Below are 144,179 nucleotides of genomic sequence, written 5' to 3'. Positions count from 1 at the left end.
ACTTCAGTCTGTGGTTTTAATACAAAATGTAGCCTAGATTAAAGAAGAGATTGAGAGTTGTTATATATCTAAAGAATTCTTCAAGTAATATCCTGCTTGAGAGGGAGTGATTTGATTTAAAACTGGCCTGCAGATTTTAATTACTCTGGTGCTTGGAGAACTTTATTTTATTATCTTTTAAAAAAGACAGATTATATCAAAATGTGCTTATTTAGCTTCCCATTTGCTTGATGCTTCCTTACAAAGCGGAACACACTATACCTCCAAAGTTTATTTTTCTGCAGGTTGGCAATGACCCAGAAAGGAGAATAAGGTCACATTCACATACCAGATTTAAACTGCTTGAAATTGGTTCCTAACTCCTTGCCTGGGATGGATATTTGGCCTTCCTCTTATAGTTATTCTCAGATGCTCTTAGGCTGCAATTCTATAACTCTACAAAGGGACTCAGGGATTTAATCTTTCAATTCTTCCTCTCTGAAGTCAGCAAAAATGCCAGATCCAGGTTTGAGCACTGAGTGTTTCTCCCTAGTCATTTTTGAAACAACAAATTCCAACACTTACTAAAGGATTGGGAGGAGAATGAAGAGTGATGGATTTATTTAGGAGTATGTTGGAACAGCAGAATCCACACTTCTAGATCCCTCAATATGCCTTCGAGTCAGTTAGTAATCAATCCCACTCTTGAAATTGGTTTCAGTGAGAAAACAAGTACAAAATAAAAACAAAATGGCACTGATGTGGTGAGACAGTAAGTCACACATTTACCCTTTCCTTTTTTTCAATCTTCTACATTTCTTTTATAGAGCTTTCATATTTTAGGAGATTCCAATGCAGCGATTTCCATGACAAGAACTAAAATTGTTCTGCTCATATCTCTAGGTCACAGCTAAACTACATCCATTTCTCTCCACCATATTCCACCAGTATTGCCAATGCTACCCAGAATGGCATGATTGGAACTTTAGGCCAATAAATTTAAAAGCTGACATGATAATGTCCACTATACATTCTTTTTGCCTCCATGAAATACCAGGAATGCAGGTAGTGTTCTGCATGATACTACTTCTACACAATGCAATAGTGTATTATGAAAGGGAACAGATAAGGTAGCATCAAGGGAACAATAATTGATTTGTAGATAAGATGCTCTTATAGTACCACAATAAGCAATTTTGAGAAAGGAATACCTACATGTGGAGCCCTGGTCTCACATTTCCATGTATGTATGGGAAATAATTTTTGGCCAGCAGTGGTGGCTTTAGCTGTTTGAGGGATAGGAAACCCATAAAAAGGGGACATTTGCAACATATGAGAGACTGAATCTGTTCCCAATTTGTATAGTTTTTCTTCTATGTGTAGTTTCCCATTTTGTTCATATTCTCTCTTAATATATTATTCACGCCTCTTATGATACTCATCTCTTCCTTGATAAAATCCCTGGGTCTGTTCTCTTCACCCTTCCCACCCACATTTCTGGCTTGCAGGATAAATCCCCCAAATGTCTGAAATCATGAAGAAAGCTTTTTCTTTCTTTAACTGAAACATGTCTAGGCTAGCAGAAACTCCAAGAGGAAAAAACTAAAACAATAGCTCAGAATAGGAATCTGTAGAACAGGCAACATTTGCCTGATCCAGCTTAAATCCATCAGGTGAGAAACCTGTGTACATGTCCTTTACTGTATTTTGAAAAGCAAGAGGTTTAAAATAAATATACAGTAACTATAGAAGTGAGATAAATGTAAATATTAAATTATTTAAAGTAAATATTACACTTGAGGATGGAAACACTGTAATATGTTATATTTCCAAAACTGATCATAGGGGGGCAAACAGTTTAAGGTAGGAGAAAAAAATGCTTAAATTCTTCTCTCTTGCCCCAACCTGTTACTCAGTATTCCCTTTTACATGATGAACTTCATTTCCAATCACAGGTCATAGCAGAAATAAATGAGGGCAGACTAAAACAAATAGAAGTGATAGGCTGAGGTAAGATCTCCAAGCATCAGAAATTACTATATATCTCCTTCCTCTTTGCCCCATCAATCGTCCCAGCCAAATGCCTCAAATACATCATAGTGATAGAGGGCTAACTTTCAGAGGAAGATTCTGCCCCAGAATCTTCCTTCAGAGGAAGGTTTATACTGCCCAAGTTTAAAAGAAGATCCAGTCCAAATCCAAGTTAGTTGAGTTCAACAATTGAACTGATTTAGTTGTAACACAATTACAGTGTGATACAAATCACAAAAAAAACAGCTTTTTTTTTTTTGCATTGAACCGGTAAAGTTCTGCAGAGCATAGGGTAGTCTCATTTCCCATTGAAAGAAATTCTTACCCTCCTTCTGGTCCCTGAGCTTCAAAAGCCCAAATTGGTCATTTTAAGGGAATGAATACTGAACTTAGCTTGACAAGAGTTCTGTCTTGTTTTTCTCATCTTTTCTGAAGTAATTGTATTGGCAAACTTATTGCTCCTTCATCACATCTCTGAAGTATCTGAACCTTTTTACTTTTAAAAAAATGGCAAATTTACTTTATTTTATTTTTCTATTTATGTGTGTGTGTGTGTGTGTGTGTGTGTGTGTGTGTGTACACACACAGAAAGAGAGAGAATATATAGCATGCAAATACCATATATATTTCTGGATAGTACTTATGATGAGACACATTCACTCCAATAACATCTTTCTCCACAATTCCTATGTTTTGTTTATACTAAATTCAGTTTCACTTGTCTGGAAAAGCAAGACTTTGCCAAGTTAAATATACACTACTAGATTCATTGCACATTCCAACATTTCACATGATTAGCAGCCAAGTTATTAATGTACCAAATTAAATATATTTACAGTCTTCTCTTTAAAAAGGTATTTCATAAAAGGCATTATATGTTCATTGAATGGGAAAAGCCTGCTCCCAGGCTTTTTACTACATTATGTACAGTCATAGACCCAAGCAAGAGTTAAAATACAAAACATCCAGCAAAAAAAGTTTTCAGTGCTGAAGCAAAATAGACCTTGATTACATTGAGATAACAATGGCTTCTAACAGCTATTGCTATGGCATAACATCTGGCCACTTTTCTGGAGAGTTTACAATGTTAGAGGCAGGCAATTGCCTTTTGGGACCAGTCTGAAGAATTTGTGATTACAGGGAAGTTTAATTCAGTCTTCCAAGCCGACAGACAGGACAATCAGAAATGAATGTGTGGCAATCTCAATTTTGATGGCTAAACATACCATATGCATAAACTCTCTTGGTTGAGAAAATTATTACCTCTGCCCATTAACACCATAAAATAAAGGGCATCAAAGTGCAATGGCATGAGTGCCTTTCTACATGATGGTACAGTGATGTGCTAAAATGTCTGAGAGTGGCAAAAAGTGAATATGTGAGCTCATTATAGCAGAAGCACGAGAGGGGTTTGCTCTATCTCTTTGCACATTAAGATTAGCACTCTCTATTTAATAGTAGTCCTGTTGAAGGAGCGCCACTTCCACAGCTATCTTTTAAAAAAGAGTTAATTGTGATAACCACAATTTTCATGTGAATTGTATAGATACATTGTTCAGGATGTATGACTGGCTGAAGGATTATCTTGACTGCATACTTCATATTCATAGTTGGGTTTGCCTTTACACAATGCATGAAGTAATTTCAGAGCGGTAGCTTTGGCTCAGGTTTCTGGATACATTTAAAAAAATAGAATTGGAGGAAATGTTTTTTCTTCCTTTTTTTTCTTTTTTGTCTAGCTGTCAACTGAACAGCAAAATGCCTGTTGCCTGAGTTCTTCGATTAATGAGTCATGAGTAGAATAAATAGCATTTGTGATCAATAGGTTGCAATCTATGCTCTCACACACCCATTGTTTCCTCAGATTTTTCTTTTGACTTCTAAGGCCTTTCTCTTGCCAAGCATGGCCAACATTCACTTTTGTGGTGGCAATGCTGGCTTGATTGGAAAAGGATATGCACTCATTGTGCTTGACATCATTATTTTTATTATTATTTTGCAGAGACATAGTGCAACAATGCCACTCATTAATCTGATAAAATGTACGCTAGTAAGTGTCGTGTATGGTCCAGATGTTTCCCTGCTGATATTTTTTGGAAGAGCTGGGTATAGTTTATTCATAACATGATAGGAATGGGCATTCCTAAATTGTTTCTTAACTTGTATCTAGACAATTCTTCTTGCCTCAATATGGTAGATATGACCATAATGAAAGAAACTTTAAAAATCCCTGGGCCAGCAGCAAGTGATATTAATGTGTAGTTATCTTTCGGTACTTTAAGTCCACTGACCAAAGCAGATGGCTTAACAAAATGGCTGATCCTATAGTATGGTCTACCACCCCTAATTGGGTGCCTTCCAGATCTGTTGGTCTACATATTCAAAAACAAGGGCAGCAGGATGGGGAAGGCAGCTATGAGTACTGTTTCTAAGTTGTTAGAAACTATGTCTGAGCTGCTAGAAACTGTCTGATCCAGAAACTCTAGTTTGAACCTCAAGAATCAGATAAATTCCTGGAAGAACTTGAAAAGTTTATTACCTCTATGCTGACAGAATTGCTCTAGTGGCCAATTTGGATCCAGGAGAAACGCAAAATGCTGATGACGACCTTCCTGTCTTGGCTCCGGATGCCTTGAAAGAGCTCTGCTTTTTGTATAATTCATCTTTAACCCCGGGATTTGGGTTAGAGGGACATTTGCAGCATTACTTCATAGCAACTCAAGTTCAATTTTTCCACTCAGCCACTCCAGCTCTTTCGTATGCATTCCCTGGTGAGCTGCAGAGCCTATCACCTTTCTTGATTTTGTAAAAATGGCCTAAAGTATAGCTTAGGAAGTGGCAGGTTAAAAGTGTTTGTTGCAAAAAAGATTAATTCTTAAACAGAAATTTAAAGTTTTTCTCTCACTCGAGGAAAAGCAGTAGCATTGTTCAGTATTTTTTTTTAATTAGAGTGAAAAATACAATTCAATTTCAATTCAGAATAGAGCTGGAAAGGACCTTGAATTTTTATGTTTATCTTAAGTTGGAATGCAATCTAATTTAAATCTAAGAAATGGGTATTTTAAAACATGATAATATTGGGCCATCCATGCACAAATAATGAATACAAGTACTTTGGATAATTTTATTACAACAGCTGTATTTGTGTTTTGAAACGACCAGGTTTGGGTCATCTTAAAAAGACTTTTAAAAATGTTTTCATGATACGTGGGAATGAATATGGGAGTGAGAGCCATATATGGGTCAATCGGCATGTAAAAGATGTCTCATCCCACAGAAAATGAATGGTGTGGGAATTGTTAGAAGGGACCAACCCTCATTTTCCAGAAAATAAAACGAAAGGAGGCAGAAATACTTTCAGTCCTGCATGACTCTGTTAATAGAATAGAATAGAATAGAATAGAATAGAATAGAATAGAATAGAATAGAATAGAATAGAATAGAATTTTTATTGCCAAGTGTGATTGGCCACACAAGGAATTTGTCTGGGTGCATATGCTCTCAGTGTACATAAAAGATACCTTCATCAAGAATCATAAGGTACAACGCTTAATGATAGTCATAGGGTACAAATAAGCAATCAGGAAACAATCAATATGAATATAAATCGTTAATATATAAACTAACATTAAAGATAGAGCTCCTGGTCAGAATTGGACAACTCAGTGTGGCCTTCTCGGTGTGGCCAGCTCAGCAGTTTGCCACCAGAATTGCCTCTGTCAACTCACTGCTGCCAATTCATCACAGGACAACTGAACACAACCAATTCAGCACAGAGACAGCTCGCTGCGTTACCAGAAGGCAAACAGGTGGGCAAGCCAGTGGTGGGCAAAGCACAGAGCAGTGCCAGAAGCTGAAGACTTCCCACCAAAGGGAGAGCTAAGCAGGCAATCGAGTGGGTGGGTGGGAAACCGGACAGGTGAGTGGGTGGGCAGAGTGCAGAATGGTGGTGGCGGCCAGGGCCTTTCCATTTCCACACACACACATAGCCACCACTGCCACAGTTGCCACATTGAGCTCCAGGCTGTTTGGAGTTTAGGCTGTTCAATGGCTGTGACAGTGTGGCAGGCGGCAGCAAGGGGGTAAAAATGGGATGCATCTGGCCTCCACTGTCTCCCCATCACCCACCCTGCCTACCACCACTGGCCTCAAATGGCCTGAACTCCAAACTGACCTGAGCTCAAAGTTGCAGGAATGGTGGCAGTGGTGGCAGGGGATGTGAAAATAGGAAGCCCCCAGCCATTGCTGCTGCTCTGCGCTCTTCCCACTCACTTGCTCACCCGGCTGGACAGCTCTCCCTCCAGCTGCCCACAGCCAATTGTCCCTGCATCAAATTGGCCATGTTCAATTGTCCTGTGATGTCTTGGAGGCGATGAATTGGCAGAGGCTGGATTAGCTCTCATGGCTAACAAAAGTTGGCATGCCTTCACAGCTACATTTGAAATCAAAGTTCCCCTCTCGCACATTACTCACTGAACTTATGACAACTTTTTATTTCATGCTAGCTTATTTTCCCCCACCCAATTTTCTCCTAGACATCTTCCATTCTTTTATCTTAGTTTCTGAACAACATTAATTTCACTTATTTTCATTTCCCCCATTTCATTAATAACTTCTACCAACTCTTTCACAGACATTTTGGTCCTTACTTAGGCATTTTGGCCCTCAGCATTCTAAAATTACCCATTAACTTATCATAGTGCTCCCCACGAATGGATGGCACTGTTATTTAAACTATAGTTGTCATCATTCTTCTTTTACTCTTTTTCAGTCATGCACTTGTGCTTCTGGAGTAATGTATAAATGTAAGTGTATGTAAAATGTAAAGGTATATGAGTTACTATACTTGCTACAGAGGTACAAGTCAACCCTTGCTGCATTGGCATTCATTTACCCTTACTCCTCTTGGCTTAATGGAAGCTATAGAAAGTCATAATCATGTATGAGAAAGGCTGATTTTCATGTATTGGTTCAAAATGGTCAGACAAACTCTTAGGTGGATTTCTATAACAAAGAGAAAAGCAACTATTTTAAAAATTGAATTTTTGATTCCAATGCCTTTAACATTTTATATACAGTAGTACTGGTTCCTTTCTAGTTACCATCTTTTGAGTTGTATTGGTTTATTTCTGATTACATGCCTTTTACCATATAAGAGAACATTGATTTTGCTATCCTACAGGAAGTCCTCTTTATATTATGATTATGTTCACTTTAACACTAAACCCTCCAAATCATACAACAAATATAACAAAATGGCAATCAGCTACTAAAGAACAATAATAGTTTTTGGAAAAAATGCATTGTTTTCAGGGGTCATTCATAAATATACGTCCATATTATTCACTCAAGCAAGCAATTTTAAATGTGTAGTTTTATTTTGTCCATTCTACTACATCTATTTTTCTAGTGCTTTCTCTGTAAAAATGCTCTACTGTTCTCAATTTTAAAACACAATGAACCAGGTAACACCACTAGATCATATCTATAGCCTTTCATGCCAAATTTAACCTTATGATAAAGTATTAAATATAGATTAACAACTTCTCTTTATGGGGGCTGAGATTTCATGGAATAGATCCTATTGCAAGTATAAATCAATATGCTTCTAATGTTTCAAACAAGTAAATTAAGATTGAATTTTCACTGTAAATCCCATCCATTTTCTGTAGCCCAAGGTTTTATTTAGAGCTATTCTAAAATTCTGAGCCAGATTCTCCCCTTAATGCTTTTTTTTTTTTTTTGCACTAAGCCTATTTTAGTGCCACAGTGTGACTCTCCATCCCACATCATAACAGATGGACATAACCTTATTGTAGAGAAGATAACCTTGCTGTGGGGATCTGTCATATTAGCAGTCACCTTTCTAAAAAAAAATCAGCACAAATTGTACTGTAACTCTGCATGGACACAGTTCAGAGCATTTATAGAGCATCTATAGAAATGAAAAAGCAAAATGATAAGACAAAGCTGTTGGAAGAAACCTTCTTCTAAAATATTTAAAGTGTTTCATAAGCATTTTTGTACTGTTCTAAACAAGCATTGTTAATAAGCATTTCGTAATAGTAGTACAGTAGCGACTACATCTTCCTTGGTGGAAAAGCTTTTTACTGTGAATATAAAACGGTATTTGCAATAGATTTATTGATCATCTTATTTGTTTATTATTGTAAACCAAAACAAAAGAAGCAGTGTGATGCAAATAACTAGAACAGTTTGGCTGGGACCAGCAGGCATACTGGCTTGAATGATGGAACTTTGCAGCCATCACATCTAGCTGAAAAAAGCTGTTCTCCATCTTACCTCGGTATGCCAGAGATGGAATCAGAAGACTTTCACAAGCAGTAGATCTAGCACAGAGCAGACTCTGTTTACCTTCCCCAACCCAGTCATTACACGGTGTGGAAAAATAGACATACTTGTTCCCCATGGAGAACATTGCAGGTGGGAAACTATGCTGCAGAGCATTGTCCTGAAGAAACGTATGACACTTCTTATGCATCAACAAATGTGAAACTGTTATGTTACTTTTACTTTATAAAGCTGTTGGAGTGATTTCTATTTCCAGTTATGGTTCTTGAATTATAGCCTTAGGATATGGACAAGCAAAACCCCACCAATGGGTGTCAGGGTATTCACAACACTCCCACAGACTCACTGTTTTTAAAAGTCATTTAAAAATATTTTTTGAAATGATGAAACTCGCATGAAATATTGACGTCCTTATATGAGATAGTGTGAGAGGTCAAATAGGAACATTAAAATCTTACCTTCATTCACGCAGGAATGTACAAGATCTTGTTAATGAGATCTTCCAAATCTGGTGAGCTTTGGGGATCTTGTAAGATGCAGCCATCATTTTTCAAAAGGGATGCTGGTGAAATCTGGTGCTTGTAAATATTGTTCTGTGTTAAGACTGCAACTTTGGCCAGCATTAGCCTGCTGGGTTGTTTCTATCTAAGATACATTGTTCAAGTGTACTTGCTGAAGGGTAGAAGTAGTTTACATTAGCCTTGAATTGCATAATAGGTTAAATGGATAAATGGTGTTAAATAGGTAAGAGATGATATGGATGAATGTTTGTGTCACAGATGAATCGCCAATGCAAGTGGAATGCAAGTGAAACATTTTACCTATGAGAAGAACTTGAAAAGAAGTACTTGAGGAACTCCCTGGAGACAAAGAAACATGACATCTTGATCACAACTTTTAAGGATAAAAATCCAATCATCTTATGTCAAGCGAGTTGCAATGAGGATTGAGGAGAGAAGAAATAAAAAAACTTTACTGCCTGGGTTGTTTCTATGGCCACAAGGTTTTTAAATAAAGGTCACATCAGATCAAATAAAGAAGAGAAGAACTGAAAGTTTAATTAGATCATAGTCAAAAAATAATTACTTTCTGTCCAGTAGAAGCTGCATTTCATTGCTTGGACCAGTCTATTATCTTCTAAAAATAAAGATTAGACAGACCTGTACTTCAGACTGAATTGGGCAAAGTAAGATACGGTTTAATTTGGCTTCGTAGCAGAAGCATACACAATTTATTCTAGAGTTTGGATAAGCAAAAAAAGCTTGACATCAGGTGAAAGGATGCTCAGACATGATGCCAAATGTATGTTTACATTCCAAGATTATCAGAGCTTGAAGAGCCAAGGGGAGTGCAGCGCTGAAATCATATATTATTACAATATGCTTTAATTTTTCAGGCTGCAGTAATCCATCTGAAATTAGATTCCAACCGCTACATGCATTCATATAATTTCTATCCTTTGATATTGTAATAAAAAATGCTTACAGCATCCCACTGATAGCAGTTTAGTATGCCAGAAACTTTCGCCTACTAAGGCAATTTCTTTCATTTCCTATTCCTGTAAAATTTACAGCTTTGGTCTTTCAGCCTTTCTCCTATGTCACAGTTGTTGATAGTTGCTAGATTTTACAAGATGATCACCCCATTGTTACCCGCTCTCCTTTGTGGTTGGCCTTTCTAAAAATAAGTTGCCATTCTTCCTGTGGCTCAGGAAGCATTGTAACACATTTTTTAATATTCATTGTTTGAATTGAGGGTCATTGACTCAGGATGCAATTTTAAGCAATATTCCCTAGAAATAAGTTATTTCGGATTAATAGGATTTACTTTCACAAAAGCATGATTAGGACCTGAACATAAATCAGTTCTGTTTCAGGTGAAATATTTTTTATTATTATTTTTTATTTTTTATTTGCATTTATATCCCGTCCTTCTCCGAAGACTCAGGGCGGCTTACACTATGTCAGGCAATAGTCTTCATCCATTTGTATATTATATACAAAGTCAACTTATTGCCCTCCAACAATCTGGGTCCTCATTTTACCTACCTTATAAAGGATGGAAGGCTGAGTCAACCTTGGGCCTGGTGGGACTAGAACCTGCAATATTGCAAGCAGTTGCTGTTAATAACAGGCTGTACATTAATATCATTTCAGTGGAGGAAAATTACATACAAATTGCAAATATGCTTTCAGAATAATTCAGCTTGCAATTCCAAAGACACTTATTTGGAAGTAAGTCAAGTCATTTTCAAGTTGAGCCCAATTCTTCATGGTCCAGGGATTATTATTTAGCTCACTAATGCTATAGATAGAATATTACCTTCTTTCATTTTTTCTAAAATTACCTGCCTAGCCTATAGCCTCAATGTTTTGTGAGATCTTCTACCCAAACACCCAAATATGACAGTGGGTTGCTTTTTGTGATCAGCCAAGGTCAGCTAAATGCTAGATTAGCTAACTACTAATGCATGAATATAACAATACATTTTGGGTGATTATATATTCAGCATTTTCCTAGCCCATCTTTCATGTTGATACCCCTGACAAAATTTCAGTTTGAAGTGACACACCAACACTCCTAACATAGCTCCAACAAATAACCTGTGGGAATAGCCAGGTACTCATGGCCTTCCAGAAGACCCAAAGGGCCTGTGCATATCTGTGCATAGACTGTTCTATGAGACAGGTGCCATAACAAAGAAGATATACTTCCTAGGGTTCACCAAATAACATTGCTTCACCAATGGAACCCAGAGCATGCTTACACAGCCGTAACTAATGAGATGGACAGAAAATATTGGGAACAGGTAGTCCTACAAGAAACCTAGGACTCTACTAGTGCTTTAAAGGTGACAACCAACATCTTGAATTGCACTTAGAATCTAATGGGAGCCAATGCAGCTCATGTAGAAGTAGTATTACATAGATCTCCCACAAAGCCATTGCATTCTATACCAGCTGACAATTCCAAACGCTCTTCAAGGACAGCCCTGTGTAGATTGCATGGCAATATTCTAATTGAAAAATGATTAAGGCATTGAGAAGTGCTTCCAATCCAAGCATAAATGAAAATGGTGGACAAGATGTAATTGTGTGAAGGTCTTCCATTATCTGCTCCTCAAGCAGAAGCTGTAAATTCAGGAGGACCACCATCTGTAACCGACCTTAAAAGCCACAATCACTCAGCCTTCTCAGGGTTAATCTGAAAGTGGACTTCCCTATCCAAACCCACATGGCCTCTGGGCAGAGAGAAAGCATCTTGATAGCATCACTTGGGATGAGCAGCTGAGTAGTACATAGCCCATGCCCAGATGTTTCATATAGATGTTATAGAGGACCAGAGAGATAATTGAACCAAGGCCATCCTCAAAGCAGATGCCCAGGACTAGATTTCTTCCCCCACTGACTGGAACCAGTCCTGGAAGAAAAATAAGAACCATCAAAGAAATATGCATCTCCTTCAGCTAGAACAATAACATGATCAATGGTATTAAAAGCCACTGAGAAATCAGAGAGGACCAGGACTACATCTAAGCCCACGAGAAATAATCTACAACAGCAAGCAGCATTTTAGTAGTACATCCTAGCCTAAAACCTAACTGCAACAGATTCACCTCCAGATCCCTTTGGACCTGCAACCTACCAGCTTCTCTAACCTTCTAACCCATCTAAATTTCTTCAAGAAGGGATAGTTGGCATCTGTACAAAACTGATGTCTTCCTCATGATTTCTTGAGGAGGAGAGAACCAGTTCCTTCAATTCAGGCAAAACCATGCCCTCTTGCAAAGAAACATTCACCACCACTTGGCCTTAGCTATATGACACTTCTCAGCTGCATCAAGAGTATAAGAAAGGAGGAAGGAAACCAGTGGTGGGATTCAGCCAGTTCGCACACTTCGGGAGAACCGGTTGTTAACTTTCTGAGCAGTTTGTGAACTGGTTGTTGGAAGAAATCATTAGGGCAGAGAACCGGTTGTTAAATTATTTGAATCCCACCACTGAAGGAAACATTTAATGAGTGCAACTTCCCTTTTAACTAGATGGTAAAATTGCATTTGTATGAAGGAGTGTGCTCCTAATTTATCACCTAGTCCCTCATTTTATTGCATTTTGTTTATTATTTATTGCATTTTATTTATTATCATTCATTCATTCCCAATAACCAGAGGTCTTTATGTGGAAGTGTTTTGGAACATAAAAATTATGAAACAATCAAAAGTGCTGGCTTATGCACTCACAATAGCAAATGATGAAAGCAGAACAAATATTAACAGCAAAACTCTGGACAGGCAGGTAGAAGCACTCTCTTCAGAAGCCAACCTTTAGTTAGAGATCCAACCAAAACTGGATTTTTCTTCCATTGTCATGTCTTGAATTCACCCAGAAATAAATTAGGTTTGCATGCAGTGCCAGCTTCAAATCTGCTACATAGAATCATCCTAAGCATGTGTTTCAATGCAGCTGAGATCCAGCCTAGACAGAATTCTTATTTTGGTTTCATGAAGAAGGTACTTCTTTGGCAGTCACAAAGCCGCCATCTTGTTTCTTTTTTTACACACATACACATATCAGCACAGTCTCCTGTTTTCTAAATTATTTTTAAATGTAAGTTAAGTCTATTTTAGGGTTTGGGTTACAAACTTGGCATGTCTTCTACCTCAATATGCTGGAAACCATTCCTCCCATTTTTGAGAAATTGTGATTGGAGCAGATTCAGGGGGATATGAAAAAGAAGCCGAAACATACAATATATGTCCCTTAATAAAAGAAACCACCCAAGCTTTGAAGAGAAAGTATGAGTAGGAAGCCAGCTGATAGAAGAGATTTCATGGCTAACTATGGGAACTGAAAAAATATAGAACTCAGAAAGTGATATTGGAGTGAGACATATGGTATGCAACTAAACAAAAACAAATATAATTGGAAATTGGTCTTTCCAAAGAAAATATGCCAAACACAGAAGCAAAAGCCTTTTCAAAGAGAACTGTCTTTAAGGTGATATCAAGCAGAGCACAATCCATGACCACTTTCAGGAAAATGCTGCCCACTTCACCCTGCTTTAAAGTCTCTGCCAAAGTGTTTTAATCTGCACTTACACTTTGGATTTTCAGATTTTCTTGAAATAGCAAACTGAGAGCTTGGTTACAGATGCTTGCGTAAACTTCAGTGAGAAAGTGGCTCCTTTCTGATTCCCACTATTAATTCTCAGTAGATTACATCAGGGCAAACAGCAAAGTTAAATGGCCAAAGAAATTCTACCGTGCATTAATCACATGCCTAATTTATTAATTTGCATTTCAGCTATATCTTGAGCTTGAATAAAGTTTATTGATAAAGTTTCCTCTCCTGCCTTTTTTACAGGACTTGTCAAATGCTCAGGCAGCAATCAACTGGATGGCTAAATGTGCCTCTCTCAGAAGTAATGCTACTATTACCACCATGCTGGTAATCCTCATTTAGCAAACAGAATTGGGATGGACAACTCAATCATTAAGTGAAGCAGTCACTAAGTGAAACTTATTTTAGCTTTTTCATGATTAGCTGACCTGGGAAAGTTGTAAGTCATAGTTACTTTTTCATTACCATCATCACTGAACAAATATTAAGTGAGGCAGATACTAGATGAGGACTACCTATATAGGTAGAATAGCAAGTCTTTTATTTATTTATTTTTATTTATTTATTTAATCAAATTTGTATACCGCCCTATCTCCCGAAGGACTCAGGGCGGTTCACAGGCCAATAAAAAACATATAAATACAGATTAAGATCACAATTAAAAAACTTATTCTAAAGCCAAATTAATTAAAATGATATAAATACTAAAACCAATTAAAACCAATATAAATTTAAAACCTAGTCCAGTCCTGCGCAAATGAATAAATATGTTTTAAGCTCGCGGCGGAAGGTTCGGAGGTCCGGAAGTTGACGAAGTCCTGGGGAGTTCGTTCCAGAGGTGGGAGCCCCACAGAAGGCCCTTCCTGGGTGTCGCCAGACGACACTGCCTAGCTGACGGCACCTGAGGAGTCCCTCTCTGTGAGAGCGCACGGGTCGGTGAGAGGTATTCGGTAGCAGTAGGCGGTCCCGTAAGTAACCCGGCCCTATGCCATGGAGCGCTTTAAAGATGGTTACCAAAACCTTGAAGCGCACCCGGAAGGCCACAGGTAGCCAGTGCAGTCTGCGCAGGATAGGTGTCACGCGGGAGCCACGGGGGGCTCCCTCTATCACCCACGCAGCCGCATTCTGAACTAACTGCAGTCTCCGGATGCCCTTCAAGGGGAGCCCCATTTTGTATCATTTCCCTTTGTTCTTGCCTATCAGTAACAACAATTATCCCTGGTTAGTTGTTTGAGTGCAGTTCTTTAGGTCTTCATCTTGTTTTGTGGAAAATCTTGGAGGTAAAGTTCTTCTTTCGCAATGAAACATTATTAATTAGTTTACTATTTAATTTTTCTGCTATGGTTGAAATTCCTTTCTATTTTACTATTCCTTACTCAACATAATGACAGTGGTAAGGATTTCCACCACCTGTGTATCCAGATAACTTTCTATGTGCAGAAAAAAATATGTATTTGACATCTTTTTATTAATCCACCATAAGCCTATACAACATTACCAGCATCTCAGCCCATTGATTTCAATGGGCTTCAGCTCATGATATTCTCTCTTTGAAAATGGAGTCAGCTCAGCTGCTTTATGTTAAGGTTAAAGAGAACAAAACCTTTCATATCTGTGATTTGACAACAGTAACCATGATCTAAAGATAATAATTTAGATATTTTCCTTATGTACCCATTAGGCACTTATATCCACTATTTTAAGAGATTAGCCAATATGGAGAATTTTTTTTCTAGTAGTCCAAAACTGTCTATAAATACCAAAACATTTTTGTTTTGAAAATATGAACCAGCAAGAGATTCCTTTGGTTGCATCAAGACTAAACTTGGAATTTAGATTTGGAATTCAAAGCATGGGTAAGTCCCAAAGGCAGGGTGTTTTCTTCAGTTTACACACAGGCCTTCTTTTCTCTCTTCAGAGCAATCTCCTTCATCTCATTTTGTCAAGATCAAGATGTGCCAGTTACACTGTTGATTTATCATGTCAGAGAAGACTTCTCCCTGAGAAATGCTGGGTTTCAGTTTTCATTCTTCCCCAGCTATTAGTTTCACTACCTCATCTGTTGCACTCTTTCATACATACTATGAAAACATATACAAAACACTTTTACTTAGTGACTCAAAGACACAGGAAATTTTCCATTCAGTGGCCCCAGGCCTGGTCAAAGAAGCATGAAGGGTTGAGGGTGGAAGAAGTTGAGAAACATTTGCCACCATTCCCTGCTGAGTTTAAGTCCCTATCAAGACAAAGCAGATGCAAGGGGAAGACTGACTGAAGAATCTTGTCTTTGTTTCACTCCTCTTTTTCCTCTGCCCCCAAAGAAAAGTAGATGTCTGTATAAGGAAAATATCTGGTATGCTTCCCCTGTTCTATATTCCAGTCTTTCCTTCAGATGCACCTGTAATCTCTGGTGGTAGGGGTAGGGAGTAAAATTTAAAAAATTAACACTCTAAATTGAGAGCCCTCCTAAATGCATACAATTCACAGATTGCAAGTTTGAGCACAACATGTAGTTTTCAGAGAATCTGGTTTTTCACGTTAAAAGTCAGAGAGCCAGTCTGGAGCAGCGGTTAAGGTACTGGCCTAAAAACTAGGAGACTATGACTTACTTACTTTAGGCATGAAAGTTGGCTGGGTAACCATTCTCACTCAGCCTAATCCACCTTAGGGTTATTGTTGTGGTGAAAATAGGAGGAGGAAGGTATTACCTTTGTTTGTCTATTGTTTTAAACCCATATGCCACCCACCTTGCAGAACATTCAATAAAAATAACATGTAAAACATTAAAAAAATAATAGAGACCGTACATTTAAAATTCAGTTAAAATTGGCTCTGGAGAAAAGAGTCAAATGAACACAAGACTGTGCAGCCTAGCCCCAAATCTGTGCAGAAAATTTACATCCTTTCCAGGCATATCATTCTCACATGTTTCTATTGTCCTTGGCTGTATCCAATTACCAAATGAGAACCCTAAGATGGAGTGATGCAGTGGTGGATTTCTACTGGTCCACCCCAGTTCGGGCGAACCGGTAGTGGTAGCAGGAGGCTCCGCCCACCTGCCCAGACATCATCACAGATCCTCTGCGCATGTGTAGAAGGTTCTGCGCAAGTGCAGAAGCGCCATTCCTGAGCAAGCCAAGCGAACACGTTCAGTCACAGTTCCGAACCTGTAGCGTAAGTGAAAACCACTACTGGAGTGATGCCTCATACAGGCCAGCTAGTGAATCCATGGCCGCATATGCTTCTTAACTCAGCCAAGGGCAGCTGGGGCATTTCTTTTAGTGGCTAAGAAAATATTTAATATGTGTTTTGAAGTATTTTGGATCCCACAAAAAGCTTAAAAGATGGAAATCTATGATAGGAACAGAAAAAAAGGGTCCCCACGGCTTTTAAAGGTCATTGCTCATCATCATCAGGAGTAAAATCAGAATTAAATACACCAGGAAGTATCATCATAGAAGACAATACGCAAATTAAATGATGTTATTCATTTTGCATAATTTTCATCACACCCAGAATCTAGTTTTCCTTGGCAGAGGATTTCATTTGCTTAGGTACACAATTAAATTAAGAAAAACACAAACAAAACATAAAATGCACCCATACCCTGACAGAAGTGCTCAATTCACACCACAAATGATAGCACTGAGATGCAGACAGTGAGATGGCTCCATCCAGTAATACATTTCAGCAATATATGCCCAAACATGTTCTTACAGAAGACTGCAATGGCTTGGGGTTTAATGAGTCATCTGTAAATATTCCCAGATACAGAGGGAGGGAGGGAAGGAGGGAGGGAGGGAGAGAGGGAGAGAGAGGGAGGGAGAAAGAGGGAGGGAGGAAGAGAATGAGAACACTTTTAGATTCATCCTATGGGTAACAATCAAATTCATTCCTTTTCTATCACTGAATGTGCCATTCATTTGCACTATGCAACATTTCAACAAAGATTCTCACATAATCCAAATTACACTTTTGTTCAATCTGAGAAGAGGAAATTAACTACAGAAGAGGAAGAAAAGAAAATGGAAAACAGGAAAGGAGCTAACTGCAAATTACTGCCATGCATCTTTTGTTACCTGTGTATCTATTACCAAAATTAGAGCAGAAAGAAGGAAGTGCAAATTTATTTTATGCATGCAATTTAAGCCACTCTGAATCTTGGGTAATCTTTAGTTCAACCTAACTTGGTAATTGGATGGGAAACTATCAGGAAATTTTAGGACTATAATTAAACTGGGAAGGTAAAAATCTGAAGGAAACCAGACATCTCCTTAAAATCATCTAGATTTTAGCTTAATTTATGCTGCTACTCAAATGCACACATACCATTTTAAATACATGGACATGAAGTACATATCTGTAAAGCAAATAGGTTTGGAAATACGTTTAAAAATTGCCGTGCCTACGTAACCAGATGTACGTTTTGAAGTTGGGTTCCCAGACAGCGGCTCATTCTATCAGTACAGAATCATTTTATGTTTGACAAAACCATAGTTTGTTCTGATGTTTTTCCTCTCAATTACCCCCTTTGGATGAGGTGGCTTAGTGGCTAAAATGCTGAGCTTGTTGATCAAAAGGTCAGCAGTTCAGCAGTTCGAATCCCTAGTGCCGCATAACGGAGTGAGCTCCCCTTACTTATCCCAGCTTCTGCCAACCTAGCAGTTCGAAAGCACATAAAAAATGCAAGTAGAAAAATAGGGACCAGCTTTGGTGGGAGGGTAACAACATTCCGTACCACTCTGGCGTTTAGTCATGCCGGCCACATGATCATGGAGATGTCTTCAGACAGCGCTGGCTCTTCGGCTTTGAAGAGTACTGCCCCCTAGAGTTGGGAAAGACTAGCACATATGTGTGAGGGGAACCTTTACCTTTTATCTTTCTTGATTTTACAATTATTGAGAAGGAGGAGGTAAAAATAACAAGTCATCAAAATTTCCATAGCTGTGATAAAAGTAGTTATTTTCATAGGATTTGTAAGGCATCACTCAAACCATCTTCAGGCAAGTTAGCTATGCACTGAAGAGCTGCTGGGCATGAAGAAACAGAAAAAGAAATAAAAGAATTGATTCTTTTAACTTCAGAAGAATGTCCCTATCAGCATAGCTGGGGGCTGAGAGCTGAAATCATAGAAAGATGGGGTTCAGTGAGCATCTGAAGAGAAGGTGGGTTTGAATGGTATCTGCAAAGGAAAGGGCAGGAAAAGTCCAATGTTTTAAGAGCTTTTCAGCATAGGACCCATTCTGTAGTTACTATGTCACATGGAATTATCCTGATCTGTTCCACATAGAAAGAAAAGCCTCAAGGACAGCTCCTAAAAAAGTAGTTAATTAACACATATGCCACAGATGTTGGAGTATTCATAAATATTCCAGCTAGTGATGGATAGCAGGATAAACCTGAAGCACATGCCATAACTTCTTTATCTCTGCAGCTATCTAGAAGTTGGGGTATTTACAGAAAATCACAGCTGCATATGCTTTTATGCCATGACCATATGTTTTATTATTTCACCCAGATGTAAACCATAAAACAGCTTTATCTATTTTGTGGTTTGGCAGAATGCTAATAAAATAAGCTGTAAATACCTAATTTAACAGCTCTGCTCTGAATCTTTGGGTTTTTACTCATAGTGAAAGTGCTATTTAAAACTGAAAATGAACTCACTCAGATCCTGCCTTGACCAACTTGGTGTCTTCCAGATATGCAGGACTATAACTCTCACTCTTTCCAGCTGGCAACAGCTCAATACATCTGGGGAATACCGTGTTGGGGAAGAAAGGATGCACTAATCTAAAAATCTTTAGTTGCATGTGAAGCTGATGAAAAACGCCATCATTTATGGTGTGCTTCTGAGATCTGATAGAAAGGTAACATACCACTCAAACTTGGCAGCTTTAAGACTTGTGGACTTCAACTTCCAGGATTCTCCAGCCAGCTATGCTGGGATTCTGAGAATTCTGAGAATTCTGGGAGTTGAAATCCACAAATCTTAAAGCTGCCAAGTTTGAGGGCCCCTGTGTAATCAAATCTATACTTTCATTATGTAAATAGAACGGTTTTTGTTTTGTCACAAAGTGTTTTCATTTATATTTTCAAATTAATATAGCTGCCTGTGTCACAAAAGTGACACAAAATAGTAGCCTTTGTTTTGCAAACATGTTTATTTGACCTGATTCTTGAAGAGAACTTCTTTGCTGCTTCTTTTTTTAGATTTCCTATTTCCTGTAAAATAAATAGCATTGTGTTCTCTGGAGTCCTGTGTTAGTGATATTCTTCGATCACTATAAAAAACATGTTATTTTTTATATATATAGAAAAACTGCTTAGTTTCTTTCCTATTAGTCTCTTTCCTGGGAGGCATTTAATAAAAACAAGAATATGATAATGTGGGAAAAGGCCTTATTGTGTTTTTCAATTGCATTTGTGTTCTTAAAAAATATCAGTACAACATAGTATCTTGAGAAAAATCTATAAGGAAATATAAATAGATAAGGGCAAATGTTTCCAGAAGCTGAGTTTGTTTACTTATCAAGTTTTCTAAGCTTGCTCAGAAAAATAGTTCTATCCCATGGATAATTTCCAGATCAAATATACTGGGTCATATGCAGAATAAAAACGCCATCTTGCAGTCACTTTCTTGAGAGAAAATGGGTTAAATGGGTCACTCCTAAATTAGGTTATTCATACTGCAAATTCACAGATCCTATTGGAAGCTAACTACTTCTGTGGATTCCAGTGAAATTTAAATTAAAGAAGCAGTGCTAATTCCCACATATGTTGAGCCATTCCCCCTTAAAGAACCTTTTTTCAAAGATAGAGATATTTCTAGCTGTTTTTCACAAAGTATAGTAAAAGGTAAAGGTTCCCCTCGCACATATGTGCTAGTCATTGCTGACTCTAGGGGGCGGTGCTCATCTCCGTTTCAAAGCCGAAGAGCCAGCGCTGTCCGAAGACATCTCCGTGGTCATGTGGCCAGCATGACTCAACGCCAAAGGCGCACGGAACGCTGTTACCTTCCCACCAAAGGTGGTCCCTATTTTTTCTACTTGCATTTTTACGTGCTTTCGAAACTGCTAAGTTGACAGAAGCTGGGACAAGTAACAGGAGCTCACTCTGTTACACAGCAGCACTAGGGATTCAAACCGCTGAGCTGCCGACCTTTCAATCAACAAGCTCAACATCCTAGCCCCTGAACCATGGCGTCCCTACCTTCACAAAGTATAGGGTCTCCAAATATTAATGTTCTGGAGTTAAGGCCATGGTAACTCTGGATCCATTAGATTCAAAGCTTTTTATTTCTCCTTTGTGTCAAAGCCTATATAATTTATAAATTAAAACTGAAAAAGACTATGTTAAAAGAACTTGGAGAAGACACCCACTTTTTAGAAAGCTAGTAGGATTGTATAGTCTGAAATATAGAACAAATTCACCATAGATCAAAGATATTTGCAGGAGAGTGAAAATGGCAGCCAGAGCCAAAGTCCCATGATGCCTGTAAAAAGGGACAGGACTTTGATTGTACAGCTACCATATTGACTTTTTTGACACAAATTCCTCTTCTATGGACACCTATAGGAAAGATAATACATTGTTTAATTTTGTTCAGATTTCCAGTTTTCTTTTTCTATTGACTTATTTTTTCTAAAGCAAAAAGCAAAACTTAAATGTAGTTGATGCTTTGGATGAAACTGAAGTTTCCCATTTTTTATCTTATTAATTATCTTATTATTTTATCTTATCTGTTTCTCAGCACATGAAACATCTTAGACTGAGATGATTCTGACTTTAAAAAAAAATAGTTGTATTCAGTTGCATGCATTATAATTTCTCTATCCCTATCACAACACCCGTTCCAAATATGAATTATGATTGACGGAAAATAGCACTGTTATTTTTGGAGTTGTGCCAGATTTTAAACAACTTAATAGGCAGATTTAAATGTGAAATCGCATAGGTTAAAGAGAATTCAACAACTGCCAGAACATAGTCCCACAAGTGTTTGTGAAAACTGTTTAAATCTTTACCCCTTCATCATTTTTATGTCACTGCTGAAAGAGTAAGGCACAAAATGCATGTCCTATGATAAACCCATTTTCCTATTGTTTACCATGTCTCAACAAATGTAGAAAAGGAAGGAATAAAAAAAGACTGCTCTCCCCACACACACCAGGCCCATGCTCTGAACATCTGCTTCATACCCTTCTCAACCAGATTTGTTCCACTGCTCCATTTCATTGAAACATCTGTCATTTATATCAAGTAGTTGACAAATTCTCCATGATGAATTCCAAAAGCAAACCTGTCAGCTCTTTAAACCTCATTTGTACAGACAAAGTGAAAAACAGCACCCCAATCTCCTTGAAGGTGGCAACTCCCAAAGACCCAGAGTAGGAGCCAAAGATGAATTCGGGCAGAAGATAGTTAATTCATTCCAGCAAAGGCTCTTCATTTCACACTCTCCCTTCTATCTGACTTCTATATTTAATGACTGAAAATCGTTCTGTGCATAAAAGACAATCATGTGTTATTGAGAGTCATTACATGGCTATTGTTTAGCAAATGTGTTTATCTGCTTAAAACACTAGAAGTTTCCAGAAAGCACCAAATCCTTAGAGTTTTACCAGCTTTTTTTTTTTTTTAAGTTTCTTATAAAGAAGCTTTGCATTGGTATTCAGGAGCAAAATCGCTGGTATCTTTTGCTTTATTGCAGTGCAATTTCAGGAAAAAGAATAGAATTGCATACAAAGGCCTATAGATAAGCACACATGAACACACATACACACACATACCTAACAAACCTAATTATTGCAAGAACTCATGGGGGACTGTTTTGATCTTGGGGAAATTGAAAGAGGGGGACTTTTCAGGATAGCAAAAATGTATGTTTTAAAAGAATTCCACCAAACAATTGATAAGCCCAGATTTCTTTCAACCATGTTACTTTGTGTAAAATGTGAAGAGAGAAGTTTAATTTTTTTTTAATTGCAGGGTTAAATTCTAAATTAGAAACTCTTGTAATTGGTCCACATCCCTAATACGTTGATTCATTAGATGCCATCAAATTGTTGCACATTGATGTCTTGCCCTTGAAGATGACAATGAGAAGGTACAATAATGTCCCTTACAAGGACCACCTTTCTCCATTTTCTCCGCACTCCAGGGGAAGGTTACTGCAAAATCCCCATTTCCTCCCGATTAACTGGGACTTGAGAGGCAGAAATAGATGGGGGCACTGCCAGTCAGAGGTGCTATTAACCAGTTCTCCAAACTACCCAAAGTTTCTGCTACCGGTTCTCCAGAACTGGTCAGAACCTGCTGAATACCACCTCTAGTCCAGACCAAGGTTTCTCAACCTGGGCCACTTTAGGCTATGTAGACGACAACCACCAGAATTCCCAGGCAGTGTTTCTCGAAGTTGAATTCCAGTTCTGGGAGTTGAGAAACCCTGGTCCAGACACTGAAGTTGAGTCAGTGACTCATGCTACAAAACTGCTCTATCTCACATCTGGTATCTCAAGCTCTATGTGTGGCATGTCTGCAAATTCACAGACCAATTTCAATCAACAACTAGTGAACAACTATTGCTGAATCAATCTACTGAAATATCTAGGAGGATTGTGAAATTCCTAATTTTTGCTATTACCTTTAGAAGCCTCCAAGTCTGTCCTACAATTATTTAAGCCTAGGTTCCGTTTTGCATTTTTCTTTACAAAGATTGTCATATATATGTACACACCCAAACACATCCACACCCATATGTGTAGAGGGGGCTTTTGTGTGTGTGTGTGTGTGTGTGTGTGTGTGTGTGTATGGTGGTCTTGTCAATCCCTTCTAGAAGGTATTTGGTGCAGTCCAATCCAGTTAGAGTGATGATATTTTCTTTCTTATGTACACTGGTCATAAATGTTTATGTTTTTGTTTCTCTGAATGTTTATTAAATAAATAAAATAAACTACATGTTTATTGTGACTTTTGAGATGGTTTATGTATATTGTCTTAATCAAGACTTTTATGGGCAACCTGGTGAGTTTTGCCTTGCTGTTCCATACTTCATGCTACTAAATAAGGTTGATTCAAGCTAATAAGAAAAAAATAAATCCTTTTGGATATTCTTTTACCAGGCAACAAGGCTGATTAATATTACAATAATCATTACAGAAAATCATGTTTAGGGTTTTCTGAGTCATGGACAAAAAGCATCCTCTGTATAATAAGCAGGATTCGAATGAAATGGTAGTGTTAAACCTGTATCCATCTGCACCATTTCAAAACCTAGACAAGGCCACAGGGGTGGATCCACTTCAATTCAAAATGCCTTCAAAGCAAAATAATATTACTCAGTTTTTTAGACATAGAAAATATAGACATAGCAGTTTTCTATAGCATAATTTACTCTGCATGTTTGATCCCCAAATGGCATCTCAGGCTTTTGAAACTAGATGACAGTCATTCATGGCTGAAATCCCTTCATCCTTTTGGTCAGTTTGTCAACATATTGCTTGTTGCAGATTCCATATCCTAACAATATGATTATATTCCCAATTCCAGACCCCAAAAGCTATAACTTTGAAATATTAACCATCATGCATACTATTTTTTTTTCGTTTCAAGCAAATTAGTATTAGTCCCTCTTCCTGAATATAGAGAGTTCCTCCTTACATATCCTGGAAATAGAATAGAATAGAATAGAATTTATTGGCCAAGTGTGATTGGACACACAAGGAATTTGTTTTGGTGCATATGCTCTCAGTGTACATAAAAGAAAAAGAAAAAAATACCTTCATCAAGGTACAACATTTACAACACAAATGATGGTCATAGGATACAATTTAAGCCTTAATGATAGTAACAAAAAGTTACAGTCATACAGTCATAAGTGGAAAGAGATTGGTGATGGAAACTATAAGAAGATTAATAGTAGTGCAGATTTAGTAAATATTTTGACAGTGTTGAGAGAATTATTTGTTTAGCAGAGTGATGGCCTTCGGGAAAAAACTGTTCTTGTGTCTAGTTGTTCTGGTGTGCAGTGCTCTATAGCGTCGTTTTGAGGGTAGGAGTTGAAACAGTTTATGTCCTGGGTGTGAGGGATCTGTAAATATTTTCACGGCCCTCTTCTTGATTCGTGCAGTATACAGGTCCTCAATGGAAGGCAGGTTGGTAGCAATTATTTTTTCTGCAGTTCTAATTATCCTTTGAAGTCTGTGTCTTTCTTGTTGGGTTGCAGAACCGAACCAGACAGTTATAGAAGTGCAAATAGAGGTACATAAGAGCACAAATGTGCCTACTGTTCCTGTCCTATTGTTTCTTCCCCTATATATATATATGCTTATACTACCTTGTTTCTCCTCATATATATGTTTATATATTATATAATCTTTTGTGTTATGCTTGTTATGCTTGTGTATATTGTTATGACAAAATTAAATAAATAAAATAAATAAATAAAATAAAATAAATGACAGACTCAATAATTCCTCTGTAGAACTGGAGTAGCTCCTTGGGCAGTTTGAGTTTTCTGAGTTGGCGCAGAAAGAACAGTCTTTGTTGTCTTTTTTTGATTATGTTTTTGATGTTAACTGTCCATTTTACATCTTGCGATATTATAGAACCTAGAAATTTGAAGGTTTCTACTGTTGATACTGTGTTGTCAAGTATTGTGAGAGGTGGAAGTATAGAAGGGTTTCTCCTAAAGTCTACCACCATTTCTACAGTTTTGAGTGTGTTCAGTTCCAGATTGTTTCGGTCGCACCACAAGGCTAGTCGTTCAACCTCACGTCTATATGCGGATTCGTCATTGTAGGATAAAGATAGAGTATTAATATCTTCATATATGCAGAAGAGGAGAAGGTAAAGCACTGGATATTTCACCAATAGACCAGCTTCAGTCTGGTCTATTGGTCAAATAAGTCCAGATTTTCAATATCAAGACCTTTTTTCTTTGTTTCCTGGAAAAAATGCTACTGCCTGGACTTGTCTATTGCTTCCAAAAAGAATGATTTCAGAAAAGGAATCTCTAAACATGTATAATGAAAAAGAAAGGATTTGTCACTGTGCCAGGAATTCTGTCTCTTTAAAGAACTTAAATACTGAGTTTTATTTTTTCTCTGCTCCTGTTGATGGCTCTAAAAACATTAAATAAAGTAAAGCTTCTTTTTTAAGGCAAAAACTGCTGAACCTAGCTATTACAAGAGTCTATTTCAAACAATAAAAAACCATTAATAAAAAAGAATCTCTCTCTTTTTAAAAATTAAGTGGCATACCATGAAACTATTTGGGTGGGAAGAAGAGTAACAGCAGCATAGCATAGCCATTGTTAGTTGACATAGATCACCTGTCACACTTGGTCCCTAGGGTGCATATTAACTTCGATTTGCCATTTTGACCTTTGGTTGCATTTGTCAATTAATGACAGAGCAGGAATCTAAATTTTGGTGGGTGGAAAAGCATACCAGGAAATTAGGAAGAATTGCATGAATGAGGACAAGGGAGTACTAGGAGAAGCAAGTACTTATCATCTGCAGTTGGATATTAGAACATATTCAGCAGGTTTGCACAGCAATAAATACCATGATTAGAACTGTGGAACTTGGAGTACACCATAAATCAGAAATGGCAGCACATTCTGAAAAATTGTTTCTGAAATTAAAAGTAGAAAAGTATTAAAAAATGCAAATATATTATTTCACTCATCAGGCATATGCAAACACATACCTGAAAAGCAGTGGTGGGATTCAAGTAATTTAACAACCAGTTCTTGCCCTAATGATTTCTTCCAACAACCAGTTTGCCAAACTGCTCAGAAAGTTAATAACCAGTTCTCCCAAAGCAGTGTGAACTGGCTGAATCCCACCGCTGCTGAGAAGCAGTGATTAATTGTTCATAAGGTTGTAGGATATACACTCATCTTTTGTGTTTCATAACTGTCTCAAATCACCAGAAACTACAGACTGCAATAAATAGAATTATACTCTAGCATATTAGCATTAGCATAAACTTTTGAGTCGCTAGACAATTTGCATCTTCTGTGGTGTTTTGCAGAGACAAAACAGAAGAGAAAAATGTGATGCAGGATATCTAGAGTTTTGGAGAAAAGATTGGATATATATCTATCAAAGATAAACTAAAATAAGTAAATAATATTAAAACCAGGATGGGCAATGTTTCATTCATTTGGAGTCATATTTAATACCTGGGAACAGGAGAGGCATTGGGTTCTGTAAAGTGCAGATATATCACACCTTCATTTTTCAAACATGTGGATCAGATTTTGATTTTTAAGAAAGACGTGGGAAGATTTCTTTTAAAAAAAAATACCATGATGTAGCAACTTAAGAATTATATGTAGTTTGCATCCATTTTAACTTGAACTTCTAAAGGGACAAGAAGTTATGCCACCAGAAAAACCTTTGAAGGTCAATGAAGCTCACCCTAAAACTGCAGTTTGTTCAGACTTAAGATGTTCAGGGAGAGAATATTCTAAAGCATCGTTTAGCAAGCTGTTGCTTCTGGACTTTTGAACTTCTTTTCAATCATTCCCAGACAATCATTCCATTGGGCAATTTAAAATTCAATAAATCAAGATGTATTTATTTATTTATTAAAATGTATTTATTTAAATCAATAAATGAACTAATCAGGGAGAGAAGCAACTTAGAACTAAGAAGTAATTTTCTAACAGTGAGAACAATCAAACAGTGGAATGTCTTACCTTCAGAAATTGTGGATGCTCCATCACTGGAAATTTTCAAGAAAAGACTGGACAACCACTTGTCTGAAACTCTCCTGCTCATGGAGGGAGTTGGGCTAGATGACCTCCAATGTCCCTTCCAATTCTGTTATTCTATGTTCTCTGTTCTAAGAGCGTATAATTATGGATAAAATAATTCTAGACAGAGCTCCTGTAAATCAAAGATGGTGCTTGATTATCTCCTCTGAAATGCTATTCTTATAGTTAGCAAATGCCATTCAGCTATACCAGAGAAAGCACGACTTGTCTTCAATTTACAACTTTTCATTTAGAGACCCTTCAAATTTACAATGGCACTGAAAATAAGTGGCTTACAATTGGTCCTCGCACTTACAGCATTCCCATGGTCACATGATCAAAATTCAACTGACATGATCATGTGACTTTGCAGAAGATCAGAATGACCTTTGCTTAACAACTGTGTGATTCACTTAAGTAATTTGCTTAGCAACCAGGGCAGGTTGAAAAATAGGTAGGATTCATTTAACAACCATCTTGCTTAGCAACAGAAATTCTGGTTCCAATCATAGTCATCAGTTGACTGCAATCAAGGATTTTTGTGTAAAACAACAGAATCTGATGGGGGGGTTTTGGGAGCGGGGGGAGGATATTAAGATTATTCAAGAGCAGGACAGAGAATTGGGCCTACGACTTTAAGAACCACTGACCTAGCCACTAGAAGCTGAGCTTTGCCAAAGCCTCTTTTGCTTAAAATAGAATAAATGCTGCTGACATGGATAATGTCTAAGATGCCTGGAGAATATGCCCTCTTTAACAATTTTAGCTATTTTCATATTCCAGGGTTTCAAAACAAAGGAGCACAGTTAAATTTAATACAGAATAAATGTTTCTTTCTCAGTACATAACCTGATTCGATTTTAATGAAACCTGTTCTTCCGAGTTAAGACAATAAAACACAGTTTACTGCGTTTGCCTTGGATCTATTTATCATTCAGTTTTGAAAGACCTTTGTAGTCACAGTCCTGTTCAGTAATTCTTTACAGAGAGATAAGCAAATGGGATGTAGAAATCCAGCTTTTGGGATGGTAAACTGAAAAGGCTACAAAAGACTCAAGAGGGGTTGTAAATACAGAGACCAGAGGTGAGAATTCTAATGCATCAGGCGTGTAATTGCATTAATTCAATACAATGATTAAAGAGCTTTGAAGTAGTGCTGCTGTGGCAGCCAGATAAATTCTGATTAAACAACAGAGGTGTGAGGGGGAAAAAAGTATTATGGATCAAAGATTGATAAGATACATGCAAAGGGAGAAAATAGGTTGAAAAGATTTTGAAAATGATATTAAGTGGCTCTGAAAGAAATGTGTTAAGTATAAAATGCACAATGAAGTGCGCTAGGCAGCATGACAAATATGCCATTAGACAAATGGATTGAACAAAAGAAAAAAAATCAGATGAAAATATTCCGGTTGGGATTGTTCATTTGATCATCAGTTATTTCTTCACAATATAAGGCTTTGAAGACTGTAAGAGAAGGAGTATGGGTGTTCTCTTCAGTCTAATCAAGGAGAGAGGCAACTTGGAATTAAGGAAAAACTTCCTAATAGTGAGAACCATTAACCAGTGGAACAGCTTGTCTTCCGAAGTTGTAGGAGCTTCATCACTGGAGGTTTTTAAGAAGAGACTGGACAGTCACATGTTATAGGGTAGGGGTCCCCAACCTTGGTCCCTTTAAGACTTGTGGACTTCAACTCCCAGAGTTCCTCAGCCAGCTGGCTGAGGGACTCTGGGAGTTGAAGTCCACAAGTCTTAAAGGGACCAAGGTTGGAGACCCCTGGTATAGGATCTCCTGCTTGAGCAGGAGGTTGGACTAGAAAACCTCCAAGGTCCCTTTCAGCTCTACTCTGATTAAATAGAATAGAAAGCATGTCAACTGTACAATGATTGGAGAGATATTACCATTTAGCTTCCAGCCAGGCAATTTTGCCCCCACCTGTCTTCTCCCTGGCCTATTTTTTTTTCTTTTTCTCATTTTGCCCCAAGACCTTTGCCATTCTTCAGATCTTGCACTGTCTCCCATTACCAACCCACAACTTCTGACCTATGATTTGATATAATTGCAGCACTCACACATAATGATACATTTGTAAAAACCATAGCTGCTGGAGCAATCCATATTTGACATGAGAAAGCCAACGATACACATGGCAGAGTCAAACATTGAAAATCAAAGTATTTATTTCTTCATCGTGGCGCTGTCTGTTCTATCTGCACTAGTTATCTCTAGGGAGATTCCCTTTTCTCTCAGTCAGAAGTACTTGTTATAAGACTTTGGTGAAAGGAAAAAGCACATGGGGAATACAGAATGAAGGGTTATAATCTGGAAGCTGGGATAAATAAGCATCACCAAACTGATCTACCATATTTAAGAGGACTAGCAAATTTTTAAAAGATCTGTGCAGAAATTAAATACAGTAACTTATTTTTTACTTAGGATTGATAAACTCTGACTCCAAGATCTCTCTGATCTAGCAATCATAAAAGCATCAGTAGCTCTTCATGAACTACTTGAAATCACTGCTTTCCTTCTTGTGATTTTCTCAAGAATACTTGAGGGAATCCCTGTTACAACCCATACAGCTTGGCCAGACTAAACACTGCTTTTATAACATTACATCTATTCCCTTGAAATTGCTTAATATTTGGAGCTTTCTTGTGCTGTTTCCAATTAACCCCACAGCTTAAGGGAGGTAGAGATGAAGACATGCTTTGCATATTAATATGGATACCACACGAATACTTTTTGTTTTGCTTCCTTTCTCTGCAGCTTTGCTCTTCAGATAGTGGCCTTACCATCCACAGTATGGTCACTAATACTCAAGGAGAATCACCACCAGCTTCTGTTTAAAACGTGGCTTATAAAGTGGATAAAATAATGTACTATGAACACTGTATAACTAAAATATAAAAAGAAAAGAGAAATGGGGACAGTTTACATACCTTGCTTCCCCCAAAATAAGACCCAGCCAGAAAATAAGCTCTAGCATGATTTTTCAGGATGCTTGTAATTTAAGCCCTACCCCAAAAAATAAGCCCCAGTTAAGATCATCAACCAGACAGATTTAGTACTGTATTCTCTTAAAAATATGACCTAACTGGAAAATAAGCCCTAGTGCATCCTTTGGAGCAAAAATTAATATAAAACCCAGTCTTATTTTCAGGGAAACATGGGTAGCCGCAAAAAAAAAAAAAGGTTTAATGGGAATCAGAGTTACAATTTGATCTTGGGTTTGAACTAATTGGGATTATAACTGACTAAGACAACTCACAGGTGACAAACGTCAGGGGATGAGAAACAGCAATAGTCTCCTCCCTTCAAACACAGACACACACATGTATTTTTCCACCACACATTGTTCAACCATTCTCTTTGTAGATTACAGATTTGTGTATGCCACACCCTTCTAAAACCTGGAAGGAAGGTATGGTTCCAACTCCAGTATCAAAAAGGCAACACCAATGTCATTGGCTGTTGTGCCTCGTCCACTTTCCCCGCAGCTGGGCCCGTCTTATCTGCTTCCGAACGCTGAGGAATGTCCTAGCATGCCTCTCGGCCCCAGCCCTGGCTCCATGCCCAGACAGGCTGAAGAGGAGGAAGTATCTCCAGCCCCCAGCTCTGGCTCCATGCCCAGGCAAACGGAGCAACTAGACCCTTCCCCCTCCCCCACAGCATGTGAGCCTGAGGAAGGTCAATTACCAACAGCTGCAAACTGGAGTGACCCTCGCTTCAGGAAAATTGATAGGCGGCGTCAACAGAAGGAAGGGAGGGGCAGGCCTGGATAAGTGCTGAGTCATGGAGCCACACCCCGTGGCCTATATAAAGGATTTGCTTTCTGGCATTCTCTGAGTCAGGCAAAGTCTACCTTATCTTGCTGAAGTCACTTTCTGGTCTCCTGCCTGCCTTGAGAACTTTGCTAGGACTTTGGCAGAGCTGCAGAGGCACGCCTGATTCGGATTTCCCTGACCCGGCCGTCAGCGGAGGAGTGGGACACGACATTGGCTTTCTGCATCACATGGGGAATGGCTAGGTTTGGAATTCTGTATTTTTCTTTCAAGCAACCCTCCCATATTATTTTCATTTCCAAAGGTATAGCGTTAATTCAATAACTAAAAATAAAACTTCTGGTAGATAACCAACCAAGCTTAAATTTGGACAAATATCATGGGGCAAGCAATTAGATGATAGGTTCCTGTGGCTAGCAAAGATCTGTGGTCTGGAATTACATAACATTGTAGCTTCTCATTGTCAGTTTGATGGTATACAGCATGGGTGTCAAACTCACATCATCACGTCGATGTCACATGATGTATTGGGACTTTTTTCCCCTTCCCTAAACCGGGCATGGCCGTGGCCAGTGCATGATGCATCTGGCCCGTGGGCTCAGAGTTTGACAGCCCTGGTATACAGCATATCAAATTGAAGAACTTTGTTGCTCATATGATACAGAACAGGACTACAGATTCTGCACTTTTGTTGTGACTCCGGCTCCTAAGCCTGTCCTCATGGAGGAGGATGACTCTGGAGTGAGGGGGAGGAGCCGACAAGGCCTCCCTCTCCAGGTCCCTCCTTTCTGGCAATGCCTCAGGTACCAGCTGATCGCCAGGAAGAAGGCGTGTCAGAGCCCCCACAGACAGAGGGTGAGGAGGATCAATCCTGGATTGATCCCAGGCAGCGTCGGAAGGAGAAGCGTGCGCAGCAAAGGAAGAGGTGTGGCAGGCCCAGAGAGTGCTGAGTCACTGAGCCATACCCCACAGGGGATAAAAGCAGGTGGAGCTGCTCTGTAGCCCCTGTTACGGACAAAAACTGCAAAGCATGAACTTTGGAGGGGTTGTTTTTGAGATAAGGCCTGGACTGTGTGAAGGAATTATTCTGTGTACTCTTGGCTGCCCCAGCAACGGCCTACAGACAAGTGGACTCCCGTCTCTGCCAGTGATAAGGAACTTGGCAGGCATTTGAACTGTAGCTGCCAAGTCTTTTATCCACAAAGGAAATTCAGGTCGGTTGTAGAATAAATGACAGTTAGACACTCGCTCCTGCGTTCTTCTATGTAAGGGGGAGAGGGGGACAGAACAACTTTATGGAAAAAACACTGGCTTCTAATTCTCAATTCTAAACAGAAGCCTGCACAAGTGTGGAAAATTAAAGGTGGGGAGGGGGACAGAACAACTTTATGGAAAAAACATTGGCTAATTCTCAATTCTAAGCAGAAGCCTGCACAAGTGTGGAAAATTAAAGGATCAGCCTGAGCTCTGGAGAATTTCTGGTTCAAACCCTCCACTCAATAGCCAACAATCCCTATTGCCATCCCTTTAAACCATGGGGTGGGAAGCATGGCTGCTTTATTTTTCTATGGGACTGAACCTGTAAAATGTGAATGTTCCATTTCTTAACCTGGAACACAAAAGTATCAAAAAGCTCTGGCAACGCATAACAGAGGTTTTAGTGCAGAGAGGATGAAAGCTAGAATTATGCAGTTAGCTTTACTAGTCTGCAGGTTTCCATTAAATGGATGTATTTTCCATGCTATCCTTCTCTGTAATTGACATGTCTGGGAAGCTGACACTCCCTAGAGGTTAATCTATTTTAAGTTTAATGGATCAAGAGAAGCTACTGAAAAACTTTTACTAAAAAAATAATAAAGAACAACAATTCTTTACACTTTATTTCTTAAGACCAAAGGAAAATAGTATTGTTTCCATCTGTATTAATTGGAGACATTTATCTGGCATTTTCCCAGGCAAATATTTCCATTCTATGGTTTCATGTATTTATTTATAAGCACTCAGCCAAACATATATTTGTAAGTTTAGTAAGGGATTGAAGAGTCCAAAAAAATATTTTGAAAGAGATTTAAAATTAGAAACAGTCACTGAAGCTCATTTTTCAGTAACAACTTGCACGGTAGACACACAAAGAAAGACATCAGTTCCTTTGGGGTCTTAAAAGAAGAAGCTTAAAATAGCTTCTTAAAAAAGCTATTTTATAAGAAAATTCTAAAAAAAAGTTCAATGCATTGGTATGAAGACACGGATATTACTGTGCATCTTAAAACATAGATCAACTCTGTGCCTTCTGCAAGTTGCTAGAATTGTAGTTTCCAGAACTCCCTTTGGCCATAGCAGCTAAAAACCCTAAGAGGGTTAATTTGGGGAGGCTACTTAGATACTAGCTCATATTCCAAATGTAAGAGATTCATTGCAAGAGAGGATTAGTGACAAATTCAGTTTGAATAAAATGTCTGATACTGGAAAAGCCAAGATAAGGATGCTAGTAGAGAGTGGTATAGAGCAAAAATTGTTGTAATGCATGAGTTCAAAGAATAAAAAATGTAACCGAGTTCACATGAGATAAATACTAAGTAAAGACAGATCCAGAAAGGTTTAACTTAAGCCTGGGGATAATCCACATCCAATTCCTCCATTCATTATATGCTGAAATTCTCAGAGAAAGGGGAGTTTCAACAGAGATAATAGTATGTGCTTCTTTTAAAGCAATAATGCAAACCAATTTTCTGTATTTTGCTCCCCATTATCCCAGTTCTATCAGTTTAAGTGTTCCCACATACAATGTCTAATTTGAATACTGTTTTCATTGCCATCCATGATCTGCTCTGACAGTTTCTCAAATGCATTCTCAGAATTTTTATTTTTCAGTGATATTTGGGGTCTCAAAATAAAATGTGCAACAGCTTACTGCTTCATTCAGCATGAATACCTTTGATGATTTCTGTTGATCAGGGAGATTGAATAATTGACAGGAACAGCAGTACAATTGGATAATAACTTGTTAAGGGTCTGTAAATCTTTTTTGATAGCTAAATTAAATATTTACTATACTAAACACAAGTAAAATACTGCAATAGTGAACTACAAGAATGCTCCTCTCATAAAAAAAAAAATCTCACCTCTTCTAAGGCCCCACCTTCATCTGATTACCCAGTTCAGTTGGTTTAGGGAATGGTGAAATGCTACCAGTTCAGACCAATTTGGCCAAATTGGTAGCAATGGTGGCGGGTGGTTCGGAGAACCAGTAGCGATGGCAGTGCGAGGCTCCGGCCACCCACCCAGTTGCTGTTACTTCCTGGTTTTAACCAGGAAGTAACCTGTTTTTTTACCCTCGGCGCACGCTCAGAAGTGTTTGTGCATGCACGGAGGGTCCATGCATGCATGTGATGCAGAGCGTGCACTTCCGAACCGGTAGGGAAGATAAGTATAAGATAAGAAGATAAGTATAGATTTCACCCCTGGTTTAGGGCAAATTATTGGTGTGATATTTGAACCCAGCCCTTTAGTGCAAAGGTTTTCTTTGATATGTTATTGCATTTCTGAGTGCTTAAAAGGGAAGTTTTGTATTGTAAACTCAAATTAAATGTTACAAAATTGTCTTATACTCAGCCCTTTATTTTGCAAGCTTGGACATCTTAATCACATTTATTAAGAATCAGAATCAGAATAGAGCTGAAAGGGACCTTGGAGGTCTTCCAGTCCAGCCCCTTGCTCAAGCAGGAGATCCTACCATTTCAGACAAGTGACTGTCCAGACTCTTCTTAAAAACCTCCAGTGATGAAACACCCACAACATCCAAAGGCAAGCTGTTCCACTGATTAATTGTCCTCACTGTTAGGAAGTTTCTCCTCAATTCCAGGTTGCATCTCTCCTTGATTAGTTTCCATTCATTGTTTCTTGTCCTGCACTCTGGTGCTTTGGAAAATAAATTGACCCGCTCCTCTTTGCAGTAGCCACTCAAATACTGGAATATTACTATCATGTCGCCCCTAGTCTTTCTTTTCTCTTGACTAGCCAAATCCAAATTCTTCAACCATTCCTCATATGTTTTAGCCCAGTGGTGGGTTGCTACTGCTTCAACCTGGTTCGGGTGAACCGGTAGCAGCAGCAGCGGGAGGCTCCGCCCACCCACCCGGACGTCATCAAATACGATCTGTGCATGTGCAGAAGCTTCTGCGCATGTGCAGAAGTGGCACATGCACAAACCGGTAGCAAAGGTAAGTGAAACCCACCCCTATTTTAGCCTCCAGGCCTTTAATCATCTTAGTTGTTCTTCTTTGCACTTTTTCAAATGGTGAAGAGTACAAGTAATGGCTGAGAAAAAAGTTCTATATTTTCTGTAATGGTTTAAATAAGTGCATGATTATATCTAAGAATATACTCTAATTCAAATATCTCAATTTTAGATTATTTTTTTCAATAAGAATCTTTGGTTAATAAGTAAATTGAAGCCCACCAAAGGCCACCTAAATACATCTGAGGAAGGTTACATGACTGAAGATTTTACTAGTATCAATAAACTTTATTACCATGTAAGGATAGTTAGGAAAGCAATCTGTGTTGCGGACAAGCAAATACATCTACATATTTTGTCATCAATTTTATAGCGTGTCATATGCTATTTAAAAAAAACAGACCATAAAAAGGCTGCTTCAGGAATCCAGCAGTTTATATGCTACTATGCACTAAACTGCCTTTAATATTTGAGAATACTGCATCTTGCATCTTGATGCAGACACTATTAAAAGATCCCATGCAAAGAAAGATGGGGGTAAGGATGGAGAAAATTTTCTGTAATTAAATCAGCAATATATAAATTGCAATTTTTGCATTCTTGTTCGTACCTTGCAAACCCTTTGAGTGAAAAGGGAGCTAACTGAAACTGAAATGGATTGTCCTTTCTTCCAACCTAAGCAATGAGAAGATTTCACTGCCTGCCAGTCACCGCTCTAGCAAGCTCATCTTCTTTCAAAGCATTTCAATTTTTCAAGCTGTTGGAGGGATTGCTATAGATCCTGGGGCCATATGCCTGAAAGCAAGATCATAATTCAGCAGTAGGAGGCCTGCTTATCTCACTCAGCAGTGAGCTGGCAGAAGACAAGAATCCAAGCTTTGTTTATGAAGGCAATAAATAGATTGCCTGTTTTGTGGCCTAACTGGTTTTTAAAGCCCATTGCCCAGGGAAAGTATGACCTTGTGTGCATGTACAAATAGGACACCTACCATAGCTACCTCTTTAAAAGCAACACCTTTTGTCCCCCTTTCCCCCCAAATATCCACCACCCATTCTTCCTATTACAGTTTCTTGATCTCTTTGTTAGATTGTGCTTTTTTTACAGGACCATTGTCATTCAAGAAATGCCACTCCGTCATTCTCGCAGAAAAAGAGGAGAATAGAAAAGGAGTGGCATTTCAGTGACTAGGGTAGCAGTTGAAAAACATCACAGCTTGTTTAAAAACACATTGAGAGAGGTGCATGCATTCCACAAGACTGTGGAGAGCAGAATGATTTAAAACTGCCTATGTAACAATGGACACATATTGTATATCTGTTTCCAGACCGTTTGCACAATGCCTTTGTCTAGAATATTTGCCTGCATCACAATGGAGTTAGTTATCCAATGGCTGACTTACCTCACCTCATCAGTATGTTGAAAGAAAATCAAACGAATGAAGTAAATTTGAAGCTTTTCTTTTCATCTGAATGAAGATCAAAGCTATTGATCAGTAGAAACAATCATTCGACATGACATTAATTACATATCAGAAGGGTATAGTGTACTTCTGAATTTGATTGGTAGTCTTCATCTAATGAATAGTTTGATATACCTCCTACATGTTTTCATTGTTGATTGATATAGTGAACTCCAATTTATCACTGCAACAAATACTCTATTGCAAGAATGATACAGCAGAAGGTAACTCAAATTCAGAAAAAACTCTTATGGTTTCTACACAGGTTTTCCTGGAAAATTTGTAATGTCAGAACAGTGGTGAAATTCATTTTTTTTTACTACCAGTTCTGTGGGTGTGGCTTGGTGGACGTGGTGTGGCTTGGTGGGCATGGCAGGGAAAGGATATTGTAAAATCTCCCATTCCCACCCTACTCTGGGGCCAGCCAGAGGTGGTATTTGCTGGTTCTCCAGACTACTCAAAATTTCCGCTACCAGTTCTCCAGAACCTGTCAGAACCTGCTGAATTTCACCCCTGCATCGGAAGCAATATTACACCAGATAAGATAACTGTCTCATCTGGTGCCATATGGCCAACAGGGACAGGAAATACAGGGAGCCCTCAACTGACAATACTTCATTTTGTGACCATTCAAAGTTACAACATCACTGAAAAAAGTTACTTATGGCCATTTTTCACAGTGTCAACCATTGCAACATCCCTGTGGCCATATGATCAAAATTTTGAGCGCTTGACAAATGATTCATATTTATGATGGTTGCAGTGTCCTGGGCTCATGTGATCACCTTTTGCGACCTTCTGACAAGCAAAGTCAATGAGGAAACCAGATTTGCTTAACAATTGAATTACTAACTTAACAACTTTGGTGATTCACTTAACAACTGTGGCAAGAAAGGTCATAATATGGGGCAAAATTCATTTAACAAATGTCTCACTTAACGATGTAAATTTCAGGCTCAATTATGGTCAGAAGTTGAGGACTACCTGTACATGTCTAAAGTTTCAGGTATGAGTCCTTATTTAGTTTTATCCAAAGATACCAGATATTACACCTAGAACATTCCATGCAACAAAACCAATGTTCTCCCATTGAATTGAAGCTGATTTGCAATTTATCATATTATTTCTTTGGGAAGTCTCTTGTGAAATTCTGAGTTTTCTCCTATCCAATCTCTCATCAAATCAGTATATTTCAGATTACTGGAATGGTCTTTACAATAATGGAACTGAGCACACCAGTAGGAGAATATGAGTGCACAACTATTCTGAAGCCTTGTTCAGCCATTAATTTTAACTTGGTATAATACGATTCTGCCAGGGCAGTTGATAATTGCCAATAGCCAATTGTGTCTCATATAAAGTTGCAAGTCAGCTGTTCTTTGAGCCCTTGATATACAGCTTACTTTCATGCAATGGACCTTTTTATGAAGTACCTTTAGAAACTTATATGTTAATGTCTGGGGTAATTCTATGGAGATGCAACCAAGTGTGTGAAAACAAATATATTGAGTAAAAAGGAATATTCAGCTAACAACTAGTGATTTAAATATTAATTTTTTTATTGAAATTGTAAAGGTAGTTTCTAAGGACAATTTGTTTGGATGCATACTGATTTATAATCCAAGACAAACAGCACAATTATAAATACATGTAATTATTGGAGATTTATGCTATTAAAATTATTTAAGTGAATCAGGAATTTTAGGAAGAAGATGTTACTATTATTTCTATAAAGCAAAAGACAACTATCTGAAGACAACTCTACCCATTCACATAAGATAAACATGTGTGAGGATGGAGGGAGTGGGAGAGAGAGGGAGGGAGAGAGGGAGGGAGGGTGGGAGGAAGAGAAAAACTTCATAAAGACTCATTAGTAGATGCACTAATTAATTTAGGATAACTTTTTAATATGCTTTAATAGCAGTTGTCAAGGTGGTTTATAACATATTTAGATCCCAAAATCAGAAAAATCAAAACTACAGCCATCAACTTTATTATCCTTGTAACTTTCTTTCTTTATTATCTGCCCTTTATTATTTTAACAAACTGCTCAAAATGGTAAACATATCCAATACTTCTTTTTCTTTCTATTTTCCCCACAACAATCCTATGAGATGGGTTGGGCTTAGAAAAAGCCACTGGTCCAAAGTCACTCAGCTCACTTTTCAGGCCTAAAGTGGTATTAGAACTCATGATCTTCTGGTTACTAACCTGGTGCGTAACCACTAGACCAAACTGTCTCTTCTAGTGAGAGAAGTCAATTAAGAGTGAGCAAAGCTTTTGCCATCTTGATGCAACAGTTGTTTAAACAAGTGATTTTTAGCCTCATTACATTCAAGGAATTATTGCTCTCCTTTCAATTTAGAAGATAATTAGACAACCCATGACATAGTGGGTCATCTTTTTAGAAATATTTCCTTACCTAAACTTTTCCTTACTTTACAAGTGGGCAAAAAAGCAGTGGGTGTAGGAATGATTTCAACTTCCTGCTGGCTTCCCCAATGACTCTCTTTGTAGGAAACTGGCAGGGAATGTTGGAAATGATGATCACCTGCATGTGGCTGACTACAGTAATGTGTATGGCAGCTCTGAAGTAGCCACAACTTTGTCAAATTTCAATCCCACAGGGATAATGGGAGCCCAGATTTTGAATGCATGTTGTAAATTAACCCGTTTGAGGTACATTGAGTCAAAAATTGTTGCCCTTATGATGCATCATTTCATTCAACTGAAGGTTATAAACAATAAAACAGACATAAAATTTTTAGTAGTATATAGATGTGGTTCTATTTAAGAATTCAAATTAGTACAAAGGTTAATCAAGAGTTGCTATTTAAATTGTCTGTTGATATTTCGTAATTTCTTTATCATCCTGCTCTTTTTCAGATAATGCTCCATAACACTCTGTCATTTTATCAGTGGCAGCCAAATATGAACAAAAAAAAAGTATCCCTGATTATATTGATTGGAAAGGATAAAAATGGTGCCACGGCAGTAAAATTTGGGATGGAAAGGTCAGGAAGCCATGAAGTTTGTTTGCTTGATGATTACTTAATATAAGTAATCCAGTATGTAAACCTTTACTGAAGCAGAATTCTGGCTCTTCAATTTGATATAGAAATCAAGCATATAAAAAGGAAGTCTTGTTAAAGCACATTCTTTAGTCCAGATGTTCAGAACCTTTTAGAATACATTTGGTTGCTGTTGCAGAACACTGTGGCTCACGACAACATAAAAGATTTACATTAGCTCCACTTAACTTTGTAAACAGATGCTCCATCTTTATAGACCAGTAAAACTTTTTCAGATGTGGTAATCTTGCAGATGGCTGTCATAACTGCTACAATTGAAGAGAAAGATAGTATAATGTAGTTTGGATGAATATAATTAAATTAAGGGAAGTTCATTGTTATTTAATCTGCTTACATGCTGGCAAATTATTTATGTCTGCTCTGGATAGTCCAGCCTAAAAGAACACTGTTATAAAATTTCCCTTTTCATTTTGCTCCAATTTCATAATTGTGATTCAATCCCCATATATTTCACATGACCACTTTTTTTTTCAAATCAAACAAAAAATGTTAAAACAATGGAATCTGATGTAAAAGTGTACCTATATTTATATGCTGCTTTTTGTTTGCACTGTACCCTCAATATGTTTTTAAAATAAGTAAACCTTTAGCCTAAATAAAATAAGGAAAGCATTAAACATTGTGAGATCCATCTTGGGCTGCCCACTGAAAAATGTGGTCTCTTCTTAAGCAGTTGAGGCTTCACCCAAAACAAAGTCAGCAAAAATCCAACAGCACAGAGCAGCATTGTGGGGCTGAGAGTCCTTTGAAAAAAGCCGGTGTGCTGAATATTAACACTATTTCACACATTCCCAAGATGTATGCAATTACCTCCGGGAGAAGAGCTGGGAATGTGAGGTCTCCAGGGCTTAGATAATGACATAAAGTAAGTGGCAACGATTATCCATGTATTTTTTTTCCCAGAGACATTTTTATTTAAAACCTATCTTAGTCTTCCAGAATGAAAGACAGAGGAATGTCCACTTTATGAAATTGCTATTAATGTATGACCTCGAGTTGAAGACAAGGTTAATTATGGGTTTTTAACAGAAGTTTCATTTTGACTTAATATCAAAGTGCTGGGCTCTTAAATATTGAAGTAAGTTACATTTTTCAGGGACAATTGCCTTTGAATGAAGAATGGCAGGCTCTGATCTTTACTGACCCTTACAACTCCCACTGTGTAATCCATAGCAACCACGTTTCTAAGGCAACCAAAGAACACGTAGTAGAATAGGATAAAACCATGAAATCTGATGTCATACTTTCTCCAGGATACAAAATGGAAAGTAATCTTTTAAAGTGGACTTATTAAACATTTGACCTATTGGGTAAAAAGGATGAGTTGCAGTGTGTACCACCTTTTCCATATTGCTCCAAAACGGAAACCTATCTATGGACAGCAAATATAGCAACATGCATTGAAGACTGATCTGGAAGGAGTTTTCAAATATTCCATATCATAACTGCTTATGAATTAAGCTGCTCATAATACCTTTATCAGAATCTTTATTTTTAGACTCTGTCTATTTTTAGACTTTAGTTTTAGAATCATGTTACATCATTTTGGATAGTAATATTACAATATTATTTAATTTGCTTTAAAACCTGGTAAGTCGGCTTTCCTAATTTTTTTAAAGGAGTATCTGGACCTTTAGCCTATGTTCTTTCAGAGAGAGAGAGAGAGAGAGAGAATTTTGATTGACTGATTGATTAATCATAATTTTGCATTTACTAAATACAGCATATTCTGTAAACCGATTAAGTGTCTACCTAGGGATGTGTTATACTCATAGTTACATTCAGTCTTACCTATGCAATTTGTTTCCAGATGTCTTGGGACTACAATTCCCCAAACTACACAGCTGGCCCTGAATATCTTCTGACTTATGCTCAAATATTTAACGAGTGAATGTAATTTAAACCCTGAAGCAGTGCATCCTGCACAATGAGCTAATGAGTGTTCCTTTGCTGCATTTAGCTGTGGTGTTCAATATTAACAATGTCGTTTTTAATAAACAGTTGTTGCTCTGTGCTGGCCTATATTTAAAAATGAGATACAGCTCCTGTTAAATCTCAAGATATAACATTCTTCTACAGAGGAGTTTATATTTTTAGGCTGCCTCCAATCTGCTCTGGATTTTGATTATTTTATCAACTGAAGAATATCTTTGTTTTAATTTACATGTTTATATTTCAGTTTGCTTTATTTGGCCACCCCTATAAATACTAAAAGAAAAAGGATAGATGAATCCCAATAAATATTAAAAGAAGATAGGAAGCGCTGCATATTTTTAAAAGTGCAACTCTATATACTGTGGTGGGATTCCGCCAGTTCGCACCACTCCGGGAGAACAGGTTGTTAACTTTCTGAACAGTTTGGCAAACTGGTTGTTGGAAGAAATCATTAGGGCAGAGAACCGGTTGTTAAATTACTTGAATCCCACCACTGCCTATATGTATTTATTCAGAAAGAAGGATTTCAGTGAAGCTTACTTTAAGTTAGCTAGAAGTACTTTTACAAAGTTGAGAAACACAAATGACCCATGTGCTCTTTCAAATTGAGGATGTAGTACCGTCATTAATAGATCCATTTTCAGCTCTTCAACTTTACAGTGTATCAATACCCACCATTTAAGAAAGCATTTCAAACTGAAATTAAAATGCACCAAATAAGTATGACTATTAGTCCTCTCTTATCAATCTATTGCAAATTTTTGTATTACAAAACCTTGATGTGATGCCATTATAGCCTGACTTTTATGGTTTCGTGTGGGTGGGGAAACTTGACACACAGTGACATCATGGCATATGGTCTGGATTAGCAGATGTTAACAGAGAATGAAATGTGGGAATTGTGGTTTTCAGGCACAGTCATATGAATCTCACAATATCTACTTCCAGTTTGATTGAGAAATGAACTCAAAACCTTCTAGGAGATAGACATTCAATAATAAGCAGTTACATACTTATGCATGGAAGTTGTAATTTTCTATCACTCTCTTATGGAACACTCCATTGTGTCATTATGCCCTCTATTGTGCTGCTTATGTGTGATACCTGCAAAACTATTGGATCCTAATGTTTAATAATAACATTTTCTAAAGGATAATAATGACTGGATCAAAGCAGTGTAAGGCATTTAAACACTCAGGTTGGTTTGTGCATGTATGTGTGTGTAAGGTTGTGACAAACATTAAAACTCCTTGAATACTTGTTCTTTTAAATGAAATTGACTGGAACTATAGGACCACTATAAATTAATCCAACTGCTCTTTAAAGGTATTTATGAGATATAGAACAAAAGCCCTTATATACTGTCATAGAATAATGATCAGATTATATAGAATCCAGAACCCTGAATTCTGATAAAAACCATTTGCAGTAGAAAGGGAAACAAGTGAAAATTTAACACATATTTTTCTACCAGTGAAAGCCGGAGGTGGGGGGGAAATAGCTTTGTTCGTTCATTTGAAATCTATTACATACATTTACATCCTGCTTTATGCTTCTTTGTACTTTGCCCTCAAATTATATTTTTATCATGTATTATTCCCAAGTAGCTTTAGAAGAGGGCCTGATGAGGAGCTCTAAGTTACATTTTTTACAAGAAGGTTTGTGAGGCAATTACAGTTTGATGGGCTGTCAGATATGCATAGGCAGTCACATAATTGGCTCTAATTAAAAAAGAAAGAAAGAAAAGAAATATATGAATGCAGTCGTACTGGTAGCCAAAGAAAATAAAGGAAAAGAAGAGGAATGGATAAAATCTTACTCGACTGTTTTTCTGCAGAAATCCTGCAGTTTCAAAGAGAAAAAAAAGGAAGAAGCCATTTGCCTCACATGAAGAAAATGCCTCCTGTGCAGGTATCCACAGGGTGGATATTTTTGGGGGGTCCTGCAGAATCTCAACTTCATCACCATTTGCTCTAGTTCTATCTGACTGTACAAGAAGGGGGAAAATGTAAGTATGGCCATTTTCATGCAAATCTTTCATACAGAGAGGGGTGTTAGGACAGAGAGAGAGAGAGGGAGATTAAATAAATCTCTCAAATATTGCCAGGTTGGTGGCCAATAGCAATGAAAGCACAATGTACTTCCCAAAGATCTGCTGAAACCTACTTTATAAATTCAAATTTACTATCAAAAACACTTAACAGTATGACTAAATTGTTAATATTCTTTTTGCATCAGAAGCAAAAGAACTTTCATTTATTTATTTATTTATTTATTTTGTCACAACATCATACAAAAAGATTATATAGTATATACACATATAAACATATATAGGAAGAAGAAAAGAAAAACAATAGGACAGGAACGGTAGGCACGTTTGTGCGCTTATGCACGCCCCTTATGGTCCTCTTAGGAATGGGGTGAGGTCAATAGTAGAAAGTTTTTGGTTAAAGCTTTTAGGATTATGGGAAGAGACCACAGAGTCAGGTAAAGTATTCCAAGCACTGATGATTCTGTTGCAGAAGTCATATTTTCTGCAATCTAGATTAAAGCGGTTTACATTAAGTTTAAATCTATTGGTTGCCCTTGTATTATTGCAATTAAAGCTGAAGTAGTCTTTGACAGGAAGGACATTACAATAGATGATTCTGTGAGTTAAACTTAGGTCTTGTCGAAGGCGACGGAGTTCCAAGTTTTCTAAGCCTAGGATTTCAAGTCTGGTGGGATAAGGTATTTTGTTGTTTTCAGAGGAATGGAGAACTCTTCTTGTAAAATATTTCTGGACACGTTCAATTGTATTGATGTCAGAGATGTGGTGAGGGTTCCAAACAGGTGAGCTGTATTCTAGAATTGGTCTAGCAAATGTTTTATATGCTCTGGTTAGTAGTGTGGTGTTTTTGGAAAAGAAGCTACGCAAAATTAGGTTTACAACTCTTAGAGCTTTTTTTGCTATGTAGTTGCAGTGGGCTTTGGCACTTAGATCATTTGACATGAAAACTCCAAGGTCTTTAACGGGATGGGGGTCGTCTGTAAGGTAATGTCCATCTAGTATGTACTTAGTTTTAGAGTTCTTTTTTCCTATATGTAAGACTGAGCATTTGCTGGTTGAAATTTGGAGCTGCCAATTTTTAGACCAAGCGGTTAGATGGTCAAGGTCGTTTTGAATGATAGAAGTGTTGTCTGTGGTGTTAAATAGTTTGACATCGTCAGCAAAGAATGACATCGTCATTCTCCAATATTTTTACCAACTGCATCTTGGTAAAAGTTAACACAATGTATTCTGGGTATAACTTGACTTTTTTTGCTAGTTTAAAGATTAATATATATATATATATATATATATATGTAGGTCTTTGGTTATTCGGGTTTTCTCCCGCGTAAAATTTGAAGTGTCTTGGCGACGTTTCGACGAAATCCCATTCGTCATCATCAGGCTAGGTGCTTACAGCTTCCTATTTGTAGGAGAAATATATATATACAAATGCCACATACAGAAACTATCGTGAATAACCCTTTATGGTTATATTTGTTGAGAAAGCACGAAGCAAGAAGTCCTTCTGCGTACAAATTCCAGTCTTGCTTTTTATAATTTTTTGAACAATAAACTTAAAGAATCAAGATCCATCCCACCACTAAAAGAATCTAATGGCAAAGAATGTAACGATGAAATAGTTAAAGCAAGCCTCTTTAACACATTCTTTGGCTCAGTCTTCGTTAACAGTGATGGCACATATCCAACATTCCCCAATCGTACCAACAATGATTACAACGACTTAACACATATAGACTTCACAGAAGGTAATGAAACCATCTTTATCTATTGGGCCTGATGGACTTTGTGCATACTTCTTAAAAAAACTCTCCACTAATATAGCAGAACCCCTAAGCATAATCTTTCATAAAGCTTTCACGACTGGTTCCCTTCCCAAACTTTGGTCTCTAGCCACAGTCATCCCTATCTTCAAAAAAGGAGACCCCAGCCTAGTTGAAAACTACAGACCAATCTCTATGCTGCATCACCTGCAAAGTCATGGAATCTATCATCAACCAATCCATTACCCTCCACCTTGAAACAAACAACCTACTCTCTAATAAACAATTTGGTTTCAGGAAAAAATTATCATGTAACTTACAACTTCTCCACTGCAAAAACATATGGACTACTAATTTTGATCAAGGCAAAGCAATAGATGCAATCTACTTAGACTTCTGCAAAGCTTTTGACTCAGGAGTACACGATAAACTTCTCCTAAAACTAAAATCCTACGGCATTTCAGGACCTCTTCACAATTGGATAACTATTTTCCTATCAAACAGACAACAAGTGATCAAAACTGGCAATGCTCTATCAAATCCTGTTCCTGTCAAAAGTGGCGTTCCTCAATGCAGCGTTCTTGGACCAACACTCTTCATACTATACATAAATGATCTCTGTGACCATATCTCAAGTTATTGTGTTCTCTTTGCTGACGATGTCAAACTATTTAACACCACCAACAATACTACTACCCTTCAAAAAGACCTTGACTTTGTATCCGATTGGTCTAAAACTTGGCAACTCCAAATCTCAACCAGCAAATGCTCAGTCTTACATATTGGAAAAAAGAACCCAAACACTAAGTACAAGCTTGATGGACATTACCTTACTGATGACCCCCACCCTGTAAAAGACCTTGGAGTTTTCATATCAAATGATCTAAGTGCCAAAGCCCACTGCAACTACATAGCAAAAAAGGCTCTAAGAGTTGTAAACCTAATTTTGCGTAGCTTCTTTTCCAAAAACACTACACTACTAACCAGAGCATACAAAACATTTGCAAGACCCATTCTTGAATACAGCTCACCTGTCTGGAACCCATACCACATCTCTGACATTAATACAATTGAACGAGTCCAGAAATATTTTACAAGAAGAGTTCTCCGCTCCTCTGTAAACAACAAAATACCTTATACCTCCAGACTTGAAATCCTGGGATTAGAAAACTTAGAACTCCGCCGACTCCGACATGACCTGTGTTTAACACACAGAATCATCTATTGCAATGTCCTTCCTGTTAAAGACTGCTTCAGCTTCAATCGCAATAATACAAGAGCAAACAATAGATTCAAACTTAATGTTAACCGCTTCAATCTTGATTGCAGAAAATATTACTTTTATAACAGAGTTGTTAACACTTGGAACAGACTTTCCAAGTCATTTTCCATTCAAAAAACTCCATTAACCAATCAATATGTAGCAACACAGCCAACCAATCAGCTTACAACAGCTAGGCCTGCAATTCAAAAAACACCCCCCCACACCAGTATTTATAGAGAAGCAGCAGTTAAAATCCACACTTTGCTCACATAAGAACAAAGCCAAAGCCTGAAGATGATGAGTGAGATCTCATCGAAACCTTGCCTAAATACTTCCAATACTTCCTTACACAGGAAAAGACCCGAACATACCAAAACCTGCATATATATATATGGAAAAGGAAGAAACAGCTGCGATCACACACTGCTCCCAGAAGCACGAAGCTGAAGCCTGAAGATGACGAATGAGACTTCGTCGAAACGTCGCCAAGACACTTCCAATTTTACACGGGAGAAAACCCGAACAACCAAAGACCTACATATATATATATATATATATATTCCCAAATGCCATCACTCTGTTAAACAAATAATTCCCTCCACTATTTACTAAATCTTCACTGCTGTTAATCATCTTATCATTCCCATCACCTATCTCCTTCCACTTATGACTGTATGACTGTAATTTTGTTGCTTGTATCCTTATGATTTATATTGATATTGATTGTTTCCTGATTGCTTCTTTGTACCCTTTAACTATCATTAAGTGTTGTATCATTAGATGTTAAATTTGTACCCTATGACTATCATTAAGTGTTGTAAGTGTTGTACCTTGATGAAAGTATCTTTTCTTTTATGTACACTGAGAGCATATGCACCAAGACAAATTCCTTGTGTGCCCAATCACACTTGGCCAATAAAAAATTCTATTCTATTCTATTCTATTCTATTCTATTCTATTCTATTCTATTCTATTCTATGAATAACTCAAGGCAGCAAACATACTTAATAATCTTTCCTCCTCCTATTTTCCCCACAACAGTTGGGAAATGAATTGGGCTGAGAGAGACTGACTGGCCCAAAGTCACCCATCTAGCTTTCATAGCTAAGATGGTACTAATGATTTCCACACTTCTAGCCAGGTGCCTTAACCGCTAGGGAAGCCAAACTGACTGCATATAGTTAAAGAATATGCATAGACTTTTACCACACCTTTCAAAAATAGCAATTCCTTACTTGGCAATTCCCTTGACAGAATTGATTTGCTACAGATCTACCAAAATATACCGGCACTTGAATTTTTTTCTGTAAGGAGGAACTATTCCATTACTACATTCTAATGTGAATTGGGCCATTGTTATTTTCCTCCTAGCAATTAATCCATCTTTAACACTCCAAATAAATGCTAATGGAATAAAATATATAATTCAACAAGAAATGAATGAACCCCAATGGAATGCCATTTTAATTAATTAGAGAAGCTACACAGAACATATTCACTCCTCGGATGCCTCATGGAAAGAACGGTCCCCAGCCAATACAGACAAAGTAAAATTAATTACTCTTAGCCAAAATATAAAGGCAGCGCTTGTCCACAGCTGATTCTGAGTTCAGTTTTGAAAAAAGAAAAAAAAACCAAACCAATCCTAATCAGAAGCATCTAATTGTTAATATCTATGGAACAGAGCTTAAAGAAATGTCTTTTTTAAAATACAGTACAGACTGTAGAAATAACCCTTGTTTTCCTCTGGGGATCTGTTATTTTTTCTACTCTGTATTTTAATAGAATTTTTATAGGTGCTGAACAGATAAATTTATAGCTGTAGGGTTACTTGGCTGCCTCTTGAGTTTTGCAAAAGGTAGAAAGAAAATAAAGTGGGTTTTTTCCTCCTCTTAGTCAAACCTTATAACAAAAAGATGGGGAGGGGGACTTACCAGCCAGAATTTTTATTTTACAGAAAAATGCAGAATGACAGAACCAATTTATTTATCTTTTAAATAATCTTTTTGCTTATTTTTAAAAGACCAATGTGCATAGAATAAGCCAATGTTCTTTCATAATGACCATATAATTTCTTCATTTACAATGATAATGAAGATTTTACCTAGCAAACCATACAATAATAAACATTCAAAGAACAGTGCATTTAATATAATTTTATGAATGTGCTTTTCTTTCCCAAATTACTTTCAAAATAAGATTGTGAAATAGTATGGAGTTAAGCAAACTGAAGAAAGAAAAATAAGAATCTCAAGATTACCTACAATTGCCCAACAGCTGGATTCAAATCTTCTTCGGCCATGAACATTTTCAAGCATAATTTAGGGCCTGTCACTATCTCTCATCTACATTTACTTCACTGATTTATGACTATAAAAAGAGAAGCGTTTCTTATAAATTTCCTTAGTTGCTTGACGATAGGAAAACTATATACTACATAGATCTTTTGAGATGCCTAGCCATGATTTTAAAATGTTCTTTAGTGATACTGAGTTTACAGTACTGATGTAAAAAGACCCTGAAGTGACTGATAAAGCCTTGGATATCTTATACCAAAAAGTTTCAGCTGCTCTTTGCCACACAAAAATGAATTAACATTCACACCAACTATAAGTAGCACAGAGGACTTGAATGGACAGTGGAATACTCCATCAACATTTATAACTGCCATTTTAGGTCTAGTTCTTACTGAGAATACTTTCACATTTCCATTGTTTCCACTACCAATTACTCAAAAGCAATTTGAAGACCGCTGGTGATCATTTCTGTACCACTCAATACAGAAGCAAAGAACATTGTTTAATAACTGACATACCTTGAATTACTAATGGTTGTGTGGTAACTACCATCTCTTGCATTAGGAAAAAAAGGCTTTGTCCATTCTCTTTCCATGTCCTGTTATATGCATTGGTCTGGTCGTAGGGAAAAATAAAACCAAATCAGAGCATTTTCAATGAGAGGAAGCTGCTAAATCACCAAGATGCCATTCACTTTGGCAGCAAAAACTTTTACACTGTGAGGCAAAAGTTTTTACAAATTGTAAAATGGACCATCTAAAATAAGTTCACAGAACAGCAGCATTTCAGTTAGATGTATCTGGCATATCAATGCTAAATTCAGAAATATTTTAATATTATAAAATAATACTCTGTTCTTTTGAGGTATAATCCACACTGAGTCAAGAACGATAGGTTATAATTTGAAAGTGATGTATTCCCAGGCCTGGATTGAACTAGAATGTATATGAGAAAATCCAGGTTCCTCTGCAGTTGCAATCCAACTACTGCCTCAAAATCTTACCAGGAACTAGTAGTTTAATGAGTGGTCAATAATTATGTAGGATAGCCAGCGCAGGGTAGATTAGATAGATAGATAGATAGATAGATAGATAGATAGATAGATAGATAGATAGATAGATAGATAGATAGACAGACAGACAGACAGACAGAGAGAGAGAGAGAGAGAGAGAGAGAGATAGATAGATAGATAGATAGATAGATAGATAGATAGATAGATAGATAGATAGATAGATAGATAGATAGATAGATAGATGTACTACCTCTAATTCATATATCCCAAATCCTTTCTTGGAAGAAAAAATATTACAATGATATCCTCCCTGTTATTCTCTGATTTCAGCTACAGAAATGTGCTTTTGGTGCCTTTGTATCTAGTATGGATACCTCAACGGGTACATAATTCAGCAATCAATTGCTATTTAGAAAAATTCAAGGAGACCAGATTACTCCAGTTGAACTGAAAGCATTACACTGTCAGCCAATCCATGTCTGAGGGAAATATATAATGCTGTTTAGTTTTTAAAAAGACTTATTATCGCTCTTCGAGGTAGGCAAGGTAAAAAATCAGACAGGGCATGGATTCCAGGAATGCTTTTTATTACAGAATGATAGACTAACAGAATCTTGAAAACCCATCAAAAGTTGTTCTTTGCCCCAATTTATACCAAATAAAATCAAATTTTGCTTACTTTCCCAGAACTGAGTTGTCTTTCTTTCCTTTCCTTTTCTTTAATTAATGTTTCATTGTTCTCTTCCCCATTCCCAAAGTCAGATCACCTACATAGACTGGCTGTAGATTACCAAAGATATTGTTTTTTCTAATGTTTCTCTTCTTTCTTCTTTGAGATTATCTGGGAAGGTATATCTACACACGCTATGGGCTCCTCTGGTATTAATCTACAGGACATATTTAGGTTAACCTTGTTTCTAATTGTCCTGGTCTACAGAATGCACCTCCTATTGAATTAGAGGATTGAAATTCCTCAGTTTAAATTTAAGGATCTTAAAACACATTTTAAAAGTTTTAATTACTGGCTTAATTAGATTTTAATTATTATTTTAATCTTGTATTAATTCTGATTGTATGCTTGTGTTGTAAACCACTTTGAGTCTGCAGTAGCTGGCAGCTTAATTTTTAAATAATCGGTTATTAAACTATAATTATCAATTATAATACATCACAAGTGTTAAATGCAATCTAAATTAACAAAACAGAAGTAATAAAAATGTATTGTTATTTTTGGAACTTTATAATGCATATTATTATTTGCTTCTTTCTGTAAAGTACTAAAGCTTTGGCTCATCCTTACCAAGTATATAATTATAGAGGAATGACATGCAGATCTTTTTAAAAATGAGGTCATATTGATAGTATTAGAGAAAGTCCTTCAATAATTTATGAAAGAGACACCACAAAAGATAAAGCAAAGGCAAAACCAAGACAAAAACAGCAGTGACTAAGCAATTGTGTACAGAGATCTTAGACACAAAAGGATGACTTCCCAAAGCACAAATTACATTTCATAGAATTGCTGGGTCAATTATGAGACAGAAAACATGCAGAAACTCCAGAAAAGGGATGTGGACTATGGGGAAATCAAGAAGGTCAAGACACGCATGAAGATATTTCTTCTTGAGGCACATAATAGAAAGAAAAGTGTCGGGTTCTGTCCTTGGCAAGCAAATTCTGACCTGACTAAAGGAATAACAAATTAATGTTTACACTTTCACCTTCTACATTTGCTTGCTCCCTCATATATGTGACCTTTTTCTTTGTAAGGTTGATTTTTAACATTCTGTCTCTGGAAAATTTCTTTCATCTTCTTTATTTAGTTTGATCTTCTGTCAGCCTTCAGATGATGCACTATCATAGTTTGTTTCTGTTCAGTAATATGTAAAAAGGAAATTTAAGCTGAACTACAGTTTGTTTGCATAGTTACTTACTCATGGTTAACTTAGTCTTTTTTAAACATTAACCTAATTTTCTGAATTTACACAAGACACTTAGATTTAAGTTTACCACATGACTCAGACTTCCATAACATTTTTAGTCTAACCTGGAATGGCTAGTATGTAGTTTGGTGTGTCTTGTCTTTTCCCATCACCATGATTCATATCATGGTGATATGAATCATGGTCTCCATTGTAATCTAACTAGCTTTAAATTCTAATGCTGTTTAAAATTTGAAATTCTCTTTTCAACTGATTGGTTTTATTATCCTTAGTTTTAACATCAGCCTCAGATATAGCGAATATATACTTGCAAAAAAAGCAAAATCTAAGCAAAGGGGCTTCACTTCCCCCAGTATGACAAAGATGACAAGGGTGGGCTTTTTGTCAAGTATCATGAAAGATATTATCCGTGAGTATATTTTGCATGGATAGGTGGCAGAACATTGAGCAAAGTGGTCTTTCTGAAATTCAACACCCTTGTCTAGAAATGGAAAACATTGCTATTTCTATAGCATAGAAGCACAGACTTGGAAGAGCTCATTCTAAATTTAAGCATTGCAACTGGTGGCTGCCTCACCACCCATTGCATGTCCAATAAAGGGGAATCCATCACTTCTCCAGATAATTAGTTCCACTGTCGAACAATGTCAGTCAAGTATTAGTCAGGCAAGACGTGGAAGAGTAGATACAATTGTTCCTTTGGTGACACTAAAGGATTTGAAGTTTCCAACAACTGTAACTAAGCTGGGAAGAAAACTATGTTACTAAAGGAACTACTGATAAGAGATGAGACAATCTTATTGAAAAAAGGGGTTGATTCAAAGAATTCACTTTTGGACTTTAGAGAAAGATTTTACCAATTGCTGACCTTTCAATGCATATGACATAGCCTCAATACAATTTCCCACATCAGTGCCACAATAGTTTTTGTTTTACATGATTCCATCCTATTCAGAACTACCTCTTGGTAAATATAAGATTATCCACCATCTTCATGGCCTTCTAAAAACAATAAAGTCCCAATTATTCCAGAGGGCCTTTAGAATTTGAACATTATCTTACTGTTCTGTTTCTGAATGATACCATATGTTGGTACTGTTATAAGATGTTATGGTATATTACTTTAATATGATGGCAGAAATAGGATGCAATCATGATTACTGTGATTTTTTTTTTTCATTTTGCCATGGAAGTCTTAATATTTCTATTTATTGTAGATAATTATTGACAATATTTACTCTAAATGGACCATGCAATTACAATGCAATTGATGGCTTATAACTCGGGTAAATAATAAAAAAAAAACCTCTTCGGCAGCTTTGTATTTGAAGTGAATAATTTTAGAATGTAAGGTAGGTAATTATTCTTATATTACAGTTCTGAGGCTCAAAGGTAGGAGCTTTCCAATTTCTATTATTAATCAGTTCCCCAAACTACACAGGAAAATAAAACTACATTAAACCAGCCTGCATGGCAAATGGGATGGAAATTTCAGCAAACAGCAATGCAACATTTAGACTAAATCCACTGGAGAGTGAAAACACATACTCTTATTGAATATTTTGCCCTAACTGTAGCACTTTGCACTCACAGTGCTCCTGAGACTTTAAACATGAAATATATTGTAAATATCTAAGGAATAAATGCAAAGTAACATCCTGTTATGTGGAAAAGCTTTATGACCAGGAATCTATTATTGTACAACCTTTGCACTGAATTAGATGCCATCATGGTCAAGATCAATAATCCTTGTTCAGGAATCATGATTTGGTGGTTTAGATTGCACTGTTTTTAAAATTACAAGATCTGTACTGTGCCCCAATTAGTATAAACTTTGGGTAATGAACAACAAAGCATAAATAAAAGAGATACCAAGATGAATTTCTTTAAAGCCAAAGGCACAACTACTGGGGGTTTCACTTTGCATAATACAAGCAGAGAAGAGAACAAATAGGCTCATGGGGGAAACATGTTCCAGAGAATGGGGCCTACTATAGAAAAGATCTGATGCTATCAGCATGTATTGATAGTAAGGTGAAGAATTCTCAATAGACTGTCTCCAGAAGTTTGAACCAGATAGGCAGATTTGATTTTGGCAATGCAGTGTTTGATGTGTCTCCCAATTGCACCTTATGGGCTTGATAACAGCACTTAATCTGGAAGTTTACTGATACCAAGTTACCAGAGATGGTATTTTGCATTGATGTGGTTGTTCTGCCAGCAATCTGGTTAATCCATTCTGGACCATGTGAAGCTTCTAATTTCTCTTCAAAGACAGATTTTTCTCACATAAGGTGTGTTGCAATTGTTCAACCACATGATAATTTATATCAAAATAATGTTGGGAAGAAAAAAGGATTGCATTCTACAGTAATTCTGCATGAAAAAAGGTTAGGATTTGTATCCTGTTGCCTAACAAGGCAACAGGATATAAAGTATTTATTTCAAAGACCTTGATAACTCACTTCCAATCTTAGGCTAGATTAGTGCCCCAATGTATAGCCTGTGGGTCACATGGGGTTTGGGGGTAGAGGAGCAAATGTTGAAATAGGTCTCACATTGCAGATTCTATCTTATTTGTACTTGAATATCACACTGAACTACATAAAAGACATAACATGTATGGCAATGTCACAGGATTTTGTACTTTTGGTGACATTTCCATTTGCTGAAAATGCCCATTGATTGAGCTCTGCAAGATGTTTTCTTCAGTTTACAACTATATTTTATAGGCTCTGATGATGCAGCCCAGCAAGGCCAAGGTATTAAACATTGTAAAGAGGTGCAGGTTGGACCAGGGAAAATACTCCAGAAAATAGAGCAGCCTGCTGGTGGGTTTGGGACCCCATGGCTTGGTTAGCAGGGTTGTATAAACAACACCCTAAGTCTCAGTTTTATTTAATTTACAATTGATGGCATATCATTGCACTCTCCATTTTCTTTGTTTTGGACTCACTAAAGGTTTTTGTATCAAAGTATGAAAAGGCTAATGAACTAATCCTTCCAACATTCCAGCTAGAATGACCAATGCCTACCAACTTCAGTAAGTACAAGCCCACCAGGTAGACCAAACTGCAAAAGAAGATTAAAACTACTTTTACTGAAATAAACTATAATAACGGACATTTCCAAATCTGATCAAGCTGTGCCGCTTCCCCATGTTTATATGCCAGTAAATCAAGGCAGCATGTTGACTCATTTCTCATGATTTAAAAACATTTCAGCCCCCTTTCCTAGGTAACGGTTCTTACATATTTTTGACACCGTCATCTTTCTTAGTCTCTATACCAGTTTTATACGTTTTTATTATTCAACATGTAACTCCTGTTCAAACTTTTCATCTGAACAACCAGAGAAGTAGCATTGTATCTTCTAGCCCCACTGCTCCTAACTGCATTATCTGAAACAGCCACAGGAATAGATTCTGGATGCTTAATGATAGTAGGGTAGCTTGAAGACCAGGATGATCTATCACATATAAGCAGTGTGTATAGTTTATACGCAGGAAGATTAGAGTATATGACCACTCTCTCCCTTAAGTGTATTTAAACAACACTTTGAAATTTATTATTAGAAATTTATATCCAGTGAGGAAGCTGAGCAGTTTCTAATTTTGATAATAAAATAAAAATAATTTGTTCCAGGATTAACAATATTAGCTGAATAGCTCAAAAAGCATTAGGGTAGGATTTGGGGAACATCTCAAGAGTTCTGTGTAACACCTCATGATGACTGTTAACCCAGTGCAATTACTTTCTTTCTTACTCTAACTATTGAACAAATGTTAGTGCTTCCTGCAATTCTTTTGTGAGATTACTGAATTCTGCTTGCAGTGGTTTTCCATTTCAACATAACTAGACTGCAAAAATCAATTACGTTATTGTAATCTTGGGAACTGACTCTGAATAATCGCATGAATATTGTTTTACCCTATTGTTCAAGAATGAATCACTTATAAGTACTTCTTAACCATTGAATTTTTTTTCCTGATCAAATTATCTCTCGTCAATTTACACTGAAGGGAGATCTGACATGGTGAGGATATATTTCTCAAGTCATTTGGATATTGTTTATAATATACAGTTTAACTTTAGACATCTTATATACATGCACAACTCAAGACATCTATGTAATAGCTTTACTTCAGAAATTATACTGACTGCGGTTTGATTTTGGAAAGCCATGCAAGATGTGGTTGTTACTTTTAAAGCACTTCATGATTTACGGGCTGGATATCTGCAAGTCTTCCTTCTCCTGATACTATATGCAGACAGAGTAGACTCTCTGTATATCCTCTCATTAGAGATTGCCATACATAAGGCCCTGGAAATATGTCTTCTCATGTGTTGCTTACCCCCCAGCCAAACAATAACCCCTTGATGTTCAAAAGGGTTATCCCCTCCTCATTTTCAAAATGTCAGGGAAACTTAAATTATTCCATCAAAACTTGAAGACTGGGTTGCTAGGACTATTTCTCTTAGTTTTCTTGTAATGAATGTAGATTTATATAATCACTGCAATAATATGGCTTTAATGCTTAATTTGATTATTTATCTGTTTGTTTTTAATCCCAAATTATGAATTTATGGAACTGTATGCCACTTTATCAGAAGCAATAACTTAGTCATAATATTAAGTTCATCCCATATAAAGATATGACTATTTTGGACCTCTTGAAGGGGAGAGATTTGAGGGTTCCAGGCTAATGCAGGCAATTTAGAACATGGCCCCAAAGCAAATCATGAAGGTGACACATGTGGAAAGACATCCAGAGAGAGAAATAAGCTCCTTAAAGCTAAACCCACAACTATCACATCCATTAATTTAGTTGTTATTCCAAACCAATGATAGATATCACAATGGCAACCTCCCTTATTCCTCTCTTTCCATTATTTTTCTCATGGCGTTGATTTTCTATTTTATTTTCATCCATTCTATTTTATAATTCATTCCATTATGAATTGGAAATATAGTCCCATTTGGAGGCTGAGGATGATAACAATACCACCGCCATAGGGTTTTATTACCATGGAATATTGTTTCTCCTTTCAAAAAAAGAGTTATTTTCCTTTTGCTTTGGTGAGTCATGCAGTATTCTATGTGGCTTTCCCACTCCATCCAGCTTCCTTTTAGGTTGCATTATCTCTCCTAACCTCTCTGCCCTGCTCTTGTGACTGGCTGACATCTCCACTCCTTGAGGTTAGGCTTCCTTCAGGTTTTCCCTTTGAGGGAGCTTTTGTAAACTCTTTTAGAAGTGAGGCAAGTCCCTACCCCCACCCTTGCTCTCTCTCAACCTCTTGAGAAGGCTCCCTGTGTGCTCAGCTTGAAGGAGATAAATTATAGGGGTTAGAGTGACTTGTGATTATCTGAATTGAATCTGACATGGATATACTGGAGTCTAAACATTATGTTGGCCCTTGGCAGGCCATAAAGTCCCAGTAATTCAGCTAGCTGATCTTACCCTCCTTTTCAATAAATGATGATCCAGATGAAATACTCCTATTTTTAGCCTCTGAGGAGTCAGAAATTTTAACTGATAATTTTACTCAGGAAAATCTGGTCTTTCCTAAAATTGAGTGATAACCTTAGGCAACTGCAGCCTTCCTCAATTATTATTTTCCTTATAAAACTGGCTGTTTAGGGATGGTAAACATTTTGCAAGTTAATATGCAAAAAAGTGGGTTTAACTAAGAGAAACAAGCTGGAATAGTAGACCCCTTTAAATGTTTTCTTTTTAAAAAAAACCAAGTTGAACAAACAGTTCAGTATGATAAACTGTATAACAATTTTGTCTTAAGGGATAATGGGTATACAATGTATGGACTGCATACGTTTTGACATGTCCTTTTATCAGCTGAATGTTTAAATGAATACTTAAAATGTTTTTCTTTAAAAGTAGGCATTTTGTATTTTAAAAGTACAATAGCTGTAAAAAAGAAAAAAAACCTCAGGAATTTGAAAGCATAAAAGAGACTGTGACAGCCACCTACATTGTTGTCTTTGCACCTTCATCTGTTTACATTTTTTGATGTTTTAAGTTCATCAAAATAAATAAGAAAAAGGCAAAAAAGGTAAGACAAACCTAGCAATAATTGCAACCTTGTTTTCAGATGAAGTGAAGGAATGTGAGGTGAATTACTTTGGAGCAGAGAAACAGCAGACAGAAACAAGTTGAAGAATTTCATTTTCCTTCTATGATTCTCCCTTTTAAATAGTATTAACATATAATGTGTACCTACATTCCCAGAATAACAATGTATAAATGTATTAAGTGGCTGGGACTGCAATTTTCTCTCTCTTTCTGTCTCATACACACATACTTTTTTTTCTTCCTGTTGAGACCTTCATTGTCTTTCTCTGCCACTCCTTTCTATCTCTTTTCCTCTTTACATAGCAAATTTTTCAACAAAAAAAAAAAGCACAAATTGCTTTGGTCATAGCCCAAACTGACAATTTGTGAAATGGTTCTAAAACCAGGCTCAAGGCCACATGAAATTAAGCCAAATTTCATGTGATTGCCCTTAAAAGCAGAGGTTGTTCTGTCTTGAAAATGTCACAAGTCATTGGTCACACAAAACATAGCAATCCCTCTAAAAAATGGGGGAAAATGTAGATTAATATTAAAAACTAAGTAGCAAACATCCTGAGCAGTTAGTAACAGAAAGAAAACCAATATATTTATTAACATATGTATCACTCTCCCTCTGCAATTTTGCATTCAGATTAAATCTAAGGGGAGAAAAATGTTCATTTCTCAAAAAGCTGTCATGTCCCTGTCTTTTAGAAAACCACTGACTAATTTGAACAATGGAAAATTGTCACCTCTGCTAATAGAAGAGTAAAGGGAAAATGTCCAAGAATTCATTTCTGGAAATTAAAAGACAGAAAAGAAAATGAAGCCAGCTTTGATTTCTGCATTTCTACCCCATCCACCCTCTTTAAGTGCACTGAAGGATATGTTTAGAAGCATAAATGAATGCCCATGGGAATAAGAGACAAATGCATAAAAGACAGTATGCTTGATGATTTTTTAAGTGAAGTATTATTATTTAGGAATGTCAGCTTGCATCAGAATAAAAATTGAATATGGGAAAAATTGAATTGAATTGGAAAAAGTATGTATCTATACAGGTCCAGGACATGACTAAAGGAAGGGAAAACTCCATTTAAGGGACAGAAAACTGTAGAAACATGGAAGAACCAGCAAAATGTGATGTGAAGTTCTCAGAGGTTATCTATCTGATAATTCCACATGCTTATTCTTAAGAGACAACATGCACCTTTGCTCTTCTTCCCCCCCCTCCAAAAAAAAAAAACCTGTACAGGAAATATGAAAAACTTGGACATTCAGAAGTATCTTCTCCAATATAGATGTCAATAGCAGCTTGATGAAAACCAAAGATAAAATGAAGGAAGCTTTTAAATAGAATAGAATTTTTTTTTATTGGCCAAGTGTGATTGGACACACAAGGAATTTGTCTTGGTGCCTATGCTCTCAGTGTACATAAAAGGAAAGATACGTTAAGAAAAGATAGTCTTTTAATAGTCATGCAGGAAAAACTTCCTCCACTTAGAACTCAGTGTCAAGCAAGTACAGGGACCTATAAGAGGCAGCGAGGAATGGCTACTTCTGCTCAGTAGTTGGGGAATTCTGAAGAGTTGAAATCCACAGGGCTTAAAGTTGGAGAGGTTGAGACACTAATCTGGGCTATGGATTCTTCCTTCTCACAAAGATCATTTCAGAGAATTCTCTATGAGTCAGAACAGCAGAATTATGAGCCCTGGGCAACAGAACCATCTGTTTCTATTATGACAGGACTGCTGAAATATTAAGAAGTATCAACTCTTTTTTCTTCCTTTTTCTATTCCCATTTCCTTGTCTCTTGTAACTGGGCTCAGGATCATGGTCTTTATTATTATATAACCCTTTACAACAACCTTTCAGGTTGAAATGTGGGATAGAAAAATTACAAACAGAAGTATCCCAAAATGAATTTTTTTTTTTATTGGCCAAGTGTGATTGGACACACAAGGAATTTGTCTTGGTGCATATGCTCTCAGTGTACATACAAGAAAAGATACGTTCATCAAGGTACAACATTTACAACACAATTGATGATCAATATATCAATATAAATCATAAGGATTGCCAGCAACAAGTTATAGTCATACAGTCATAAGTGGAAAGAGATTGGCGATGGGAACTATGAAACGATTAATAGTAGTGCAGATTCAGTAAATAGTCTGACAGTATTGAGGGAATTATTTGTTTAGCAGAGTGATGGCCTTCGGGAAAAAACTGTTCTTGTGTCTAGTTGTTCTGGTGTGCAGTGCTCTATAGCGTCGTTTTGAGGGTAGGAGTTGAAACAGTTTATGTCCAGGATGCGAGGGATCTGCAAATATTTTCACGGCCCTCTTCTTGATTCGTGCAGTATACAGGTCCTCAATGGAAGGCAAGTTGGTAGCAATTATTTTTTCTGCAGTTCTAATTAACCTCTGGAGTCTGTGTTTTCTTGTTGGGTTGCAGAACCGAACCAGACAGTTATAGAGGTGCAAATGACAGACTCAATGATTCCTCTGTAGAATTGGATCAGCAGCTCCTTGGGCAGTTTGAGCTTACTGAGTTGGTGCAGAAAGAACATTCTTTGTTGTCCTTTTTTAATGATGTTTTTGATGTTAGCTGTCCATTTGAGATCTTGCGATATGATAGAACCCAGAAATTTGAAGGTTTCTACTGTTGATACTGTGTTGTCAAGTATTGTGAGAGGTGGAAGTATGGAAGGGTTTTTCCTAAAGTCTACCACCATTTCTACGGTTTTGAGTGTGTTCAGTTCCAGATTGTTTTGGTTGCACCACAAGGCTAGTCGTTCGACCTCTTGTCTATATGCGGATTCGTCATTGTCTCGAATGAGACCAATCACTGTTGTGTCATCTGTGAACTTCAGTAGCTTAACAGATGGATCATTGGAGATGCAGTCATTGGTATACAGAGAGAAGAGAAGTGGGGAGAGCACACAGCCTTGGGGGGGGCCCTGTGCTAATTGTACAGGTATTTGATGTGATCTTGCTTAGCTTCACCTGCTGCTTCCTGTTTGTTAGGAAGCTTGTGATCCACTTACAAGTCTGTTCCGGTACCTGTAGCTGGTTTAGCTTAGTTAGAAGAATGTCTGGAATGATGGTATTGAATGCTGAACTAAAGTCTGCAAAAAGGACCCTTGCATAGAACTTTGGAGACTCAAGATGTTGTAGGATGTAGTGCAGAGCCATATTAACAGCATCATCTGTTGATCTGTTTGCTCGGTATGCAAATTGCAAAGGGTCTAACAGCGGATCCGTGATGGTTTTCAAGTAGGAAAGCACTAGCCTTTCAAAGGTTTTCATGACTACAGATGTTAGAGCAACTGGTCTGTAGTCATTCAGTTCCTTGATGGTGGGCTTCTTCGGCACTGGGATGATGGTAGAGCGTTTGAAGCAAGAAGGAACATAACACATCTCTAGTGATTTATTGAAAATATGGGTGAAGATGGGGGCCAATTGGTCAGCACAGACTTTTAAGCAAGAAGGAGTTATCTTGTCTGGGCCTGGAGCTTTTCCTGGCTTTTGTCTGTGAAATAGGTCCTGCACTTCCTTTTCTGTGATCACTAGGGGTTGTGAACCCAATGAAATGGGGTCAGTTGTAGGAGGCTTGGCTGTTGTTGGTGTGTCTGAGATGGGGGTTGTGGAGATAGGTGGCTGTAGTTTCCTTTCAAACCTGCAGTAAAACTCATTCAGGTCATCTGCCAGTTGTTGATTACCTTCAGCCTGGGAAGGAGGTTTGCCATAGCCGGTGATATTTTTAAGAGTTTTCCATATGAAGCCACCAACCATACTGCAGAGCCTAGGCCGTAACTTGCAAACAGAAAATAATTGTACTCCTGTTCAAGGCCCCGAAAAGAAATCCCCAGCTGTATTATCTTGGATATGATTTCATTTTTTCAGACAAGCAAAACTCCCAAGATTGCAGAAGTGGTCTGCATTATCATTTGTCACATCTAAGGCACTTTCCTTCAACTTCTCCTTATAATTCCTGTCTCCCTTGCAAGAGAGTTACAAGTAAGTCAGGTGATATTTTTATTGGACCAACTTCTGTCTCTCTTGTGACAAAGCCATTAATCATTCACAGTTTCCTCCATGAGCAGGGTGGCCTTAAGAAACCACAACTGTCCTTCTTACAGGAAACCTTAAATCATTCCCAGTCAACTAACATCAAGGCAAAGTACCCCAGCTTCAGATATCTAACCCATGACCAAAGCATCTCATCTCCCTACCTTGCTTTTATTCTGTTATAGTTTATTAATTGGTTCCAGCAATATCCTTCAGCTTTCTAATGGGCCACAGCTGTCAGCATTTACCTTCAAAAAGCCAGGCAACAAATCATCATCTTTAAACAACTCCATCAGTCCCCTTCCCTCAATAAAAATTGTATTGTGTATCCAGCAGAATATACAATACAAAATGGATATGAAAGATAGATATTCCCAAACCAATAGAACATATCTCTGATACGGCACAGGATAAGTACACTCTTCAGTTTCACTACTTTTAGATGGATTTTTGTACCCCTTGTATTCCTAATGATAGCACCTAACAAGCAGCAAATCTAGTCAACATTATAAAAATGGGGGTAGTCTCTTGATCTAAAGCAAAGTTGTCCCAGAGGATCTACACAGCTTTATTAAAAAGCAATGAATAAGTTTACATTAGTTAATATATAGCGAAATCCCCACTTTTCTAATTATGTTCCTCAAACTGATTGTAGTTGTCTTTTCCATCCTACATCTTCCCACTGCTAATGCTTCTCCGGCATTATTTTTGCCAAGTGATTTAATCTCCACTGTAGTTTCCCTTCACAAATGTGTTGTTCTTAAAACAGTGGGGAAGATGAACCTGTGAATGAACTGAATATAGTTTTCCTGCACTGTGATTTGTTATATTCATGCTAGATTTACTAGATAACTCAATGCAAAGAAAAACAGAACTCCTGGATTTTTGCCTACTTATTTTGATTGAAACTTGGTTGTTTAACCTAGATTTGAATACTTTAAAATGAACCTCGTTTTCTTTGGTTTAGCTTGTTTGTCTCTTTGGCAGAGACTGTCAGATCTTTAGTACTTTAACTATCATTATCATAATTTATGCAGGTATAATTTTCCATAAAATAGCAGTCTTCTCCATTCTGGAGTCCTCAAAGTGTATTTGGCTGACAGCTTTTAAATTTTTACAGCAGAGCCACATGTCATACTGATTTAGAATTTTTGAAATTATAGTCTGAACCACATCCAAACTTGATTGGATACAGGGCCTCTCCCTGATAATAAAAGCACAAACTCTGCTGAAATAGAGCTGCTAAATGACCTGTACTTTCCACTAGTTTTGAATTTAAATGTCATTTAAATTTGCATCCCTTGGACTGCTGGTAAAAACATAAGTCCAGAACAATAGAAAAGATTGCAGATTTACTAGAAATTATAGGAGAAGGAAGAGGAAGAAGTACCAGCACTCATAAGGACGGGCTACAAACAGGAAACAGGAAACTGGAAGTAGAAGAATTGGACTTATTTCTGAAAAAAAGAGAGGAAAGAGTACCATTGGGAAACAAATCAGTAGAGCATATTAATGAAAATAATCGGAAACTCTTTTGTTGTTTGCCAATGCAGTTACTGCCTTTAAGACAGAATCTCACTCAGTTTTCTGAAAATACATTTTGAACCATTTGAAGGTATGCTTTGCTTCATGGCTTCTATGATAACATCACATAGGTATTTATTCCCTCCATTCATTCCAGTTCAATGTAGAATAAATATTGTCTATTTTATAAAGGAAAAAAAGAACAAAAAGACAACCATTCAAGACAAAAAAAAAGTGAAATTCTCTTGGCATTTCTCTTTACTGTTACCCCCCCACCCCACCCCCTTGGAAAGGTCTGGTTCAACTAGTATGCCAAGTACTATAGCTCTCCTGCAATTAAAACAAGTTTCAGAGAAATCTTCACGTATTACTGCATTCACTGAAAAAAATACCCAATCATTGTTAAAACTGAAATTTTTACATTTCTTCTCCTGAAATGGGGTCAGAATCTGGGTAGAAAAAGCATATTTAATGTTATTGTATTTAATATAGCAAGATTTCTAAGTAGTCATCCTAGGATTATGGCATTAAAGAAAATTTCATCTTTTCTTTAGAGGTGACAAACAGTAATTATATATGTTCTACATTATTGGATTTTAGAAAAATGGGCTAAAGCCTACAACTCATATTTCTTTAGAATTTTATTTTATTTTTACTTTATTTAAGAAAATGTATATGGTCACCCTACTCACTCTCAGTGACTCCTGGCAGCTTACAAAGATAAAAACCCAATATATAAACAATAAAAAAGCAATAACCTCCTGAAGACAAGAGTCAATGGGCTCTATCTCACTGTGGAATCCTGAGTTCCATTGGCAAAACCAGGTTTTCAAGCCTTTGCAAAAGAGTATCAAAGTGGAAGCCAGTCTTATCTCTGTGAAGATGATGTTCCATAGGTAGGGAGCCACCAAGGTCATGAAGCCCTCGTTCTTGGTTCCAATAGAGCAGGGATCAGCAACCTTAAATACTCAAAGAGCCACAAAGGTTCTAACCCGAAGCCCCCATTCAATTCTGGAGCCAACCAAAAGTCCAGTTCACCTATCATAGTCTCCTCCTAGTGCAGCATCATTTTTCTTCTTTCAGCTGGAAGTCGGTTCCCCCACCAAAGAGTCTCCTCCTAGAACGGCATCTTTTTTCCTCTACCTGTCCTAACTGAAAGCCCTATCAAATGTGGAGCCGGCCAGCAACAGGGAGCCGCAGCAGCGGGATGAAAGAGCCACATGCGGCTCCAGAGCCGTGGGTTGCTGACCCCTGTACTTGAGCATGGGTGTCAAACTCATGGCATTATGTTGCTGTCACGTGAAGTTTTGCAATGTTTTTTCCCCTTCATGGAGCTGGGGTAGGTGTGGTCTGCACATTGAAAGCCACCAGTTTGACTCCCCTGCACTAAATGGACCTACTTAGGAGAAGGGGCATGCAGCATTCCCTGCCTCTCTGCTTTTTTGGGTCTGATAGATGTGAACAGGAAAAGAGGGTCCTTCAAATAACCTGGTCCAATTGGGAGAATATATTCATTGTATTTTTGGAATATAGCTATATTAGCTTGTTACAATAACCTTCCCCATAGCTTTGTGATTCTTTGAAGATTCATGAGTAATCATGAGTTAATCGTGAGTTAAATTTTTATGAAGCACATCTCACTTTTATACATAAAATAAGTGAACACTTTAGAACAACTTTTATTTTGAAGCTACACAACTCATTGAATTTACAGGACTCACTGAATTTTGTGAAAGGAAATGGTAAAAATGGTAAATGGATAAAGAACTAGTACAGTTTTAATTGAATTGAATTGAATTAATAAATAAATAGTTTCTTCATGCTTAGTTAGAATAAACCTTTAGATTATTTTGGATTCAAATCCACAGAGCTGAAAAGGTTGAGACCTTTAGATACATTTGGAAGCCACCAGGTGGGACAAATCTGTGTAGCTACAAGAGTAACATTTTTCTTCTGGAAGATGCTATACAGTAGGGTTTTGAATAGATGCAAGAAAATGAGGATTAGGTATTGTTGAGTAATGCAGAAGAACTTTTCTGGAAGAAACTTGAATGCCTATAGGCCTTACCTGCATTATTTATTCAGAACACAAAAGGTTGTACAGACTGTAGAATCTGTACTGACTACAATAAATGTTTTCAAATATTTAAATACGTCACATTTCTAGTCTTGCCATTAAAAAATAACCACATGGCTGTTTTGTTGAACTGTTAAGTTCTTCCAAAGGGACACCACAGAAAGTCAGTTTTGCACTATTTCTATTTTATTGTCTGTGCAGTAAAAAAGCAGTATGCAAACATCATGTTCCTGCCAGCTGCAACAGAGATACTGGATGGAAATCCTTGTATAAGTACTGTACATTTTTGCTATACAGAGCTCTGGCTGCTTTAAAATTTTACATTTGGAAGGGAAATGGTAAAATAAAAGTAAAGCAGTAACCAGAATGAAATATAGAAGGAAAAGAGATAGGTGTTTGAATTGAAAGAGTAGCATGTTTTATCAAAGGATTGTGTGTAATCACACATTGTCCTGATTGGTTTACTGTTCATTCTGGTTTTGATTTTATTACTGAAAAAACAGTGCTACCTAAATAAGGCCAGTGTTCTTGTCTAGCTGGCAAGTAACAATGTAAGAGAATGTTTCAGTATAGGCTTTTAATAAAAGTACTGGCATCTATCAAAAAGTCGAAGTGAAAATAAATTTTGTAAGAAGCATAAGTGAAATGTGTAGGACCTTCATTCATGCCATTCACATTTGTATATGGGGAGAAAGGGAAGTTGGTTGGAGAGAGGTTGGATCTAACTCTAGAAGACCCATAAAATTTGGTACCTCCAAATGTGTTAGAATACAACTCCCAAGAATTCTCACCAGTGTAGCTGTATAGATAATCATTTGGTATGTTTTCTACATTTTTCAGAAAACTATTATAAGGTTATTATTTTTCTCTTGGATTTTTAGTAGGCAATGTGTGGTCAATTATACAGAAAATACCTCACGTCATTCCCTTCAGTATTTTCATGCTGTAGTTTGCAATCTGGAAGCAACTCATTAAAAAGTAAAGCCTTTTTCAACTTGAGATTGACTTATCTTGGCACCAACACAGAAGTAGCTCCTCAGTGAATCCTTCAAGAATCCTTTTTTCAACTTTCCAGTCTATCTCAAAGCATCCCCTGGCATCCCCTGAACGTCACTGCTAGGTCTAGTCCCACTTGACTGAGCTGCATCAAGTCATCATTGAAGTGATATAAAAGCTGTCTGTATTATTATTATTTTGACACAAGAATGGTTGGTGGATGTTATAGTGGATGTTATAAATCACTACCACAGAAATGGGTCTATCAGATCCTTCCTGCTTACATGTTGCTCTCCTACACCTGCATGGCTGTATCCTCCTCTTTGCTTTGGTATTGGAGATTAAATACTTTCTCTTCTGCACCTCACTCCCATTATGTAGAGTGAAAGTTTGGGGAAAGCCAAAGCAGTCAAGTAATGATACCTCAATGGACTGATTTGTTCTTTTTTGGGGAATGGCAAGTAAATCCAATAAATTGAAACATGACAGAGCTTAAAATTGAATTTTCTATTTTGGGGATGATTCAGTCTGTTTTATGGATATCATTATTTTAGCCATGAACGCTAGTAGGGAATCATACTTATCAAGTTTTTAAAAATGAAATGATAAAAAAAAAATCAAACTTAGAAGACACTAAGTTTTTCTACGTTAGAAAATATCCATTATGTGCTATACATTTGAATTTGATTGTCCTTCTTTGACATGAAACTTAAATTAGTAATACCGAAGGGCAGTGTGACATTTTTATTAGTGTTGTGTAATCCACTGTTGCTTCAAAACATGCAGGAGCATGTGTGAAATACTACTATTTGAAGATGCTCTTTTTTCCAAACTTCTGTATGTATATGAAACAGCTTCTGAAGCAGCTAACACAAACATAAAAGTATATTGGAAGATAGTGGTCACCAGCAGATACTAAGCTAATTTTGTTATAACAGATGTGGATGTAAGCTGAAATCATCTGTCTTCTTCAGTACCTTTTATGTCTGCTCTTCAAATCAACAGCCATTCCACTGAAAATGACCCATAGAAATAAATAAATCTTCAATAACAATAATGATAACCATACCAATAGTATAATAAAAATATGGGAGAAGAATAAACATAAATACCCTAAATTTCATACAAACAATGTTGTTGTTTTTTTTGAAGAAGAAGATAAAGACTATGATCAAGGAACAAGGGTTAAGCAATAGATGTTTTCTAATTCTTAATATTTCAAGATTTGGTAGTTCATAAATTACAATAAAAACTTATAAAGGTTACTAAAGAATGAACCAAAGCTCCTAACTGGTTTAATTATGTACAGATTAGCACTATAGCATGCAAACAGTGAAGAAGCTTGGAGGTCATAGAAGAGCTTGAATTTGAAAACGTTTTAATAGGGTAGCTAGTAATAAGTTTCCCCCCCACAAATATATAAATTACTGAAAAAAACTATTTTAGGAATCTTAATGACCAGATATTCAGTGTTTTCAATGAAAAGGGATTTATTGATGCAATACTTTTTTGTTTTTAAATTTTAACATTGCAGATGTTTGAAGCATCGCTTTCTTACACTTTCATTCTATTTTAAAGAGAGTCTTTTATTATTCAGAATGATTCAAGGCATATACACTGACTATCCTATTTTTCATTTAGATCATTTTGATTCAGCCCAGATTCATAAAGAAGTAATATATTCTGTTGTTGCATTCAGTCAATAGTTCCATGTCAGCATCAGTTTAAATGCAAGTACATCTTATCTCTTCAGTTTAAAAAACAGGGGATATGTCAACTTGGTTTTATATTGTGTGTTGTTATAAAAACTATCCAGCATTTGTAAAATTCTCTTTGCAGATACTCAATAGAAGACTTTAAAAATCTACTTAACACGAAGTCAGCATCATCCATGATTGGCTTAAATATCCAATGTAAGGTCTTACATTGCCCTACTTGGAAAAGCTATGGATGAACCAGAATTTTTTTCTAAACAACATATGTTCTGATGCTGAGCTCTAGCCCCATGTACTTTCAGCTTCCCCAGTCAGTCCTCCTGAGTCATTAACAACATAGTTGTTAGTAGTGGCAGCTTTTCACTATAGTTGCCATTCATGACCGGTGTAGGCCAATTATTTTTAAATGATAGTGTCTATTTCATTCTGGAAATAACCGGTGCTTTATTGGAAGGAAATATTTCATGACTTTGAAAGCACACAGAAAGCACCTAGATATTTAAGAGGTTTAAACATATAGTAAGAACTGTTAGTTTAATACAGTGGTGTCCACTGTTTCTGGCTTTCTGGACTGGCGGGAGGGAAAGGGAATGGCTCCGGATGCAGCTTCATTTCTGCTCACCACTTGCACAAATGGAGCTGTGCATCGGTGGTGGGATTCAAATTTTTTTGCTACTGGTTCTATGGGCATGGCTTGGTGGGCATGACATGGCTTGGTGGGCATGGCTTGGTAGATGTGGCAGGGGAAGGATACTGTAAAATCTCCATTCCCACCCCACTCCAGCGGAAGATTACTGCAAAATCTCAATTTCCTCCCAATCAGCTGGGACTCGGGAGGCAGAGAATAGATGGGGGCAGGGCCTGTCAGAGGTGGTATTTACCGGTTCTCCAAACTGCTCAAAATTTCCGCTACCAGTTCTTCAGAACTGGTCAGAACTTGCTGAATACCACCTCTGCTGTGCGTGTGTGCTCACCCACCCACTGTGCTTGCAAGCAGAACTGTGCACACACACACATGCTTGCCTGCCGCTTCTGAGGCCTGGTTCTGAATGGGCCACAGCCTGGTAGTGGGCTACACCTGGGAGTTGGGGACCCTGGTCTAATAAATATGATTGCAAAGGCCTGAGTTTAAATTTCAGAACCAACTGCAGTTTTATGTACAGTTACTTGAAGTCACTGCATTCAGTAGGACTTTTTTCCTTTTTTTAAATTAATTTATTTCTTTTTATCAACAAGGATAAAGTAAAAAAAAAGAAAAATAGAAAAACGAACATCGAACACTAACAAGAAAAAAAATCCCTTGTGTTCAAAAAAAGAAAAGAAAAGAAAACACAGATGTCAAATAGATCTAATATTGAACAAAAAAAACTATTTTGACTGGATGCTGAAAAGCAAATTTAAAAAATTGATAGGTTCTCCTCCCCTCCTCCATCCTTATTTAACAAAAATACTATATTAAATAAACAAATACTCAAGAGAGGAAGTCTCTGACTAATAATCAAATCGACCCACAAAGGGACTTATTTCTGAGTAGATAATATAAAATTGTAATTTTAATAGTCTTCAAAGAATCAGGTACACTAACAGAAGCTAAAAATAAATTGTCATCTGAAAGACAACGTTATGGAAAGAAAGAAGCCCTTAAATGTCTGGGAGAAAATGCTTCAGAAACAAACAATGCAGAAGATACTTGTAGTAGCACACTTAGAACCTACTTTTATATGCAATTGCTACAATAGCTATGATTATCGCAAGATCAGTGTAGCTGATGCATCATTACACAAACCTGACTGAAATAAAATGCTCATACATATGAGAAGGTGATCATTTGTATGATCATTTATATGAGTCCTGCCATCCTTTTGTGATTAAATAAAGAATTCAAACATCACTCACATGGGACTAGCTCCTTTGTTTAAAGATCCTTATATCTGAAACCTAACAGGGAGTAACGTAGAATTACTGTGCCTATATTTTTGGCAGTGAATTGAAATTAGAGCTATTTTTATCTTAGACTGAGAGATTCTCGGTCATTTCCAGTGAAACAAATTTCTGCCCCTAATAGATAATACGATAGAGTATTGCTGATACATTTTCCATGCTAGCGGTCACCACATTTCCATCTTATGCAACAGTCATAAGGTTTCTGAACATCACTGAAGATTCAGCAAGCTCTTATCAGTACATGTGAGGTTAACTCATCACAGATCAAAATCTCAAGGAAACTCATTAGCCAAGCAGTCGGAGAAGCAATGTCATTTCCTTACTCAACACCCATTTGTGGGTCATGATGTGTACCTGTTTCAGAGTTCATATTTGGAAATGTTTGCATTGGGTTTGTGTGTTGTCTCAGAGCAGAGAACAAGAAATGATATCAATGTGTCACAAGAAAAAAATTCCTAAATAGAGATGTTTCTGTATCTACATATTGATTTTAAGATTGAATAGTAGAAATAAGGGCCTTTTGTTCACCCATTCATTGTTCACATAAATATTAGACCTACTCCCCTGTAATTAAACATGCACTTACCTGTAAAATAACAAAGTGATGTGGATTGAATATAAACTAAGCTAGTCACCAACTTCTTTGTAGACCTGCCTAGAATTACACTGGCAATCATGGTACAATTATTTCAAAGATATTCTTCAGAAAAGAATAGAATAACAGAGTTGGAAGGGATCTTGGAGGTCTTCTAGTCCAACCCCCTGCTTAGGCAGGAAACTCTGCACCACTTCAGACAAATGATTATCCAACATCTTCTTAAAAACTTCCAGTGTTGGAACATTCACAACTTCTGGAGGCAAGTTGTTCCACTAATTAATTGTTCTAACTATAGGAAATTTCTCCTTAGTTCTAAGTTGCTTCTCTCCTTGATTACTTTCCACACATTGCTTCTTGTTCTACCCTCAGGCGCTTTGGAGAATAGTTTGACTCCCTCTTCTCTGTGGCAACCCCTGAGATATTGAAAAACTGTTAACATGTCTTCCCTAATCCTTCTTTTCATTAAACTAGACATACCCAGTTCCTGCAACCTTTCTTCATATGTTTTAGCCTCCAATCCCCTAATCATCTTTGTCGCTCTTCTCTGCACTCTTTCAATCTTTTTTACATTGTGGCGACCAAAACTGAATGCAGTATTCCAAGTGTGGCCTTACCAAGGCATTATAAAGTGGTATTAACACTTCACGTGATCTTGATTCTATCCCTCTGTTTATGCAGCCTAGAATTGTGTGGCTTTTTTGGCAGCTGTTGCACACTGCTGGCTCATATCTAAGTGGTTGTCCACTAGGACTCCAAGATCCCTTTCACAGTTACTACTATTGAGCAAGGCACCACATATACTGTACCAGTGCATTTTGTTTTTCTTGCTTAAGAAGACACATTAATTGGTGAGAAGAGAATAATTCTAGAATCTCCACAGAATTCTTGGTTCAAGATTCTGCCTTAACTCTTGACTCAATAAATGCTAATAATCTGATTCCAAAATAATAGTTCTACAAAATAATTGCAAAATCAGATTTAAAAGCCGAGGAAAATAATGAAGTACTAATGCATCTCAATGAAACAGTTTGCTTGGAAATGAACATAACTTAAAATGTATACCAGGATGTAATGGTTACCATGGGAAGGGCAGTAACTGACAAAACAAATATGGTGAAAAGTATTATTTACCAAAGGTTGTGAATTTATTTTGTTGTTCAATTTATATGGCAGCTCATGTGCCAGAGCAAGTATCAACAGCAGTATTTAGTATGATAAGCAATTGCTTTAATACCATAATAACAGCAATTTTGTTCTATCATCTATCTATTATCTATCTAATTTATATGCTAGCCATCTCACTATGCAGTGACTTATTGATTTGACTTATTGATTTTATTAGAAGTTAATAAAAGCAGATGAAACAGTATTTGCATACCAGATTTAAATATTTGTATGGGGACTGCTAGGCTAAACTTCAACTTTGTAGATCTATTTTCTTTCTTTCTACAAAATTTTTATTAAATATATCAACTTCAAATGAATGTTGGAAATGCAAATGTAAAGAAGAGGTTTATTTGTGGTGGACATGTAATAAAGCAAAGAAACTAGTAGGACTCATATTCTAATACAGAAGAACCTTAAAGGGAATTTAAAGAGTATGACATCTATGAAATGTGCAAAATATTTCTATGTAGTTCCTAAGGCTCTTGGTGATCCAGGCTGGATATGGCCTCAGAAAGTAGAATTTCTTGCAATCATACTGAATTGCTGTAAGAATATCAGTTTTTCCATCTTCCATCAACCAAGAAATGTAAATAAGGTATTTCCCATATTATAATACCTGCCCAATGAATTAACGGATTGACAAATACTAGGAATAAATTATTCCAAGGTTAAAAAAGAAAAGAGCACCATTTGTGGTCATCTATCCCCAGGTAAAGCCAATCAAACATCAATGATAGAGCTACCAATTCTGGGCTAGCAAAAAAAACCTGGACAATCTCTAAGTGGCAACGAAGACATCTAATTATCATTCATCTTGCAAAATGAGGCTTCTTTTTTGAAAACTGGCTTGCAAACAACCACTTTGCCCAAGGCAACATGGACACCAGAACTAAACTTAAATGCCAACTTTGTTCCCATATTCATCAACATTATTACATAGCCTAATAGCTGCACCTACAACAACTGGGGAACTTAACCCACTTTGTGGTCCCATTATGGTATATGCTACCATTATTCAACGTCTGGGCAATTTAGCAATAATAAAAAATAAATGGGCAAAATCTATAAGCATAAATGGCCATATTGAAAACTAGTGACAATACATTTCACGCCTTCAAAACATTCTGTGTTGACCCCAAGAATAATTGAGAAGATGAACACAAAGACTGGTTTCAAGATGAAATAGTGGCATCAGAAATTATTAAAAGATTTCATGCAATTCTTCTTATCTCATAATATACATTCATAGTCTGAATGCAAGAATTTTTGTGGCTCTTTCGTCATTCTCTCCCCTCTCTTGCTTTCTTTCAAGCAAAAATTATGCATTTGTGTGTGGGAAATCTGATGGAATGAATAATGTGTTTAAGGGGTTACAAGTCTTGTTTTGCATTAATTTTACTGTTCATTGTATCAGAGACACGACCGGAGAATAGCAAATTTATTGCCCATCAAAAATTACAACATCAGTATGTAAGTAGTCCTGAACTTATGACAACTGGAACCAGCATTTCCATTGCTAAGCAATACACTTGTTAAGTGAGTCGTGCCCAATTTTATAACTTTTTTTGCCATGAATGTGAAGCAAATTACTGCGGTTGTTAAGTGAATCAGTTCCCCCACTGAATTTGCTTGTTAGAAGCTGACTAAGGTGGTTGTAAATAGCAATTAGATGACCCTGGGACACTGCAACCATTGTAAATATAGTGCCAAGGGCCCAAATTTTTATCACGTGACTGTGGGATTACTGCGATGGTCATAAGTGTGAGGATCAGTTGTCTCTTTTTTTCAGTGCTGTTGCAACTTCCAACATTTAGTAAATGAATGGTTGTAGATAGTGAAGACAATCTGTACTAAAATGCAAATATGAACTCAATGCTTCTTCATTTGCAGAGGCTAACATTAAAAATCTTGCAGGAAGACAGATAAAATACACTGCATTTATAAACGAAAAATTTTGTACCTCAGGGTTGAAATGAGGGCTCTTTGGTGGTCTCTTGAGCTTGAATTTTTTTTTGCAGATATTTCATTATCCAAACTAGCTAACAATGATAATGACTAGGTAACAAGATAATGTTACCTAGTTTGGGTAACAAAATGTCTTAATGAAAACAATGAAGCTCAAAGAACACCAAGGACCACTACCACACTATATTTTTTATCCCAGTATCCTTATGATTGTCTTCAAGAGATATTCCAGCTTTCTAAATTTTACTATTTTGTAATGGCTCCTGCATTACAAATATGAGATTGAATCTAGATTCCAGTCTTCAAATAATTTCAATGTAGGGCAGGCAAAAAATGTGATTGCTCAGGGATAAGATCTGCAGCATCATACTTTGGGATGGGGCAAACACATTTTCTCTTTTTCCTGCTCCACAATTGAAGTAATACCAAAAACTGAGTAATTGAGACGATACTCTTTTGGAAATTTGGAAAGGTGTTTGATTTTTCTTTAGCTCTGAGTGTTTGGTCCTGGACATATACATCCAAACTAAACTGTCCTGTTTCTCCGTGTCATATATGTGGGTATATGCATAATTTTGTATGTATGTATCAGGGGTGAAATGCTCCCAGTTCGGACCGGATTGCCTGATCCAGTAGTGATGGCAGCAGGTGATTCGGAAAATCAGTAGCAAAAATCTCTGCACCCCCCCCCCTCAGCTGAGCCACATGATCATCAGGTGTTTTTTTTTTTACTTTTAAAAGCATTTTTTCTTCAGCAAGAAAATGCTTTTAAAAGTAAAAAAACCCTCTTCAGCCGAAGAGGTTGTAGAAAAAATGCTTTTAAAAGTTAAAAAAAAAGTTGGCCACGCCCACCCAGTCACATTACCCTCCCCACCAAGCCACACCCATAGAACCAGTAGTAACAAATTTTACATTTCACCCGTGGTATGTATGTATTTATATATTTATTTAGTCATGCTTATGTAGTGTATATTAGAGGTGGAGAGCCTTTGAGAGCTATATGCAACGGAATTTCATTTTAATGCAGGCCGATTAGTGATTATTCTAAATCTAAGTAAAATTTATTTGCTCAGTTCCTGTATATAACCCATAAAGGATATCATGAATCACTTATTTGCTCACAAACAATTTTAGTATTAAGATTAGGTTTCTAGATTTATATATAATGCATATGCAAGTAGGAACTTGGCTCTTTCAAGTTCTTAACAAGCCACACTTGACATTCTTGGGTGAATGAAAGCAAAACTTTTCTCAGGCAGAAAAGAATCTTGGAGAATTCTTCACACCCCTCAATATTACCTTAAAATTTTAACTTGGAAAAGAAAGAGAAAGTTTGGAAGAACATTACCCACCCTCCATAAAAAGCTATTGAATCCATTATTTCCATAGGAAAAAAATATTTTATTTTTTTTAAAGAACAAATTCAGTTTGAAACAGATGTGGAATGTGAATTTTCATAGATTTCAATTTCTCAAAGGGGCTAACTGCAACATAGAACAAAGCAGATTTCAAAACTAAGACAGTCTAGGTTTTTTTTTTAAAAAAAAAGAAAAAAATATTTATAACTCAAGCATAATACTGTGTTACTTACAAACTGGACAAAGGAATTTTTAAATAAATATTCATGGTACACAGTTACAGCACAAATATGCAGCAATTTGGCAACCTTTTTAAATCTTATCTCTTTATCCTGGATACTGTGCAAAGGGGAATGACACGGCCTTTAAACAAGCTGTAGCTAAATACATAGCAAAAGTCAGATTTTATACAAAACATCTTGCTTAGACTTTATAAAAAACCAGTGTTCCTTTATATACACAGTCTGGTTAAGAAAAGATGTTTATTCTTGATTCCATGTGTATTTTTAATTGAATCTTTATTTAAAAAGGTGAATAAGGCTACTGTTACACCCCAAATCCATATACAGTCAATCTCAACTTATTTACAGCATCTTCACTCTTAAAACAGGATGATGTAAATTTTCAAAAAGTTAGGGCTAACACAAGCAAGGCATTTACAGTAACTTTTCAAAGCTGAACCAAACACCAACCTCAAGGAACAGTTGGCAAGATTGTCATTATTCTGCACAAGACACAACACAGGTACATGGGGCTCCTTTCTCCCAACCCCCCCTTTTTCCTGGGTTGCAGGTTGCTCTTCTTTATAGATTTATTCAATATCTCCCCTCCCCATGTTTAGTACATTATAAGAAGGGAACTAACTGGCTAAACAACCTCTTTCAGGTTTTGTTTTTTAAAACTACCCCATCTATTTTTCCACTTCCCCTCCAAATCCTAAGGACTTACAAGAAAAACCTTGCATGGATGGGTTCATAGAGAGAAAAGCTTTAGGAAAGGACTGCTTCTGTGCTGCAGCTAGTTACCATAGTAACCTCCCACAGAACCATGCTACTTCTTGCTTTCCTCTCCCCTCCATCTCTCCCTTCGTGCACCAACGTCATTTTCAGGTTCAGGAAATACCAAAAGTAATCATTTCTATGACAGGACTATGTGGTGTAGTGTGGTGTGGTGGTTTTTGTTTTTTCTTTCTTTCTTTTTTTTCTTTTTTCTTTTGCATGTGCTCTGTGAAAGTTGAGAACCTTAAAATGCTGTAGCTACAACTTCTTTTGAGTCCAGAAAGTGAAGTGTTGCTATGGTAACAGGATTATGTGATAAGACATCTATTTTGCATAGCACATAAAAAAAGTAGATTTATGTCCCCCAGGGTGCAGAGGTTGAAGGAGAACAACAACTATGCTTCAAAGCAGGAACTTTATAGTAAACTTTCCTATTGGTATCCAGCTCAAAAAATACTCCATCTCATAAGGCAAGGCGGGAAAACACAGCACAAAAAAAAGAAAAAAAAAGAAAAGCCATATCAGAATATCTTGTTAAAATACATTGTGTAGTTATACACTTATCTCTCATGATTCAGGGGCTTTGTTTCCTAGTCTATTGGTTATGTAAAACAGGTAAGAGGGCTTGGTTATTTTTACATTTCTTCTCACTATTGTTCTTTTTGGAGTTAAAGATCTATTTTCCCCTAGAAGTAGCCAAAATGATTTCATTGTCACAGAGGAATTTCACATCTTCTGTAAGGATTCTGTGCAATTTCAATATATAGATATATTAGTAATCTGAACAAAATCTGCTACCATACGTCCCTTGGGTTCTATACACTTATAAATAAGTCACATTATACCTCCCCTTCTTGTAGCCAAATGTGTTGCATCTTTATGTGGTGGTTTACCATATGTGCTTTATTTCAGAAAGAGAAAAATCCCACGAATGCAGTGCAAGACTAACTCAAAATGCACTGCCAGAAATCAGAATGTCAAAAGGCTTGATTGAAGGAAAAATACAATCCTGACCAATTTTTATATAGATGTGAATGCTTTGTTTTAAATGATGGAATTATAGCCCTCTTGACCATTAAGCTTATGATTTGTCTATGTCAGATGTTGCTGTTTTCTTTCTCCCTATGATTAGATAAAATATGATAAGTAATAGCAGCTGTGTCTGCTTAAAAAAATCATTTGAAGCAGACCAAGATTTTGCTACAGCTAGTTCAAAGCTGTACATCTTATTGCTGGTAAAGTACCACAGCAGTCGTGCCCTACTATATCACCAGCAGCCTTCTATTGTCTTGTCTTTCAGGCACATTAATTTACTTGCACTAATTTGTGGGAGAAGTATTTCCTCCTGCAAGTTACTATTTGAGAAAACCTTGGCATCCTTCAAGTACAGACCCTAATCAGCTGCTACTATTGCTGTGTGTTAACACTCTTCATTGAACTCCGGATATCAAAGTGCTGTGCTATTTAAATTGTCTAGCTTTGTCTAGTTGATATTCCAGAGACAGTAGCAATTCTTTCAGCCCTTCCCTCTCTCTTCTGCCACACGTCACTTCTATTATGGATTCGGCCGACAAGCTAGCTTTTGGCTGGAAGAGTCTCCTTTCAGCAAGCCCAAAGTCTCTCCCAAAGCATTATCCATTCAAGTAAGGCTGCTTTCACAAATAGGTGGAATATGGGATGGTAAAAAATATTTTTTTAGAAAAATCACTTTTCCAAAAGCAATGCATGATATGGAGTGCATAAATTTTCATATGAAGGATGACAGAATGCCGTTCGGTTGAAGTAAAATGCCACAGGGACTGACTAAAACAAACAAAAAAGTTTAAATCTTACTTAAAAGCAGAGGTCTGTAAGACAAATCCATGAGCACCAAGAGAAGCACACACAAAGTCACAGGGCTGCATTTCAAGCTTGATGACTTAAGACTCTCTTCCTAGAATGCCTAAAACCATTAGTATCTGTGAGTTGCTCCATCTTCCCTGGGGGGGTTTGTACGTGCCTGAATGCCTACAGCACATGGCTTAGAAGGTGATGAACAAACAGCAATTGCTATGGGAATCTTCTATGTAACTTCTTCCAGCTTCCAAGTAAATGCTTGTTCACCAAGACAGGAATTCTACAGACTCGAAAGCTGCCACCTCAAAGCAGCTCTCTGTAATAGGGTGGAGCTTGCTGTTCCCTCCTCTGCATCTGGTCCAGGAACCCACACAGTGGCTCATCACAATCCCCAACCTCTGTGTCATGGATAGCATTTGACCAGACAGAGAGAGAGTTTCAAAACAGGTACCACACTGAGTGTTCATCAGACCTTGTAATAAATGTTTGCTGGGCTTTGAGGGGGCATCTCTTGAACTATGTACACAGGATGTCCATAGTCACCACTGACTTTCTCATAGTGAGGGCAAAAAACACTATCTGCAGTCCTCAGAGGGATGATAATGTCACTGGGTTCAGACCCGTTGTTGTTCCCACTGCGTTTTGGGGTTGCTAATGTACTAAGTGACAAAGTTGTTGTGTGCTGAGGCGAATGCTTCCTGTGTCTCCTTCGATACTTCAACAAAAGAACCACCAGTGTGATGATGATGAGGAGGAATATGATGGACCCTGAAGCTATCCCTGCAAATAAGGCCACCTCTGAACCAAGGATACTGGAATGTCCAGCTTTGCTCCCATCTGAGTTGGGACCTAGGAATAAGATTGGAGGGAGAGAAAGAGAGAAAGAGAAGGGAGAAATCTAAGTTCAAAACAATCACTGTCCATCACCACTTTGTAGCCATATTTAATTGTCTTCTGAAAACCTGAGTAGCTAGATGCAACCATTCGCATTACAGAAACATTCTGACTGTTGCTCTCCTATCATGTTGCTCCCAAATTACACTTTGTATCTCTCTTCACCCATCAGCCTAGAAGGACAGCACTGATAAAACAGCCTTTGATGCATGTTATGTCTCCCCAGACATTGGCCAGCTTAAGGTAGCTAACAGAATAAAATAGGGAAACAGGAATTCTCAAGACTCATCTGTCACTATCTTTTACAAACATCAATTTGTATTAAACTATACAACTATGTGCCTTTTCCTGTCTGCGTATGCATCTTTATTATGTAGCCCAGAATTTAAAACAAAATGAAAACATTGATGAGTGGAATAGGTATCTATAGGCTTCAATGTAACACTTCTAATACTGACTGCAGAAACTGATAGCTTATCAATGTTGGGACTCTAGTCAAACCCAAGTCTTGGAACTGACTTTTAATAGCTTTCCAAACCCAATGTTATTCAAGTGGTACACAGAGAATCACATTTTGTAGTGGGGCATCATGGCCCATGACCCTTCTAATGTAGTATTTTTTAAACTTGGCAACTTTAAGATGTGTGGACTTCAGCTCACAGAATTCCCCAGGCCATGCTGGCTGGATAATTATGGGACCTGAAGTCCACACACCTCAAAAGTTGCCAAATTAAAAAAACAAACGAACACCACCACTCCAGAAGGTTCCAGTGTGTTGGTCATACTTAGTAGCAAGGGACTTGCTCCTTATAGAATTCAAACAGTAAAACTGTGACATCAGAAGCAGGCATAATACGAGCAGCAGTCCTTATTGCAAGGATATTTAAGTTTTTTTTAATTAAATCAAATGCTCTCTCACTGAAAAAATCAGTGCTAATTTAGCTGCAACTGAATGCTTGATTTAAATGGAAATATTGCTGTGATGTTAAATTTAGGTTAAAAGCCACTGCACATTGTATTTCTAGTATATAAAAGTATTGATGTTTACTAATTGCCGACTAAAAGGTCTATAAGTATGAGGGCAAATAAATTTGAAAAGAAGTCATGAACACCTAATGGGAATTTTAAAATAAACTAGTATCTACGATTGAACAGTAATCTCAGTTTGCTGTTCCTTCTGCTAACTTTCTCCAGTGTATTCTTTCTTGTTCAAGTGAAGTAAAGAGAAGAAGCTGATGTTAAAGTGGTGGCCAGTAACATAATTAACCAAGCAAAAATGCCAGCCACCATGGCATGCCAATACAGAGGAGGGGGGGGGCTTTTGAACCTTGTTTATCAGTTTCAGGACATGGGAAATCGCAACACAGAGTCACTATCATGCAAACTTCATGAATGTAGCAGTGGTTAGTTGCTCTAGCAGAAGAGCAAGCTGTTGATATCAGTAGGGACAACCTTTGTACAGCAACTATATGTTTGCATGGGAAGCTGAAATCAGGACAATATCTCTATTGCTAGTTTCTCCAAGTAACAGCAGGCTGGCAGTTTCATCAGGTCAGGAAATGAAACTTTCAGAAATGCTGCCAGGACACAATGATGGCAATCCATAATTGATTAAATATAAAAATATAAATTTAAAAAGCATACCAAATAAGAGGGTTTAATGATGTCCTGGACTGCAACCAATGTTTTCCTTATTTTTTTCTTTTAATACGATCCATTTCTAACAATTGCAAAATGTTTTAGAGCAAGATCTGTTCCTAAAGATCAATAGCAACTATGTACGAAACCAAATTTATATGAAACCAAACAGGAAAGCGAGAGAATACATTTTTGCAGAAACTCTTTTGGATTGGTATATTCTTTTTTAACATTGGCTGTTATATATTGAATTTGTTTGGTTTGATTAATGCTTTTGAGGTGCAATCTGATGTTCCCAGGAGACTTTTCCATGAACAGATGGAAAAATGTGATGCATAGATTGTCCCTTGATCAGCAGTCAAAGCTCCATGGCCATGCAGGTGATAAGGACAAAGGAACATACCAGGATGATATAAGGGAAGCTCTGAAGCTAAGCATTTTCATTCCTCAACATACTCAGAATTTGTATGTGTGAGAGACAGGGTTATGCCAGTCTTGGAAGAGACATAGACAACTTCTTTCCAACAGAATCAGTGGGGAGGAAGCATGTTTTTAAGAAGAGGAAAAAAGGAAAAAAGCCATTCTGTCACTCTTGTTGTAGCTGCTGCAAGTTCTAAGGAGTTTAGGAAGTGGTAGCTTCTCTACCATAGGTAATCTCTCCCCCACCCCAGTCTCCATAGGATTGCATTTAGATAAGCCCATAACAGACCCTCCTTCAGGATCTAGATGTTCTCCTGTTTACCTGCATGATCCTTTACAAAGGGACTTGTTGTGGAGCTTTTCCCGTTGGTACCAGCTTCCTGTTCCGGGTGTTTAGTTGGATCAGCATTATTTGGGGACCCACCAGAATTGGGAACTGAAAGAACACAAATGATTCACTACAAACTAATAATAATGTGCTTTCTAAGCTGGTTATTAATTTTCATGAGGCATGAATGGCTTTGAACAGAAGGTCCTTTATTTAGGACTACAAGGAGATATGAGAATCTATTTTTCCTCTTTAAAGCAAGTTTTTTAAAAAAAACAAAAAAAGCTATATATTTTAGAGATTCAGATTGTGAAGCTATCAGCAAAAATGAAGGGGGTTCCTGAAATTGGCAAGAAAGCCTTTGCAAATGACATTTCAGCACAGCCAAGCAAATTGATTGACTACTAAATCAACCCCTAATTAGGAAGAAAAATCCATTCTTTCCCTGTACAATAGGTTATCTGTAGATGAGAAAAAGACCATGAACAAAACCCTCATTTTTAATGAGGTTTTGTTACAAGCAAAGCTATGAAAACATTAGCTCCCTCTCCTTTTAAAACAATTTTCAGCTGTGAAACTGTACTTTAATATATAGTCTACAAGCAAGAATAACTGGAGCACATACTATTCAAGGATAACTTATCCTTCTAAGAAAAGCTGTTCAATGAAAAGATCTTAGTGAATTAACTCTTCCTATAAAATGTCAGTAACTTAGCTGCAGAAAATAGAATTTTGCTTCAGAATATAAGACAGTTTCACCCACTTTGCAAAGACAGGGCCATTGAATTGGGAAGTGAGAGCTGTTTACAATTTAATAATAATAATAATAATAATAATAATAATAATAATAATAATAATAATAATAATAATAATAATAATAATAATAATAATAATAATAATAATCACCACCACTACCTTGTTCAACTTTCATAAGGATCTTCATGGCTTTTGTCTGGCATACACCTCCCTCCTGGTTATCCAAGCCTTCAAGGGATCCATTGGATGTTGCTGATTGGAAAAAGAAAAACAATCAAATGAAAGTTTTCAGGATACTAACAGGTACTGATACACACACAAAAGAGTAGTTGAAAACAGATGTCACTTGTCCAAATTTACTTCTGTTCAGGTTTATCCAGAAAAAGCTGGGAAATACTGGCAATTAAGAGAGAACAAACAAACATCCAATACAGGCTGTGTTTTTAGTTTCTAATTCATCCAGGTGCCTTTTTCCATAGCTGTCAACTGACTTATTATGCCAGTGTTTGCTCTCCACACCCACCTCCACTCCCTTGAAAAAATGAGTTAGTTCAGAAAGAAGTCTGCCAAGTTCAGCAGAACAAGGAAGTTTAGTTTTTAATTTTTTTTATTGGACTGAAATTCCACAGATGAAAAACATCCAGTATTTTTAGATTGCGAAAAATTGTGAATATCTTTGTTTTACAGTTTGTAATAGTTCATTTATACTTTCCAGCATTTGCCTTTATATACTAATAAGGTGAAATATGATATGAATTGAAGTCTAACATCTATTTAGCTTTGTATCTTCAATGAGGCAGGTAAGACTGCCTCCGTTTACTTGAGAAACAGTAAAAAGGCATCAGAGCTCAAAAGCCTGATTGGGCTTATTATCAGGGGATGTCTTATCTGGGGGGAAATGGGAGGAAATAAATATACATTCATACATACATACATACATATATTATTTGGGTTTTCTCCCGCGTAAAATTAGAAGTGTCTTGGCGACGTTTCGTGTATGTATATATATATATATATATATATATATACATATATATATGGAATATATAAATATATATTCCATATATATATATATATATATATATGGAATATATAAATATATATAATAATTCAAATAATCATTTCACCACATTCCTAATTCCTTAGCTACTTTACCTTAATTAATCCTTTATCTACACTTATCTAGTGATCTAGCAACCCTAAATGAAGAGAGACACTTTCTTCTTTAAAATGGAATCATATTGCTTGGCTAAAGTCTCACTGCAGCAATTGTATTCTTTCAGCTTACTGCTCTCTTCACACAGCTTCAAAAGCATGCTCTGAAATACTGATTATGCAGATCAATTGAGAGCCAAACACAAGTAATGTGTCCCTCAGAAAACTGAATAGAATAGGTTAAAATTCCTGCCATGTTATTGATTAGAAGACCACGAGGGGCAGGATGGAATTGGCAGGTTACCACTCTAATCCGCAATGTTTACTACAGAAATCATTCAGAAATAGTCTTGCAGATTGTCTGTCTTGATTTACGAAACCAAAATTGCTAATTTATTGCATCGGTGCCAAATGGCTGATCTTCATTTCTAAAGGAATCGTCCCTACACATACACAGAAAGAGAGAGCGAAAGAGAGGCTCTTCAGCCTTTCATAGCACATATGCTACATCTGGCCACTTACTCAAAATATGAAAGAAAAGGAATAAGGGAAGGCCATGAAAATACTTGTTGGGTTTCCCATGGAGAAAAAGTAATTAAATGAGACTTCTGGCACTAAGCAGAATCTCCCTTTCATCTAATTTAGATAGGGCCCCATAAGTCGTCTTTTTCTTTAGGTCTTTTAGTTATCCCACATTTTTCCTGGGGGATTTCTTTTCTTAAAATGTACCTTATATATATTTCCTGTTTCCTTCATATGCCCAGAGTCTTTCACTAGGTCTTCCCAGCCCCATGTTGATATTTTTCTTTCTCTAATCTTCTCACTAGCTGCAAAAACTATGAACTTTTTCTCTGCCTTTGATCTACTTCTTGCTTTTGTTCTACTTCTCCCTCCTTGTGGGTGTAACATAATTCCTCCCTACATGAACTTCCCTTTCTTGCAGCTCCTTCTCCTATTTTTCTGGATTCTGAAGCCCATTTTGTCTTTTGGTGTTAAGAGACTAACAAAATTTCACCTCTTCATTCTCTAACTTCTGCTGTACATTTTTAAAGTGAGTAATTCAGGAGAAAACAGATTTGATGTGTTACATTTGCACTGCTAGAAAATAATGGAGATGTATAGTTTTCTTTTGCTGAGATCTTTTTCTTCCCCCAGAGAAAAGAAAATCAATACTAAGAACCAGTTTTGGACATAAATCAAATGCATCTTTTGCTCTGTTTTTATGACCTTTTGGTTTTTGTCTTTGTGCCCATACGGTTTACAGAAATAATAAAATTAAACTCTAGTAGACAGCATAGTTAATAAACTGTGACTTGTTCTTCTTAATGCCAAGATGCATGAATTCACTTTTTTTAAACCTACCTTTTCTCTGATTAAAATGTAAGAGTATAGCCAGTGTCATGCTGATTTTCAAAAAGAAAAGGCATGGTTTGTTATCTTAACTAGATACCACTCTAATCATGTAAAAAATCCAGAGTTTTATTCTCAAAATAAAATAAAACCAAACCCTTGAAAACTAGTGTTGCCAAAGAAATATATAATATTATGTCATTGCTTACCTTAAGGAACTGATCCTGCCTTGGCTTGAAGATGGTTTTGCAAAAATGCTCATGTTACATATATAATTTAGTGTAGTCTGAAGGAGTTATGAATATTTGGTAAATGATTTTGCAATAAAAAGTATCAGAATTCTTTACTGTGGGAGCTAGTGGCTTCTTTCAGAGTCAATTTTTAGATGACTGAATAACCAAATGAGTAGCTTCCTGCACTTCCTGCACTGTCTAATGTATTCTGTGTATGTGTGTGCATTCATGTATGCATGTGACATGTTTACAACAAAAGAATGCTGATGTTTAGTTAATTCTGTTAGAACATTTGCATATTAGAACACACAAGCTCTCACCAAGCTATTATATTCCTCAGCTTTTACGCTTCCTTTAAGTATATTTCAAATACATGTAAAGATCCAAAAACACAAACTAAGCCTCAGCTCCAGTGCAACTACAAGTCAATGTGGTAACCTTGATTGATTGTTCTTTTCATCTTTAGTTCCTGTCTTGAAGGCTGAAGAGAGAAATGAGCCAGGAAAACCATACAAGACCTTCATTTCCTCCATGCTCCTGACAGTACCCACTAGACACTATCTATATTCAAAGTGTGACCATCATCTACCATACAAGTGATGTAATGGATTGTTGAGGGCCATGTAATCGGAACACAGCAAAAGTGTGCCATAATAAAAATAATAGGTGGCTAACTACTAGCAACTTGCTAGGAAATCAAACAGTTGTGCATGCTTGCAAATTAAAAAAAAAACTCTTAGGTTGCTACATTAGCTAAATTTATTTTTCTGTTATGTCCAAAAACATTTGCAATTTACAGCTCAGCAGTAAGGTTTTTGATAACCAAACTTAAAACCAGTGGTGGAATTCAAGTAATTTAACAACCGGTTCTCTCCCCTAATGATTTCTTCCAACAACCAGTTTGCCAATCTGTTCAGAAAGTTAACAACCGGTTCTCCCGAAGTGGTGGGAACTGGTTGAATCCTACCACTGCTTAAAACCACAACACAAGAGTTTAGATATGCTGCTCCCATTTTTTAAAAAGAATATTATCTGTATTTCAGCGAAACGTGCTATGCAGAAAAACATAAAAACTGGGAGCATATTTTGAATGCCTCTATATAAATGTTTATACACATTGATTTCTGCATTTTTAAATGCAGGTTTTCTATTATTTTACCTAGCACTACATAGCATGTGTTCAACAAAGTGAGAGAGCTTAATATTTTCTAGGATATTTTAGCATATAGAATACAACCTAGAAATTACTATTTTATTATTAGTATGATATAAAGCAAAAAGTATTTTTTTCATATTTGAGAGAGAAATAAATTAGTAATGTTAGAAAATGTATAAACTGGCAAAAGATCAACCATATATTTCTGCTATAGATGCACAGTGTGTCTAAAGCTATGTTGGTCTATTCAAATGTAAAGTTGTGATTCCATCACAGAGATATTATTTATATGATCCCACTCATTTCATAAATTTAAAGGATTGGGTTTTTTTAAAAAAAAAGCATGGCTACAGCAATAAAAAGGATATGTCTGAAAGAATAGGACAGTGTATTAAAGCATGTCTGTTCAAATCAACACAACACATCCTTAGGAAGCTTTAGCATTACACCTTTGAAGAGCCTTCCCACAAGTATTCATTTCTACAAATGCACACACTGCTTTCCTGCCAGTCTTAACATACACAAATAACAGTTCTGCTGGTATTGCCAGTGAAACAGTGATGGGATTCAAATTTTTTTACCACCTGTTCTGTGGGCATGGCTTGGTGGGTGTGGCGTGGCTTGGTGGGCGTGGCAGGGGAGGGATACTGTAAAATCTCCATTCCCTCCCCACTCCAGAGGAAGGTTACTGCAAAATTCCCATTTCCTCCCGATCAACTGGGACTCGGGAGGCAAAGAATAGATGAGGAAAGGACCAGTCAGAGGTGGCATTTACTGATTCTCCGAACAACTCAGAATTTCTGCTACCGGTTGTCCAGAACTGGTCACAACCTGATGAATACCACCTCTACAGTGAAACAAAGTGATTGGGCACATGGATAGCGGAGACAAAGCTTTCGAAGAACCTAGCTACTTTAATGCTTTCAGGAATAATGTTTTAGTCAAGCCCACTATGTTTTGCAAAATGCCCTTTTCAAACTTTAATCAATATAAAAATGCTTCCTAGATTTTGTGCATGTGTGCGCGTGCACATCTTTGATTCAGTATTCAGTCCTGGCAATGGCCTGGATTGGGGTGGATAAGCCCTTTTAGTTTCTTGGCAAAATTTCGAAAGAAATTTGTCATTGCCTTCTTCTTTCTAGGGCTGAGAGTGAACATCTGACCCACGGTCACAACTGGCCTAAGGAGGGACTAAAATTCATAGTTTGTGGCTTGATGCTTTAACCATTATCCTAGATTTACTTAGAATATCTACATTTTGATCTTTAGGAGGCAATTTTATATTAAAACGACAGGGAGTCTTTCAATCAAATTTGATTTGTTATATATCTTCAGAAATCTGTGAAATCCTTATTTATAGAGATGTATCTCAGTCCAAATGAAAAACGGAAAACATAGAGGGATATATACAAAGAATGTCTGTGGTATTATTTTATTATACAGTCCCTTTGGATTGGAAATAATATTACATTTTAATACATCTTCATTTGACTGTTATTACACTGCCTCCCTAGAAGACTAAGCCACTGCCTAAGTCTTGGCTGCTTTCAGCCTATCTAGTTAGTAACATTGCTCTAATCAGATGGAGAATTAAGCTTCTGGATTTGTGCCTAGAAGCAGCCTTTCATTCACAAAGAGATTAAAAGCAAAGGCAAGACATACAAAACACACAAAATCAAAACTGATTCTTAATTCCAAACAGGGTGCGTTTTTTTTTAAAGCAAAGCAAATATGATTGCAATGAAACTGCAGATGGTAAGAATCATTTACCAATTGGATGCTAGCGTCCATTTCAAATGCATTCCCATTTTTAAGCAGTTTAATATAATCCCCTTTGGACTGCAATTCAACCAATAATTTAATTAACAGTAAATAAGATGCATTCGATTCATACTACCTTGTGAATAATTTTGGAAGGAACTACATATAATAAAAATAAATGGAAGAAATATAAAATATTCAAAAATAGTAATTGCTATATTTTGGAAGATAAAACAGGTATATAAAAATGCAGCTTTAAACATTTCCAGCTAGCTCAGTACATTTTCTATTATAAAATATGGGAATGGAACTTCCATTTTTATTGTATTGCTATACTGCTGGGAAAAGTTAATGGAAGTAGAAGTCACAGGAAGTGTTTAATGGAATTGTATGTAATGCAGAGACTAACTTCATCACTCAAAACTGTTAATTTCATTTTTTTTTTGTTACAGAAATTAGGTGATTGTTTTCAGCAGCTAGAGACACCAGGCTTTCATCCATCATATTCATCTGCCATCTCAAACCAATTAAAAACATACATAGATCTATGTATGAAAAGATGTCAGACACCAAATAAGAGAGAAAGTCAAGAAGAAGGCTGACAGCATCTTCAGAGACTGATTGTCTCTGCAGAAATTTACTAAAGGAGTAGTTATCTGGTTATTTGATGAAGGATTTAGGTGCATCTCCTCCTATACTTAGTCTGTGAGTTTGTAAATATAGAGCATCACACATTGCTAAATGTTATAATTGGTCTTCTAAAGGGAATTAAATTTTGAAACTTCTTTCTGCATAGAGAAGCAAACTCAACATATCATCAAGTTTTCACAGTGGTTAGGGGCAGTCAAAAATATTTCATTTATGTCTAGTTTCTATGAAGTCACTTTTCGTTGCTAAATTCTGGAACACTAGCACTGAAGACATTCAGGTATCATGTTAGACAACAATTTTTTTAAAAAGGTGTACAACTTGTACTTCCAGAGCTACCTGTAATCTTCAAAATCCTCACAGTCACAACAAAATTGTGGGGAAAATTATTAAAAGACATCTTTTTGTCATCATAAACATCATTCAATACAGCACTGGAGAGTTATTGCTTTAACAATATTTATTTTTTAATGAAATGTACATGTAGAGGAATTTTGTTCTCACAGTTTTTCCTTAATGTGGTCCTAAGCATATTACTAAAAGGGACAAGTGCACTTCTCAACCTGAGAAGAACCGAGCTCCCTGCTTTAGAAAAGATGTGAAAAGGCCGCTGTCTCTTGAGTCTCCCACTCCCTTTTCCTTCACCCTTATTACAGTTAATGAAAAAGAAACTAGAAGGTTTGGCGTTTGTTTAAACCAATTAGGTTTACCAGGGCAAGAAATGGCTAGGGAAATAAGACAGACTGATACTGTAGATTATGGTCCTTTTTTCCCAGTTAACTGAGAACAGATGTAGAAATCACTGTGTAACAATGAGACATTGCATTCTTCAAACCTTTTAAAGTAAAACTCTCCTCAGTCCAACCAGTATGCCAACCAGTATATCAGGGACAGATCTGGAATGGCAGATCAAATCCAGATCGAATCCATTTTAATTTCTCACCAGTAAAGACAAAGTTCCAAAATAAATATATTATTTTTTATATACTTGTTCAATCTCTGGAGCATTCTAGAATTTATCCAAGATATATACTACTACTATTATTGCCAATAATGTTCTGCAGTTATTGTTGATTTTCTAATTAAAATAGAAAATACAGGTTGACTAAGAAGGGCTGGTAAAAAAATATATAATTTTTGAAAGTGGAAGTGTTTCAGAAGCCTTCTTCTGGCTCTCTAGGTTTTTTGGGCTTCAACCGCATTAACTGAAATCCAACACCTTAGAGAACATCAAATTGGAGAAATTTTTACAGCTGATACTTCAGGATATTCTGTTGCACAAAACAAAAATGGAATGACACTATTCTACATGAACACATAAAAATAGGAAGGAATGTAAAAATGCTTCATATGCATCTTTAAGCTCCATAGAAGGTGATATGATTTCTTAAACAGTGATAAACTATGATAAATAAAAGTGAAGAGATCAGAGACTGGAACAAGGTAAAAAAATTTCTTCTGGGTGACCAAGCAGAATGTATTCTGTTTACTGTCCTATTTTATATATTTTATTTATGTATTTATTTGCAAGCCACCTTTATTATTTTTCTAAATAACTCAAGGCGGCAAATATATCCAGTACACCTTCCTCCTATTTTCCTCACATCAACAACCCTATGAGGAGAGTTAAGTTAAGAGTGAGTGAGTGACTGGCCCAAAGTCACCTAGCTGGCTTTCGTGGCTAAAATTCACAGCTCTCTTAGGGATTAAAAAGTAATATGAAGAAGCTCTTTCAAAAATATAACATATATATTGAAGTTATATTTCAGAAATTCATATTGTTGAGTTTTTAGATGATTTTCTTCAAATACAAGTCTTAAAAAACTTAAGCAAAACAAGTAAAATTATTTCATCTTCCATAACAACAATAAGAATACTTTACAATATAAAACTAATTGTCTATTATGAATTTATCAGTTTTGAAATGCAAAGTCTTTAAAAGAAATCTTTTTTAAAATGTGTTTGCTGTATGATTGGGTATGTAGGCTGGAGCCAATGTTGGTTGCTTCCACTTTCATTAAATGCCTACTTTAGTAAAGCATCAAGTAATTACTTCTTATACATATGCTATCTAATTTTACAAGACAATTTCAAAAACACCCAGACTTACACTGGCAGAAAAACCACAAATCAAGGTGCTTGTTATAGTAGCAGCTAGAAATTGCACATAAGCAGCTGTCTGTGGTGATCTAAGCACAGAGTTTTAATTAAAAGTATTACATTGCTTTTATACCAATCCCCTGATCTCGGTCCTCAAGAGCTTGAAAGCTATAGAAGAATCTCTCAGACAGGGTTTAAAGCCCACAGAGGCTCTCAGTGACTGTGCTAGCTGAATTATGATAGACTTTGTTCCTAATACAGATTTCCATTTAAATTTAATTATTGATGTAAGCAGTTTTCTAATGCTAGAATGTGACATAGATAAAAACACAGGTCCTACTGGCCAGAAATCCGTACCTAATGTGTGCGTATATGTGTTTTTTTAAGGAGATTATGTTGCTGAATATCCTGTCACATTTAGAATTAGAGCAAAAACTCCCTTTGGAAAAACACAGCAAGGAATCCACAGCATACATCCTACCATAACCCCATTCAGCTTTCTAATCATTATCTATTTATAGATTACGTATCTATTTATTTTAAACAATCTTACACATTATTTCTTGCTTTCGCTGACCATTTATTCTATACACTAGAACTAGAACTAGAATATAAAAATTATATATCAAGAGGAAATGATTCATAATTACTCACTAGGCAGGAGATCAGCATAACACCCTTTATTTTCAGGGGCATTCATAGATAGAAATAAAATAAGATAAGATATTAGCAACAACTGCAAAATTGAAGATTTGTTCCTTTTATACATGCAGCTGCCATCTTGACTTTTAATTCCTCTCCCACTTTTCATAGATGACCTCTGCCCTATTATCAGCTTTTCATGGTATTATTTCATTTCATTGTATTCATTTACACAATCTTAATACTAATACAATCAAAGTGACCAGTTGCAATGGTTCATGGGGATGACCATGGGAGACAGGGGAGACAGGGGGAAGAGCTGCAGCCAGGAGAACATTTTGGTTAGGAGGCAGCTTCGCCCACAGCAAGAATGTGGGCATGGCAAATATCTCAGAAGGAACCCTCCCTAGTTTATTACGTGGTAAAAGTAACAGAACAGAAATGTGCTTTCTGAGTTCAAGGTTCTCTTAAGGGAATCGTACAATACATTAGAATTAGTTAACCTTGGTGTGTTTCCAACCTTCCACCTAAAAAGGAACTTCACAACCTTCAAGTATGTCAAAAATGAAAAGTCAGCCGTATCTCCAGGGTCATGTTCTATGCTACCAGCAAAACCACAGGGAAAACTCTGCCTTCTGGACACATTCTTTATATCACTCACAGTGCCAGGACCTCATAAAAGACTCTCAAAGTTCTTACAGGTGTTGAGAAACATTTTGGATAATGTGGTTCCTAATGTAATCCAGCACTACAAGTATAAGATCTTATAGGCATTCTGAATTTGGCCTGAAAGCAACCAGTGTAGTGACTGCAAAGTAGATGTGTTACATCTGCTGAATTCTACATCAATTTCAGTTTCAAGCCATCTTCAGAGGTACCCCACTACCTTCAATCCAGTAGGTTGTTATGCATTACATACATGTAATGACAAGAATATATTTCTACCTGATATTCCAGCAAAAGCCAGGAGTATAGCAGCACCTTCAAGTCCCAGGCCTGCTCTTTAAAGGGAGTAAAAAAAAATCTATCCAAAATCAATGTTAGAACTGATATTTAGGGAATGTCTACACATTTGCTGTACTGGAAAATTCTTAAGAGTTCATTTATTTATCCAACCCCTCCCAAAACCAGCTAATGACTTCCATAGCATTTTCACCTCAGCCTAGGGCAGCAATGTAATGGTAGATATATCACCTTTATTCCTCACCGCTAATTGGCAGATCATCTTTCTCAAACAGTTTCAAGTAGATATGGGAATAAAGATTGTGATTGCACTCCTTTCTTATGAAACTCATTCAGATATATAAGTTGAACCGCAATATTATGGAACTTCCTTGGGAGCAATGCACTAGAATACCACAATGTTAAAAGCTGCTAAGAGATCCGAGAGCAATCAAGAACTTCACCCAGTCCTAACAAAGGTTACCCAACAAGCAACTGATGCTTTTTTTAATCCTATGTGTGGGCCTAAATCCTGAACTAAGAAGGATCTAGATAATTACTACTTCTAGAATCTTTTGTAGCTGTAATTGTTGAGAAGATAATATCCATTACTTTCCTCAACAGTTTTGTCTCAAAGGGAAGCATAAATACTGCTCAAAGGTTGTCCAGTATGTCCAAATTTAGAGAGAAGAATTAAAAATGAAACTATCCAGTTCAACTACACTGTTCATTGTATGCACTGCCACCTCCTATAAACTAAATATTGGCATTTCTATTTATAACTAAATGATATCACTCATCTAGTTGGGTGTGTTTCAAATTCAAATATAGCATTAATTTGAAAGTGAGTAATTCATAAACATTCATGATCCAGAGAGATGCTTGACCAATAATAAATATTTTGCCACACAATGAATAATATAATTTGTTTTTCTGGTACCAATTGCTCAGGAGGAGGGGAAGCTAAATTCAAGCTTTATTTTCATCTTTAAAAATGTGCTGAGTATCAATCACAGCTCCCCAGAAGCTAGTTTCGGAGAATGCTTTTGTAAATGGTGCTTCAAAAGATCTTAAACTGATACACATAGCACACTCACTTTAGTTTCTGTTATGTGTGAGATTTGTTTGCTTGGGTACCACCTTTATTATTTTTAAAAGTAACTCAAGGCAGGGGACATATCCAGCACACTTTCCTTCTCCTATTTTCCCCACAACAACTCTGTGAGGTGAGTTGGGCTGACAGAGTGACTAGTCCAAAGTCACCCAGTTGGCTAAGGTGGGACTTGAACTCTCAGTTTCTGGATTTCTAGCCAGGTACTTTAATCACTAGACTGAACTGGCTCTCAGTCTATATAGCAAAATTTCATTTAAAAGACCGAAGGAAAAATCAATGCAGAATATAGCTGAGTGCTGAGTGTTCTACTAAACAAGTAGGCATTCTCATCCTCATTTCACAAATCCATAGGAGTCTTACTAGTTCTTACCTTCCTCTCCACAGGAATGGTATTGCAATTGTTTTCTGTCATGTAGAGCACATAGACAAAGTTTATCTAAGATTCAGCCCTAAAGGCATTACAGCTGCGATCTGCTCTCAACAATGGAACAGGTACGTTTTTCAAGCTCTACAAATATCTCAAAGCAAAAGAAATGCTTACAAAATATATAAAGATGAAAAAGTGTTTAAATTGCTTAATTATAAAAAACTCAAAACCTGAATTTTTAAAAAGCAACAATGTCTTCAGGAGTTTTATGGATTGAGACAGGTTGTAGATACCGCAATCAATAAACCAATCAACGTTTATTTTGCCCAGTCATTTTCTCTTCTAGCTACTTTACAGTCCACCTGCAAGAGTAATTAGAAAACTTTTTACAGCTTTAAATGCAAATAAAAAGCATGTACGTATTAATGCTAAAAGATAGTAAAGCAAGGCCCATGCAAATTGTGTATATTTTTAGTTTTAATCACCTCCACTTTAATGCTGATTTTTCTATTTTTAATCTGTTTTTATTATATTGGATTCACACACATGCACACACACACACACACACACACACTGTATGCCACCCAAAATCACCTTTTGAGAGATGGGTGGCTATATAAATTTGATTTAACAAACAAGTAATACTAAAAACATTTGTTCCTACTTTTTAGTAAGAATGTAGCCCTGTTTTAGGAAGGCACGAACTTGTTATAATAGTTTGTTTTGTAGGTCATTAGAAGGGTATCCTATATTTCACTTATGCCACCTGTAGCAGAGAATAGCACAAGCAGAGGAAAACAATTTTAAAAGGATTTTGTGATATAGATGCAAGACAAGAAATGGCACACTACTGAGGTCACCAGTAGCAGGCAGAAATGTGCCCACCATTCAGAAAACCTCAGTCAATTCAACAAGTTCAAACACAAGCACTACTAAGAAGATCAAGAGTCATGTGTCCTCAGCAAGTATTTTCTTGAATTCTGTGAAAGATGACCTCACTTCTAAAAAAAGGGTCAGTCTTTGACATTTGTAGACTTTTGCAACAGATACACTTAAGAACTTTAGTGAAATAAGCTGGTTCTTTGGGTAATATCTGTATTGTTATGATGAAACCAGGCACATTATGCTCATGTACGATTAATACTTATATTGTGCTTATATTGTATCAGGATATACGACATCCAGAATACCTGCAAACTTGAATTTTTTAAACTGAAAACCGGGCAGACCTGGCAAACACGAGCATACAAGTAGGGAAAAAAAGGATACAAAGAACATAGGTGTTCAGAAAAGGAGAAACATACTATACCATTTGTGCGAAACATTCAGTTGAATAAATTGTAAAAAATCAGATAGTCAGGTTGTTCATATTATTGTTAGAGAAATACATGTTTATTTATAGAGAAATTCCTTTCTTAAAACAGTGTTTTTAAGAGATGGCTATCTTCTCCAAAATGAGACGACCGTGTTTAGATTCATTGAAGCTACAGTAACAGAAGAAAGCTATTTTTCTTCCCTGCCCAATTTTCCATTTGGGGGAAAACTTTCTTCAATCTTTAACCGATCTCCCCAATAGTCCTGTAGTTTATTACTTTATCTGCTGTTGGAAAAAAAATCTAAAAGAAAAGGTTCCAATTGGAGGCAGAAATATATAGCTGACTCCTTGTGCAGTCTGCTGTCACTAATTGCCGGCAATGATATTAATGACCCAGTAATTGCAGTAAGAGTGGCACTGAAGTGGAAAACATCATCTCAAGGCAGAGTTCATCTTTAGGTGGTAGGCCATCACCACTGACTGATTTAATGCCTAGTGACATTTCAGACTATAACACTACAGACAAGAAATGTGCCACTCACGCTCTAATGGCTTAAATGGACATGACGTTATTTGCTATGACTGCAGAGTCCAAAGTACCCTCACCCTGCACCAAAGTGACACAGGGTTTGTCCCACAAATGAACCATGTTCCTTTCAAGAGAGATAATGTCTAATCTAACAATCTAATGCCACTTTCCACATTTTGGCTTCCATAAAAAAAATACCTCCTACTTTTAACTTCAGCACAAAGAGAAGTTTGTTCTATTGCACAATGGAGGAAAAAAGCTTTTTTAATCCTGTGACTACCGTCTACTGTAAAAATAACTTAGCATTTAAAAATAAGCAAGTTAGGTTGATTAAGATCGACCTTTTAAATTTGAGCATTATATAATATATTGCTTTGAATCTTTGATGCTTTCCTCACTTTAACAAAAGAATTTCCAACAAAATGTATTTCATACAGTGCAAACAATATAGGACAATTGTACATTAATATTCTGAAATGAAAATGAAAGCCTTTTACTTTCTGAAGCATCTTTGCCTGAATGGAGATCCAGGGTTTAAAGCATCTGCATTTTTGGCAAAGCTTGCACAGCCAAGCACAGATACCATTATCGCTCAAATGTTTTGCACAACTCTAAATTAACAAACAAAAATGGTCATGTACAGGTAGCCCTCAATTTATGACTGGACTGGAATTAGGACTAAAATTTCTGTAGTAAATCAAGTCAGACTTGATTTTATGACCATTTTTATGGTGGTTGTTACGGTGAATCCACTGTCATTAAGGACAGTCGCAGTTGTGTGAATCCATTCTTCTGAATGGACATTTTACCAGCAATAAATAAATAAATAAATAAATCCATTCTTCTGAATGGGCATTTTACCAGCAATAAATAAATAAATAAATAAATAAATAAATAAATTTATATATATATATATATCTTTGGTTATTCGGGTTTTCTCCCGCGTAAAATTGGAAGTGTCTTGGCGACGTTTCGACGAAGTTTGCATGAACAAACGAGATGATACCTCCCGCCTACCAGCCATTTGGAAACCTGCCCTTATTGACAAACGTGTCCCTAACAAGAGGAATGACACCAGACCCACACTCACGAGGTCCACACAGGATGTCACCACCACACATCCACCCAGAAAGCAGATCCAAACCCACATTGATCATGAAGCACGACCAAGGACCAGAAGCCAGACCGCAGCTGCAACATTAACCATTTCAAACCCCTCCAATCCATACATGCAGCAGACTGACACCCACTATGAAGATGTAGCACGACCACGAACACGAAGCCAAACAACAGCTATGCAGCTCACCAGCTCAAATCCCCCTGCAGCACAGACTAGACTGAGAACAACCAAGCCCCCACCAACACAGGACACCCCCCCATCCAATCAGAGCACAGAAAAACCCCCATCCAATCAGAGCACAGCCAAGCTCCCACCCAATCAGTTCAAACCCCCACTAGCAGTTAAAAGGAAGAAACAGCTGCGATCACACATTGCTCCCAGAAGCACGAAGCTGAAGCCTGAAGATGACGAATGAGACTTCGTCGAAACGTCGCCAAGACACTTCCAATTTTACACGGGAGAAAACCCGAACAACCAAAGACCTATATATATATATATATATATATATATATGTATGTATGTATGTATGTATGTATGTATGTATGTATGTATGTATGTATGTATGTATATGTATGTATGTATGTATGTATATATATATATGTATATATTTATTTATTTATTTATTTATTTATTTATTTATTTATCAAATTTATATACCGCCCTATCTCCCGAAGGACTCAGGGCGGTGTACAGGCATTTAAAACACATAAATACAATGTAAGAAATATAAAAACAGTTAAAAAACTTATTCTAAACGCCTATTAATTTAAAATTAAAAATATAAAATAAAAGCCAATTTAAAAACCAGTAATTTAAAATTTAAAATTTAGCTCAGCCCTGCACAATTAAATAAATGTGTTTTAAGCCCGCGGCGGAAGGTCCGGAGGTCCGAAAGCTGACGAAGACCGGGGGGTAGTTCATTCCAGAGGGTGGGGGCCCCCACAGAGAAGGCCCTTCCCCTGGGCGTCGCCAGACGACATTGCCGCGCTGACGGCACCCTGAGGAGACCCTCTCTGTGAGAGCGCACGGGTCGGTGAGAGATATTCGGTAGCAGTAGGCGGTCCCGTAAGTAACCCGGCCCAATGCCATGGAGCGCTTTAAAGGTGGTCACCAACACCTTGAAGCGCACCCGGAAAGCCACAGGTAGCCAGTGCAGCCTGCGCAGGATGGGTGTTATACGGGAGCCACGGGGGGCTCCATCTATCACCCGCGCAGCCGCATTCTGGACTAACTGCAGCCTCCGGATGCCCTTCAAGGGGAGCCCCATGTAGAGAGCATTGCAGTAATCCAGGCGCGACGTCACGAGTATATATGTATATATATATATATGTATATATATATATATATATAAAATCACAAATTGTGATTATATGACCACAGGATACTGCAACTGGTCATAAATACGAGCTGGTTGCCAATCACCCAAATTACAATAATGGGACCATGGGATTGGTACAATGGTACTAAATGCGAGTACTGGTCATAAGTGTGAATACCTGACTTTTTCAGCACTATCATAACTTTGAACAGCCACTAAATGGTCATAAATCAAGGACTACCTGTAAATATAATAATGCTATACAAGAAAAACTTGTTTGTGATAATTCAGACATACTAAGTTAATGAAAGCTACTTTAATAGAAGCATTGTAAATACCCTATTTTGATTTTAATCAATAAACCAATAAACACATCTTATGTGTACAGTCCAAACTGAATTTTCTAATATGATCAAGTTAATATAGCTGGTAGTCTAAGACACAGTACAATAAATACTAAAAATACATACAGGTGATCTTGCCCCAGTGTAAGAGCAATCAATATGGGTATAAAAACAAGTTTTCAAAACTGAAGCTCACACACAATAAGTGTTATAATCACATTTTTTGAACCACCCTTTACAAAAACATTTTCAAAACTAGACTGTGAAATGCTGCAATCAGTATTCAACTCACTATTACAAGGGAATATAAAGCTTGCATTCAGCTTCTCCATTCCTGCAAAGCAACTGATACTAGAAAAACTAATTGTGATACTGGTTGTAAAGCTAAGCATTTACCATTGTGCAGTTCTTGGATCACTGACATCTATGATAAATTGTATTATTCACACTGGATCTGAAGCTATATGGACACACCTTAAATGTTGTATCATTTAGTTTACAGAGATGCCAACATTTACTTTATAGCAGGTGGAAATTTATACAATGAATGTTGTAGTCTAATTGAAAAATTTCACTTCTAAACTCAAATTTGAGGCATTTCCAAGGTTTCCTAGTTCCTAATTAAAACTTGGAATTTGCATTTTTATCATGATGTATAAATAAAGGAGAACATCATCATGACAGTGTTTGAAAAATCCTAAATAAAAAACTCAGCTGGATTTTTCTCTTTCTTTCTTTCTTTCTTTCTTTCTTTCTCTCCCTCCCTCCCTCCCTCCCTTTCTTTTGCAAAAGACTTTCTTCTTATTCTATTAAATACTCAAGGGGAAAGTTATGTATAAAACTGGAAATGGGAACCATTACCATCCTTACAATATGTTTTATGGTTCTGTTATTCCACCTCTACAATTAAATATTTTATGTACCTTTTGCTTATCATATCTCCCCCCCAAAAAATAAATACGTTGCAAAATATATTATGTTACATTTAAATGTATTCTGACTTTTTTAAACAGGCCTACTCTTCTACAGGATGCAAATGACTTCCTCTGATTTAATGAGAATTCTTCAAATCCCACTGCAGGAGGAAAAGAGCCTTAGGGCACTAATTTTGCATAGTTTTACACTAGTAGTTAACTTTACACATGGGAGTAGTTCTACTTAAGTCGCAGAGACACTTTATATACATAAAAATCAAACCTCTGCATGTAAGCCTTTGTAACCAGTGGTTTAAGTTATTTATTATGTTTAAAGCATTTTAGTTTAATTTAATACTAATCTGCATAATGAATACATAAAAGCTCCTTAAGCAGAAAAAAGAGACTCTCCTTTGTAGAATTTAATTGTCAAAACTTTTATGTGTTTGTGTGTTCACGCATGCATGTGAACTAGTCATGGCATGAAATATTAAACAAACCAGCTGAAAATATTCAACTGATTATAAAACAGTAAAAGCAATTCTAAGCAACTCTGAAATGCTTCATTTTCACTTGTAAGCAGCATCTTCTATCTTACTATGTACTTTAATATCTACCATACATTGGGGAAAAGGCTGGCTCACCAGTTCCCGCCTACTAACAAGTACAGTCATCGTGTTCTTTCGTTTGCTATCCCAAGAGAATAAGAATGATACTTACACATTCCCTTCTGGAGTATCTTTCTGTCTAACTATAAATGAGATCAACTGATGGCACTGCCTATGTAATGCCACATATGAATGAAGGCATTCTGTAACAGCCACATTAGTACATTTACGAGACCCCGGTGGATTAAAAAATGTACTCTCCACAGATTCTACATCCATTAGTTCTATCCACAACGTATGGGGGGGGGAGAGACCTAAAAATCCTTACTTTTCCCTCTTCAGTAATTTTATGTTGATGATGTGTATTTAATTCAAATAGAACTGAATTAAGAATGATTCTCTGAAGATTCAGTGACTGAACTTTCTGTATCATATTACGCTAGGAGTCAAAAGTAATTCCTTTTTTTTTAACATTAATAATTTTCTTAGTTTATCCAAATACAATATAAAATACAAAAAAAGATAATGGAAAAATAAGGGAGGAAAAGAAAGGAAAAGAGGAAGATAAAAGTATAGAACAAAGGGCAAAAAGAAAAAAAAGGCGTTGACTTCTGACTCCTTTTGGTGCAGTAGAATAAGGTAATAGCATCAAACCTCAACGTTTTATTTTAATATAATAACACAAACTAGCCATTTCTATAACAACAAACCTACTTAATCAGCAAAACCCCAAATCAAAGTTTCTTTTTTTTTTCACTCCAGCACAAAGTCCAAAAGCGGTTTCCAAGTAGAAACAAAACTGTGTTCTTTTCTTTAATCAGAGCAATCAATTTGGCCATCTCTGCTAACTCCATCAACTTTTGTAGCCATTCATCCGTTGTGGGAATCAAAGTGTCCCTCCACTTTGTGCATAAAGTAATCTTGCTGCTTGTTAACATATCAAAGTCCCTGGGGTTTTTTTTCTAAATCTTTTCCATTAACCCAAAAGAAGAATTGAAAATAATTTCTGTATGTGTAATATAACTTAAGACAAAAGAGAGAATGCTAATAAGATCATATTTTACCTATGATCATGCAACATGATATTCTTTGTAAGTATTTACATATTACAACAAGGTCACGTCCTCAAAATTAGCAGTTTATCATTTTAAAAGTTATTGCTTTAAAAAAAAATAACAATGGCAGCCTACAAAAACAAGAACATCAGAAATACCTGGCTTTAGGAAATGGAAGTGTTCCTATTCAAAACCTTCCGCTAATACTACTGTGTATAAATATGTAGTAGAATTTTGGGTTTTTTAATTATCCTGTTGAATATAATTTTTCTGGAGGAGATTATATTTTTAAAGTCAGGAACAGGTTGAACTACTTTTGCTTACTTTGGTTGGCCCTTAAGAGTCAAACAGATGGAGTTTTATCCATTTAAGAAGGCACATCTGGGAATATCAACTGGAAAAACTAACAGAGTAATAACTTTTGTAAAGCAGTCAACAGTAGAACATCCAATTAATAAGGAAATGTTATTGTGCTCATTTTTATTAATGTGAGAAATATATTTTTATAACCTATAAATTATAGGTTATGCATGCATACTTATTCCAAGAAAGCTTCTACGGCTGAAAGTGGAGTTGAATTATAGCCTGTTCTTGGAAATCTGACAATAGAAAATTCAGTTTTGCAAAAATGAAATTTGTGGGGTTTTTTTTTTAAGTAGCAACTTTTTCATTCTTTTGAACCATGGACTTTTTTCAGATTTTAGACTAGATACAGTAGTCATAATCAAAGTCACAGTAAATAATGCTTGATATAGATTCACCTGTATAAAATCTGTAATATCTCTTTTAATCCTTTTCTCAACTAGGATTTCTCTTATAATTTTTTTTTTTAAATCAAGTAACATCATTAAATCTGTATGCCGATAGCGAACAGTTTATTGTAAATTACAGGTGGTCCTTCGTTAAGGACACTGGGACCACAATCTCCATTGCTAAGCGATGTGGTTCATAACGTGTGATATCAAATGATCATATTACTTAATGCAGAAATCCCAACAGTCCCTGCTGCCATTATTACCGTATATACTCGAGTATAAGCCGAGTTTTTCAGCACGTTTTTTGTGCTGAAAAACGTCACCTCGGCTTATACTCGGGTCTATACGGCTTATACTCGAGTTTTGTTTTTTTTTAAGCCCCTCGGCTTATACTCGAGTATATACGGCTTATACTCGAGTTTTTTTTTTTTTTTCACATTTTACCGGACGGCGCGGGGAAGCCCTGCCGGTGCAGTGAGAGGGCGGGGCGGGGGAGCTGCCAGCCTTCTCAGCTGAGGGAGGGAGGGTTTCCCCAACCGGAAGGTGCCTCATTTCCCACCCTCGGCTTATACTCGAGTCCCCAGTTTACCCCAGTTTTTGGGGTAAAATTGGGGACCTCGGCTTATACTCGGATCGGCTTATATTCGAGTATATACGGTAATTGAATCCCACCAGTTATTAGGAAAGGGGCCCCTTATCCAAGCCATTCCCAGTTTGGTCATTCCCTGCCTCGAGCCTCGATAAGGTAATTGTTGTTTCTTCAGTTTGTCCTACCTGCCTATCTTCCCCTCATCTTTACCCTTTTGACCAACCTGCACAGCGGCACTCCACAGTGACAAAATCAACGGCACTGGAGCTTAAAAAGAGACCTGCACCTTCAGCAATATCAGCCAGTTGCTGCTATCCCTGGATTGCAACTTAAGCCCCAGTGCTGGCAGCGCCACTACTGCTGAGAGGTGCCACCTCAAGACCTGTGTTGCAGCCAGCCCTCCCAGTGCAAAGCCCCTAACAACTTGCACTCTGCAGGCCCTGCTGTCCCCAGAAACTGTTGGCCAAATGTATAGGCCTTCTTCTTTCACATGTACTATTCTCCTGATGCTTTGGAAGGCAAAAAAAAATTGAAGAACAGCACACTCAATTTGAAGGAAGGCGAAGACATCTTCTCATGAGGTTTCAGATGACCTTATTTATATGATTGTTTGGCACCCATCTTACCATCTCAGCAGCTTACAATCATATTGTGAGCCATTTACTAAAAAAGGTAAACAGTTTCAAAGTTACCTATCACTTCTACCAGTAGGTTGTCAAAAGTTTTAGAATCTTGACTGGTTAAAAAAGAAAAAATTGAAGACAACGAGAAAGTCATTCCTTTTCTGACCTTAGCTTATGATCAATCCAAGAACCAAGATTAAATCTTATATTTGTTTCCTCCTGCCAAGTGTCAGTTAGGAAGTGGATCACAAGAGCCTCATGAAAGAATTATTAACTGGATGAGAGAGTACATCTTATCAAGTATTGTTACTGACAAATACTTTTAGTAGTTAGTTAATAGTATCTGTAAATGGTTCCCTATAAGACTCCTTGGAAGGAATCAAATTGGTTTCCCAATAAAAATACACAGACAGAGCTGTAGATTAAGTTAACCAAACCTCAGGAGATTTTGTTACACTAATCAAAACAGACTCAACTGCTGTAAATCTACTATTGTACTGATTTCTACTTAGCAAAGTTGCAAAGGGTAGGAATGTAATCTATTCCTTGCACTTTTATTTATTCTGTGATTTACCCTCTGTCTCTTTTTTTCTGTTTTGTGCTATCTCATCTTTCTTCAAGAATGATCACGAGATAAGAATGGTTACTTTTCTTCAGACTTTTACATAATTTTGTTCACATGCAGGTATTTGACTCTTGCATCTGAATTCAGGCTTTTGATATATCTTATAGGCAAATTTTAAAACTATTTTATTTTAAAATTCATGTGAAACGAAGTATCAACCTATGGTTAGATTTTTATGAAATAGTGTTTTTGATGAGATTTTTCAGGGAACTGTACAGTGATCAGAAATTAGATCTTGAAGGCACCACCCACCATAAGATCCTATCAATTTTTTCCCCTAAGTTATTACGGTATGTCTGATACCACTTCCAAGGCACCAGGCTGAAAGATGTGAATTCTCTAAACCCCAAAGAATGCTATAATCCTCCCGGAAATGTAATTATTATACTGTATTACCATAATGAAATAATTATACAAAAATGAAGAAAATGAGTCCTATTTATGAATTTCCTTCGAATAATAAGTTTTCCATAATATCCATTTGTCCATAAGTCTCAAGTCATAATTAAAATGGTACCATTTATGTCACAGTTGGCTTACTATTGAGAATTAATCCCTAAAGCATTAAATCACTGATATATTTTGTAACAGCTATTTGAGCACAGAGGGACCTGTTTATACTGTACATTTTCATAAGGAGTACTGACTACTATCTCTAGCTTGAGTTCTGTACCTTTATTCTAGCAATATAAAATTTACTGATTCATTTTTTCTCAGAAGTCCTAGGCATTGAGAAGTCTTGCATGTAAAATTACAATAGCCATATTTTAAAACAGATCATACGTGCACCAAGTTAAATTTTCAATATTCTATTTTTGTTCTCAACAACACACATTTGAATTTCATTAATGATATTTACTGTGCATATGATAAATTTACTAATTTTATTAGTACTTATTTTAGCCCCATTTCTATTCTTTACAATTTTTAAATGAATATACGTAAAAGGAGTTTGTTGGCACTTTGTTTTTCAGGAATGATTCAAAAGTAAGACAATGTTTTTTTAAAAAAAATATTTTTAATACTGTGCTATAATACTATGCCTACTTACATAGGAAATCATTTGTTTTATTTCCAAATAAGTGGATTAAAGGGAGTTCTCAACATAGGACCATAATTGGAATCAGAATTTCCACTGCTAAGCAATGCAGTTGTTAAGTAAGTCAAACCTGATTTTACGATCTTTTCCCCAAAATTGTTAACTGAAACACTGAAATTGTTAAGAGAATCATGTGTTTGTTAAATTAATCTGGCTTCCCCTATTGACTTTGCTTATGGGAATCTGTCTGGGAACATCATGAATGGTGCATCATAGAATACTGCAACCATCATAAATACATGCCAGTATCACAGCAAAGATCTGTTGCCAGACAAACAGCTACATCTATTGCTCTGGTCTCTTGAGAAGTAGGAACGTCCAGCTTCTTCTTTTCACTCAAATTTAAAGCACCCCACAAGATAAGGCATCTAAGCTTTTTCCCATCCATCTTTTCACTTCTTTCCTAGCACCACAGCTATACCAGCTAGCCATACTCCATTTTGATTAAATATCTAGAAACCAAGAAAGTAGAAAACAAAACTGTTCGTCCAAATACAAACAATATTTACTCCAATGACATTTTATGTTTTCTATTTGAAGTTATTACCTCACTTTGTGATCACTTTTCTTGTATGCTATGTGTGCATAGGAAACACACTGCCAAACACATTGAAAGAGTTAAAGTGTCATTCTATTACAAATTAGGATTGTTATTTATCACTGAATGAAGACTGACTAAATATTATTGTGTCTTATTACATCTAAAAAATCCAATGTCTTAGTATTGCAAATGGGATTTAGGGAAATTATATTAAATCAGAAAGATGAACTGTGGGATACAGTCCTTTAATTTCTAGCATAACTGAGTTTCCTTTTTCTTTATACTATTTAAACTATATTAAGATACCCAGGTATTCATCAATTACATCGCTAACATTGCCAACTCAGCCTATCCCAGTTGTCTGAAAACCTGGAAATAAAACAGGATCTAAAAACAGTAAGGAGGAAGTTAACAATAAGCTACCATGAAAATATTTTCAATGAAAACAATATAAATCCTTTAAGCTTCTTACTTGATTGAATATAATGAATAAATTAAGAAACAGCAAGACCAAAAAAGAAAGGAAACAAAGTTATTGTTCACTTACATATGATGTAATAGTCTTTGTTTCGTTGAAATTCTAGACCCCAGAGGTTAGGGCTAAACTCTTGAAACTTGATGGTAAACTTAACATCTTGATCAGGCTTGGCACAGTTGAGCAGAGGAGTGTTGTCCTTTTTAACAGTACAGCTGTCTGCTTGGTCTTTCTCAACCATATAGACTTTGTAGTACTCATACTGACCACTAGTCTTAGAGTCCACCTTTGGGCATATAATATCCAGTTTATCTCCAATCTTTGGATACAGTACTAATCCTTGTCCAGGATGGAATCTAAAAGAAAAAAATAGATAAAAGTCATTCATTAGATAAAGAGAAATAAATATCATGCCCATAAAAAGAAACCTACAAACTAATGATGATGATGATAACAATAATAACAATGATAACACAATCCAGGCTGCGAAGATAACAATAGGAGAAACTCAATTTTAGTTTTCTTTACTATGGACAAGATGAAATCCAAAATGATTTAAGTTAACCATCACAGAATTCCATTGCTTTTAATGAATCTACCTTAAGAAGAACTCAAATTAAGTTTCATTCAACAAGAATTAATGAAATATTTTGTCCTCCAGCTTATTCTAAGCAAAGAGATACTGGATCAAAAGAAATGGATGAAATAGGATCAGATGATCTAGTATCAAATATCAAGTATTGGATAAAACTACAGTATTTAGCGCCTCTGCTCATTATACGACAAACAACTATTTCCACTGAGGTAGCAGCAGCATCTCTCTCCTAGTCTGCCATATGGAGAACCAACAGCAGCTGCAGCTTCCATGCACTGGATAGACATCTGACCATCTTTTATTACACCATTTTATTATCCCTTAGGAAGGTTTCAGCTCAACTTTTTGAAACATAAAACAAAAGAGTAAAACTTTTGTTTGTTAAAACTAGAACTTGCACCAATAACTTGTTAAATGTTCCTGGTATCAACCAGACACATTAAATATTTCAGATTACTTAAAACTGGCTATTCACTATTCAAACAACTCAGTTTACCTTAATGTAGAGCCCTAACAAAGATTAAAGTTTAAATGAAAATAATTTCTTGAAGTATTGGTTTAATACCAAATAAATGTACTCTTTTTAAGCAAAAAAAAAAGTCAAGTCACTGCAATCTTTATGATGCATGAGTCCCAATTAATATTTTTAGAGCTACAGATGCAGAATCTCCCTAAATTAATACCCTCTAATATTAATATTAAACACCTCCTAATCTAAACATTTCATGGCAGTTATTTTATTGTAAAAGAAAACATTACTGAAGAAATTGGCTTCTTAATGAATAGTTATTTCCAGCAGTTTATATTAAGGACTCCACAGCAGACATTCAAATGATCAAAAATATAAAATAATGGATAAGTATTAATTCCCCAAGCTCTAGTGCTGTTTTATTTCATGCATCTCCAAGGCAGGCTCAAAGGGACAAATTTCATCCAGGCATGCAGATTTTATAGATTATAATAATTCGAATTACTGCAGATAGAGAGTTGTCATAATTTTAGCTTGGCCATTAACCGGAAAGATTAAAAACCTGAAAGTTTGTATTTACACACGGTTAAAGCTGCTATATACTATTTACATAATCCTTCAGCAAAGGAGGCAAACTATGAATATTTTACAGTAGCCAATAACAAATTAAATGCCCCACCTGTTTTGGAAAAGGTACATGAACTGGCAGTGCTCAAGCTAATTAAAATAGATAACACAGTTTTTGGACTTGATCAAAAACTTCCTGAATTCCACACACTGCTACCAAACATCTGACACAACTATCCTCTTTTTAAAAAAAGTGCAGTGTGACATTTTACAGCAGGTATAAACTACGTACATCTATAGCAGTTGGATGTACCGGCTGCAAAAACATGAAATAAAAAGTATAAGATGAATATAAATGTAAGGTGAGGCAGACAGAAAATGTGTAACTTTTAGGGTGGATATACAGAATCAGATGAACAAAATGGATTTACCGTATATACTCGAGTATAAGCCGAGTTTTTCAGCACGTTTTTTGTGCTGAAAAACGTCCCCTCGGCTTATACTCGGGTCTATACGGCTTATACTCGAGGTTTTTTTTTTTTAAGCCCCTCGGCTTATACTCGAGTATATACGGCTTATACTCGAGTTTTTTTCTTTTTCACATTTTACCGGACGGGGAAGCCCTGCCGGTGCAGTGAGAGGCGGGCGGGAGCCGCCAGCCTTCTCAGCTGAGGGAGGGAGGGTTTCCCCAACCGGTAGGTGCCTCATTTCCCACCCTCGGCTTATACTCAAGTCCCCAGTTTACCCCAGTTTTTGGGGTAAAATTGGGGACCTCGGCTTATACTCGGATCGGCTTATATTCGAGTATATACGGTAATCTTTCTTTAACTGTTTGAGCCACTGTGGTGCAGGGGTTAGAGTGTAGTACTGCAGGCTACTTCTGCTAACTGCTGACTGCCTGCAATTTGGCAGTTCAAATCTCACCAGGCTCAAAGTTGACTCAGCCTTCCATCCTTCCGAGGTGGGTAAAATGAGGACCTAGATTGTTGGGGGTAATAGGCTGACTCTATAAACCACTTAAAGAGCGCTATAAAGCACTGTGAAGCGATATATAAGTCTAAGTGCTATTGCTATTTGCCTTACTTGTAGCTGCTACAATAGAAAATATGGAACTGCATATGGTTACTAGGATTCCATCCAACAGACACAGACTGATGGCACCTTTTGCCTAAACGTAGCCAGCTTTTATACGATCCTACTTCAGCACTGGGACAAGCAATTTGAATATGAAATACATGAACTCCAGAAAGAGATCTATGGGATTATTTTTACTTTGCTGAAACATCCCATTATTCTTGGGGGGAAAAAATGAAGAGTTAAGACATTTTAAATTTGAAAATCATACTATACCAGTATTTACATACTATATCAGTATTTACTATACATTCTAAAACCTAGTTTTAATTTGGCTACAACTTATGTCTCCTTGTTATGGGATATTTTTGTGATTTTTAGAGAAAAGGGCATTGTGGTCGTTAGTTTACATCTGTGTCTCCTAAAATCAGATACTAGAAAAAAAGAGCCTGTAGCCTAAATGTGTGATAGTTTCCTTAACCAGTGAATGGAATCCCATTCCTCTTTATGTTCACTGAATGTCTATACAATTGCTTCCCAACCTCTGTCACTGAAATTATACATATATTAAAGTTGCCAAGGCCAAATATTGCTCTCAACAGAGGGAGCACTCCTCCAAATATTGTTCTACTTTGTAGATTTATCTGATCTGATCAAAACATTTATTTTATTTGTATCCCACCTTTACAAATAACTCACGATGGCAAACATATCCAACAGATTTTCCTACTCCTATTTTTTCTCACAATAATAAACCTGTGAGGTAGGTTGGGCTGAGAAATTGACTGGCTCAAAGTCACCCAGCTGGTTTCACAGCTAAGGGGGACTTGAACTCATGGTATCCCACTTTTCTAGTCTGATGCCTCAACCACTAAACCAACTAAACCACTAAACCACTAAACTGTCTCTGCACAAGTAATAAATTTTCTCATTCTTAAGAATGGTTTACTTGCTTCTTGATATAGCTAGCTTTACTATCATCTGTCTTTGTTATCGCCAATATTCACAACCCTCAAATTATGACCATTTAATTAACAACTTTAATTAATGATGGCTGCCAAAAAAAGTGAGGTAAGACCTAAATGTGGACTTACAACTATCACCCTACCCTTGTGGTCATTTGATAGCAATTCTGGCACTTAGGAACCATCTTGTATTTACAACCAGTTGCAGCGTTTCATAGTCATGGAATGTGAATTTGCAATGTTTTTGTCCAGTTTCTGACAAAAACTGCCATTGGGTAAGCTAGATTCACATCTATAATTGCATGATTTGATTTATGACCATCATAAAAATGTTCGTAAACTCAAGTCAGGTCACATGATGACTCGAGTTATGACAGCAATGACTTACAACAAAAATCCTGATTCCACCTGCAGTAATAAATCTAGGATTACCCGTTTAGACTATTTCTAAGTACTACCATACTGCTATGAAATTTTATTTTTATAAAAGCAGAACTAAATTAAACCGTTTTAAATTATTCAATTCGAGCAAAATCAAATTATTTCTTCTGAAAACACAAGTATCAAAACAATCATGTGTTCATTTACAACTTTAAACAATATGCTGAAGAGCTGTCTTGAGTGGGAAACATGTAAACCAGAACTAGATTGCTAATAATGAACTTCCCTGGACTACGTTACATTTTCAGATTATTAACTGCACAGCTGCTATTCACAACAGGTTTTATCAATAGAGAAGCACAGTTGACACAAGACTGGATTGGTCTGCTATTCTAAGAATATGTCATTACTGAGGACTGCAACAGGACAACAGCTTCTAGACAAGCTTAACTGACTTTCATTTTGTAACACTGTGATTCTTAATCCCTTTTTATACACTACATTCTCTTCAAGTGATGAGGAGATTGTACAGATGAACATGCAGGCTTCTCAAACATTCCCATTTCCTGTGTACACTTGAGATGAGGAGATAAACTTTGCATTTGGATCTGTTTTCTTGATTTAGAAATGTTACAAATTATAGGAATATTTATAGAGCTCAAAACAATGGCCTACAAGTTTTGGGCCTTAGTTGAACACATCTGGAAATTTAATAGCATGTTATGGGTTCTCTCCCAAAATGTCTGCCATGGGGAAAGGTTGTCTATTCACAAAATGTCATCTGAAGAAATAGTATCTGGAGAAATAGTCTCAAAAGCTATCTCCTCTACATTTCCTCCAACACCCCTGCTTTCCATTTTTGTCTTCCTATCATCACTGATGGCTAACTTATAAACAAACCCCTAAGCTGCAACCACCTACCATTTATATTCTCTAAGATTATATAGTGTCCAGGGACATTGTTGCAAATACAGGTAGGTCTCAATTTATGACCATAATTGAGCCCAAAATGTATGTTGCTAAGGGAGACAATGGCTAAGTGAATTTAGCCCCATTTTATGACTTTTCCTGCCACAACTGTTAAGTGATCCATTGTAGTTAAGTTAGTAACACGGCTGTTAAGTGAATATGGCTATGGCTTTGGCTTTGCTCATTAGAAGGTCGCAAAAGGGGATCACATGCCCTGGGACCAGTGGTGGGATTCAGCCAGTTTGCACCACTTCAGGAGAACCAGTTTTTAACTTTTTGAGCAATTTGGTGAACTGGTTGTTGGAAGAAATCATTAGGGCAGAGAACCGGTTGTTAAATTATTTGAATCCCACCACTGCCTGGGACACTGCAACCACCATAAACATCAGTTGGTTGCCAAGCATCTGAATTTTGATCATATGACCATGGGAATGCTGCAGCGATCATAAGCGTGAAAAATGGTCATAAGTCAGTTTTTCCAGTGCCATTGTAACTTCGAAGAGTCACTAAATGAACTGTTGTAACTCGAGACCTGTAATGATGACACAAAGGTTTTGAATTGCAAAATGTCAGGTCTCTTAATTTTTTCAGATTAAAATGTTTTTTTTAGAAATGTATAAACAGTATGACAGTTCCCAAGGGAGAATTTATTGCAGAACAGAGTAACAGAATTAGAAGGGACCTTAGAGGCCTTCTAGTCCAACCCCTTGCCAAGGCAGAAATCCTTATTGTATCCCAGACAAATGGCTGTTCAATATTTTCTTGAAGACCTCCAGCAATGATTGTCTGCAATCATACTGCTCTTCAAAAAAGAACACAATGAAACTTGTTAACCCAAAAAGCAAACAAAGTTTGGAATCAGTGTCAAAAATGCCCTTTCTTCTGATTTCTGGACCTGCCTTGGATGCCAGCAGCCCTGGAGAACCTTCTCCTCATAAAAGGTCAGGGTGTACTTCTAACAATGCCAAGGGCAGACAATGGCAGCTGGATCTTCCTCCTTCAGGAGGTCCAGGTCTGGTGTCCTTTAGAAAGGCAGAAGATAAGTAGGATCAGCAACAATGCCCGCTCCCATAACTTTTATTATTAGATTTTTATTAACTTTTATTTTACTAGGTAAAGGTAAAGGTTCCCCTCGCACATATGTGATAGTCGTTCCCGACTCTAAGGGGCAGTGCTCACCTCCTTTTCAAAGCCAAAGAGCAGCACTGTTTGAAGACGTCTCCATGGTCATGTGGCCATCATGACTAAATGTGAAAGGCGCACAGAACCTTCACACCAAAGCTGGTCCCTATTTTTCTACTTGCATATTTTACGTGTTTTTGAACTGCTAGGTTAGTAGAAGCTGGGACAAGTAAGGGGAGCTCACCCCATTACATGGCACTACGGATTTGAAGCGCTGAACTGCCGACCTTTCCATCAACAAGCTCAGCATCTTAGCCACTGAGCCACCACATCCCTTTTTATTTTACTAGACTTATTTTCTATTAGATATAAATCAGAAAAATAAATGAATACATATTCATTTATTTATTTTTACTCCAACCGTATCAATTTATAAGTAACTTAAGATGGCAAATTTATCTAATAATTCTTCCTCCTATTTTCCCCACAACAACAACTCAGTAGGTGGGCTTGGGTTGAGTGTGTGTGACTGGGCCAAAATCACCCAGTCAGCTTTCATACCTAAGGCCAAACTAGAAGAGTCTTCTGGTTTTTAGTCTGGTGCCTTAACCAGTAGATGAATATACTTCTACAGCAGGGGTCTCCAACCTTGGCAACTTTAAGCCTGGTGGACTCCAACTCCCAGAATTCCCCAGCCAACAAAGGGAATTCTGGGAGTTGAAGTCTTCCAGGTTTAAAGTTGCCACGGTTGGAGATCCCTGTTCTAGATCATGTTCTTGTGATCTCCACAAGGGGTGGAGGGATGTCAGGTTAAAGACATAGACCTAGAATAAATAAAATGAAAAAACCCCACCCTACCACATATATATCCAAACCAGGATTCAAAACATTTCATAACTGTGGCATAAGTACATATGGAAAATGTTAATCCATTTACTGATTCATGTTTGGTTACACAAGGAAGCAGCTGGTATGTGGAAGATTTGTTATCTACCAAGCAAAAAATGTTTGGGAGGAGAGAGAGGGGAGGTACTTAACTTTGTTATAATATGTCCAATATGAAATTAGAAATGGTAATTCTGGTTATCCTGCTAATATGTCTACCTATGAAATTTGCTACCTACACTGAACTCCAGTATGAAAGGAAAAGCTTAATTCCACTGAAATACTATTTAACCCAGATGTCAGAAATATAAAAGGCATCAGTAGTAAAATTAGAGTTGTGTCTTTAAGAAATGGATTGTGAATGGCTGTGGAACTACTAGGAGAGAATGAAGCTGTCTACAGACACAGGGAAATTAGATGCTTACTCCCACTACTTCTGGATGAATCATGCCTGCACCTCTTGGCAAAAATCCAACTCTTGACCTCATAACCTCACTCCACATTTACTTCTCCAGATCTCAATTCTCAGCCTCAAAGTTCTCTCTCTTTCTCTTTTAAGTATGCCCTATGTTTTCGGAGGAATAGGCTGTTAATAGAGAAGGCAAGGAAACTGTTACTGAATTAGGCTCTTTGAAAAAGCACTTTAAGAATATGCTTCAAGGAAGAATCTGAGCATTTCCAAGAAAAATGTGGGGGGAATTGCATGCTGAGCTGGGCGAACACAGAAAACAAAATCACATTCAGTTGAATGTTTACCATTAAAACTATGGTCTTTATTCTTTTTTACATGCACAAAACACACAGGCATTTTTAAGACCGCTAAATGCAGGAGAGGAGTTGCCCAAAATAACAAATTAATCAGTAATTGAAATAACAAATCAAGAGTAAAATGAGAATCCACATTTTTTTTTTAACAAAAGGCTCTTCGCAGAGATAGGATTTGCTGGGTAGCACTTTACTGCCCCCTTTTGCACTTTAACATTAGAACAGGTCTGAGCATGAACATGCTATTATGAATCCCTGTGAAATAGCAGATGACTAGGGCAGAAATAAAGGTTTACAGAAGCTGCATTTTATAGCCTTTACATTGCTGAATATGTTATGGTAGCAAGTAGAATGACAAAGCAAGTTAAACAAACAGCTTAGGAATTCTTATATGCAGGGTTTACCAAACGTTCTATTTTTCTACAAGCAAATCTATAGGAATCTTTTCTGTTATTTTACATTGCCCTCCTTTTTTTAGGTCTACAAAGAAAAAATACACTGCCATTTAAGTTTGTTTGCTACGGTTACAAGGAAAGAGAGCAGGAGCTAAAAGCCACTATAGGATAGCCATAGCAAGATCTTAAATGCACAAAATTATTTTCCTACAATTCTATGCAAAAATAAAGTAGCACGAATTAATTCAAATGCCCTGCTATCTGACACAAAAGCTAGTCCAATTATTCTAAATTACAAACACACAGTAATTTTATTAAGCATAATGATACTGTACTCCTGCATACTTCTGCTTCTGCTTCTTCTTTTCTTTTCCAAGCAAAAATATCTTCCTTTGTGGCTCACTGTTTATAAACGTATCGTCCTGATAATGGGAAAGAAGACAAATTCTCTCTTTTAAAGGTACCTCAGAATCCCTGAATAAAGCCAGTATGGGCTAGGCACCTTTATATTTAAACTTAATCCATTTGCCTGTCATCTTAAAATTGCTAAACAAGTCCCGATAATATTACATTCCACTGCCCTTAGCAATGTGCAACTGAACTTTAATTGTGATGAAAGCCAACTCCCTTTGATATAAAATGTAGTTTTCATTTCTACTGCCACAAAATGGAAGAGTCTGATGCTGTATTAAAAAGGCAAGCATGTGTGTTCAAACTATACAGCACTAACATTTCTGTGTTACAACAAGGCAATCATTTTTTTCAGCTATTTTTGTAGCATGATTACGGGGTAGGGGGAGATCTGCTTACATGGAAAGTTTTGTTGAATTGTGTAGTAGGGTGCTGGTAAATGTTCTTTGTTTTAAAGAATGAAAAAATATATACAGAATCTGAAGTAGGGTAGCAAAAACCAGCTAGTTCGCTTTATTAATGGGTATGGCAACTTATAAGCAAAGTTAGCAAAACCAACACAGAAATAATTTTCCATTGCTGAGCTATTGAAGATTCTTACTCTTAAAATCCTTTGTTAGTCAGAGTATAAGACTGCAGTTTAAAGTTTGAGGTTCCTCTTAATTACAATTATGGTGGGGTTTTTTTACTCCAAGTTCAAAGAGTGGTGACAATCTTGTCATTGGCTGGAATGTCAGACAACTGCACTTTATAATACAGGAAATTCTAGTTTCATTATTCTTTGATGGAAATTTGCCTGAGTAAGAAAATCACAGGGATGCAGAAACTTTCAAAAAACATGCTGTTTTCAAGCTGAGATTTAATGCAGCAGTTATTTCTTCACCCAGGCAATAACTATTGTATATATAACGCTAGACCTATTCAAACCCTTTCTTTCTTCTTTTGGAACGAATTTGCACTCACCACCCCGCCTTGCAATCAGGATAAGTCCAACATCTATATACCAAACAAGAAAAATACCAAGATATAAATAAGATACTTTAAATACCAATTTTAACATTTTTAATGAAAATAGTATTACCATATATGATCCAAACAGAAGTAAACAACATATTAAAATGGATAAATCAGTATTTTTTTTTTACATTTATATCCCGCCCTTCTCTGAAGACTCAGAGCGGCTTACACTATGTTAGCAATATAGTATAAATTATTTTATGTAGTTCTGATGCATCCTTGTTTTATACATAATACTAAACCATAATGTATGTGTGTCTATTTCTTTTTAATGTGTACAGTGCATCAATTCTTCTTACTAGAGATGCATGCACTGATCACACTATACCCCAAAACAAGCCAACTGTATGGGTATTGTTATTTGAGAAATACATATTTCCAATACCTTCACCTCAATCTATTGCCATATAACGTTCATTTCCAAACAATCAAATTTTTTGTTTCAGCTCTAATTACTGCATTCACTATATATTTAGTGAATTGTTTTAAAAAGCTTAATTCCTTAAAAGTAAAAAGTATTAAAAGGCCTGCAAGATAACATAATGCCACAAATTTATAAATGTTAAAACAAAAGTATGGCATGATGTACAACAAACTGACTTAAGGTTAAAACCAAATAGCGTTGTGTTGGACAATGACACAACTAACTGCTGAATCAAACCAAAAACTTGTGTGTGGCTCTTTCATGTATTCAATATAACACTTATTTGAAATTATGTGTATACTTAACAGGACCCAGCACTTATGTGCCACGTACAAAGGATACTTTTAATCTATATTGAACAATGGTATTTAAAATCTATGAGATGCTTCTGCTCAGATAACAATTTCACCACCACTGATAAACGATACTCCATGTGTGGTTATCAAATTAAAATAAGCTATAATCCTCTATGTATTTTCTTGAAGAAAACCTCTCTAAACTCGGTGGGACGTCTGTATAGATGTGCTGAGGGCTGCACATTATTTATGCCATTCTTATTTCACCCAAGCTAGGTTTCTAAAAGATTTCATGAAGCGTTACCAAGCATTCTTCCTCTAAGTATATAGTATTTTAGCAAAAGTCTAAATTGTAACAATGGGTGTTATTAGCACTACATTACTAAAAAAACAGATTGCCACAAAGGTTATAAATCTATTTCTTTAATCACTGCACATAAATGCTTTAAGAAAATCATGAGACTGACACTAGTTTTGCAGAGCCTAAAGTAATAAAAATCATGGTCACATCTGTTTTTTAACTAATCTCTCTTGCAGAATTTCAGGTCCTCACCAGGAAACTGATTTTCCCATGCTCATTTCACCAATGAAATCTAGAATTCTCTTGAGGTGGGGGGGGGGAAACCAGGAACAGCACCAAAAAGCACTGCAGAATAGTTAAACCAGACTGCTCTTGGAATATAAGTGAAAATTAATTAAACATGAGGAAAACTAATGGAGAATGGACCAAAAAAGCAAAAGGATGGAACCTCTCTCCCCCCCACCCCAAAAAAAGATGCTCTTAAATCTAAATGGCACTTTTATCCAGTCAAGCATACAAATGAACTGCCATTTGGGAACCACTACGGCCAATGGATATCCAATACAGGTGGCCTTATTGGATAACTCATCTGAGAGTCAGCAAGACAACAAGATGAAAATACATATACATTACTTTCCAGGTGGACTTTTTAAAATCCAACTTCCTACATGAAAAATTCAGACAAGCATAAAGAAGTTTAAAATTTAAAAGTGGAAGTACCAGCTTGCTAGAAAATGGGCTGGACTTGAGCCGAGTGTTTTTTGGAAAACGTCAGTGAGGCTATCAAGTTAGGATCTGAGGACTGCTTCAGACACCATGGTACTCTGCTAGAATAAGATAGACAGCCATTTCCAGGATGGGTTGCTTACATGAAGGTCTATAGACAAAATGGCCCAGAATGGCATATAAAGCCAATTTAAATATAGGATTTATATCTGTGCTTGGCAGATTGTGCCTGGCAGTGGGAAGCTGGCTTTAAGGGGAACATGGCAGACCGTAAAACCTGCCTCATCCAAGTTTAATCTTTTTGGTCAATATCTCAATGCTCTAGTCACTTTTAATAATTAAAAAAGAATGTGCCGCTGGAGGAAGTAGGAGAGCTGGCTCAAATCAGTATTGGGGAAATGTTATAGGAAAGCCAAAAGCAGTATGGATAATCCCTTATAAAATGATAATGGTATTACAGTAGTCCCAGAGCCACATGACTCACTTCATTTTTGATGCTTGAGATTTTGCTGGACCTCTGTTGTTTTAAAAGGTGCCAAAATACACTTTCTTTCATCTGTAACATGGGGCGTATACAATGGCTAGTCTGAAAAAATTTCCACAAAATGGTGGATGATTTTGTCATATATATTTATTTATATAGTTGGCCATCTTTCTAATTCAAAGGGAACACATACAAAAAAGTTGATATTCTATCAATATGAGCTACAATTTAGAATATGAAAGTTACAAGCATTAAAATTAGTTGGCTATTTCATTCCAAGCGAAGTCTTCCACAGAATTTTTATTATTCCAGTAGGGAACAGCAAGATGTTACTCACTGAAAGATTCTAGACAATGTAAAAACTGGCTTATGTTCATCCATTGCTTCTGCTATTTCTCTAGCTTTAATCAAGTATTTTAAAAGCATTCAGAAGAGTTAACCTGTCAATCTTTACGGTTCATTCATTCTGTGATACTGTATATCAACCACCATAGAAGACAATCTATATGATTTATATCATTTATACGTATATTGTTTTATAAGGCAAATAAACTGTTGTATTTTCAGAATTGTCTACAATATCTAAAAGCCACAAAATGATTGGGTAAAATTGGCTATTTTGGAAATGATAAAGTTTAGGAGTTGACCCAACTTTTTTTTAAAAAAAATGTTGCAATTATTTTAATGAAAATAGACTTAAGGTCTACACATCTTTTGGAAAATGATAAAATAATGTGTTAACAATGGTGTTTCTTTTTATGGAGTAGATAACATGAAATACTTTCACACCAGGCAAAGCAATTATACATCGTATAGTCCTACAAAAATTAACTTCAAAAAGATCTAAAGCAGAGTCTCCACAAGTGAAATGCCATGATCTAACCCCTCACAGGTTCCCATATCAATTGTGGAAGACTCTTTCAGTAAATGTGTCAAAGCACCTTTCTTTTAAGCTGTTAGAGCTCCCACAGACACTTGGCTGACCACTGCAAAAACAGAATTTTGGGTTAAAAGGGTACCTGGCTAGATCCTGCAGAGCTCTGGTGTTGAAGTCCACAAGTCTTAAAGGGACCAAGGTTGGAGACCCCTGTTCTAGAAAGATCACCAATCAGGGAATGGAGGAGAAAAGGGACTCTTTAACAGGAATAGTTTTATTGGAATCCAGATGTAGGAACTTATCTAAGTGCAACAATTCAATCCTTCCTATTAGGAGTTCAAATTTTCTTTGGCCTTAACTTTCAAAAAGGGCAACACTTACATACATGAATACATAATGTTTTGGATCCAGTTTATCAAAAATATTTGGATTATAGAAAAGTAGTATAAATTAGGACAAGTCTATTCTCAATGGAGGAAGCTCCATTGCCTTTCGAATGTCTTTTGAGAAATCACTATCTCCTTGCCCAATCTAGTTTAGCCATGGAGAAAAATCCCACTATGTGCACAAGTTAAGATATAACTTGTATAAAATTAAAAATAAATTATATACAGTGCTGAATGTGGTAATAAACTCAAAGCTGCAAAAAGCTGAATTTCTTCTAATCTAAATGAACAAGAGGTCTACTAACTTCAGAAGGAAAATCTAGGTATGAATAAATATGAATAAAACTCAATGTGATAAGAAAGAGTTTGACCTCTACACAAGAAGTTATTTCTTGCATTTACCATCTGCCTTAGTGTGCTTCAAGAAAGAAATCAGCACAACTTATCTGCAGGCTAGCGCTTCTTCACTGCATTGTGAAAATTCCTTTCAAAGAGATAATACAGTCCTCCAGCTGCAAACTTCAATGCAATGCAAGTTATCATCAGAACAAAGATGTTCAAGTAAGAGCAATGTTAAAATGTACATGTATGGATGATTTCTAGAACGAACATCCTGAAGAAACATACTTGACAACCTCTGCATAGAGAAACACTATATAAATAATTGCCTCTTCTTGATGTATCACAATGTACATAGCCTTATCTGCAACATTTCAGAAATGAGACATGACAGGTAGGTTCGAAAGCTAAATGTTGGATAATGGTTAGCAAACAAATGACATAGGCTTTTGCATTATTTCTTTAATCACTTTAACCCTTGTTCCAACAGAAAGCATAAGGCCAGAGTAATTCAGCTGCTTCTTTTGTCATTTGCCTTCCATAAATATGCACCAGTCTGCATTTGAAAGGCTGAAGGAGGCTGCAAGCTTGCTGGACATTTATCATGCCCTGTTCGCTGTGAACAAGCAAATACTTTAGTTGAATAGCCCATTAGCAATCATTGTCAAATGCAGAATGTAAGGTGCTTGGATGTGACCAGCCTTTAAAGCAGTGAAGGGCCTCCCCTGAGCTTTGTATATTATCTGCAACCTAAAGGGATCTTTTGCTATAGATTTCTGAAGGTTAAGGTTCTACTGAAAAATTCACAATGCTCATTGTTATATATTTCTTAAAGCATATCAGCTTGGGATAATTTGACTAGTTGAGTAATGGATCAAAAAAAGTTTCACAAATATTTTTTACACGGGAAGATACGCGATTTGGTAAGTTTTAACCAGTCAGCTTTCTCCAAATATGCCAGAACTTAAAATACAAAACGGACAGATTGCAACAAGCCTTCTATGATCCCTTAATCCATGCTTTGTTCTATGAAAACACTCCCTTCTCTTTTGTATATGATCTACAAACTTGCAATTTTAAATCATAAATATCATAAAAAGTTTCACAGGAGCTTAGCCACTATAAAGATTTTAAATGAACTTCTCTTATTCCCAAACAGTGAGGCCACAAAACAGAATATTTAGTTTTGCTTCTCCTGTGGAGTGCAAGACTGAAAGTCCTGCCAGAAAGGTAACTAAAAGCCTACTCTTAAAAATAATTTAAAAAATCAGATAACTTCCATTCTACCCATCTCCTATTTTCTGTTCCTTGCCAGCATGTCCCTACTTGAATCCCAAATAGATTAAATAAATAAATGTGAAGTGCAGCTAATCCTACAGAAGATATATGTCATTGCTAGAGCTGATGTTTAAAAAAAAGGGGGTGGATTTGCATTTGAACCATTCCAGGGTTCCAAAGTTTTAATCAATCCAAATCTCAGCAATAAAAAAGGCAGTAAATGAAATCCACCTTTACCATATTAGGCACCACCAATGAGCAAGAACTGAGCAGCCTTTCTCTGCTGTCCATGCAGTCTGGCCATAAGAAGGCCTTTATACTTCCTAATCCCACCCACCCCCCAAGATTGTCTCTCTCCCTTTTTTTTTCCCCAATTCTCACATAATACCTTGCAGCCCTGAAGGCAAGGCCCTTAGTTTCTACATCCCTTTCACCGACATGTCATTTCCAACATCAAGCTAATCTATATGTTGCCATGGTATCCCCCTTTATCTGCCTTTACATCTTATGAGCGGCATGGATTTACCACATTATTTTTTTATCTGAAAGACAGAAAATGGTGGTTTTATTGCCATACAATCAGATTACCGCTGCTAGTTTCTCTATGCCTTTTTACCATACTTCAATCAAAAGGGATCACTTTCTTTATACTCTGCCCTTGATTTACATTACATCTGTAAGGGCCTAGTCTGGGTTGTAATCCCCTTATTAACTAGGAGCGGGGTTGATTTGCCTAAAAATAAAAGCAAATTGTGTCCGACCTTTTCATTTTGTTTTTGATTCGGAACTACAAAATGGATTATCAAAGAAATCTTCAGAGTTCACACGGCCACTATACTACTGAATTCAAAATGAGAATTAAACAAGTTAAACAAGGAGAGCGATGTCAGGGGTTTACATTTTCTACCATGGCTGAAGGGCTGAATAGTAGTGATTCTTTGTATACTTTGCCTACATAGAAAAACAATGGATCTGCACGAGTTTTGTTCCCAAGCAGTTCTGACATAGTCCCTAGCCATCAAATTTACACTGACCGCATTCAGATGGGGGCCGGGTGGATAGGATATGGTCTTAGGCCCATGCCTCAATACCAACATATATTTAGCCCCTTGGGTTTCAATCGAAATACTTTAATTAGGTAAGTCCCCTTAAGCAAGATCTACTTGATTGTATTAAAAAAAGTCTACACAGAAGGATATTCATTGGTGAAAAAACATTTTTGTTTACTTCCAAAAAAAAAAAAAAGACCAGATTGAGAAGAGGAAAGTTTTGATAAGAATATTTTTTCTTAGAACCAGACTAGGAAGGAAGGAAGGAAAGAAGGAAGGAAGGAAGGAAGGGTGGGTTGGTTTAATAAACTCTCAACATGGTACAGTATACTGCCATTACATTTTCCCCAGCAAAGATCATGAGCAGAGAAGGAGAAACATATAGAGAAAACTTCCTAAGTCAACTTGACTTTCAGTCACTTTATTATCTACAGCAATTACTGAATTAAGGTGCCATATGCTAAATAAAGCAACTCTTAATACAGGTTTTTTTTTACTTCAGAAAGTTTACAGGTAACAAGCTTTGAGATTCTGTGTGTGTGTGTGTGTGTGTGTGTGTGTGTGTGTACGCACATATTTTGTTTCCAACTGATCATATAATAGCAATAATAAAGTATACGAAGGCAAAAAGAAATGCATCCCAAATATAGCTTTTTGCTGGAGGGTAAGCATTATCTATTTTTTTAAGCTTGAGTTACTCATTGCATCTTGTGTCCTTCAAAGATATTAGACTGCCACTTCCATACCTATCAACCAACTGACTCAGTCCTATGGGAATTGCAGTCCAACATATCTGGAGGTCACTAGTTGCAATCAGTAAATCTCTTTAAGCATATGGATATTTCTCAAATGGACTTGGATTAATCATAGCTAGGACTACACTCCTTTAAAGCAGAATTGACAATGTGGTTTAAAGTGAAATCTGAAAATTAGACTTAATTTCATTATATAAAATTAACTTTCTATATTGAGGTCAGATGCGCTTTATAGACATATGGTCTTTTATTATGATGATAGTTTTATGAGTTCCCAGTTAAACCCTATACATTTGGGGAGATAATATCCAATGAGTGATAAAGATTTCATTTGCACCATCTATAACTCACAAAAAATAATATATATGCAGTGATTTCCAGGTATCCCTATATAAATTATATTTCACAGACACAAGACAATACGAAGACAGCTTACGAAGCAAGGCTCTGGGTTTCTAAATAAATCATTAAGAAGGTTTACCAAACGTGGCAAGATGTAGTCTCTCTTTGCTGGGATAGCTTTTGTATCCTTCTGAAACAAGACTGTCTGTTACAAGTAGTTTATCATCCTGGCAAAATGCAAGAAATGGTGATGTGAAGACACTCACAATTCACCCCCACGATTCCCCCACTTTCCTCCTTCTCTGTATTAAAACCGACAGGATTAACCCAAAGTAAATTGCAGAGCACAGTTCAAGGAGCTATTCATTCAACAGTGAATGTGCATTTGTTTGCCTACGAGAAAACAAGAATAAGAATTTCACAAACAAACAATGAGAAGCAGGCTGGTTTATGCTACTGGAGAGACAGTTTAAACAGGGCCATCAATTGTAGGCCATTTTATCAGTCTCTGACAGGCTGATGTTTATTCAGGCTAACTGCTGCAGATTTTATGTGTAATAGGTTATCGGGATACTGTTTGGCTATTTGTTTGCTTTTCCTTAGTCAAATTACATCTCATTAAGGCAGAATATTTGGCTGACATAACTTCTCTACGCAAGAAAGGACAGATCTAAGTAAGTAAATGTATCTGCCCTTCACTCTGAAGCTCACCTAATAAAACTTCAGTTTGGGATTTATATGTAATTGGGAAATCACCCTACTGGCTACAAAGATAAAAAAGTCAAGATACGCAAGGCAATTGGCAGGAAGAAATGTCTTCCTTCTGTCACTAGAGCTATATAAGAGCTTATCTTTTCTTTGTATCTAGTTTTCTAAGTGATTGATCAAAGAAAATCTGAGAGCAAAGCACAACATATGTGGTATCCCTTATGAATTTTTTTTTTAAAAAGCATAGGGCATTTTCATGACAAAGGCATTAAAAGCCACAACTGGAACATTAACATGAAAATTCTTATTTTTCTAATCACTGTTAAATACGCTAGTTACCAATATAAATCACAGAACTAGAATTTGGGAAATTAGGTCATGAGAGAATGCTGGTTCACCTTCTATGGCATTACCTCACATTCAGTGGAACCTGGTCTTGACAAAGTCTCCACCGAATCACTTTCTGAGATTTCTGAGTTATAGTAAGCTTTCACCCTGAGCAACAAGGGCTTAGTATCAATTATGCTAATTATGTCTTTAAACTATGAAAAAGTATTACAATGAAATTCTATGTATGTTTACTCAGAAGTAAATCCCATTCTGCTGTAAACACATGAAAGGTGTATTTATGACTGCAACTCTATCAACATTGGGTCCTTCTAAGTAGAGTGTCATGGGAAGCAAGGGAAGAATAAGAAAAATCTCTCTATAAAGATCTTTCCTTTCTTTGAAGGAATAAAATGCTATCCTTCAGGCTCAGAACAGAAAAGCATCCAGACATACAATTCATTGATTAAAAGTGACAATTGGACTCATTTCACACAGGGTAGGATTACTAATGCATTTATCCGAAGTGCAGGCCATTTACACATGCTACCTTCAGCAAGTTGAACAAATCTGAATAATTAATGCCAATACATTTAAATCCTATCATGGGACACTATTTATTCAAAATGCTGCATTTAGAGAATGCAGCATTTCAAACAAGTTAGAAGTGGAGAAAAGAGTGCTGCTGATTAAATTATAGTAAACTCGCTGCTGATAATATTTCTATCAAGTAAAATTGAAAACTGAAGAATCAGTTTGATGACAAGACCCCTCTGTTGTAAAAGGCGAGTCCAGTAAATCATTTGATAGTGAAAATGAACCCTTGTTTAAGGAGTAGGGAGAAAGAGCACGTAGGCAAGCAAGCCCTGGAAACTGAAGGGAGAAGGAAAGGACTAGAGCACAGCTAAGTGGGTTTTTAAGTACTGGAAGAGTGACCTCTGTAGGAAAAATGCAACCACTAGACTGCAGCTAAAGGTGGGAGAATATGCTTTTTCTCCTAGGACTAATCTTAACACTATTATACACTATGATAACTTCTCCATTTCAACATGTAGTTACACACCTACCCACAAGCACTTCAAATAAACCCTACTAATCCTTTGAGGTAGATTTCTTTTCTGGTTTAAACTGAGTTTAATTGAAATATTTTCTAAATTGCAGACAGAACGCTAAAATAAGCTCTTGGCGTCCCACTCCAACAGTAGTAAGAGTGTACATCTATCTCAAGAAAGGGAGAAAGTGTTACTGAACCTGGACAAGCATTTCATGGTCCTCACAAAGGATAGGGCAGTTTGCCACATTTTAATGAAAATAAAAGCCATTCTTCATTTACTCAGGTTTTAATTGAATGTTTAAGTAAATATATTAATCAGGGCCACTTGGGACAAAAAAAAAACCTTCGGGTAAAAGAGAGGAATGAGCAGAATCAATAGTGGAGTGGGAGAAAAATTGACATCAGAATATTTTAATTTATGAACATAATATCTTAATTAAAGTTTTTACTTTTAGACTGATATTCAAATATGTGTTATTTCAGAGCTGCAAATAGTATATCCAACTCAAACTATTTCACACTTGTGAGAAAGGCTGTTCCAATCCAGCTGGATTATTTTACAGAGAAAAGTGTAGTCTGTTCACGCCCAGCAAGTTTAGGAGGTTATGCAGAGAAGCGGATCTCACTATAATCATTTTCAACAAACCACTTGCTAAGAAATCACGGGGATTGATGTGGCTTTTAAAAAATTGTTTTCTCAAGAAAGAAAAGAATTTAATTTCCTCTACATTTCTTTTAGAAACAAAACACAGAAAAATCAACTCAAATTATGGTTTCTTAGATTGCAAAAGTTAACAGACTTAAGTTATTTGCAGGAAGATATTTTTCAACAGGAGAAAGAAATATCAAATTCTTTTCTCCCCTTTATTCTAATCATAAAGCCCTTACATAAGCATGTCCTTACAGTATTATACTTTATCATTTATATCATATGGTAGGAAACTCTGAACTGTCTCTGAACCCCAGAAGTTTACCCCACAAGCTTTAGGGGGGAGGGGAGATGTCTAAATCCACTAGACTTAAAATGGAAACTCCCACATGTCACTTTCTAATTCTTTGTATCAACTCTTTCTCAAGTTCCAACCCTTTCTAGGGTGCCTATTATCTTTGTTCTGCTTGGTTCCCTGAAGTGGGAAAACATTTGTCTAGGCAAACATCTTCCCCAACGCACTGGCCTGGTTTCTGCTGACAAAATTAGAATTTAGCCTGGGAGCCTTTACCTGGGTCTACAAAGAACGGCAAAAACTGGGAAGACGCTGGTCTCTTCAATCCCTTTGTCACTTTTTCCCACACATGTCCTTTCCTCAACAGGCTACAATCCTGGAAAAAGGATGGCCAGTTGGTCTCTACAAAGGACCTATATTTCTGGCAAACCAGGCCCGCTTCCTAACATTGCATGGCCAGAAAGCTTCGGGGTCCCCACACAGCCCGTTATTTGTTGCCCTCCTCGCCCAAGAAATGCTTCCCAGCCGCGCCTTTCGCTGGGCTCCGTTCCTTTCAAGGAAAGCCTGAAGACCAGCATGCGGATCGCGGTCAAGAGACGCTCCGCGGAGTTTCGCTTCTAAAGCAAGAGGAACGTCCCTCTCATCGCTGCAGCGGCAAGCGTGCAAAATAATTTTTTAAAAAAAATCGCTGCACGATACTTCGAGACACACATACACACAACCCGATTCCCGCACTGGAGAAGCTCGGCACCCGAAGTGCCCACCTAGGAGGGGAAGGTCGAGGGCTAAACTGCGGGCGCCTTTTCTCCCATCTTGTTCCAGTTGGCGGTCCCGTTTCCCCGGCCTCTCCGACTGAGGGCTCTCGACCCGGGTTTGCGACCCATTTGCCCTCCCGCAGCTTGCTCGGATGGCGACGCCGCGGCCTGCCTAAAGGGCCTGGCCCCGCGTTAGAGAGCAAGGCTGCCTTCGCCTACCCGCCACCACCGGGGTTGGGGAAAGAAGCGAGCCTCCCCGGGTACTTACTTGGAGTTGGAGGAGTTCCAGTAGATGGGCTCCAGCACCAGAGAGCTGGCCAGCGCCGTCCGGCACAAAAGCACCCAGATCCCCCAGCAGCATTTCCCGAGCGGGGATCCCCCCCGGCGCGCTACCATGGTCGGGGGCGCCGCCGGCGGGTCCTCCTGCCCCAAAGGTTCGCCAACTCCGCGGCGCCCGGAAGAACGGAGGCGTCCACAATCTCGCCCCACACGAAGGCGCCACCACCAGAGGCAAATCCTGGGCAGCCAACGAGCTCGCCCTCCCGGCTTAAGTCGTCGAGCGCACGGCCGCCGCCGCCGCCGGCATTGAATGGCAATCCCGAGCTGGAAGAAGGCAGGCGAGGTGCAAACGGCCCCGAGAGCCCCCCCGTCGGCCGCCAAAGGAGCACGACGACGACGAAAACCACCGCCCGTCGCTCAGTCCTGCCGCCGCCGCTGCGTTCAGCTGCTCCCGCCTCGCCTTGCAGCCGGTGGCGGCCACCCAGATCAAGCGCGAAGGAAAAACCGAGCGAGGACGCCCAATTTAATTCCCCGGCGGCGCCCGCAGTTTTCTTCGCCCCTTCTATAAATCCACCTGGAGAACGCGAGGTAGCCGGTGCCGCCCGGCGGCAGATCCGCGGGGTTCCATCGCCTTCCCGGCCGCCCAGAAGAGGCTGCTTATTCCTGGCGTCCAAAGGCTTTTCGTCCCCTCTTCAGCGGGGCGAGCCCGGCAAAGGCAAAGGCGGAGACGCCTCCGGCGGGCTCCCAGCGCCCGCACCGCCAACGACAACGACGACGACGACACGGCAAGGAAGAGAAGACGGTGCGAGAGGCCGGGCAGGCGCCCTCGACTTCACATTCGCCGCCGTCGCCAGGGGCCACACAGAGGGGCCGCTGTCTTTTCTCTGCCGCCGCCGCCTCTTCCCTTCCCCTCCCCCGCCGCCGCCCTCTTCCTCCTCTGGTTCAAGGCTCGCTCGACCGCGTCTTGCCGGGCTGCCGGGCTTCCTGCCGCGGTCTCCTCCTAGACTCCAAACGCCAGAGTGAAGCTCCGAGTCGCCGCTCCCGCGCCCTGCCTCCTCATTATAAACCCAGCCACCCCCCTTCTCCAGCAACTCTTGCGCTGGTTGGGTGGCGCCTCTGTCACTTACGCCCAGAAGCGGAGCCCACCTTCCAAAGGGGCGGGGACGGCGCGGAGAAAAGAAGTGGGGGAGGGAGGGACAGGTAACGCGCCCTATCCTGCAGCGCGAGCCGCCTCCGCCGGGGCGCCGCGCTGGGGAGCCGAGAAGGCCAAGCTCTGCTTTACCTCAGCAGGTGTGTTTCTTAAGGGTTGGGCGCAAGGGAGCGTCTCGCACTTCATGCGTTCCCCCGCCAAGCCTGTGAGCGCGAAAGGCGAGAACGTCCTTCGGAACTCGCCAACTTTGCGTTCGCCTTATTTCTCCTGCCTGAAAAGCAGGTGGCCTCTGACCGCTGAGCCCGAGACTCTTTTAAGGTTCGAGTTACAGACGCCAGCCAGATCGTAGCCCTGGAAGGCTCCTTGCGGACGCTGCTGGCAATAAGGAGCACTCCGGGAAAAGGGGGTGGTGGTGTTGCATTTGAACCCGTTCCCTTGCTAAAAAGCCTGCGCGGTTCGCTTGCCAAGCCAGGCTCGTTGCAAAGTCTCCCGGTGCAATCCTGCGACTTGCGCAAATCCTTACTACCCGAGGGGCGCGAATGGATTCTGGTTTGTGAGCTTGAAGGCGCGCAAGTTCTCCCGCGCAGCGCATCTGTATTGCTTTTGCGCCCGCTCGTGGGGGGATCGCTGTGCAAGCGGCCTCCCAACCCCCTGGCACTGGGGGCTTTATGGGTGGCACGGTTGGGTTCGGTTGCCGGGCCCAAACGGGCCAAGAAGTCGTCGGAAGGGAAGCCCGGCGACAAACTTTGGAGCCGAATCGTGAAATTAAAGGACGCGCTATCGCGGCGGCTCTCGCTTTTTAGACAACCCAATTGCTGGGTTCTTAACCTGCCGCTGGCTGTGTGTAATTTCATAGAGCGACAGCACCCACTAGCGGCCGCTTATGAAGACCGCTGCTTTATTTTAAGCTTCGCTTTGGCGATCCTCGGAAAAGTTCGCCTTGAAGTCAAACTGGACTTTTTGTTGTTTTTGTTGTTTGAAATCATCTTCGTTGTTAACGACGGGCTTTTTAAGAGATTGAACCCGTTTAGGAATTAGAGGTGAAATGTGCTGCTTTCGATCTGATCTGTCTAATCGGCAGGTAGCCAAAGCAAACGAACGCAAATTAAAATCTGGCTAAAACTAGATATAGCCCATATGTTATGAATTATAAAAACGTTTTAATTGAGGGGTTTGAGTAGTGGAGAGGTAGGAATTCGAAATTATCTAAAGTGATGTGGATTTCAAGAAAGATAGCCATAAAAATAATTTTGCGGCGATATTAGAAGGGTATGTGATCCCTCGAGTGGATAGATAGACATTAGAGGTTTGTTCGAGAAATACCTATTTAAAAATAAATGCAATGACGTAAAAAAAGAAATTAGTTCTTTCGAACTGAGAAGCTGAAAACACTTTTCAATATTGGCTTAACCACAGGGAACAAAGCAGCTGGAAAATAAATGTCAAGTTTACGCAGAATTTTATTCTCCTCTCATCATTAAAACTTAACGTTCTTGCGCTTAAATAAAACGATACCAGGAAATCATGACAACGAGAGTGGGTTAATAATTTCAGGGGGAAAGCGAGTTTAAATTTCTGGGATTTTTCCTTGTTTACTTAGCGGGGGGGGGTCTTTTTTCTTAAAGCCGAGTGAAAGTTCCACTTCCAAAACCGATTGACTCCGATTTCGCAGCTCCAGGTTTGGCACAGTCTCCCGCAGTCACCGAAATGGGGTGGCTAGAATCTGCTCATTCCGGATCTAGAGCTTCTCTTTTTTTCCTGGGACAATTGACCTCCTCCAAGCGGACTGATACGATGCCCTTGAGCAGCCCAAATATTTTTGGGGGGAGGTCAATCCTTTGTCTCCCCACCCCAGGATTCAATGCTGCGAATCCCAGCCCCAGATGCGAAGAGATAAGCAGAAGAAGCGGGAAGGTTATAGAAATGGGACACAACCTGTGTATTACTTCGGCAAGTCCGAAATGACCGTTTCCAAAAAGTGACGCTCCTCCCAGAGGCTCGGAGCCCCATCCGAGAAGAAAGTCGGGCAATTCGCCCTTCTGAGACAGGCGCCTCTGGAGCCCCTACAAGAACCCCGAGAGGCTTCAACTTGAGCGGCTTCGCCAGTTTGGGAGAAGAACGCATCTGGAAATAGACACGTTAAGGATATTGGGGGGGGGGGGAGAGAGGAAACGAATAAATTAAAGCCAACCACTTTAGCCCCAAGGAAACCTTCCCCAGAATATTTAGAAGAATTGCAAAAAAAGAAAAGAAAAGAAAAGAAAAATGCTTTTAAAGGATTTCAACTTTTTCTGACGTTTTATTCATTCAGGAAGACGGCGCCTGGAAGTGCGGTGTGCCTACCCCCTGTCCCGATCTGTTGGATCCGATCTAATTCGCTGAGCTGGGCAACCGATAGAGAGGCGGCTCCGGAGGTCCTTTGGCTGCCATGGAGAAGCGGTGCGAAAAGGCCTAGGAGCTCTGATCGGGATTGGCGGGGCGGTGGAGGGGAGGGAGGGCAGGTGTGTACTCAGCTATCCGGGGTGGGTTGGAATCTTGGAAGAGCCGCTCCGCAGTTGCTTGGACGCCTCGAGGTGGCTTCTCCCGTGGAACCGTGCAGAGGATCGGCTTTTAGTTCAGCCCGTTCAGGGAACCTCGGCCGAACTCCTCGACAGATGCAGCAAGGGGCGAACTGAGGTTCCCAGGTAGGGCGCCCTAAAAGATGCCTAAGAGAAGCATTTAAAAAGGGAGGGGAGGATGGGGCTGCTTAGGATCTCTGCCACTGCCGATCGCCCCAAACTCCGGTCTCGATTTCGGAGCTCTTTCGCTCATCTCCCTTTGAGTAGATGTGGGTGCGGCTGCCGGGGCCTTGGCGGCTGAATGGCGTGCGAGAGAAAACTTGAGAAGGACGGAATCACTTCCTTGGCCACTTAGTTCTTCGGATGTTCCCCCTTCCCTCAGCGACAGCACCAATAAACTCTAAGGTTTGCACATTTCAAGACACCTCGATAATAAACCGCGGGAAACAGAAAGCTTGAGTTACGACATCTGGGCTGCCAAAAATCCGGTCGACCACTAGATGGTGGCAGAGACAGGCATCTCTAATTCTTTCTTACCGGGGTGGGGGGGATAGTGAGAATCTCTCGGATTTGTACAGCCCCATTACTGTAACCCTAAACAAATTGCTTTTTTTTTTGAAGATCCTGACGACAATCTCCCGGGCAGATTTTCTCAGGACCAAGTCTGGCTCAGCACTAGGGCTTATTGCCAAAGAAATGGGCGACGGAGAGGAATGCGTAAAGCTCTCCCCCGGGGCGTTTTGGGATGTTAGAGGGGCCTACTGCTGCGGTTGCCTAAACCGGGAAGGGGCGACTTTCCCTCCCCTTCGGAATAAGTAGGCCCGGGTTACCGACAAGAATTACTTCGATTTGTCTAGCCTTAAAAGCAAGCAAAGGGATCGAAGCCGCCACGCTAGGCCCGCAGGAGGAAGACAAGCCGACAACAGCAGCGAAATGAAGAGGTGCGAAGCCTCTAACTTTGGGCTTTTTGTTTCCTTTCTACGTCGGGGAAGCTTCGTGCGCGCTCTCTGATGCTCGTCTACCTGGCCATGGTTTCGCGGTGCAAAAAAAAAAAGAAGAAGATTTGATGAAATCCATCCGGTTTGAAGAGTATAAAAAGAGGAAGGCGGTTTGAACAAATTGACTTGTGGAGAGCTTTTTCCTCTTCCTTCCAAAACTATTCCTTTTGGGAACAAAGGGGCAATTAGCTAAGCAGAGATTCACCTTTTAAGGAGAGAGGAAGGTCTCGTCCTAAGGGGAAAGTATCGTTTTGTGGGGGAGGGGGTGCTTCTCCCTCCCCGGTTGGATATATGCAACCTTCTGGGTCTTTGAAAGTCTCTTGCGCTTTAAATTGGAAATAAAATTTATGCCTTTGTGGGGATAAGACTCATAAGACCATTTGTGTCTGGATTGCAGGTAAACAGGCCTTGGATTGCAGGCTGGGATGTTTTGGATTGATTTCCAAGGAACTGTCCCCAGGATCTAAGCTTCCAAGAATTCTTGTTGGCACTGGGCTCTTAACCAGAAAGCCTTGGCCGAACCTAAAACGGAATTACAATAGGAATCAAGTTTCATTTGGACTAGCTCCACAGATGCAAAGAATTCCATCTTTTCACCAGACAGTTTCAGTTTTGCCAGAATGAACTTAAAAGCGTGGAGTTAAAGCCTGACTAAAGTATCGGTCCTCTTGACCAGTCCTCTTGACTTTCCTTCAAGGAAAAGAAAAAGCCTTGGAAATTGAACTTGAAGCTTCGTCACCATTTCCTCAGCTGCTGAGAATAGTCACAATGCAAGAAAGGAAATAAAACAAAGGTCAGTGGCAGAAACCTTGCAAAAATAATCCCCTGGACAAAACTGCTTTTTTCTTTCTTCCCCATAAATGACTGTCCTGACAATGTCCTTCCAGGAAATTTAGTTGCTTCATGGGCAGCAATACTTCGAATTGGAATCGCTCAGGATGCCACATCAGGAAACTGGTAATTGTAACCCTTTCCTCTTCTAAATAGTTAGACAGCCTGTTCTATATGCTCAGCTTTTTTGGGGGGTAGGGGGGAGAATCAGCAGTTGACATCATATTAAACAAAAAAGACAGACTCTAAATCGAGTAATAAAAATATTACACTTTCCAAACCGGGTATTTTGGGCCTAGCAGCAAGACCAAAATTAGAAAATTTTGTTACATGTATAAACAGGATGAGATGTGGATAAATTCTGAACAGCTTTCTTTAATGCAAAACTAAAGCTGTCCCTTGTATATGGAACAAAACATAGAGATTTAGTGAATCTGCAATAGAAATGGGAATCAGGATAACTTAGGTGTCAGAGATTCAGCAACCTAGCTGAAAGTTAAGGCAAACACCATGTTTCCTGGTAGCAGGAAAGCTTTAGAAACAAGTAGCACGCTTGTTATATACACATAGGGAAGGATATTAATCAAGGAATGGAACCACTTTTCCTTGTCTAGGAAGAGATGGTTTTATTAACACAACTGATTACAAAACGTAATTCTGAATGAATCAGACTTGAGCTCCAGCTGTACCTCAAGTTCAGCCTATTGGCAGTTTCTTCACTAGCGGCTTTTGCAGGATAGCTAGAAACGCCAATTATATTTCAGCATGCTTGGTGAAGCTATTTTAGCTATTTTTAATTACAGGAAGAATTGGGAAAGTCTAAATTTTTTGTTGCAGTTTTGATCAAGATGTATTAATTTATTTTCCACATATTTTATTTGGGACATTGCTAATAGTTGGGTTTCCACTGAAGTATTTCTGCTGAATAAAGCTTTTATGCTGAGCAGCACACAAGCACAGGATCGTTTCCTATAACGGAGAGCCATACGCGCTCACACACATACATAAATACATTATACATACATATATGTAATGTACGGTATATACACACACATAAATAAATACATATATATGTAATGTATATGTACATACACACACACAGCCACTGTTGTGTAAGTTTTGTTCATTACTATTAGGGCTTTGCAGTTCTTGCTCCCTTTTTTAAGAACTACCCATTTTATTTTGCAACTTAGCATTTATTTATAATCACATTTTGTATTGCCAACACAACAAAGATCCCCTCAATTAAAAAAACACCTTATAAAAATTATAACTTATAACCAACCCCACATTACAACTTAACTTGAGCACCTATATTAAGTGACAATATTTCAACTCTTTAAAAGCCAATTAATAACATTTTGATTAAGGGGTCTGTGGAAGAGCCATTTCCATGGCCCTCCTGAATACCATCAGGGAAGGCACCATTCAAGATCTACAAGGTTAAAGATAGCCTGTACATCCTCCTCCAAAATACAGTGCTCCTGATCTCATATGGTAAGTGGTACTTTCCACATTTCGATCTGGGATGAACGAACCAGGGTCAGTTCTATGCACAAAGACTTGCTGGAAATTAAACAGCATTCCGCAAAGCATTCAGTTTTGTTTTTTTTAAATTTTACTGGCAGCTTTCATCGACTAGCAACTTTTCATTTTGCATCAACTTTGAGGCACTCACCAAATGTAGCCCCAGATAGAACAAGTTGTAGTATGCAATATTTTTCTTTTTGACAGCCCATATGCTGGCATCAGCAATACAAAGCCCTTCTTCTCCCCAAGGTCAAGCGCAACCCAGAGCATTATCTTGCTAAGGTTTGATAATAAAGTGAACACATTTTTAGTGATGGGATTTTTAGGGGAAATAAAACAGAGGAAGTTGTAGCAAAGCAAAACAAACAGGTCAAACACTCCCAAGTCTATTTCCTCAGTGAAATTATTGCATAACTGGATATACAACATTTATAAGGCAAATATATATTAAAAAGTACATTTCCCAAATGAAGTACTCTTATAGCAAACTGTGAAAACTAACTAAATAAAAATGCTTCAATCCATGTTTTCCGGGAAGACTTTTGACTTGGGATTGATGACTGATTCCTAATTGATCCCTTCCTTGAGATTGCCTGGACCTGTGAAAATATAATCCAGAAGGTTCCAGAATCCTCTGCATATGTACAAGATGCACATGGGGAGGGGGAAAAATTGATTACATCTTCCCTCTACACTTCAGAGAATGTACTGTGCTTTGGCAAAAGCAAACTCTGTATCTGATTCATTTGATATAACAATTTGATATAAGCTGTATGCACAAGAGTCCGAGATTTGAAAATAGCAATGTACAATTAGTACTTTTAGTAATTGAAATTTCAAATGGTCTCTTCCAAAGGAATGCTTCTAGTTACAGCATCAGAGCAATTAATTTTTTATAATCAACTGTTGAGATTTGAAATAATCTGAAACTCCCAGGCATTACTGCTTTATTTTAGTCTGATTAAATTAAGAACAGCACAATGGTCACAGCAATATTAATTTATTTAAAACATCTTCAGAGATACCGACTGTTTAACTGTATACTTCATGATCTTTCATTCCGTACTTCGTGCAAGCAAAACAGGAGTCTGTTCAACCTATGCCACATACTGGAAACTTGATACAATTGATGTTACATAAAAACAAAATTAAATGGGTACCATTGTTGTTGATATTTTGATTTAAATACTGGAATCAGAACATTAACTAAGGATACTGCAAGTCTAGAAGAAATAGTACATGACAAGGTTCAACCTACATGTGAAAAAGAATTTAGGGAACTGCCAAAAACAAGCAAGATGCAAGTGTTGCACCCTCTAGAAGGACTAGCAATTACTTGGAAACTTAATCTTTATTTAATTTTACAACATTGGCAAAAAAAAGTTACAAAATTACTGTAATGAACTGTTATGCCCAAAAGTGCCTGTGAATATTTTCAGGAACACAGTACTGAATTAAGGGATTACAGGATCGTAAAAATGGAATACTCTTTAATAAGATCGTTTTAAACTATGTGGCCAGTTTTATTTGCCCATCATGTTCAGGTTGGGGATCCAAAAACTATTAAACTAATTACAAGACCAAAGCTGTCCTCAAACAGAACTCCATAACACTCCATGGCAATTGGTTTTGAAACTGAACCGAGTATCCAGTCCACAATTTTATTATGTAAGGAAACATGATAGTAGTTATCAAGGTCCTTGCCAAAAAGACAGTAAATGCATAGTTGAAATAAGTGCCCCATCAGTGTAAAAAACCATCATTAAACCAGCAAGAGCCATTTAACAGGACAATAATTTCAAACTGCAGTGTTATCTTGGCTCTGAAAGTATGAAAAATGTTGGTGAACTTAACTCCAAAGTGTGCCTGATTTGAGGAAAATAAGTTTTATTAGCATAAAATATACATGCACTAAAAAAGTTACTTAAAACATATGAATTTAAGTTTTATTTTATTCAGCAAATTGGTTTATTTACACAATTGGGAATGCTGGTTGAGTTTTATCAGTGGAATAAAAACAATTCTAGTAGAGACAATACTGAACTCCCTTTACACATCTCCAGCAACACTGTCCAACTTTTTCCTTACCTGTATCAGGAACATCAAGCACAATAGTGGAATAGTATCAATAGACACTGGTATAACGAACCACTGAGGATCCAGTACACTGTGGGAATTTATCAATATATTTGCCAAACTTTTTTTTAAAGTTAGCAAAATAAAACCAGCTTTAATAGTTAGCATCAGAGTATAACTCTGAGATCAGCGGGTAGTAAAAACCTTATCAGACCATACATAATTAATAAGGTGACCTGATCTGCATCAAACCACTTTATCACAGAATCAAAAAAGATAAGAATAGATTTAATCTTTAAGACAATGATCTGATAAGGATTTAACTTAACAGACGTTAAAATAAGAGATGCAGAGCACAGCCCCTATTAGAACAAGCTAACTTTTCAGATGTCCCCAAAAAAAATAATCACCAAAGAAAATAAAAAAAAAAAAACCACTTCAACATGAAGCTACTATACAAAGATTTCCCCCCCCAATTTTCATTAAGAGTTCGGAGCTGAAATTTAATCCTGAGTCTTTAGTGAGAATGACAGTTTTGGCCTAGTTTTTCCCTTGCCTAGGATCATTTTTTGTTCTTCCTTTTGTTGACGTTGTCTTTCTTGTTCTAGTTTCATCCTCTCCTCATGAATTTTTCTTTGTTCTTCAACAATTTTCAATTGTTCTTCAGCCTGTAACCAGAAAACAAGAGAGTTTAGATTATATTTTATACTCCTTGCATAACATTATATATAACTTTGTGATGCTAACATATCTTTGTTGAAAAGAGCTGATTTCATTCTTTACCATTAGGGGAAACAGTGCAACACCCATAAATAGTCTTGGATTACTCAAAGAAAATAAGCCATTTTTACATTGTTTCCTATTACAATTTCATTTTAAAAAAGTGGTGACAGGACACAGATTATAAGCAAGAATCAAAACAAAGAAGCTGAGAGGAGCAAGCAAGATTAAATAATGTTCCAGTAAGAACATTAGTAAAACTATTTGGAACTATAAAATCAAAAGTAGCTGAGAAATATTGACCCAAGATGCTTGAAGTTTAAAATCACCCAGGAAAAGATTGCTATCTAAAATGATGTAGGACCACAAGGATGTTACAAGATCAGATTTAGTCAATCCATCTAGAATTAATTTGTACATTGGAGTATCTCTCCTATATCCTTAATTTATGAATTCAACCTAAAGAGTCACGTATAATCTGATCTGTGATACAGCTCCTAGTGCAAATTAAAAGCTAGGAGTTAAGAATTCTAGGACGAAAGTTAAGAATTACTTTATCCAATTTTTATATTGTGTTTTTATCATTGCATTTTTTTTTTGTAACAACAGGGAAAATTATACATAATTACAGAAGTATGCACATGAGATTCTGATTTTAATAAACACTGACACTAGAACAGAATTTGAATTCATTTTCATTTAATGATACTAAATTAAAAAAAACCACACAACAATTCTCAAGTCCCATATTTAATAACGTTCTCTTATTATATTAACAATTTGATAACATTCATAGATTTAAGGGCCAAAACGAAAGCTGGGTGTTTGAATATCTCAGATCGACCATTTTTGCTTCTGTACAGGTGGCCCTTGATTTTATGACTGTAATTAAGCTCAGAATTTCCAGTGAATAGCATGAGAGTCATTAAGTCAAGGCACACATGATCGACCCAAATTTACCACATTTATTTAGCTGTCATTAAGTGAACCATTGTCCCCAGTGAGCAATTTTTGTTGGAAATGTTGGTTTCTTGCAAAAAAAATAATAATCATAAATCAGTCATGTGACCCATAAATGTGGGCCAGTTGCCTAACATCCAAAATACGATATGTAACCAGGGGGAAGACATAGCCATCAGAAGTGCCAATCTAGACTGTAAAATATTTTGGGGCAAGGTGCATTGTTAACTGATGATAAATTTAGACTACCAGTACAGTGGTTGGCTTCCCCAATATTTCCAAAGCAGATTTCAGGGAGTGAAAAGAAAGAGATTAGGACCACCTCCCAACAAAGAGATAAACATTTTTCGACAAAATTATGGGCCTAAGAATCGGTGACATTAGGCAAATCTTAACCTGTAATTTATGTTCAGTAATCCTACTTCACCTCCTTCATAGATTTACTGCTTTATCTCTCAATGATAGTAAAACTAAACTTACCAATTTAGCTTGTGCTTCTGCAATTTTTCTGTTATTCTCTTCTAGTATTCGTTCAAGTTCCTCACGCTTTGCACGCTCTTCCTCCTAAAGGGGAGGATAGGGTAAGATGTTAGAAAAGTAAAATACTCACTTAGCCATCTGCACTAGTCTTCCTAGAAATTCCTTCTGTGCACTGACTTAAAGGGACAGCTTTATAGCCACCCTCTTGTCTTTCAAACAGCAAACTGTGCAACCACTAAAATTGGTCTCTAGCTCTAAATTTAAATCATCCCTCCCAATCCAAACAAACAGCAACCAACTAAACCCTCCATAATCAGAGAATCCTAGCCAATTATTACTAGCATTTTAATATCACACAAATCAACAAGGACAACTACAAAACTGGATAGCATTTACCAAATTAAAAGAGTAATATTTAAAATATAAATAAAGTGAATAGTTTGTCTCACCAATTATGTATACCTACGCATTCTTTACCTATACTCCTTTAATCAGCATTAAAAGTTGAATATTTACTGTCTTGTCCAGTGTCCTGCAGAGTGTGCTCCTCGGCTGCCATACGCGCCAGCTTCCTCTTTAAAATGATTTGTACTGTTAGCTTGGCAATGCCTGCATCAGCAGCTCAACCATTTATAAAGAAACAACATACAAGGAAGGCTGAGCTGAAGAATGCAGATGTTTACGGTAAGAAGGAACAAAAAATATGTAAAACATTCCTAAGCAAACAATTAATAAGAAAAAATACATTTACTGTTAGCAAAAAGTACAAATGGTAATCCATATTCTGTAGAACTATGGGCTTCCTTTATGGGCAAATGGACTGAACATCTTATAGTGTGACAAGTTTAAAGACAGTATTAAACTGTCCTTCTACCATTTAAACTGGTATTCAGGAGTCCATTGAAAGTATGATATAGAAATAAAATGTAGGTTTCTTTTTAAAAGTTTAAAGAAACTTTGTTATGCAACTCATAAGCAAAAAGATTGCAAGAGTAACTTCAATTAGCATAATAAATATTCAAATTATTTTATATTCGGCAGTTTTTGTAAACAGCCTGAGGTCTGCACAAAAATATAGTTTAATAAGAACAAAGCAAGTATTTGAAGAAATATTTCTTGCTATGTTTAGTAACCAGCTACAGGTTTGCACCCTTCACTCCAGGAATTCAAGGTTATGCTTCACAGTAAAAGTCCTAATATGACTACTCACTGACTACTGTTTAATCTGCTCTTAGAATGGTGAGGAACCATGATTTCAGCCAAAATCCATTAGAATTTCCAAAAAGATTTGAAATTTTATATAATTCAGCATTTATGTAAAGCCAAAATCTTGATTTGTAGAATTAAAATGAATTTTCATCACATGCATTTTTAAAAATTTTTAATCATATTGTATTATATTAAAAAGTATCTTACTAAAACGTCTTTCCTATTATCAACTAAAAATTGATTAAAAGCAACTAATCAAATCATAATACAGGAAAGCATGGAGAGTGTTGTTTAATTCAGCACTACTTTTAAGAAAGTTTAAAAAGAACTTTAAAATTTGGGGATCCTGGAGTGATTAGTGCTGACAAGCATTAAAACCTCCAGTAGCAAATTACTGTCTCACAGAAAGACATTTTCAGCTTCTGCTCCAGCTGCTGACAGAAGAAGTCACATGTTTAGCTCAACTTCAGACATGGACAACCTGCTCTTTTACAACTCTCTAGTCTAGAGAAAAAGAAGGAGTTGTTAGTAGCACTGGTAAAAAAATGGATCTCATGAATTTGGCATAGGCCTTTTGTGAAAGTGAATGGGACCACAGTTCCAGAGTTACTCCACTGTGTACTCAAGAGGAATGCATGACTGCCTTAGAGGAAAAACAAGAAAAACTCTTTCTTTAAGATAAGGCATTGCAGCTCAATGATGGACCCTGCTGTTATTATTTTTTTTCTTGCTGACTGAAGGCATAAAGCCTCTTACAGTCTAAATAAAACAAAACAAATGAAGGATACAAAGTCACAGATTGTTCAACCCATTCCCCCAGTTAAGAAAGAACTGTGGATATATCCTGCAGCCATGGCAAAAGTTTCAAACAAGTCTCAAATAAGTAGGCCAGTTCCATTAAAATTCAAGTATCCTTTCACAGGTTTTGGAAGAATGTTTGAGGTATCAGTTAGCTCCTCTGAATAAGTTAGAAATTAGGTTTCGCAGCAATGCAAGTTTACACAAGAAAGGAATTAGATTTGCTGTATTCCATCTCCTTCTCAACGTAACAGGAGGCACAACCCAACACTGAAAGTTTTGCCATGGACTGTCTCTACTTTCCAAACGACCGAGCGTTACCTCTCTGGCCTTTTGTGCAGCAAGTTCAGCTTGTCGCTGTCGCTCGAGTTCTTCGAGCAACTGTTTTTCCATGATGCGCTTAGCCTCCTCCACCCTGCGGAGAACTTCCCGCTCAATTTCATCTTTCCGCTTCTCCAGTTCTTCCTCCACTCGCTTTGCTACAAGCTCCTCCACTCTTCTGGCCGTCTCTTCTTCAATAAGTTTCTCTTCTATTTCTTGTTGCCGACTACAGGGAGAGAAATATATACGCTTTCAAATATCAAGAAAATTAAATTCTTCATCACACTTCAGCAATAACCAGTTGCATACATCATGCTTACACATTGTAATATGCAAATGTTGACAGTTCATACAATAAAAACTTAGGAAATAATTTTAGGAACAAAAATACTTATAGGAAGAGAAATACAAGATTCGAAGCATTGCTTTCCAAATGCAATTACATAAATCTTTAGATGGATCAAACACCTTACAATTTATAAGCATATTTACTATCAAAATTTATCAAAGCCAAAATAAATACAAAAGACCATGATAGATACATGATGCAAGAATAATGGAATGGAAGAATGTGTTTCACAGAAATAAATTACATCTCTTCGGTTATAACACAGAACTCAAGTGTTAAAATCTAGCACTTCAGGACAATTCATCAGAGAACTTATTTCACGCAGTGAAATGTGTTGTCAAATTACTGTCAAACAACAATTAATTATTCAGCAGGACAAAATGCAAATGTAATGCAAAAATTAATTAAAATTATTATTTTTTTAATTTTTTTAATCATCTTGAATAAAACGATCAACCCATTATCAGCCATAGCTGCAATTTATGTCTATTGTTAACGTTATTATGTTAGAATAAATTCTTTTGAACACATAGTAGAAATGTATAGATGGGAATATTTTACTGATGTAATTTATATTCCTAGTTTTTACTATGTCATAAAAGCAAGGAACAAATTTAGACTGGAGTATAAATTCCTTAGATTTTAATGAAGCATATTAAATATTATCCAGTTAGGGCTCCTTGGTGCGCTTTGATCCCATTCCCTACTATCACTGATGTTACCTAGTTTGGCTAATGAAATGTCTGCAAGAAAACAGTCACAGTCAGAGAGCACCAAAGAGACTCTCATTTCAACCCTGAGTATGTATGTATGTATGTATGTATGTATGTATGTATTTATTTATTTATTTATTTATTTATTTGATTTCTATACCGCCCTTCTCCCGAAGGACTCAGGGCGGTGTACAGGCAAGAATAAAACAGACGGTACAATATACAAATTTAAAATGCAGTTAAAAAACTTATTTTAAAATTGGCCTGAGAAGTAAAATATATAATAAGCTAAAAAACCCCATTTAAAATTAATTTCTAAGAATTTAAAAATTTGTTAAAATCAATTTAAGCCAGCCCCGCGCGAATAAAAAGATGTACAAATATTCTCCTCTATCCAGTTAAATGATACTTTGTGAAAATGGAATTGCATTCATTTTGATACCTCAAAGTATTTGGTCTTCAATAAAAAGCAAAGCAGGCACTGTAGTAATGTGTTCTTGCCGATCTATCTTTTAAGTATCCATTGTTTTCCATCACCTTTTTGATATTTAACCTTGTTTTAACCAACTGATTCTGTAATGCCAACTATCCAGACACTGATTTTGACAGTATCAAAGTGCTAATCAACTTTTGTTACCAGCGATGTCTAGTTAAATAGAAATTCAGTTAAGATTTTATGACTTAGTATCAACCGGCCATCTCAACCCCTGTGACATTCCACATTTCAGTTTGAATTGGGGTGCAAACTTCTCATTGTTATGATAGAAACTGACGTTTTAATGCAAGCATTGCACTTCCCACAGCAATGTTACACAAATCACAAGACTGGTATAGGCCTTCCGTCAAAATGAATCTGTAAAACCAATATGATAAATATAATGTAAAACAACATAATTGTTTACACAGAGGAAACTCTTCCCTTTCTACACAAGTTAAAAAAGCAGATGCATTAATCACAACAGCTCGGACTACGCTTTTTATTATTATTTTTAGCAGTAAAAGAACATTGGGATGTATTCATGGAAGCTGCTCAGCAAGGTTTATTAGAAATTAGAAAATGCTATTTTACAAAAATTATCAGTGAACTTCCTTAAGTGTACATATAGATAGTAACAAAATTGATTATGAAAAACAAAGACTGCGGCAAGGAAAATTTATCTTAATACTCAAGGCTATGGCAGTATACCAAATAAAAAAAATGAAAATGAAATTTCTTCATAATAATTATAATCCTAATAATAGCATATTGAAAATGTAAATTGAAACCATCATGCTAACTCTTGTTGAATATAGTCAGCTACTTCCTGCTCCTCCCCCACTTATCTTCTTTACTAATACATGAAATATTGTGCTCAAATAAAATGTACTCTACTATGGAAGTATCAGAATCATGTAGAAAAAAGGAACTGCAAAGCTTGCAGTTAGAAAACTGATTATTGCTCTTAGAAAAGGGGAGCTGAAAAGGGGGAAACGGGTCAAAATAGCTAAGAATTGTCCTGAGGATATTTTAATATAAATTTATTATCTTGTTCCTGTACTGGGAAGTAATAAAGTTACAATATCCTTGAGTCACATTCAAGTTTCTGATGAGTACACAAATAAGGTCCAAGGTGTTTTTTGTTTTTGTTTTTCCCAGACAACAATATGGAAGCATGGTTTGACATCCTCTCCCAAGAAGACGTTTTTCCAATCCACAGCTTCGTTGATCTCCTTGTGGTCCCCATCCAAACACTAACCAGGTCCAATCCATTCCTCCCCACTTACGTCTTCTGGCAGGTTGCAACTATAACTTCAAATCTGCTATCCAGCACTCCAGGCCTAATCCAGCGATTCCCCACCGCCGGTTTAACGGCGGATGCGCATGTTGATTTTTTGCATCGTTGAGCTGCCTCCCGCCAACCCTTCAGAAACCGCCGCCCGTCCATCCCGACAGGAACGAAGGCGCCACCCCCGCCATCCGCCCAGCTTACATTTTCCGCTGCCGCTCGAACTCGGCCTTCTTTTCCTCCTCCTCCCGCTTCTGCTTCTCATCGAGGCTGCTTCGCTTGCTGACCGTCCGGCCGAAGATGTCGATGCGGTCGGGCGGGGAGGAGGCGCGTTCCCGGTCGCGATCTCGTTCGCGGCGGGAGGGCGCGGTGTTGGAGCGGGACCTGGAGCGGGACTCCCTCCGGCGACTCCGTTTGCCCTCCCGCGACTTGGAGCGCTTGCGGGCCCGCTCTTTCTCCCGCGAACGGGACCGAGACCGGCTCCGGTTCTTCTTGTTGTGCTTGGAGCTCTTGACGCGCTTGGAGTGGGACGAGCTCCGCGAGCGGGAGCGGCCCATCCCGAGCGCCTCAGCGAACGCCGGTGTGGCGGTCCTCAGCGCGGCCCTAAAGGGACCTCCAGGATCCACGCGGGGCCGCTGGGTGCACCACGTCCACCTCGCGGGCCCCTCGGCACAGCAGGCCCAAGGCCCGGCGGCGACAGCGAGACAAGATGGCGGCGACGGCCCGACTCTAAGACGGGGGAATTCTCCTCCTTCCTCCGCCCCAGGATCCACTGCGCTCGCCCACAATGCACCTCGACGGCGCGCCTAAGAAAGGGAAAGCGCCGCAGTCCTCTACGGAAATGCCCGAAGAGACGGGGTTTTCCGGGAGTAGCCGAATATGCGGGGGAATGCTAAGCGGAGCGGGGGCGGGGAGGGTGGTGACGACGACGACGACACTCGAGTGTTTTCGCGGCTTACGGCGTGTTACGGAAAGAGCCGAGTCCGTTCAAGGTCCG

General features: G+C 37.4%; 2 protein-coding genes across 4 annotated transcripts; both read right to left on the bottom strand.

Annotated features, from left to right (window-relative positions):
- Window positions 1-75,584: 75,584 nt before the first annotated feature.
- Window positions 75,585-127,742, bottom strand: EFNB2 (ephrin B2). Of its 2 annotated transcripts, XM_058185471.1 has the most exons (5): window positions 126,713-127,739; window positions 105,857-106,140; window positions 82,566-82,658; window positions 81,645-81,758; window positions 75,585-79,219 (listed from the first exon to the last, which is right to left on the bottom strand). In XM_058185471.1, the coding sequence occupies exons 1-5, from the start codon at window positions 126,838-126,840 to the stop codon at window positions 78,837-78,839; spliced, it is 1,002 nt and encodes a 333-aa protein (XP_058041454.1). In that variant the 5' UTR covers window positions 126,841-127,739; the 3' UTR covers window positions 75,585-78,836. The 2 variants fall into 2 exon arrangements, with proteins under 2 accessions (XP_058041454.1, XP_058041455.1); XM_058185472.1 differs by lacking the exon at window positions 81,645-81,758 and having other exon boundaries at window positions 126,713-127,742.
- Window positions 127,743-135,724: 7,982 nt separating this feature from the next.
- ARGLU1 (arginine and glutamate rich 1) lies at window positions 135,725-143,929 on the bottom strand. 2 transcript variants are annotated; one of them, XM_058185555.1, is made up of 4 exons: window positions 143,387-143,929; window positions 140,355-140,580; window positions 138,027-138,110; window positions 135,725-136,534 (listed from the first exon to the last, which is right to left on the bottom strand). In XM_058185555.1, exons 1-4 carry the CDS (start codon window positions 143,737-143,739, stop codon window positions 136,370-136,372), a joined length of 828 nt encoding a protein of 275 aa, XP_058041538.1. In that variant the 5' UTR covers window positions 143,740-143,929; the 3' UTR covers window positions 135,725-136,369. The 2 variants fall into 2 exon arrangements, with proteins under 2 accessions (XP_058041538.1, XP_058041539.1); XM_058185556.1 differs by lacking the exons at window positions 135,725-136,534; window positions 138,027-138,110 and adding an exon at window positions 138,494-138,600.
- Window positions 143,930-144,179: the final 250 nt, after the last annotated feature.

The sequence above is a fragment of the Ahaetulla prasina genome, chromosome 5 (genome assembly GCF_028640845.1).
Source record: "Ahaetulla prasina isolate Xishuangbanna chromosome 5, ASM2864084v1, whole genome shotgun sequence".
In the NCBI taxonomy this organism is placed as follows: Eukaryota; Metazoa; Chordata; class Lepidosauria; order Squamata; family Colubridae; genus Ahaetulla; species Ahaetulla prasina.
The sequence above is the reverse complement of the archived record's forward strand: the minus strand, read 5'-3'. Positions and strand labels throughout refer to the sequence as shown.

Bases quoted from the DNA above. Each gene is read 5' to 3' on its own strand.
- EFNB2 (XM_058185471.1), bottom strand. From the start codon at position 126,840: ATGGTAGCGCGCCGGGGGGGATCCCCGCTCGGGAAATGCTGCTGGGGG. The intron at 106,141-126,712 runs GTAAGTACCCGG...TTTTTCTTTTAG, and splicing joins TGGAACTCCTCCAACTCCAA to ATTCCATCCTGGACAAGGAT. The intron at 79,220-81,644 runs GTAAACAGGAGA...TCTTATTCCTAG, and splicing joins CTTTGTAAAGGATCATGCAG to GTCCCAACTCAGATGGGAGC.
- ARGLU1 (XM_058185555.1), bottom strand. From the start codon at position 143,739: ATGGGCCGCTCCCGCTCGCGGAGCTCGTCCCACTCCAAGCGCGTCAAG. The intron at 140,581-143,386 runs GTAAGCTGGGCG...CTCTCCCTGTAG, and splicing joins TTCGAGCGGCAGCGGAAAAT to TCGGCAACAAGAAATAGAAG. The intron at 136,535-138,026 runs GTAAGTTTAGTT...TTCTGGTTACAG, and splicing joins CAGAAGCACAAGCTAAATTG to GCTGAAGAACAATTGAAAAT.